Source organism: Pelobates fuscus, chromosome 7 (assembly GCF_036172605.1).
Source record: "Pelobates fuscus isolate aPelFus1 chromosome 7, aPelFus1.pri, whole genome shotgun sequence".
NCBI lineage: Eukaryota > Metazoa > Chordata > Amphibia > Anura > Pelobatidae > Pelobates > Pelobates fuscus.
In genome coordinates, this window is record NC_086323.1 from 138,874,502 (window position 1) to 138,997,753 (window position 123,252).

General features: G+C 43.1%; 2 protein-coding genes across 2 annotated transcripts; one reads left to right on the forward strand and one right to left on the reverse strand.

Annotated features, from left to right (window-relative positions):
• The first annotated feature begins 29,403 nt into the window (after positions 1 to 29,403).
• Positions 29,404 to 50,189, forward strand: HSD17B7 (hydroxysteroid 17-beta dehydrogenase 7). The gene is made up of 9 exons (XM_063427522.1): positions 29,404 to 29,639; positions 31,887 to 32,090; positions 33,882 to 33,974; positions 34,276 to 34,390; positions 35,847 to 36,041; positions 37,545 to 37,649; positions 39,842 to 39,898; positions 48,241 to 48,339; positions 49,247 to 50,189. The coding sequence occupies exons 1-9, from the start codon at positions 29,605 to 29,607 to the stop codon at positions 49,340 to 49,342; spliced, it is 999 nt and encodes a 332-aa protein (XP_063283592.1). The 5' UTR covers positions 29,404 to 29,604; the 3' UTR covers positions 49,343 to 50,189.
• A 25,515-nt stretch (positions 50,190 to 75,704) lies between these two features.
• Positions 75,705 to 98,779, reverse strand: CCDC190 (coiled-coil domain containing 190). The gene is made up of 4 exons (XM_063427523.1): positions 98,541 to 98,779; positions 84,763 to 84,960; positions 80,586 to 80,697; positions 75,705 to 76,445 (listed from the first exon to the last, which is right to left on the reverse strand). Exons 2-4 carry the CDS (start codon positions 84,950 to 84,952, stop codon positions 75,854 to 75,856), a joined length of 894 nt encoding a protein of 297 aa, XP_063283593.1. The 5' UTR covers positions 84,953 to 84,960; positions 98,541 to 98,779; the 3' UTR covers positions 75,705 to 75,853.
• Positions 98,780 to 123,252: the final 24,473 nt, after the last annotated feature.

Below are 123,252 nucleotides of genomic sequence, written 5' to 3' on the forward strand. Positions count from 1 at the left end.
GAGACAGCCTTTGAAAGCTTAGATGCAGAGCTACAATCCCTAAGTCGGGATCTATCAGGACAATTCTTATCTCATATTAAACAACTAGGATCAGTCTTCATCATAATAAAGTATAAATTACATATAAGGTCCTAGTCTCATCCATCATCCCAAAGTTTCTTGACAGAGAGGGGATGATGGGTATGATAGATTGTTAATCCTAGTCTCGTGTGTTCATACCTAATGCTGGCAAACGGATAGGAGAGGAGAGGCAAAATTAATGGTCATCAGGAAATCATGTATCCAAAAATAATAATAAGAAATTAAAATGGTTCGATCAAATATTAAGAGCAAAATTTATATGTACAATGATAGAGTGGTATGTACAAGAAGAAGAGGCATGGTTCAAAAATAGGAAGGACCTAAGTACTTGGTCCTTGGAGAACTGGATATATAGAAACATCACTCATCAAATAAATGGGGCAAAAGAAAAGCCCTCATTTAGACCTCTTGGTTGGTGTGTTGTTAATCTCTATATCCATTTGGATTCTCTCTGTCTAAGAGTTCTGTCAAAATCTCCACGTCTTTGGTTCCTCCTTACTAATTCAAGGCCACAGAACCTGAGGTTATTAGGATCACCCTGGTGATGTTCTTTTAAGTGTCTAGATACAGGTGTTTCTAGGAGATTCCTTGGGGACCTTACATGTTCCAAGATTCTCTCTTTGAAGGCCCTAAAGGTCTTGCCCACATATTTTTGTCCGCAGGAGCATGATAAAAGATACACTAGTCCCTTGGTGTTACAGTTAAAGTCTTTTATCTTAATGGAACCTTCGCCTGTGCTGTCACTTACAGTTTTTGAACCTTTTGAGATGTACCTACAGGCTACACACCTACCACAGCCATATGAGCCACTGGTACCAAGCCACTTCTCTACCCCAATACAACCGAGAGCCACCAAGAGGTCTAAATTAGGGCTTTTCTTTTGCCCCATTTATTTGATGAGTGATGTTTCTATATATCCAGTTCTCCAAGGATATGGACCAAGTACTTAGGTCCTTCCTATTTTTGAACCATGCCTCTTCTTCTTGTACATACCACTCTATCATTGTACATATAAATTTTGCTCTTAATATTTGATCGAACCATTTTAATTTCTTATTATTATTTTTGGATACATGATTTCCTGATGACCATTAATTTTGCCTCTCCTCTCCTATCCGTTTGCCAGCATTAGGTATGAACACACGAGACTAGGATTAACAATCTATCATACCCATCATCCCCTCTCTGTCAAGAAACTTTGGGATGATGGATGAGACTAGGACCTTATATGTAATTTATACTTTATTATGATGAAGACTGATCCTAGTTGTTTAATATGAGATAAGAATTGTCCTGATAGATCCCGACTTAGGGATTGTAGCTCTGCATCTAAGCTTTCAAAGGCTGTCTCAGTCAGCTTTCTCTAAGCTGCAGAGCTATTTCCACACCTAAAAGAAGTGGATCAGTCTCCTCTAGTGGTTTAACTGCTTCGTCCGAATACTAAGTCTAGGCGCATGCGCCCACAAATGAAGACATAAATTTACGAATATAAAGTCCCCGCGCATGCGCTAGAAATTAGACACGGACATGCGCATACCTCTCGCATCGGCCAGCTGCAATCAAGAGTACTCGGCTGGCGGGCACTTTCCGAACTCCTCCCCTTACTTTACAGGTAGGAAGTTCTGGGTATTTAAGGCATGGAGGGAGAGGTGTAGTTTGCATCACTTGCCCTTGAGAAAGGCGGTTAGACCGCCGAAACGCGCGTTGGGCAGATTACTTTGACACATGTCACTAAGATTTAAATGATCCGGTAACTGGGCTATTGCTTTCATTGACTGTTCTGGGCAGCTTACTTTGACACATGTTATCAAGCTCCAAATGACCCGGTAACTGGACTACTGTTTTTACTGACTGTTCGGACAGCCTGTGGGATACCCTGCACTTAGAGATCTAGATGTGATTGATCCCGTTTTTTTACTATAGGGATCACTGCCATTTGAGCTAGGATATAGTAGCTGGTATAGGGACAGAGCCCCCCGTTTTTTAGCTCTGCTTAGATTCAGCTCTTTTCCACACTTTATTTCCTCTACATCTGATCTCTCTATCCTTTCGATTTATTTCCTTTTGGTTAACACTAGACACATCAGGTCTTTAATTATTGTAAACGTTGAATTACGTTAAATTACATGTACCATAGGAACTTCTGAAGTCGTAACAGGGAAACCTTGAATTTTGTTTTCCCTAGGATTGCTTAGTATGGGTTAATTCCCCTTTGCTGTCTCCTGGCTTAAATGTACTACAGATAGGCTAAATCCCCTTGGGAGGTTGTTCTCAGCAACTGGGTTTTTTTTTTCTACAGTTGCAACTTCGTTGCATATATGTGACCACTGTTGCCGTTTGTTCTTCCCATAAGGATCTTTGCTGTACTGTTTTGCCAGCTTATAATTACAGTCCTTTTTTTTCATTTTTTAATCCTCACGATTTGGGGTGAGATTATAGGGTGTATGTTTTCGACAATTCGTGTTCTATTAAAGTTTTTGTTATTTTGAGTTTTAACTGTTTGATATTCAAACGGGGGGTAGTGGTTGTGAGGTGAAGCACCCCGTATTCACGAGGAGCTTTCCTCACTACCTTTTCTTTTTGATTACTACATGTACTTAGGGTTAAGCCCTATACTACCCCTGTAACCCTTCCCCAGCTACTGGTCAGAGTCTTCTCTTTGACCGATAGTTTACTTGTTTATAACCCCACCTCTGCCGCTATTTTGCACTTGATCAGCATAACTCCTCCTCTGCTTGTATAGCCCCGCCCCTCCTGTTGCCAAGAGAGGAGCAAGCTCTAAACTCCCATTAACCCCAGCCAGCAGAAGCCACCCTCCTGCTCCCATAAGGTAGGAAACTGGAGGGTGACTAAAATGTTCACCTGTATGTGTGTTTTGCGAGTCTGTTTCTGTATGTATGCAGTGTTTGTATGGGTGTGTGTCATTGTTTGTATCAGTGTGTGTATCTGTCTGTACATCTGTATGTGTATTTGTGTGCCTGTATCTGTATGTATGAGTCAGTGTTTGTATTTGTATTTGTGTATCAGCATTTGTATCTGTCTGTACGTCTGTCTGTATGTATGTGTATCTGTACATGTGTCAGTGTTTGTATCTGCATGTTTGTCAGTGTGTGTATAAGTGTGTCTGTACATCTGTATGTGTGTCAATGTGTGCGTATCTGTATGTATGTCAGTGAGTGTATCTGTCTGTACATCTGTATGTGTATCATTGTGTCTGTGCAACTGTATGTGTGTCAGTGTTTGCATCTGTGTGTCTGTATCTGTGTCAGTGTTTGTATCAGTGTGTCTGTGCAACTGTGAGTCTGTGCTTCTGCATGTGTGTCAGTGTTTGTATATATGTGTCTGTATCTAGATGTGTGTCTGTATATGTGTCCTTCTTTGTATCTGTGTGTCTGTATCTGTATATGTCAGTTTTTGTATCTGTGTATCTATGTATGTAACGGATCACCTGGCACCCCGACCGGGTACCTCCGTTAATGGATGCTCCTAGCGCTTCCTGAGGACTCCAAGCACTCTGGCAGACACCATAATCACCGAATCCGAGAAACCTTTAAATTCTCCCAAGCGTATGAATGCTGTAGACCATTGAATAGGAACCATACGAATAGGCTTGTACTCCTAGCAGTCAACTGGAACAGCATACATTAAATCCTTCCCCCAATAATGAGACGACACATCACTTTGAGGGTAAAACAGGAACTCTGGACTGGCTCATCCAGCCTGGCTTTTATTACACTAATCCACATACAGGCCACACCCAGGGGGAGGCATAAAATAACCAATCACATACATGGTTCAGCCCACACATCCCCTCCCCTCAGATAACATTAAACTCAATTATCCGGTACACTTTTTCAGCCAAGTTCTGGATGTACCCCAAAACCCAGGGGTACACCTTTAAATCCAGCATCGCTGGATAGCCCTTATTCAGGGGGACAACATATCCGAAATTCAAGTAATTCGGATGAATGGTTCGGGAGATATGGGGTTCCAAAGATTTGACCGACCGCATGGGTAAAGTATCCGAAAACAGTTCCATGCATTTTGGCCCTGCGGTCGGTCACAAACAAGGGAATGAAAACAGACGAATTGCCTGTGTTATAGAGCCTGGAGAGGGTTTGAATGAATTCCCTTGTTTGTGGGGTTCTTTCTACCGAACGGCGGGTCATTCGGTAGTTTCCATACGAATTTCTGGAAGTATGGAGGTCTCAGCGGTGTTTGCTTAGTCAAGTGTCCGATTTTAGTTCCAGACACTCGACGGCAAAACACCGCTGTTCGGTAGTTTAAGATGGCCGCCGCCACGTGTTTGTTTCCCGAATGGCGGCCACCCAGAGGACAAAGAATACATTACACGGATTGGCAATTACCCGTTTGCAACATTGTTGAAACTGTAATTGGAGGCACACTTATTCCTGGGTGGTCTGGTTGTTCGGTAGTTTCACTCAATATAATAAATGGAGTGATTCTACCGAACAATCAGATGAATGCTGCATACATATCCCAGGTTAAACTTAATACACATATACACATATAATATTACAGGCAATATACTAGAATATGTATCACAGTCTTAAAGGGACAGTAGTCCCAAAAGTCCCAATATGTCCATAGATGCTGTTAAAAGGGCCAGTAGCAGCGATATACAGTACAATATGCCCCAAATAACCCAGGGGCCATAGTCAGCAGGTAGGAGGCTAGCAAACAGGCTTCTCCAGGGCCCAGTGGCGAGGTTGGTTTCGCCACATTTCTCCCCTTTTCCAAACAGACTAACAGGGTACCTGACCTCTTGCCGGTCAGTGCCCTTGTTAGTCCAGCAGCCCACCCACAAAACAGAAACAGCAGTACAGCCCACCCACAATAAATGGTTACTACACCTGAGTAAGAGAAAAACTTGACCAGGTCCAGGTGCCTCACCATGGCTGTGTGGGGGACTGGTAGGCTGTTTTGGTGGGTTGCTGAGTGGGCAGAGACCAGCGGTACTCTGCCCTGGTGCCAGCACTACTACAGGAGTAGTCTGGTTGGAGCCTGGTTGCTGGAGACCGACTGTCTCCCCTTTAGCTGCGCAGCTCTGCTGCTGGAGACCGACTGTCTCCCCTTGAGTTACACCGCTCTGCTGCTGGAGACCGACTGTCTCCCCTTTAGTTACACAGCTCTGCTGCTGGAGACAGACTGTCTCCCCTTTGGCTAAACAGCCCTGTTGTGGGGGGGCAGGACCGACCGTCCCTACCCCCTGTGCTGGAAGTGCAGAGACCACGGTCCCATCTGCACAGGTGTGGGGCTTACAGTCTCCCCCTGGTACATTAAGCTGCCGCTGGGGAGAGGTGGTAACCAGCTCCTCTCCCATTAGAACACTCTGCCCATTGATGATCCGCCGCTGGGGAGAGGTGGTAACAATCTCCTCTCCCATTAGAACACTCTGCCCATTGATGATCTGCCGCTGGGGAGAGGAGGTAACAATCTCCTCTCCCATGCCTACTTTCAGTCTTTGTGGAGGGAGACCGACTGTCTCTCCTCCCAATTCAGTGTCCTGCTGCTGGGGAACGGAGACTGGGCTCTCTATTCCCCAAAAAATCACGCTGCTGCTGGGGGGTAGGACCAACTACCTCTGCCCCTTGTAACTCAGCCTGCCGCTGGGGAGGGAGGACGCTGCTCTCCTCTCCCTGCACTTCACACTGCCTTCCCGGCATATCACTCTGCTGCTGGGGGGTAGGACCAACTACCTCTGTCCCCTGTAACTCAGCCTGCCGCTGGGGAATGGAGACTGGGCTCCCAATTCCCTGCAATTCACACTGCCGCTGGGGAATGGAGACTGGGCTCCCAATTCCCAACAAATCACACTGCCGCTGGGGAGGGAGGACGGCCCCTTCAGCTCCCTGTAACTTGGGCGCAGAGACCACGGTCCCATCTGCGCTGGTGAGGGGTTTACTGTCTCCCCTTGGTGGGTTAGGTTGTCGGTGGGGAGAGGGGGTAACAAACTCCTCTCCCTTACACACCTTCAACCGCTGGGGAGAGGGGATAACAGGCTCCTCTCCCTGCACCGTAGACTGCTGCTGGGGAGCAAGAACGGCACTTTCAGCTCCCTGTAACGCACACTGCCGCTGGGGATCTGGGCCGACTGCCCAGCATCCCTGTAGGGCCGGTAGAGAGACCGCAGTCCCATCTCCACCTGCCATCTGTGGGTCTTCCCAGGACCAATCCGTGAGGCCCCTCAACATTTGTGAGTAAGGGCCACCTGCTTCCCCACCTGGCAACTCTGGCTGCTGCTGGGGATCTGGGCCGGCTGCCCAGCATCCCGGTGGGCCCGGTGGAGAGACCTTGGTCCCATCTCTACCTGCCTGTTGTGGTTCCTCACAGGACCAGTCTATGAGGACCCCCACTTCGGGTTCCTCCCGCCGCCTCAGGGAAAGACGGCTAACCTCCTCGGATGCAGCCTCTACTCGGCTGCTGTAACGCTCCTGCTGCTGAGCATACTTCCTCTCTTTCGCCAACCGGAATTCTCGGTCCAGCCTTGTGTTTCGCTCGGCCATGACCTGGTTCCAGATCACCCGGCGTGTCTCCATGGGTATATCATCCCCATACTCGGCCACTCGCTGCCTCACCTCGGCCAGCCAATCATCTCCAGAGCCAGAACCTTCCATACTAGTCTGCTCCCAGGGGCGCTGCACGACTGCTAGCGTTGCCCTCAATTTGTAAATCCAAACGTACTGTGTCTCCGAGCTGCTTTACCTCGCACTAGGACGCCATCCCACCGCTGCCACCAATGTAACGGATCACCTGGCACCCCGACCGGGTACCTCCGTTAATGGATGCTCCTAGCGCTTCCTGAGGACTCCAAGCACTCTGGCAGACACCATAATCACCGAATCCGAGAAACCTTTAAATTCTCCCAAGCGTATGAATGCTGTAGACCATTGAATAGGAACCATACGAATAGGCTTGTACTCCTAGCAGTCAACTGGAACAGCATACATTAAATCCTTCCCCCAATAATGAGACGACACATCACTTTGAGGGTAAAACAGGAACTCTGGACTGGCTCATCCAGCCTGGCTTTTATTACACTAATCCACATACAGGCCACACCCAGGGGGAGGCATAAAATAACCAATCACATACATGGTTCAGCCCACACATCCCCTCCCCTCAGATAACATTAAACTCAATTATCCGGTACACTTTTTTTTTTTATTCCTGGGTGGTCTGGTTGTTCGGTAGTTTCACTCAATATAATAAATGGAGTGATTCTACCGAACAATCAGATGAATGCTGCATACATATCCCAGGTTAAACTTAATACACATATACACATATAATATTACAGGCAATATACTAGAATATGTATCACAGTCTTAAAGGGACAGTAGTCCCAAAAGTCCCAATATGTCCATAGATGCTGTTAAAAGGGCCAGTAGCAGCGATATACAGTACAATATGCCCCAAATAACCCAGGGGCCATAGTCAGCAGGTAGGAGGCTAGCAAACAGGCTTCTCCAGGGCCCAGTGGCGAGGTTGGTTTCGCCACAATGTATTTGCATGTGTGAGTGTCTCTATGTGTATCTGTGTGAGTATGTCATTGTTTGGATCTGTGTGTCTGTACATCTGTATGTATGTCAATTTGTGTCCGTATCTGCATGTGTATCAGTGTTTGTTTTTGTGTTAGTGTTGGGAGAATCAATGCAAATTGTAAACAAATTGTGCAGAATAATATGTACTGTGCCTTTAAATGCTAGACATTATGTACTGTGCCTTAAATGCAATGAGGGATCATGGATAAAAGCAGATTTAAAAAAAAAAAAGAGGAGGTGGATAAAACCAGAAGAAAGGGGAATATTGGGAATGATAGAAAATAAAATGAAAAAGATTTAATTCCCAATATTCCCCTACCTTCTGGTTTTATCCACCTCCTCCCTTTTTTTTAAATCTGTTTTTATCCATGATCCCTCATTGCATTTAAGGCACAGTACATAATGTCTAGCATTTAAAGGCACAGTACATATTATTCTGCACAATTTGTTTACAATTTGCATTGATTCTCCCATTTCATTGTATTTTATCCTTTACAATTTCACACTCACTATAATTTAGCCATCAGTCACAAGTCTACTCCTGGATTTTACACACTATCTTTTAGAGTGTTCTTACCTGCATTTTAACATAGGTTTTTAGTGAATCCCTATTGTTTCCAGTTCAGTGGTGTAACGGATCACCTGGCACCCCGACTGGGTACCTCCGTTAAAGGATGCTCCTAGCGTTTCCTGAGGACTCCAAGCACTGCAGAAGACACCACAACCACCGAATCAGAGAAGCATATGAGTACTCTCAAGCATATGAATGCTGTAGACAGTTGAATAGGAAAAACCATACGAATAGGTTTACACTCCTAGCAGTCAAACTGGAACAGCATACAATAAATCCTCCCCCAATAATGAGACGACACTTCACTTTGAGGGTTAAGCAGGAACTGAGACTGGCACTCCCAGCCTGGTTTTTATTACAGTTGTTGAGAATACAGGACCGCCCACAGGGAGGGACAAAACAACCAATCAATCTGTACAATACACACAGACACTCCCACACAAAATCCTCCCCTCTGCCTGTAATAAGATTACTGAACACAATGGGTAATCTCATTATCACAGGCAGAAGAATACAGTTTTATGAAACATATCACAGGGACCCCAAAACATGCAAAAAAAAAAAGTATATCCTCAGAACCAGGGGATCTGGGTGAACCACATATCCAAAATTCACCCAGATCCATTCAGTAGTTTGGAAGATACAGTTTAATGCAGATTCCGCAGAACATATACAGATTATATAAAAAATAATTACTGTATAATGTGTCCCCTGTTGTATAGTTTAAAATCCTGCACGATGTCGTTGTGTACCACATACCGGCGAGATGGCACCGTGTAGAAAAGTCACAACAATGTCTGTGAGTTAAAATGGCCGCAATCCATTGTTCTCCCCATGTGCTTCATCCATTGTTCTCACCATGTGCCTCTGATACATGAAATGGTGGCCACCCAGTAACTCCACAGTATGTCCCCAGATGGTTTTTAAAGGGCCAGCAGCACCACCATACAAATCCAATATGCCCAAATATTGTACTTGAAGGGCCAAATAACCCAGGGGCCATAGTCAGCAGGTAGGAGGCGGGCAAACAGGCTTCTCCAATGCCCAGTGGCGAGGTTGGTTTCTCCACAAGTGGCTTAGTGTTAGTCTGACTCCCTCTCCCCTGTGTGTTACATTAGGAACACCAGAACGTTTCTCCTCTTGAACCAAGGAGTGCCTGGACCTCTATTACTTTATTAATTTTTGGAAATCTGGTGTTTGATTCTGGTTTAGCAAGCACCCTGGGTCAGATTTATGGGAGTGAGTGCAGTTCCACTCACACTACTAAAGGTGTATCTGTATGTATGTCGTTGTTTGTATATGTGTGTCTCTGCATCCACATGCATGTCAGTGTCTTTATCTGTATGTTCATCAGTATTTGTATCTGTGTATCTGCAGGTGTGTCAGTGTGTGTCTGCATGTCTACCTGGAGGAGCATGGAGAAGCGGGGGCGGAGGGGCGGGCTGAAGCAGAGTAGGAGCAGGGGAGCCTGGGCAGAGGAAAAGCAATGGGAGCTTGGTACAGAAAATGGGCAGGGGGACCCTGGGGCAGAGAAGAAGCAGAGAATGCCTGGGGCAGAGATGGAACAGGGGGAGCCTGGGGCAGAGGAGGACAGGGGGAGCCTGGGACAGAAGAGGAGTAGGGGGAACCTGGGGCAGACGAGGAGCAGCAGTAGCATGGTGCAGAGGAGAAGCAGGGGGAGACTAATGCAGATCAGAAGCAGGGGGAGCCTGGTGCAGAGGAGAAGCAGGTGGAGCCTAGTGCAGAGGAGGAGCAAGGGGACACTGGAGCAGAGCGGGAGCCTGGGGCAGAGGACGAACAGGGTGAGCTTGGAGCAGAGGAGGAGCAGGGGGAGCCTGTGGCAGAGGAGGAGCCTGGGGCAGAGGAGGAGCAGGGGAAGCCTGGGGGGAAGAGGAGCAGGGGAAATGGGCTGCCAGGGGGTACTCAAGTGAAAGAGTGCAGAAGAGAAGCAGGGGGAGCATGGTGCAGAGGTGGAGCAAGGGAACCCTGGAGCAGAGAGGGAGCCTGGAGAAGAGGAGCAGCAGGGGTATCCTGGGGAAAAGGGGAAGCCTGGGAGAGAAGAGGAGCAGGGGGAACCTGGGGCAGAAGAGGAGCGGAGGGACATGGGGCAGAGGAGGAGCAGGGGAAACCCGAGGCAGACGAGGTGCAGAAAAGAAGCAGGGGAAGCCTAGTGCAGAGGAGGAGCAAGGGGACCTGGAGCAGAGCGGGAGCCTGGGGCAGATGACGAACAGGGGGAGCTTGGAGCAGAGGCAACCTGGAGCAGAGGATGAGCAGGGAGAGCCTGGGACAGAAGAAGAGCAGGGGGAGCCTGGGGCAGAGGAGGAGCATGGGGAGCCTGGGGCAGAGGAGGAGCAGGGGGAGCCTGGGGCAGAGGAGCAGGGGGAGCCTGGGGAAGAGGAGGAGCAGGGAAAATGGGCTGCCAGGGGGTACTCAAGTGAAAAAAAGTTTGGGAACCACGGACATACAGGGTTGGCTGGCCTATTAATATCAATAGCAATTTAGATTATTTTAAAGATTCTTTATTTTTGATGTGCTGAGCAATAACAAGGGTACCTTAACAACAAATGTAAAGTCAGTATTAAGGATCATATTTAGCAGACAATGTAGATATAGGGAAACAGCACTTTTTGTTTTTTTAAAAACAACTTAGTGACCGCGGACGAGGTTGTCCGACCCGGGTAGATATTCTGCTCGAAGAGAGAGATTCCTCCCTAGACAGAACTGGTAGAGTTTCTTCGTAAGGTCCGATAGGAGCTTTGAACGGGAGCCTCCAAGACAACTGACATAACGGACAGTGGAAACGTAGTCCATTCTGAGATTTAAAGAGCAGTCATAAGCGTCCTTGGCGAATCTGTGAATCGCAAAGGCGTCCGCCATCAGCTCTAGGCAATTGATGTACATTAAGCGTTCTGACTGGGTCCAGAGACCCCCCATAGAAAGGCCGGAGCAGGTGGCTCCCCAACTTAGGAGGTTGGCATCGGACTCGAGAACAAAATCTGGATGGCACCCGACAATAGCTTTCCCTTTCCAGGCTTCTATGTTTTGGAGCCACCAATCAAACTCTAGCTCGACCTCGTCTGCAAGGAAAACCGGTTGGTCGTAAGACTGGGATCTGCGAAGATACCTCGTCTTGAGGCATTGCATCGCCCTGTAATTTAAGGGGCCAGGGAAAATAGCCTGGATGGACGCGGACAGGAGCCCTATTATCCACGCTAAATTGCGAAGGAGTATATGATGGGAGGACAATAGCCTTCAAATGTCCCTCTTGATGGCTTTTATCTTTGACATCGGGAGTTGAAGGATCGACAGAACGGAGTTGATCTGAAATCCTAGGAAAAGGATGGACTGCAATTGTATTAGAGAGGATTTTTCGAAATTTATTACAAAACCGAGGTTTTGTAGGAGACATTTGGTCATAACTGTATGTTTCTGAAGAGTATGGGGGTCCTGCGCCATGATTAGTATGTTGTCTAAATGGACGATGGACCTGATACCTTGGGACCGGAGAAGGGCGATAACTGGTTTCATTAACTTGGTGAAGCACCAAGGGGTGGACGAGAGACCAAATGGAAGGCAAGTGAACTGCCAAAGCTCTTGGAGCCATACGAACTGGAGGAAAGGATGGTAACCGGATGCTACCGGCACTGTAAGGTAGGCATCCCTGAGATCGAAACGGGAGAACCAATCTCCCTCACAAAGCAGGTCCCGGAGTAGGTGTATGCCCTCCATTTTGAAATGCCGATACACAATGACCTGATTTAAACTTCTCAAGTTGATGATGGGGTGAAAGTCGTTTGACTTCTTCTGAACCAGGAAATGAACCAGACAAATCTGGAAGGGGATGGTGAGGGTTCGATTGCACCCTTGTCTCTGAGCTTGCAGAGTTCTGCATGGAGAACGGTGGTGTCTGGTTGGGACATCCGTAGAGGGGGGAGGGAATTCCTGTATAGGGTCGGTGGTGAAGTCTATGAGAAAACCTAAAACAGTCTGAAGGATCCAAGGATCCTGAGTGAGAAGAGACCACTGTGGTAAAAAACGAGTTAGACAGGCTGCAATGTGTACTAGAAAATAAGGTAGGCGCATTACCTTGAGCAGAGCGACTCCGGAGAGAAGCAGACCCACATCCTCTGATCGATCCTCTGTTGGTAAACAGTTGTCTGTGATAAGGACGGGTATAACCTGTGTTCCAAGATTCAGTTGATCAAGGCCAGTAGCCGGTGAAGGCAGACCTGCCGGTAGCTCGGCCTCTGTGGACGACTGGCTTTGCCAGAAAAATGATTTGAGCGAAACACCCTGCGGAGAGAGGTCTGAACCTTATTCAACTAGGTGAACACAGAGACGTGCCTGTTGAGATCCTGCATGAACTGATCACCAAACAATAGGCCGTGAGCCTCCGGACCAAGTTCTTTAGAACTCAAATCTGCCAGTTTAGCGTCTATTTTATATAGAGCAGCTTTCCGTTGTTCCATGGACATAGCCACATTAGCATTCCCCAGTGGACATAGGGCTCTTTGCGCCCATTCACGTACCAAGTGTGGATCCAAGGTACCCTCAGTAATGGCTTCGTCCGCTAAAATAATATCTGGATAATCGGGCCAGCAATGTCCAATAATATGTCCTGGACCGTTTTTAGGCCTTTCTTCAGGCCCTTGCGGGGATCTTTACTCGATTTGCTGAGGAATGTAATTAAGAGAGGGTCGAACTCGGGTATCAGTGTAACCTCATCTGGTATCATAGGGCAGGGGGCATTCCGCCCGTTGCTTGTTTCTAATCTCTTTCTCCAGAGGTTTCCGGAGCCACATTCTGCAGAATTGGGCTATATGGTCCGGTGGTGTCCATTCAGCGGATCGGGGATGTTTGATGATCCTAGGATCAAACAGGGGCTGGCCACTAACATCCAGCAGGATGTCTGATGATTGATCCTTGTTTTGGGAAGGATTAGCAGGGGTGGAAGTCATCACCAATGGCTTATTAATGAAGGACTCCCTGACATAAGGAGTACTGCTATATTCTTCCTCATCAGAGTACCCTGCGCAGTACTCATCCACGACTTGCAGGTCGTGCAATGTTGAACCCTCCAACGGGTCCAGTATGGGATGGTTCCTGGAGGGAAGAGACAATCTGGGATTTTTGGCTGGTGCCTTGCCTTTACCGGCTGAGGAACTCTTGCCCTTCCAGGGACGCTTGCGCGGAGCCCCGTTGTGGTCAGAATCATAATGCGATTCATCCGATTCGGAAATATTCAACGCAACATGTGGCTTGGAAACACGGTTAGCCTGTTCGCGGTAAGCTGCAATAGCTTTAGGCATCGATTCCGCTATTGCTGAGAAGAGCCAAGATTTGAGCTCAGCAGAAACAGCAAAGTCTGGTTGTTCAGACATTAGGCTGATGATGATAGAAAAAATTACCGTATTTATCGGCGTATAACACGCACCGGCGTATAACACGCACCTCATTTTTAGAAAGAAATCCCCCCCCCTCCCATAGTATTCCCCCCTCATCCCATAGTATTCCCCCCTCATCCCATAGTATTCCCCCCTCATCCCATAGTGTCCCCCCCCTTTCCATAGTATTCTCCCCCCCCTTTCCATAGTATTCCCCCCTCCCATAGTATTCTCCCCCCCTCCCCTCCCATAGTATTCTCCCCCTCCCCTCCCCTACCATGGTATTCTCCCCCCTCCCCTCCCCTCCCATGGTATTCTCCCCCCTCCCCTCCCATGGTATTCTCCCCCCCTCCCCTCCCATGGTATTCTCCCCCCCTCCCCTCCCATGGTATTCCCCCCCCCTCCCCTCCCATGGTATTCTCCCCCCCTCCCCTCCCATGGTATTCTCCCCCCCTCCCCTCCCATGGTATTCTCCCCCCCTCCCCTCCCATGGTATTCTCCCCCCCTCCCCTCCCATGGTATTCTCCCCCCCCTCCCCTCCCATGGTATTCTCCCCCCTCCCCTCCCCTCCCCTCCCATAGTGTACTTTCCCCCCCTTAGTGTACTTTCCCTTGTCCCATAATTACTGACCTGTCCTGAAGCGTGGGCCGGCTTCTCAGCGCGCACCGCGGTACAGGAACTTTAATTTCAGGTTCCGGTTTCCGGCGGGACTGAAAGGAAGTGTGCACACTATTGTGCACACTTCCTTTCAGTCCCGCCGGAAACCGGAACCTGAAATTAAAGTTCCTGTACCGCGGTGCGCGCTGTGAAGCCGGCCCACGCTTCAGGACAGGTCAGTAATTATGGGATATCGGCGTATAACACGCACCCACGATTTTTCCCCTATTTTCAGGGGAAAAAAGTGCGTGTTATACGCCGATAAATACGGTAACAAGTGAAAAAATTAAATCAGTGATACAACAGGTGGTCACCCTGTGAGGATGCAGCAGGGGATCACCCTGTGATAACAACTGGGGGTCACCCAGCAATAAAGGAGGTCCTTAGATTTAAGATTGGGGGTTACCCAAAATGCAGCAATAAGTGGGGGTCACCCACGGTTTATGAAACAAAAAATATCAATATTGGAAAGTATTAGCAAAACAAGCGGAAACTAATGTACTGCTGTAGCTAAAAAAAATTAGGGGTCACCTGTTATAATCAAGGGGGTCACCCTTGTGGCAGATAAATTGTTTGGGTTTTTAATAATGCTGGCAACAGATTGCAAGAAAACCACTTTTATTAGGCAAGTTGTCTGAACCTGTCATGAGGCAAAACAGAGAGAGAGGTGCTCAAAATAATGATATAAAAATAAGGCAATGTATAAACTAGACAGAGTAAAAGATGAGACTTACCTTGGAATGATGACCAGCTGTGAAAATTCCAAGTTGGAAAACTGGAATACACACCCTCCAAATAAGGTCTTTTAGCCCCCAGAAAACCCGACACACCTGTACATGGGTGGTATTGATGTAGAATTATTAAAAATCTTTATTGTACTTGTATTGAATTATTGTACTAACTCCATTTTAACCTCATACCTTGACAAATCCTCCATTTTGTCCTCCTAACCTGACTTCTTCATTCCTCCATTTTGTCCTCATAACCTAACTTCTTCATTTTAAAACTACATTACATGACAGAATTTCCCAGCACATCTAACAATGGACAAAGACTGTATTTTCTATAAGACATGACTAACTCAGGAACTGCTGACTTTCTTTCCCCTAACTCGCAACATAGTATAATTTGAAGGCCATGAGAACACAGTAGTAATGAAATGTTCTATTCATAAGAGACCTTGCACCTGGCCACGAGATCTGAGATCACTGACCGTGTAAAATGACGCTCCAGACCCCCTTGTCCCCACCCGTGTCCAAAATAATACCACCTCTTGGTGGGTGGGCACGGGACTAACCACTTAGTTTTTGAACCAATTAATTATACAGATAGGTGGACACTAATTCAGACACTTAACAATTAACCCAATTAATGATGTTTATTCACTAATATATTGATAATCAATGATGACGTAAAATGTCTCTTAAAAGGGCCTGCGCGCCTGCTTTTCTTCACTTGCCAATAAATTTTCTCGAAGTTATTTTAACCTGAACTCCGTGTGTCAGACTTAATTACTTCAGCGTATATACGCAATTCAATTTTCTTAATTTGGACAGGAACAGATAGACATTTAAACATTTTGGTTTACTGCTAAAAAGTACCATAACAGTATCACTGTACTCATGAGATGTTGCTGAACACATATTGGGGTGTTCTTTGGCAGTAACTCTTAAAGTTCTCCATACATGTATTCTTAAATTTCCATGTGTGTCAAAAAAATTACAAATTATTATTCATTTAAAATTTGGCATATATTGGTGGAAAAATGGTTGCATGAAAAGGGTCAAGATCACCCAAGTTTAATACCTTAGGTTGTCTTTTTTAAAAATATATACATGTGAAAGGTTATTCAGGGATTCCTGACAGATATTAGTGTTACAATATAACTTGTGTTAATTTAAAAAAAAACAAAATGGTTTGGAAATAGCAAAGTGCTACTTGTACTTATTGCCCTATAACTTTCCAAAAATAGCTAAGAACATCTTAACATTTGATATTTCTAAACGCAGGACAAAATTTAGAAACTATTTAGCATGGATGTTTTTTGGCGGTTGTAGATGCGTAACAGATTTTGGGGGTCAAATTTTGAAAAAGTGCGTTTGTTTTTAATTTTTCCATCATTTTTTATAATTTTCTTTATAGTAAATTATAAGATATGATGAAAATAAAGACCATTTAACAGTGAGAAAAACGGTATATAATATGTGTGGGTACAGTAAATGAGTAAGAGGAAAGTTACAACGAAACACAAACACCGCAGGAATGTGAAAACAGCCTTGGTCCCAAACAGTAAGAAACTTGAAAAGTGGTCTTGTCACTAAGGGGTTAATAAATCAAGACAAAATTAACACAGTTCTAGGCATGAGAACAAGACACAAATCGGTGAACAGAACTTATGCACTGAGAATAATTACAAAATAGTGACTGTATAACATGTCAGGTAGCTTAGTCAAAGAATGAAACCCCCAGGAGGCCCCCATTTCAGAATCAAGTGGATGCCCCGCATGCAGGTAAAGAGGAATAAAGCAGTAGCTCAGTGGGTAAGGACATCAGATATAGCACTAGGACTCAGTGTCAGAAAGAGAGAGTGTCCAATGCTTTTCAATGAAAGCAGTCGAGGCTTGTGATTTCTCACAGAGTCGTTTTTCATGTGGGCACAGACAAGAAAAGGTTTCCCGCCTTCCGCTCAGCCGTGCACTCTGAAATCCTCAGGTACGCTGCTAGATGTGTCACTCTGCGCCACAGGTCCCAGACGAACTCCCACCACCGCCCAAGAGGACTCGAAAGGTCCATTCGGTTGGCACAGGGCTGCAGGACATCTCCTGCAGGGATTGAGGGAGCACACGGTGTCTGATGTGGGATTATTTAAAAATCCTTATTGTACGTGTATTCAATTATTGCACTAACTCCATTTTAACTTTATACTGTGACAATCCTCCATTTTGTCCTCCTAACCTGACTTCTTCAATCCTCCATTTTGTCCTCATAACCTAACTCGTTCATTTTAAAACTACCTTACATGACAGAATTTCCCAGCACATCTAATACAATAGACAAAGACTGTATTTTCTATAAAGACATGATTAACACAGGAATTGCTGACTTTTCCTTAGATTTGCAACATAGTATAAGTTGAAGGCCATGAGAACACAGTAGTAATGAAATGTTCTATTCATAAGAGACCTTGCACCTGGCCACGAGGCCTGAGATCACCGACCGTGTAAAATTACGCTCAAGACCCCTTGTCCCCCACCCGTGTCCAGAACAATCCCACCTCTTGGTGGGTGGACACGGGACTAACCACTTAGTTTTTTGAGCCAATTAATAATATTGATAGGTGGAACTAATCCCGACACTTAACAATTAATCCAATTAATGATGTTTATTTGCTGATATTCTAATAATCAATGATGACGTAAAATGTCTCTTAAAAGGACCTGCGCGTCCGCTTTTTAATCACTTGCCAATAAATTTTCTCGAAGTTATTTTAACCTGAACCTTGTGTGTCAGACTTAATTACTTCAGCGTATATACGCAATTTAGTTTTATTGATTTGGACAGGAACAGATAGACATTTAAACATTTTGGTTTACTGCTAAAAAGTACCATAACAACTTGGCGCCCAACGTGGGGCATCGGGCTATGTCCGGCCGGTGAGCCGTCCTAAGGAAGACAAGGGTGGACGGAGGAATCCAGGGGGAAGGAAAGGAGATTGATCACCTTCAGGTACACGGTAGAGACTTCTGCAGAGCCACCGGTATGTTCCGGCCCCTTTGATTGACCCGTCCACGTGTCTGTGACTGCTTCCCGGGAGGACATCAAAGACAGGTAATATCTTGCCCGGTGCCTCGTTACTCACTTGTTTACCTGCATTTTAGTCTATCTGTTGCCTGGGTGTGTTTGAATTGTTTGCCTGTTTCCCCATTTTGAGATAAAGGGGGGGTGGACCTGCAGGGGATTTGCCTGGGGTTCTGTCTTGCTTGTTTTCCCCTTTTTGGGATAAAGGGGGGTGGACCTGAGGGGACTTGCCTGGGTCTTCAGTATATCTGTCTATCTGTTTGTATTTTGCCCCTTTTGGGATAAAGGGGGGTGGACCTGAGGGGATTTGCCTGGGTCTTCTGTTGCCTGTTTTACTCCTTTTAGGAACCACGGTGCTGTGGTTGTAGGGAAAAAGGGGGGTTGACCTGTGGATGTGTTCCTGGGGGTCATCTTTTCCTGTTTAACTCTTTTAGGAGCCTCGTGGCTGGGGCTGTAGGGAAAAAGAGGTGTGTTGGATCTGTGGAGATTGTGTAGACTCATAGTTTCCTGGGGATCCTTCTTGTGTCACTTTGATAGCCTAGCTAGCTTCTCTGTGCACGTTACTCTGCTTGCAGAGTGGTGGTACCCTCCAGCTTTGAGCGCTGAGCTGGAGCCATTCCAATTTTTTATTTGTGGTGGATGAATTCGGGCAGGCATTGCTGTTTTCATCGCCACGGAGTAGTGAGACTTATAAAGTGGGTTTTTATAGGGGCACTACAAGGGTGAGGGTAGCGCAGACACTATTAGTGGGCTGCTGTGTTGAGGGAGGCTGGCGGAACTCGGACCGGTGTCAGTTGTTTTCCGCGGCTCCAGGTAGTGGAGACACTACGGGGTTGAGGGAGGTGACTTTGGAGTAAGCACACGAGTAAAGGAAAGGAATTACTGTTGATTTCATTTGAACTGTGATGCATGCACTGTATTTCAACTGTATTGTTGTCTTGTTTGTTTAATGAGGAGTCTCATGTACTCCTGTGTCTGTCTCTAAGGATTTTTCCTTACCTTTCATCTTTTCTACACTTTCTATATTATTATACTATCCACTCCCATTCCTCTTAAAAGAGAAGTGATTGGTCACACACTTCTCACCTCGCTCCAATCCGTGTCTACCACCCCGGGTAGGCGGATTCAGTGACTGGTCTACGTTTTGGGAAGACGCACCTGAGAAAGTCCCACGATTCTCAGGTGGCAGTCGAGCATTGTAGACGTTCCTGTTCAATTTTCCTTCTCTCTCTCTATATCTAGGACGCTGGTATAGGGGTAAAGGGACTATGGGACAGGATTTAGATAAGCCCAGCAAGGGCTGGTTAGCATGTGATTTAGTAGAGAACAGAGAGGGTGAAGAGATGGTTAAAGGTGTTGAGAAGATTGCAAAAGTATGTAAAATTGCTGTACCTTCATGTGGAAGATTGCAACCAGAAAGTTGGCGAAAGTTACTGGCAGAAATGAAAGGCAAGCTTACAGACAATGGTTTATTAAAGACTGCTGAAGCATGGTACAGAGTAGCGAAGGCTATTCAGTTAGAAGGTTGGGTTGAGGAAGAGATAAATCACAAAGGTGTGAAATTGTTTGTGTATCATAAGAATTGTGTTGCTGGGGTTTACCCTCAGCCGGCGCCCCAAAATGGCGCCCAGGGGATATCTATCCCCAAGGTTCAGTCAGCAATAGGTGATAGCCAGCTGACTATGTTCCCCACTCCCGATCCTCCCGAATCCCATCCCACCACCTCCCCTGTCTGCCCGGTCCTGAATTCTGACGGATCTTTCTTTACCCCTTCCCCTTCTCTAACAGTCCCATCATCCTCAGCCATCCCCACGCTCCCTTCCATGCCTAATCCTAACATCTCATCTGCCATTTCCTCCCTGCAATCCCTCTCCATGGCTAATCCCCTCCCGTCAGCACCCGCCCAACTAACTACCCCTCCTCTTTCTGCATCCATCCCTACCAATCCCGTCCTGTCTCCTCCCATAACCAGCTCCGCCCCAGTCCAATATCCTACCTCCTTAAATGTACCCACCCACCCTACTCTCCTGCCCTCCCCTGCCTGGCCCTACCCCTTCCCATATCCCATGGCCCTGCCCTACCCCGGTTACCCTCCCTTTCCCCAAACCACTCCCCAGGTTCCGGTCATGCCCAGTCCGGCTCAGTCTGCCCCGGAAGTGCCCATATCAAACATGGCCGCCACTTCTTCCCTTAATCCTAATGCAACTCCTTTCCCCGCCTCCAATATGGCGGCCCCCAGTTCAGCCCTGATGCCGGTAATCCCCGGTGATTACCTGTCCCCAGGTTATGACTCGCTGGCCACCCCTGCATCGGGGGCTCATTCCCAACCCCCGACCCTTTCACCTCACGCGGGCCCTGCACCGCGTAAAAGAGCCAATATCATAGAGTTCGATGATGAGGAGGAGGACAGGGTGTCCCATGTCTCATCGGAGGTTGCTGCGGGAGCCTCAGCTCATCGTTCTATCGATGACCCCTTTGGCCACAAGGGTCGGGGAGAACGGGCCCCTCCTAAATATGTTGCTTTCAACCCCACTCAAGCTAGTGCTTTAATGAAATCACTCCCTGACCCAGAAAAGCAGCCTATGCCCTTCTACCGAGGGATAGTTCAAATTCAAAAGACTTATTCCGCCGCATGGCGTGATCTACTGAGCATTTGTGCTATTAAAGCAGGGGATGCATATTGGCCAAGCATGGCCCGACACCTCAGTACTGATCTGCTCAGCAGTGACGTTGATTACCCCTCTGGAGTAACTTTTTGCACCCAATTAAGAGAATGGGCTAAGGACAAACTTGCAGATCAGGCTGCTGGCCTTACTGATGTTATTCAAGATAAAGGAGAATCAGTGGAAAGGTTTCATGCAAGACTGTATCAAATGTTTACAGATTTGGGGTTTGATCTTACTGACAAGATTCATTCACAAATGCTGTCTGGTGCGTTTGTCCAAGGTGTTAAAGACTCTATACGCAAGGGAATTATTGCTGCTCGCCCAGAATATAAGGTTGTTCCTCTGGATACCCTGCTCCTAGTTGCCAGAGGATTAGAATCCGCTCAGACCCCAAGAAGACCCACTTCAGCTCCTCTCATGGTCTCCCGCTCTGCCCCTGTTCCTAAGGGCGTCCGACCGGAGGATGGCCATTGCTTTAATTGTAAGGCCAAGGGGCATTTTAAAAGTGATTGCCCAGAACCCAAGAGAGAGCCAAGAAAGCCATCCAGGCCTGCCCCGGCCCCCAAGGCCGAGAAAGAGGTTCCGATAATTGAGGAACCCGATGATTAGGAAATTGGCAAGCCTGTGTCTGTAACCCCTGTAATGGCAGTGTCTACAGGGGATAAGGGGGGGCCACTTGCCACAGTGACTTTGCCCATTGAAGGCCACCCTACCACATTTCTAGTTGACACAGGTGCAGCCCGTAGTGTTCTGCGAGAACAAGACCTGCCAGACCCATCCTTTCTGTCAAATATTGATGTCTCTTGTGTTGGAGTAGATGGCCAGCCAAGACATAGCCCTTTAACAACTCCATTACGAGTTGGCTCTAGCCTGCTTGCTCGCTTTGTGGTATCCTCCACATGCCCAATTAACCTGTTAGGTGCTGATGTTCTCTCACGCCTGCAAGCATCCATCACCTTCACCCCGGATGGGCAGGTAGAAATGTCCACACCTCTATCTGAATCAGACACCTCAGCCTTGTGCTCCTTGCCTCTAATGCTGCATTTAGAAAAGCCCCGTGAGAAAGCAGCAGAATTAAGGTCCAATTTCCCAGAGGCATTAAAAACACAGGTGCCCGCCAAGTTATGGTCCTCAGGCCCAGAGGACATAGGTCACCTAAATGTTCCCCCTGTGGTGGTAAAGCTTATTCCAGGAGCTAAATTACCAAGAAAACCGCAATACCCATTAAAACCAGCACAGGCTGCTGCCATTTCTACCCACATCAAAGCACTCTTGGAGAAGGGTGCCCTGGTAAAATGTAAATCTGAATGCAACACCCCATTATTCCCTGTGAAAAAGAAAACTCCAAAAGGTGAGCCAGAGAAGTACAGGATGGTTCAGGATCTCCGTGCTGTCAATGAAGCTACCGTCCTGGACACCCCTCTTGTACCAAATCCCCATACTCTGCTCTCTGGAGTCCCACCATCTGCAAAAATTTTTACAGTCATTGACCTAGCAAATGCCTTTTTCAGTGTCCCACTGGACCCATCCTGCCAATACCTGTTTGCCTTCACCCATGAGATGCAACAGTATACCTGGACTGTCATGCCCCAAGGGGCACAAAATTCACCAAGTCAATTTGCAAAGGCCATGGCCACCATCCTTGACCCATGGCAAGCTGAGCACCCAGAAGTTGTTCTACTCCAGTATGTGGACGATTTGCTGCTCTGTGGAGATGATATACCCACTACTGAAAAGTGCTCAATTAGTCTGCTTTGTTATTTGGCAGAACAAGGATGCAAAGCTTCGCTCATCAAGCTACAGTTCTGCCAACCCTCAGTAATTTTCCTTGGACATTGCCTATCTCAAGGTACCAGACATCTTACTCGGGACCGGGTAAGAGCTGTACTGGATATTCCAACTCCAAGGACTTCAAAATCTCTCCATGCCTTCCTAGGCCTCATTTCCTACTGCAGAGCATGGATCCCAGAAGCCTCCCTGCTCATGCAGCCTCTCTATGACGCACTTAAGTCTGACCCTTTCTGTTTGTCTAATGAAACTCTGGACAATTTCAATGCCCTCAAACGTGCCATTGCTTCTGCTCCTGCCTTGGGCCTACCTGACTACTCAAAACCTTTCAGATTATTTGTCTCTGAAAGACAAGGCCACGCAACAGGGGTTCTCACCCAAACTAATGACTTAAGAGGCCGCCAGAGGCCTATTGGATATTTCTCATGTCAACTGGACATTGTGGCCAGAGGGACTCCTTCCTGTCTCAGGGCTGTTTTTGCTGCAAGAGAGCTCATAGAAAGAACCTCAGACCTGGTCCTTGGCCACCCTCTGGTTGTTTTGGCCCCTCATGACATTTCTGCCATCATCGAAAGAAGAAAGGACCACAGGCACTCCAAATTGAAACCGTATGCAGATTTATTAGGAAAAAATGCAACGCCAAGCAACGTTTCGACCAAGCACGTGTCTCCAGCCAGACACCTACGCCTCCAGTGCCATCTTCTTCTACCTGACAACATTTCCATCCAAAGATGTCAAGTTCTTAACCCATCCACTCTTCTTCCACTCCCTGAGGGGGGTATCTATTATGGATTTATCACAGATGAAACCTACATTTACCTGCTTTGTGGATGTATCAAGAAAGTCATGCATCCACATTTGACATTTTATGAAGATGAGAAGCCTCTCTGTGAAGGCCCAGATTACGCCTTCTGTACCATGTGGTACAAACCAGACATTACTCCCGAACCTTGCTATGAAGATGAGCTTTACCACTGGACTGATGTGAAGCTCACTGCTCAAGATTTCTATTGTGACTCTGAAGGCAATAGCATGGTCCTGATCCAACTACCTCAACAACTTAACTACCTCTACCGCCATTGGGATACTGCTATCCCACATATTCCTGTTACCAAATTGAAGACAAGGTCATGGAATGATCTTGGGCCCATGGCAAAGCTATGGGCCACCATGGATGAAGAACAGCTACAGGAAAATGGTATTGTCAAATACCCAACAACTGACCTTCTGGAAGCATGGCCACGCCACTTCCTAGAAAAGGAATTTCAAGATCTGGTCATAGTGAATGATTATGACCCCGAAACACCTCATGACTGTTTTGAACAGATGAAAATGGAGACAGTGCACCTACCAACTGTGCATGAGAATCCATTACAAGATCCAGATTTTACCCTGTTTGTGGACGGCTCAAGATATGCTGATGAAGAAGGAAGATATCATACAGGATATGCCGTAACCACAACAGACGAAGTTATCAAATCATCATCCTTACCGCCAGCAATGTCTGCGCAAGAAGCTGAATTACAGGCTCTGACTTCAGCATGCAAAATTTCCGAAGGAAAACGTGCCAACATCTATACAGATTCAAGATATGCTCTGGGTGTGGCACATGACTTCGGCCTAATTTGGAAGACAAGAGGATTTCTTACCACCGCCGGTACACCAGTCAAACATAGTACTGCAATCAAGGAGCTAATGGATGCCCTCCTACTCCCTGAAGAAGTGGCCGTTTTGAAGGTAAAGGCCCATGGGAAATTGGATACAGATGAAGCAAAGGGCAACCATTTGGCTGATCAGGCTGCTAAGCTAGCAGCCAGGGATCTGCAGGAAGTGGATGAAGAAGTGTCCGGACAAGAAGAAGAAGAAGAAGACGTCCCTATTTTTGCTCTGCAAACTCTTCCTACTGATTTGCGAATTTTGCGAGAACAGCAAGCTGCAGTCACTCCTGAAGAAATCCAAAAATGGAAAAAGAAAGGAGCCGTCCAAAAGGACGGAGTATATTACAACAACTTCAAATTTTGTCTTCCAAAAAATGTATATCCAGCAGTTGTCCAATGGGCACATGGGCCTGCACACCTGTCAAAAGAATTGATGGCCGCCCTCATACAGAAGTATTATGAAGCACCCGGAATCACAACATTGATCAGCAGCTTCTGTAAGGCCTGTGTCATTTGTGCAAAATGCAATCCAGGAAGACCAATCAAGGTGCCTGCAAAACACCTGGCAAAGCCCATGTACCCCTTCCAGCGAATTCAAATTGATCACATCCAAATGCCCAAGAGTGGGCCCCATGAATATGCACTAGTCATAGTGGACATGTTCTCAGGATGGCCAGAGGCCTACCCAGTGGCCAATATCACTGCAGAAACAACCGCAAGACGCCTACTTACAGAGATAGTATGTAGGTTCGGACTCCCAGAAGTCATTGAAAGTGATCAAGGCCCAGCCTTTACAGCAACAGTGACTAAAGAAATTTGGACTGCTCTAGGGGTGACCCTAGCCTTCCACACCCCTTACCACCCACAAAGTAGTGGTAAAGTAGAGCGCATGAATGGCACTCTAAAAGCCAGAATGTTAAAAATGTCACAAGAAACGAAAATGCCCTGGCCAGAAAGCCTGTCAATAGCTTTATTTAGTGTTAGGCACACACCTAGAGGGAAGCATTCACTGTCCCCATATGAGATTCTATTTGGGACAGCACCCAGACTAGGTTGTTATTATCCGCAGCAGTTACAGCTCCAATCAGATGTTTTAGTAGATTATGTAACTGAACTTGCAAGTGCCCTAAACAAAATACATGCCCAAGTTTTCTCTTCAATTCCAGATCCCGAATTGGATACAGGTACCCATAACCTGCTTCCCGGAGATTGGGTTCTGGTCAAGAAGTTTGTGCGGAAAAACACCCTGGAACCAAGATTTGACGGTCCATTCCAAGTTCTCCTGATTACCGCAACCTCCGTCAAACTGGCCGGTAGGCCAAATTGGATCCACGCTTCCCACTGCAAGAAATCTCCAGCCCCCGAGGAAGCAGATACCGCACAAGCATGTACCTCTGGTACACCTTCTCCTTAATTAGCCTCCTGAAGGCCCAACAAGTAGCCATCACTAAAGATATTAGTGGGTATACCTTCTGGTATAATTCATCATGCACCCATGTGGCTACTTACACCTTTGACTATTGTGATATTGTAGAATGCCCGTTCCCCACATCACAAATCCAGAGTATTTACAGAGATATCCCTCATTCAAAAGACCCATATGTTTGTGTAGTTGACAAGCAATGGGGGCACAATTGTAACCATTGGGGGGCGGCGGGATGGAATGCCGGGCCTGCCTGGGGTTACAAACCAAAAAGTGCCTTATCTAAAGTAGATGATCAAGGTAGATCCCTTCTCCAGAGAATGACTTTGAGAAAGCCTGGGGGAGGTACACCAATGAAATTAATCCTTAACATTGAGCATCCAAGCCCAACGGATGCAGACCAGTATGTGATGGGAATGTATTGGAAAAAGGGTTCCTACCGTAAATTAGGGCATTTCTTCCTAAAAGATATGTGCAACTCTTCTGAGTGGCAAGGGGCCACTCATATGGTCCCTAACCCATTAAAACCTCATATCCAGACCTTTCAAGACATGATGGCCATTGCTAACCCCACCTTCGAAGATACCATGGCCGCTGAAACAGGTTTTAATGATGTAAATTTATGGTTAGAATGGATGAAATATAATGCTAATAAGCATAATAAGACTGCATGCTATGTGTGTGGTGGTGCCCGGCCTCACCTGGGTACTGTACCTCTAATCCTGCCAGTAGATATAGAGGAATGTGTTTTAAGCCTTTTTGCCTATCACTATGATTTTAACAGGTCCATATGCATTGCATGGACAAAGGAGTATCCTCTCCTAACCAAGGATGTCAAACCCCCAGATGGTATTACCGTGTATAAAGGTAATTACACTTGTTATGCTAATTATGATGGAATTGGTAAATTCTTGGGTAACTTCTCTAAGGGGTATTGTGCTACCTACAGAAGTGTCTCTATGAACTTGTTGCAGTTTCACACCAGGTCATTAGGGGACATCTACTGGTTGTGTGGGGATTTACAGCTAAGATCCAGAATGGACAAAGAGTGGTGGGGGGAGTGTACTTTGGCCAAAGCTATTATGCCTATACATATCATCTCTGATACACACCTCGTCACCCATGAGTCCAGGCACACTAAGGTTAAGCGTGAAGCCCCAGTAAAAGGAAGTTTTGATCCTCATGTTTATATTGATGCCATTGGGGTGCCTAGGGGGGTGCCCAATGAATTTAAAGCAAGAGATGAAGTTGCTGCGGGATTTGAATCACTTTTTGCCATAGTTACCACAAACAAGAATTTAAATTGGATAAATTACATTTATTATAATCAACAGCGTTTTGTTAATTATACCAGAGACGCCCTCCAGGGATTGGCCGAACAATTGCAGGCCACATCCCAAATGGCTTTTCAGAATAGAATGGCCCTAGATATGATCTTAGCCGAAAAAGGAGGGGTTTGTAAAATTTTGCCCGACACCTTGACATGTTGTACCTATATCCCAGAAAACACAGGCCCTAATGGTAAAGTTACATTAGCCATAGAGAAATTAAATGACCTGTCTATAGAGTTGAAAAGGAATTCTGGGATACAAGATCCCTGGGAAAGATGGTTTGGTTGGATGACAGGATGGCAAAAGGCTTTAATGCATATTGGTATGGCTATACTAATTTTTCTTTTTATCTTTGCTCTTCTCTTTTGTTGTATCCTCCCATGTCTGAAAAAATCCCTCATGAAGACTGTTGACCAAGCGGCACCCACTTTCACCCATCTCGAAGTTGATGACCAAGATTTCCAAGACATCAACTCACCCTGTCTACCGCTGCAAACAATCCCTTTTGTTGATAAAGTGCAGGAATTCTAGGAAGGGACTAGCTTAGGGACAGCATCTGTCAGTGAATGGTAAAGGCCCCGTGTGGAGAAGTGGTGGGTTAGCCGCCATGGGACACCCATGGGTGTGAAGTGTTCGAGAGCCATACTGACGGATGAGTCAGCCTATCAGGGTCAGATCTAGGGACAGTCTTGCACTTTGCATTAACACCTAGCTAGCGGCCACGGGGTTTCTGTGCCTTTGGGTTAACACGTCTTCCTGGTACTAACTTAATAAAGTTTTATCTCTTAGAATCTAACATTTCATAGGGGGGACTGATGTGGGATTATTTAAAAATCCTTATTGTACGTGTATTCAATTATTGCACTAACTCCATTTTAACTTTATACTGTGACAATCCTCCATTTTGTCCTCCTAACCTGACTTCTTCAATCCTCCATTTTGTCCTCATAACCTAACTCGTTCATTTTAAAACTACCTTACATGACAGAATTTCCCAGCACATCTAATACAATAGACAAAGACTGTATTTTCTATAAAGACATGATTAACACAGGAATTGCTGACTTTTCCTTAGATTTGCAACATAGTATAAGTTGAAGGCCATGAGAACACAGTAGTAATGAAATGTTCTATTCATAAGAGACCTTGCACCTGGCCACGAGGCCTGAGATCACCGACCGTGTAAAATGACGCTCAAGACCCCTTGTCCCCCACCCGTGTCCAGAACAATCCCACCTCTTGGTGGGTGGACACGGGACTAACCACTTAGTTTTTTGAGCCAATTAATAATATTGATAGGTGGACACTAATCCCGACACTTAACAATTAATCCAATTAATGATGTTTATTTGCTGATATTCTAATAATCAATGATGACGTAAAATGTCTCTTAAAAGGACCTGCGCGTCCGCTTTTTAATCACTTGCCAATACATTTTCTCGAAGTTATTTTAACCTGAACCTTGTGTGTCAGACTTAATTACTTCAGCGTATATACGCAATTTAGTTTTATTGATTTGGACAGGAACAGATAGACATTTAAACATTTTGGTTTACTGCTAAAAAGTACCATAACATGTCCGCCATCTTGAATGCTTCGGCGTGAGTGTAACTTGTGGTGCAGTAGCACCGCGCGCCCTCAGCTTGTTGTGTAAACCCTCCTAGAGTAGATCAGCCCCACCCCCGTCCAGAGCAGGAGAAACGGGGCCCCAAACAGCAGCCGGAAATGCATTGAGTTGATGGTGCAACCTTGGTGCCAGTTTTTTTTATACAAATTGTGGTTTGGCTCACGCTAAATATTATTGTATGACAAAGAGGGGTGTCCAGTGTATCAATTCCAACATGACCACGACTGAGCTAGAATTTAGTTTAAATAGCATTGATTTGAAGGTGGCGTGCCCCCTTTACGTGGCAAATGTTACAGAAACAAGAGCCAATTTCAATGGGCCAGCTTAATTCATGTAACTAAGAACATTTGCTATTCTTTGTATTCTTTTCATTATTTATTATTATATCAGAAATATGGCTGGCATTAGAATAGTGTTTTAATCGAGTAATATGTAGAGTGCAGAGTTCACAATATTTACACACATTTTGAATGAATTAAACAGTCAGATGAATAATAACGTGGATCCATTCCTGAGATTGTATGACACCAGTCAGTAAAGGAGAACAGTACTGAGACAGCCCCCATGGTGCAATGCTGGCCAATGGAGCCCCTCATATATCAATCAATAAACTCCATTTCCCGTGATGCTCAGCCTATCTCGCAGTGCACCTCGGGAGATGTAGTTCTGAGAGCATTCCATACTATTTCCCGCAGAGAGGGGCGGTGCCTGCTTTATAATGTGTCGCTTTTGGTCCCCATTTCACCACACGGACCCCGAGGATGGACTGTTCCTATTGGCTGCCCGGGCACTAGTCATCGCCCATCGGCCGATTCTCGCCCCACAACCAGGATGAGGCCACGCCCCTCTCGTCATCGCCCTCGTTCCTTTCCCCGCCCCCTTTGCTATCTTCGCTTATGAATGGATTCGCCCCTTCTAAACATGTATATAACCTGGCGTTCTCAGCCACGCCCCCGACACTTTGCTCCGACCAATCACCTTGCAGGGTGCAGCGCTGGCCACTCTGTGTGTAGAGCTGTTCCTATCTCCTACCGCAGCCAGTGCCGGGAGCAGACATGCGGAAGGTCGTGGTTGTCACCGGAGCCAACAGGTTGGGAATAGCGGCTGCTACTGAGCATAGACCATGGGATGGACATAGGGAGACCCAGGGCTGTCATTGAACTACTGCTCCCATGATGCTCTGCCAGCCATAATAATGGAAAAGCATCACTGGGAGCTGTAGTCCAAAAGGATTAAACCTGGCAAAGCATCATGAGTTATGTCAGCAACAGATGGAGATTGATCCCAAATTGTCCTCCCCCTGGTATAATAACTCCAAAGTCCAAACCTGGTCTAATAACTCAATAAGAGTATATCTTGTTTATAAATATTCCTGCTATGGCTGTAGATTGAGCAGTGAGGGTGTATATATACTGTCTGTTACAATGTAATAAATTGCATTTTGCTTGCTGGGTAATCCATATGGATTTAATGTGGGGCTACCTCACCCCTCCCACCTTGTTATCTTGGACAGGTAACCTTGTTATCTTCGAGTTATATTCCAGCTCTTTGGAATGATTACATGGACAGGTATATATTTTTGTTCTATCTGACCTGTAGTTCCTGACCAGTGCTGCCCAGTAGCCTTCTTATGTGGCAAGATTCAATTGATGGACTGGTGTTCTAATTGAAGCATGTGAATGCTGTATACCGCAGTTGTATTTTTCATGTGCTACAAGTTAGCATGATGAAGTTAGTGTCCAGGGAAACCTGAGGGAACGGCAAATCCTATTCTTTATATGCAGTGCTATTTTGAAGTTAAGTGTGGAGACATGACCATGGATGTTGATTTTTGATCTAATTTATTATCTTGAAAAGTTTATTCACTAATGTCTCTTCATGAAACTCCTCAGTGCTGTTGAATTATATATTTTAGAATCCCTGCTGAACATTAGAGTAAGGTTGGCTTCAAAATTGTTGTAGTGTAGAGGTTTTTGATTTAGACTAAACAAATTCATACATTTGGCATCTTTATGTGGGAGAGTTATGTTACTCCAGGGTCTGAACGCAAAATTTGACCCTTATGCTTTTTAATGGGTTCCCATTGGTTGAACTGTCTGCAGTAAATTGTTTATATTTGCAACCTTATGTGTATAAGTTGGGTTCCTGTATTAAATAAGGTTAATCTGAGCTCGATTGTATGGGCAGTAAACTCCCCTCTTAATGTCCCTTAGCTTTAAACTTTCAGCTGGTTCAGAGACCAGCAGCAGCAGTGTCAGAGCTTCCACACACAATGCTTGTCTAACCACAATTCCAGTGAGCTGTTAGGATGGTGATATAGATGACTGCGCATGCTCTCCTCACTGTAATTGAGTCAGTTTGAAATGGTGGGCATATGCCTGGCAGCAGGTAACTGGATAGGCAGGGGATGCATAGCTTCCTTATGTGACTTGTGGTCTATCCCAGTACTTGGTGCAATACCTAATTGACTATCCTAAAACAATTATTTACTTATTATTTTTTTATAGACCAAAGGATGGACATCGGGAAATCCCAGACTGCCATTGAACAACTCCTTCCATGATGCTTTACCAGCCATAATGGTGGCAAAGCATAACTGGGAGTTGTAGTCCAAAAGGACTAAGCCTGGCAAAGCATCATGAGTTAGAAGTCAGCAATAGTTGGAGATTGATTTCCAAATTGTCCTCTCCCTGGTATAATAAATCAATAAGCGTAGATCTTCTTTATAAATGATGAACACTCAGAGGTCCTAGGGGTTCTGTGAAGCCACAGCCGTCACTATTCATTGACTGGAAAGCATCAGCTGATCTCTATCAACCAATGACTGACATTGTGTGCACTGAAAGTTGCACAGAATTTACACTACCCAGTCTGGAACTCTAGTTCCACCCCAGCGATGCTGCCGGCGGTGGAGAGGTTAAACTCCAGGCACCATGATCACTTCAAATCATGAAAGTGGTCATGGCGCTTTATTATAACTCTCACATTCTGCCCTGTCCCTATAAATGTAAAGGGATATTCCAAGCACCATAACCACTACAGTGCACATTAAATATATAAGCATTCTGTATTTTGTTATTCAGTACAACAATGTTCTTCGTTCCAAGTTCATAGGTGATTTTACTTATCGGCCGTTGATTTTTATGGACTTTGTTTATTAATTATCACGCTGTCTACTTTAGTCTTTTACTACCTGTAGTACAAGAGTCATTTAGCACTTTCCAAGCACTGATGACCTGGTATGAGTTGGGAAACCTTCCGAAAACATTGGTTCTCTGTTTGCCTTGTAAAATATAAAAGATCTGTATATTATAAATTGTTTTTAATTTATTTTCAGTGGCATAGGCTTGGCTCTCTGTGAAAGACTACTTTCAAAGGATGACCAGATTCGTTTATGCTTGGCCTGCAGAAACCTACAGAGGGCTGAGAATGCCCGAATGGCTCTTGCTTCCTCTCACCCATCAGCTGATATTAGTGTGCTTCAAATTGACGTAGGCAGTGTTAAATCAGTGTTACAGGGTGCAAAAGAACTAAAAGAAAGGTAAGCTTCCTGCATGTAACCATGTGCAGCTATAGGGATTGTCTTTTATACATCATATACCCACAATACAGTGTAATCTATCTAATACGTTTTTATATATAAATTTTCATGTTTTAATTGGCAGATATACATTTTTTTCTTCAATGTGTTTTACACATGTTTGTATTCTTTGGTTGATTCTTTGTTACTTTTATGTGTCCGTATTTGGTCAGTGTCAAGCAAGGTGAGGGAGGGTGAGTTTTGTTAAAGGAACACTATAGTCACCTAAATTACTTTAGCTAAATAAAGCAGTTTTAGTGTATAGATCATTCCCCTGCAATTTCACTGTCATTTAGGAGTTAAATCACTTTGTTTCTGTTTGTGCAGCCCTAGCCACACCTCCCCTGGCTATGATTGACAGAGCCTGCATGAAAAAAAAAATTGGTTTCACTTTCAAACAGCTGTAATTTACCTTAAATAATTGTATCTCAATCTCTAAATTGAACTTTAATCATACAGGAGGCTCTTGCAGGATCTAGCAAGCTATTAACATAGCAGGGGATAAGAACATCTTAATTAAACAGAACTTGCAATAAAGAGCCTAAATAGGGCTCTCTTTACAGGAAGTGTTTCTGGAAGGCTGTGCAAGTCACATGCAGGGAGGTGTGACTAGGGATCATAAACAAAGGGATTTAACTCCTAAATGGCAGAGGATTGAGGCTGCAGAGGGGCATGTTCTATACACCAAAACTGCTTCATTAAGCTAAAGTTGTTCAGGTGACTATAGTGTCCCTTTAATTGAAATGGAGAGATCTATCTACCAATATAATCTGTTCCTACACAGTGACATGAACCTCAAATCAACACATTGCTCACTTTTGATTTTGCAGTATGCAACTGTTCATGGTTATCCAGCAAGCTGAACACTTCTCCGTTGTTATTTGTGCTTGGTTAAAGGAACACTTCAAGCACCATAACCACAACTGCTGGATGTAGAGCTGTCAGGGCATCGTTGGCATCATAACTAAAGTGGGCTGTAGTGATTTATGGTGCTTCGAGTGTTATTTTAAATGCCTGACGAGAATCACATTTTTTAATGTGGATACTTGTTAAAAAGCAGATTTTAAAAACTGCAATCAATCTATTACAGCCGTTTATTTAAAGTATTTGCAGCACACTGGTTGAAATGCACATCTCTAAACTAAATCAGATTTACTTTAATATATTATATTAAAGGCATACTCCACTCACCATGACCACTTCTGCTTTTAGAAGTGGTGATGGTGTTAGGAGTCTGGATGTGCAGATTTCAGCTTGAAACATAAGTTATTGGCACTTTGTGCCGCAACTAGTAGCATCCCAGCAAGAGTGACTAACTTAGGCAGCCCGGAACCCTTTCCCTCTGCTCTTGCCGGCTAGGAGCGCACGCATGCACTCTGAGATGGTTAAATAGTCCAATCAAAGGCTTCTCCGTGACAAGCCTTTGATTGGACCTCCACTTGGCTCCTGTGATGTCAGCTGGGGCTCTGCCCAACAGCCCCAGGTGCCTCGCCCAAGCCTTGATAGTAAAATTTATTTTAAAATGCTTTTGGAGCAATTCATTTGAGAGTGACTTGAAAAATAATGCCAATAGGGCATTATTCTAAGCAAAACAAAAAAGGGTTGGAGAAATATAACAATATCCTAAATAGATATCCTTTTATAGCCTAAACCTGGGACTTAATGCTAAGATGGTTATGGTTATTGCATGTCTTATATTAAAAAAGAAGAATTTGAATTGCTATGTCTTTTTTGTATGTTTTTAATTAAAAGGTACAAGCGCATTGACCATTTATACCTGAATGCTGGAATAATGCCCAATCCGAGGATTTGCTTCAAAGCTTTAATCACTGGTTTGTTCTCCAGGTAAAGTATTTTTGTTTTAATAATTATATTTACTTATTGGCAAATGTACCAGCATCTATATTGAAGTGAGAAAAACTTTAAATCGTACAAACTAGTAAAGAGAGTAATACAAAGAAGCAGGGGACCAAAAGATCAGCACAAAGGGATTCTTTAAGAAGAAAATTGAAAACTAGACTAAAATGAAAGATGGTGGCGGGGATAGATATATTAGTGTTTCTCAACGTATATATTGTATGTACATTAGTTAATGTTATAATTGGTTTGTGACAGTATAAGTGAACTGGCTTTTGTATCATTGTAGGAATGTCATCAGTATGTTTGCCACAGGTGAGGGGCTCCTGACACAGGAGGACAGGGTGACTGAAGATGGTTTACAAGAGGTTTTTGAGACCAATGTTTTCGGCCACTATATTCTGGTACAGTTGATACACTTGCTCACCCAGTCAATATGCCATTTCTTCCTCTCTTCTCTATTTTAATATAGAATGTCTTTTTTTTTTTTTTTTTTTTTTTAAATGAGTGACTGAGATAAGAAAGTGATTGAAATCATCTGATTTCAATCAATGATTGGATGCATCTCTGTGAGGAGATGTTGATTTACCAGGGCTGTGTTTTGGCTTGTGCTGGCTGTGCCCCTGATCTGCCTCCTTGACAGTCTCAGGCAATCCTATGAGAAAGCATTGTTATTGGTTCAGAGAATCCCTTCTGATGAGGTCAGCCAAGCAAGCAGATCAGAGCCAGCAGCTGCAGACTGGAATAAAAGTAAGACTTTACTATATTTGGGGGGCTAGATGGTGTTTTTGACACTATAGGATCATGAAAACATGTTTGTGTTCCTGACCCTATAGTGTTCTTTTAAAAATGTTAATTGAACCTACATACTGCTTTGAAGTCATCTATATATTAAAATTCCTTATTGCATGTACATATTGACATCAACAAGCCTAGACATTAATGCAATTTTACTGCCCGTTTTAGTGCATAAAGCTTTGTCTAGCTAGTAGAATGCAAGAATGTTTGTTTATATTGAAGGTTTTTAGCTTTGTTGATTTCTTCACCATTCTTTATTTTGTACTCCTGTGACATATAAAAATGGAGTGAGTAACTGAAAAAATGTGGGAAAGAAAACTGTACATTATTTTAGCTTTAGTGAAGAAATAACTTTAACAATGACGGGTGTTGAATATTTTTATTCTGTACACATTGCTCACTTGAGGAGTTCCTTCTTGGAGAACTCAAAATGCCACTGGAAAGGGGATGTTTTTTAAAAAAAAATTTAAAAAAAATGAATCTTTCCCTAGTGTTTTCCATAACCACAAGTGCAAGAGTACTACTGTATGAGATGGTGGGGTCCACTCCGCTGAACGAGGGTGCCGTATTTTTTTGTGGGTCAAACATCCCGTACCCCATGTCAAGGACCCTTTAAACATTTGTAGTACGTGCCCAAACCATCTCTCCAATAGTCTCCTGCTTCAAAGGCAGACATGTTGGCTTGCCATTCATACACCATGAATAGAACCATAAGAAGGTATTGATCCTCCTTGTATGATGAGTGAAGTAGAACTTCGTATAACTCCAGAGCATAGTTTCACATAGTCCGAGTATGTAGAGTAAAAATATCATCCGGCCCTGTAATAACATTGCTTTCATGCTATCAGAGTTTCTGGTCAAGTACCTAGACTACTTTTCTACATTACAGCTCTGCGGCATTTGTTGGCACTTTATAAATAATATTTTCCCCTGTGCAGTGTATGTAGATCTGTTCTTATTGCTGAATACTTCATTGAAATATAGTTTTATATACTAAAAGGCTGAATGGAACTGTTAAGTTTTGATTTAAGTGAACCACTTAAATATTTCTCCCCCCTCCAGATTAAAGAAATTGAGCCTCTTTTATGTAATGTGAACAATCCTTCCCAAGTCATCTGGACATCTTCTAGCAATGCAAGAAGGTCTGCCTTCAGTCTAACAGATTATCAGCATTCTCAAGGCCAGGAATCCTACAGCTCCTCCAAATATGCTACTGATCTGTTGAGCGTTGCTTTAAATAAACATTACAACAAGCAGGTTAGTAGCGTTAGGTGTATTTTTAGAATACCATTAGAATTTCTTCTTTTTTTTAAATCTATTTTATATAATCTTTTTCAAATTTAGCAAATTACTTCACAATCCTGTTTTTAGTACAGGCACCGCAAGGGCAAAAATTGCAAACTGACAGGTGCAAAAGACAGACCTTATAGCAATGATTGACATATGGAGGAACCCAGTTGCAGGATATGGAGTGAATACTTCATATGGTTCATTTTAAATTTATCTCCTTAAAGGGACACTCCAGGCACCCAGACCACTTCTGCTCATTGGAGTGGTCTGGGTGCCAACTCCCACTACTCCTAACCCTGCAAGTGTAATTATTGCAGTTTTTTATAAACTGCAATAATTACCTTGCAGGGTTAACTCCACCTCCAGTGGCTGTCTATTAGACAGCCACTAGAGGGAACTTCCTGCTCTATAGCACAGGAAACCTGTGCTAGAGCGTCGCTGGACGTCCTCACGCTGTGTGAGGACCTCCAGCGTTGCTCAAATCCCCATAGGAAAGCATTGAAATTCGTTTTCAATGCTTTCCTATGGGGAGACGTAATGCGCATGCGCGGCATTGCCGCGCATGCACATTAGGTCCCCTCGGCCGGTGGGCGGGATCAGTCTTGCCCACCTGCCGACGGAAGAACAGGGAGGAGCGTCGCGGAGGAGAAGACGGCGCCGCTGCCTCAGGTAAGTGACGGAAGGGGTTTTCACCCCTTCAGTAACCGGGGATTGGTGGGTGGGAGGGAGAGGGACCTTCCAGTGCCAGGAAAACGGATCGTTTTCCTGGCACTGGAGTTTCCCTTTAAGTACATACATGTTCAAGGAAAACATCTGGAACCATAACAACTTAATCAGAATGAGGTTGTTATGGTGTCAGGAGGATCTTTGCTTCCAATTTGCAGTTAGTCTTCTTTCTTCAAAGTCTTCATTCCAGCTCAGTTTAGCTCTGCCCCTGTCCTTCTGCTTCTCTGAGATTCTTCAAACAGGAAGTCGCTGACTGCTTGGTTGAGAGAGTCAGCTGATGCTCTAAGCCAATCCATAGCTCCCCATTCACAAAACTACTTGAGAAACGTATGTTGTCTTTTTGTCAAGCTGTTTTTTATGAATGGGAAGCTACTGACTGGCTGAGAGTGTCAGCTGACCTTCTCAATAGTTTAACCTCTAAAGGTAAGGTGGCACCCCCTGGTTCCATTGCAACTTAATTCCCATTTAAGTTATGGTGCCCAGAGGTTCCAATTTAAATATAAAGAATAAGTAAATGTTCTATTAGAAATCCGGGAAGTGACATTTTCACCTTTTGAGCTTATGATTGTCTTGTGCTGCTTATAGTGTTTCCATAATTTTTTTTTATTTTTTTTACTTTATTTATTTTTTCTTATTTTAGTTGGTAGTACACTCTTATTACCATCCTTCAGGAAAGTTTATCCTTCATCCATTAGTGATTTTCCAATTATAGTGTTTTTTTTTTCTTCTTCTTTGACTTTTCAGGGCATGTATTCCAGTGTGGTGTGTCCGGGTCTTGTTATGACTAATCTCACATACGGGATATTACCACCTTTCTTCTGGATGTTTATAATGCCCATTATGTGGCTGGTATGTAGTTTGTGTTGCGTAACCATTCACTGACTTGTGTTTGATAATAAACGTATTTTATGACCTGTATTAACTTGGTTACTGTACTAGCAGTTTGTGCATATATGGAACGCATGATTATACACTTTTTAAAAATGTTATAGTTGTATAATTTAATTGTATAGATATACTTTTTTGTGGCGATTAGAGGATCACCATAAGCACTGTGGTACACTGTAATCGTTATAAAGGAGTGTTTCAGGGTTTTTTTTGTTTTTGTTTTTTAACTAAAGTAAGAAATCAAAGTAAATTTAAACTTTAACCCCTTAAGGACACATGACGTGTGTGACACGTCATGATTCCCTTTTATTCCAGAAGTTTGGTCCTTAAGGGGTTAAGGCCAAAGTAACCAAACTGAAAGCAGTCCAGCTATTTTGACCTTAAATGTAAAATTTACTTTAAATTCTCACATTAGTGAATAATTTATTTATTTAGTTTTTTTTCATCCACGCCAAAATCAGGAGCACTTTGTGACCTGCATTGCCTGCACACCTGCTCTTCGTTCACATGTTTGTTTTTTGTTTTTTTTCTTCTTCTAACTATCCTCTTACAATTTTTAACTTTACTTGTAGCTACTTGCCGAAGTTATTTGTAGTTTAGTAGTTACTTGTGTAAGCAAATATCTCTAAGTAAAAACGCTTCTATTTTTTTGTTATGAAATAATTTTGTGCTTGGCACATTTTTTTATTTTTTATTTTTTTTTAATCACAAGATGATCACAGTATTTATTCATGTGGACTTTCTCTTGTGCATCATTTGTTTTCTAAGAACTGCTTTTCTTAGATGTTGAGGAAAACTGTCAGATGGCATAACTCCCATTATATATTTACACTTTGGCCCAGACTGATTCAAAGTTAGAACAAGAAAATGCAAGTCTATTCAATAAAATCCTTGATATGCCTCTCTCTTATTAAAGTGACGCAGTTTCACTTTCCAAAGTCAGATGTAATTGGAACCATTATCCTACTTCACTGGATTGGTACAATTCTTCTCTCCAGTGTAGGTGTGGCCAAAATATAGATGACTCTAATAAGGCTATAGGTCTAATTCTTAGCCACTCCAGATACTTGTATATAGTGGGTGTAGCTCTTGGTAACTAAAGAGTCAATACAAGCCATGTTCAAGCTACAGGGGACCATTTCACATTGTCTCCAGACAGACCTTTACTGGACATACAACATAAACTGGTTAAGCATCATGGGACTTGTAGTTGATCGCCAACTAGGTTGTCTACCTTTTATGTACATTTCTACCCAGAAGGAACAATTTCTGTTTATGGCAATTGCTGTATGTTTATAAAACAGAACATTAAAACATTGGGCTAGCTTCAGATTTGACTTTTTATTTGCTTCATTTAACTTTCACCACTCTATCAAAGCGTTACCCAGGTGTAGAACATGTTGGTGGTTTTGTTTTGTTTTCTCCCTTACTTTCTCCTAAGTAACTTGGGATCTTTTTCACGTCCCTAGTCTCTCCCTGATTCCTTGGTTGCTCTTTCTAACCATACAGTTCTGTAGCTGATAGCTGTACCGGATTCAAACATTGAATAAAACAAACCCAAATTTTTTTTTATTTTTTTTTATTTCTCACCTGTTCTAAGTCATAGTATTGCCTTAAATCCAGGACCCTTTGAGGTACAAACAGAACACCATAACTAATGTCAGAGTAACTTGATACATTAGAAGCAGTTGGAACTGTCAATAATTTTTACATTTCCCAGCTGATATAAGATGCAGTTTCTGTAATTAGATTGCTTAAAAAATAATAATAAAAAAAAATAATTAAAGGGACACTATAGCCACCCAGACCACTTCAGCTCATTGAAGTGGTCTGGGTGCACACTCCCAGGTCCCTTACCCTGCAAAGGTAAATATTGATTTTTTTTTTTATAAACTGCAATAGTTACCTTCTAGGGTTAACTCCACCTCTAGAGGCCATCTACCCGACAGCCACTAGAGGTACTTCTGGGTCATTAGGCAACTTTTGAGGGCATCCAGCGTCTTGCACAACCCCATAGGAAGGCATTATACATTCTTTCCTATGTGGGAAATACTAATGCAACCCTTTGTGCACCATGGAGGGCTGTGAGGGAGGGCTAAATATATTTTAAAATCTTTATTATAATGTGTTAATTTTATTTTTCATTTCCACAGATCCGTTTGTTCACAAACTCATTCACTATCTCCCCATACAATGGTGCTGAAGCCCTGGTAAGTTGGAAAAATAGATTTTTGTTTTGTGACTCTATTTATTTAATAAAACTCCAAATTGCTCTTATTGTATTCCCAGTAAGACCGTTTAAGGTAAACATGTGCCCTGATGCACATGTATATACAGTCCAGTCCATAAGTATGTGGACATTAACACCGCTTTTGGCCTGTTTGAAAAGGAATCATGACTAAAGTGGTTATTTACAAAGAACATGCAGCTGAATTGCAAAGTTGAGAAGGAAAATGCCAAATTTGATGCAAGATTGCTTTTCGGGCATGCATTAATAACCACGAGGAATAATTCCCCTATTAAAGATTTATTTAATCAAGCTGGGGTGATGAGAATTGTGAACTATTACACTAAAAAGTCTCCTTAAAATTAAGCAGTTATAAAAAGTCTTATGGAAAATAGACCAGTAAGGATGTATACTATGAAACCATGTTTTAACTTAAATTTGTAGAATCTTCATTGTAAAGTGTACTCATTGCACATGAATAAAACTTCATCTAAACATTTCTGTAGCCAGATTTCCTAGCAAACGCATAGATGAAATGTTATTCAAACATGCATTACTAAAGTATTTTTCTTCACACATGGAGTAACAGAATTGATGTGCCGTTATTCTTGGCATTGTGGGGTTTGGAACTTGCCTGGAGTGAGGTGGGTGTGTGTGAGGCCACTTCATCCACTTGTTCATACTGTATAGTGAAGAAGCAAACTGTGTGTGTGTTGTATACTTTGTATCTCTACTACTCCGTAATATCATGTGAAGTTGTCATCCACAAGGTTTTGCGGATGACTTAACTGGTTCATATTAATTTGCATGCTTTTGTTTGCAAAAGTTTACGTTTTGTTTTGTGTTTTCCGGTTAATGGACTTTAAAATAGAAAAAAAAAATCGGTTGTTACATAGTTACATAGCTGAAAAGAGACTTGCGTCCATCAAGTTCAGCCTTCCTCACATATGCTTTTGCTGTTGATCCAAAAGAAGGCAAAAGACCCAGTCTGAAGCGCTTCTAATTTTGCAACAAACTAGGAATATTTACAAAGTTTATATTTATAATTGGGAGGTGGTGAAGCATTGGTTAGTGAATGTGGCCCTTGCTTTCAATGCCTGAGTCTTTTTTTTTTTTTTTTTTTTTATGTATGTTGGATTAACCAGAGGTATGTCACACTGTAGTGACACAAAGAATGCCAGCCTAATATTACTGTGATCTCATTATGCTTCAATTTAAAAACTCCGTGTATTTCTGGTTTTACTTGTCCTCCCCTCCCTTTTACAAGGATAGTCTCTGTAATGTGTAAATTAGTTTAGTTGGCCTATTTTTCTTCATATAATTTTCTTTATTTCTTCCTTTCTTCCTTTCAAAGCCGCCTTCTGCTACCCTGCAGAGTTACCCCCTTTACTCCAATAACACAGCTGTGATATGTCCTCGCATATAGCCGTATTAATCTGAGAGTATGCAGTTAGTGAGTTCCAGGTCATCTTTTAGTTTTCTATTGTACAAAGAGGACAGGTGACATGCACGTGTTATAAACTCCTGCTGAGTTGGTTAAGCCCTACCATGCTACAGATGCAGAGAACCTTAAGAAAAACAAAACCAACTAATTTTTTTTTTCACTTCTTAAAGCAGGCTTCCCCAAACTCCAGCCCTTCAGATGTTGCTGAACTACAACTCCCATGATTCTCAGCCTATCTATTTCATTCATAGAATCGTGGGAGTTTTAGTTCAGCAACATCTGGAGAGCCGGAGTTTGGGGAAGCCTGTCTTAAAGGAACACTATTGCGTTAGGGCTGCAAACCGGTTTTAATAATTACCTAATGCTATAGTGCCTCTATCCCTAGTTGTATTAAGGTTTTAGGTCCCTCTCCCTTCCAATAACAATGATTTTACTCACTTTATCACTTTTTTTTTTTTTTTTTTTTTTTTATTCTTTTATTTTTCGGTTGACAGAATTGACAAGTTCACAGATGTTGCACAAAAGGTGTTGTGTGGGCTTATGCAAAAGCCAAAGTGCAAACAGTTCAAAATTAAATTGTGATACAGAGAGGTATATACAGGTAGAGTAGTTATCTGGTAATGCAACATAATTTTTTCGTGTGCAATTCTGTTCTGTCGAGTTTCTAAACATTTTAAACAAACCAAAACAAATATAAACCCGTTTGAGCGTACGGTCATGTTTCCTTGTTGTAGCACAAGGAACAGCAACTAAAATTTAAGGGGCGAGAGGGGATTAAACTCAGTTTGAGGGTAGAGTGTGCTTTGGGGGGGAGCGAGTAGGCGTCCCTGACCTGTGGGTTGTGTAGTTTGTCGGTGTTGACCCAAATTGTGATTCTTCATTTAAGACTAGCCAAGTCATGTAAGTGTACCAAGACAGGGAATCGAGTAAAGGTTGAATCATCTTACTGCATAATACAAATCTCAGATCTGGATTGCCTCTCGCCCGTGATGAATGTATCACTTCGCGTATCTCCAAATTTATCCACAGAAGCCGACCGCGACTCAGTTCTCACACATACCAGTGTCAATCCCATAAATCACTTGGTGCCCAAGGGACTTGCAAGCAGTTGTGATCCCTCATGTACTGACAGAGCTAATAATTATCTTAATGTTTTACTATCTTTTCTTTTCAATTTCTTTTAGGGGGGAGAGGGGTAGATTTGGTTTGGAGTGTAGTGTATGATGCTTGGTCTCGAATCGTTCCGGTTCCCTTTTTTTTTTTTTTTTTTTTTTTTTTTTTTTTTTTTGGTGGCGGTGGTGGGTTCCATGAGCCACAGATCCCATATTTTGTTACAGTGTGTTGTGGTGTCATAAATGAGCGCTGATAAACTATCCATTGACCTGGCTTCGTTCATTTTCTTCTTTATGTCAGTGAGTGACGGGATTGTGGGTGCACCCCAGTGGGAGGCTATAGCTCTCCTAGTGGCCAAGGCCAGTTTGGCTAGTAGTTTTTTATGAGCTCGTGGTGTATCTTCTAGCGGTTTAGATAGTAGCCACAGCCACGGGTCCCTTGGGATGGTGTCGTGTAGGACTCTTGAGGCCAGGGCCACTATGTCTGTCCAGATTTGTGTGATATATGGGCATTCCCACCACATGTGGTAGTACGTTCCTTTTTGGCCGCACCCCTTCCAGCATCTATCCGATGTGGAAAGCCCCATTTGTTTTTGTTTTAGCGGAGTGTGGTACCAGCGCATCAGGGTTTTGTATGCCTGCTCTTTATGTGTGACGCATATCGTCACCGTCACTGTGGCTTCCCAGATTGCTGACCGGTCTGTGGGGGGTCCCAGATCCCTTTCCCATGCTATGACGTACCCTGGTGGTCGGGTCCCTGTCGTTTTGAGCAGTTGTGTGTAGGTTGTGGAGATCTGGCTTTTTGTATGGGGGCATGGATACATGCCTGCTCAAAGGCGGTGAGGGGTGTAAGGCCAGCTTGTTTATATGTAGGGGTATCCAGGAGGTTTTTGATTTGCAGGTAGCGGAAGAAGTCATGTGTGGTGAGTGGTCTGGTTTGAGGCAAGTCCGTGAACGCAATGATTTTTTGGTTCCGGAAGAATTGATATGTCCTGACGAGGTCATTGTCTTCATAGTGAGCGAAGTCTTTTGGGGTCATGCGCAGTGTGAAGTGTTCGTTTCTCAGGATTGGTGTCAAGGGCGAGAGGTTTGAGGTGAGTGCATGTTTTATGGAGAGTTTGTTCCAGAGTGTAATGGCGGTGTCGAGTGCTGGTGTGGTCACCTTATCACCTTTTACCGGTGCCAAGACTGCATATTGGCACTGCTCACATTTTCGCTTCCCAAAACGTCATTGAGGAGGTATGGACCCCTCCATGATGGTCTAATCCAGTAGTCCTCAAACTTTTAAACAGTGTGCCAGTGTGTCCCTCAGACACTGTTGGGGGCCAGACTATAGTTTGAAAACAATTTAAACAAATTCCTATACATATGGAAACTGACACATAGACATATACAGACACACACTAACATACATACAGACCCAAACCTGCATAAGGACACACACACACGCATACTGACACACATCATACACACACTGACATACACAGCTAATTTTTCGTACTTTTTTTTTTTTTTTTTGGTTGGCTGTGGCTGATGGGAGTTGGCGTGGCTCTAACCTCCTCACAGCCTGTCTTTCTTCCCTCCTACAGTGAGGGAGCTGGGAGGAAGTGACCACCGGCCGTCACTTCCTCCCAGCTCTACTTTTTTTTTTTTTTTTTAAAGGGACATGGTCGTGCTATTGAAGATATAGGGCCCATCGGGTGGCCCTAAATGCTTGGGCCGGGTTCAGGACCCTGGCAGGCCCACGGGCCGTAGTTTGATGACCCCTGGTCTAATCCAATGCTTCTGATAGAGAATTGGGTACCTGATGCGCCCATTCATGCTTCCCCATGTATTTATTCAGTCAGTATAACGCCACTTGAGGTGGATTTATTTATGTAACGTAAACAGTGCAGTTTAAAAAGCCTTACATTGCAAGGTTAAAAAGATAGACGCTGTACCCACACCACTTAATTTAGATAAAGTGGTCTGGGTGACTAAAGGCTACTAGTCCTCCACTACCAGTCGGACGTAAAAATTACTTGCCACTGAAAGCCTAGAGGGGCAATGACATAATCACCATGAATGAGTCGGAATTTTGAGACCTGTTATTGATATAATAAAGTACAGCCTGTAGCACGTGGGTTTTTTTTTTGTTTTTTTTAAGACTGTTGCTAATCATTAATTCTTTGTGTTTTGGCATGTTACGTAATGCTTCATACTACAATTATGTGACCTAAATAAAAACCAGGGATCTGATCATATAAAAAAACTTAGAACCACTACAGTGCCAGGAAAATACTCGTTTTCCTGGCACTATAGGGTCATTAGGTCCCCTCCCGCTGGGCTGTAGGGGTTAAAACCCCTTCAGCCACTTACCTTTCTCCAGAGCTGGGCTCCCTTGGCGCTGGGGAACTCTGCCGACGTCAGATCCGAATGCGCGGCAAGAGCCGCACGTGCATTCAAGCCAACCATAGGAAAGCATTACTCAATGCAGTGAGACAGCCCCTAGAGCCTGGATTAACCCTCAGCTGCAGGGTTAAAGGAGCACTATAGGGTCAGGAACACAAACATGTATTCCTGACCCTATAGGGTTAAAACCATAATTTGGCCCCCTCATGCCTCCCTAAAAATAGTAAAACGTACTTGTATTCAAGTCTGCAGCTGTAACTCGGCATGCTGTTTGCCTCAGAAAAACAAGCTGTCTGCTGACCTCATCAAAAGTGGTGGCCTGATCCAATCTCAATGCTTCCCCATAGGATTAGCTGAGACTGACAAAGAGGCAGATCAGGGGCAGAGCCAGCACAATTTGAACACAGCCCTGGCCAATCAGTGAAGTTATCGCTAGGCTGTAATGTAAACACTGCATTTTCTCTGAAAATACAGTGTTTACTACAAAAAGCCTGAAGGTAATGATTCTACTCACCAGAACAAATTCAATAAGCTGTAGTTGTTCGGGTAACTTTAAAAAAACTTGAGGGACATGGCACCCAGACCACTTAATTGTTCCTTTTAACCCCTTAAGGACCAAACTTCTGGAATGAAAGGGAATCATGACATGTCACACATGTCATGTGTCCTTAAGGGGTTAAACAACCTCTGAATGGAAAATACTTTAAATAATTTGCAGTTGTACAGTCAGACATCCTTTCAATATGTATTTTGTTTTTGTGTACGAACACAGCCTTTAATATCCTCTCAGATGACATTGATTGATGTGATCATCAAGCTCATGAGACAGTTGTTAGACTTGTGATTATCAAAGTGATGTTATGTTCTGGGCATTTTTTGTAGTGTGATATTTTAGGAGTTAAGTATTTGATGTATGAGTTAATATTACTTGCCAATTAAATGATAATAGCATAATATTGAGTCACTGTCCATTTACTGAGTAAACAAATACAAGGAATAACTGGGATAGGCCAAGTAGGAGAAGCGAGAAACTAAATAGGAAGATTCCCGGGCCATATACACAAGCCAATGGTGCCACAGTTCAGTGTATTTACTAGACCTCAGCTGTAAAGAAGCACTGTGAATTTCCATATTATAGATTTTCTCAACTATAGATATCAACTGCTGGAGAGTGGTTAAAGCTAATCCAGAGGAAAGAAACCCTTCACCTTAAGTAGGTGCTTTTGTGAGCGACTTTTTTTATATTGTGAAATCTGAAGGGGAGATAAATAAGTGCACCATTGCCTCTGGTTGAAATGAGAGACCTAGACTGACTATCTTCTCAACCGCTGCACGTATTTCCTCCTAATAGGGAATGACCATGACCACCAAATATAAAGTGATGTCCCGATAACCCCATGACATCTCCAGTCCTTTACAGAATTTTCGCCTGAAATTTTAGGCAAAAGTCAAGGAGTTGGTGGTAAAGGAATGAGCTCTCATGAGCCGAAGTAGAAAAAATAAACTAATTTAAATTGACTAGAGAGCGGGATCTACCATGCCTATGTCCCAACCCATAAAACAAACTTAGGCTGAGCAATAGAAAAGGAACTAATTCTCAAATGTAATCGGATCTTTGAGTGCCAAGGTAATGTTTAATTTGAAAATATTGTAGCCTATGGAGAGTAAATTGGGCTCTGAGCTAATATCAAAGTGAAGGAAGCAGGCCAATGGATGAGCTTGTATCACAGCTCATCATACAACAATTTATCTGGAAAACCGAAAGAAGCTAGGTACATTCTCTCAGGGAACTCCGGGTTTAACATGGTGGGAAAACTTGAATATTGACAAGAGTCCTTTATCTTGTGGAAGAATGATACTAGTGCATATGGTATAGTGGGTCTTAGTGAGGAGGCATGTGCCTCAGATCAAGGTAAGGTATGAGGTGATCAATCTGACACTGCCAACTCTAGGAGGGTTCACTGTGAGAGGAGCGGAGTACAGTGCCAATTCACTAGTCTCCACAAATGATAATACGCAGGGAACCCCATCTCACTCTGGGACCGCGACCCTGCCAAACAAATCTGAGAAGTGCAGACAAAGTGGAAATGGGAACACAAGGTACCTAAAAGCAGTGTAGTTTTAAAGTAAATGCAAGACCATGGGAAGAAAATTAATCTTAACCCCGTTAAACATTTCAAACCAAGATATACTAAAGATCTCATAACCCAGGGCTCATTAGTCAATCTTCCATGAAGACCAGAATATCTGCTGGGTAAGCTTGGCCGACAGCACTAGTCAGTCAAATGACGAGATATTTCATTTTCTACAAGCACCACTGCCCAAATACAATACAATAAAAAGAAAACCACTGTTTAGTAGAGAAACCTGTATACATATAATTGTGTGTGTGTATATATAAAGCCTTTATAAGCATCCAGCTATAGAAACCTAGTTTTCAATAGATCATTCATACCATTATTTTGTCCTGTATCCCCAAGTCTTCATTTTTTAAATTGGATTTTTATATGTTGACAATTGTCATAATTTTGTATTTGAACAGGTTCAGTGTAGCATATTGAACTATGCAGTTTCCTGCATATTATGCAAAACTGAATTTTCAATGTGTGTTTTGATCATTTTAAATAAGGAAATACTTGGTTTTGATTGGCATTTTGATAATGGAGTCAAGCAGTTCAGACAATAAGGTTTTCCAGAGGTGGCATAGAGTCAAACTCCACTCAGAGAGCTGGCGATCTGCTATCTTAAAACTTCACCAGATGCCATTGTTCATAGGACTGCATTAATGTTTATAAACACTAAAAATTCACTTTTTTTTTTTTTTCTAGCTTTTTTTAAGTTGGGTTGGGATGTATTATGAATGGGTATCACTATAGTAGTTATAGTTGGCCTTGTCGCCCCTGATGTTGATGAACTACATTTGCTTTTGTTGCCCAATCAACCGTTAGCAAATGCAGTCTTTGCTTCCCTATAGATTGGAGTATGAATACACATAGCCAAGTGCCAGTCTAGTTCTATTTCCCATGATGCTCCAACATCTGGGGTGTCACTTTGTTTCTCGATAAACTGTTTCCTGAAAATGTAGTTGAGGAGTTTGGCCTTTTTTTTTTTTTTTTTTTTTTTTATCACAGAATTGCCAAGTTAATAAACTTTTTAAATATTAATGAGGATACACCATGTGTAATGGTGGGGCCTTTAATTCTATACTATGAAGTATAGTGCTGCATGACTCTAATGACTCTATTGTGCTGCAAGTCATAAATAAATAACACTTTACTGTCTTCTAAAATTCAAAGCATCCTGAATGTTTCAGTGCGTCAATGGAAGCTGTTCTCCTCAAGATGTTTGTAATTCTTAATAAGTACCTTGTTCTTTCAGCTATGGCTGTTTAGTAGGAAGACCGAATCTCTGGACTCGCGTGCAAAATATCACAGCTGCACATCTGGCCTGGGTAACAATTATGTTCAATCGTATAAAGTGAGTATTTACTATTTCTTATGTGTGTAAAACATCCACTTGTATGCAATTCATTTTCCTGTACACTTTTTTTTTTTTTTGGTAGCAAATGCATAGATTGTAAACAAAAAAGAAAACACTGCAAATAAGGAATATAAGCTATTTATTTTTTTTAAATAAAAAAATGCAAAAATTAAACTTGTCGTGATAAAACTTAATTTTAGCTTATATTTGGTAAGCCTTCTTAAGTTTTTAATTATAATTGGGAGTTAGGAGGAACCAAAGTGTCTTTAACTTTAGAACAGGGGTGCCCAAAAGGTAGATGCCCAGATGTTGTAGAACTACAACTACCATGATGCTTTGCATGCCTTTAGAATGACAAAGCATCATGGAGGTTGTAGATTTATAACATTTTGGGCACCCCTGCATTAGACTAAACACAAGTACTCTTCACTAAATAAAACAACTATTATCAGGATATTCATGATAGCTAGAACATTACCATAGTAGAAATAAACAAGGCGTGACAGAACTAGTGCAGTTCCTAATTGAGCCTTCAACTTTGGTGCCTTTTTAAACACAGTCTGCAGCATATCTAAATCACATAACCATAGGGGTGCTCAGGAACCAAAAAGGAATACAAACTCTATAGTGTTCCTTTTAATGAAAAACAATAGAAAAGAAATGCACACTTGTACCCCACAATATAACACCTTGTATTATTGCTAGTTGAGATTTGTATTTGGTAAATTAACATCAAGATTCCTCACAACTTAAAATTATTGTTTATTATGTCATCTGATGAGCTCACTGATTGTTTTCGCTGTTGATATTATCCAGCTAGCAGAGCTTTGGTTAAGCAAACTCTGTGTTTGACCTCTATTTTCTATTGGCCTATCATTCAACTAATTGATCTTTTCCCTTTCAGATGGACGTTGATGAAGAAAGCAGTGATGTGCTCTATCGAAAGCTGCTTGATCTAGAGAAACAAATTCGCAAGAAAATTACACCTGAAAACAAGTAGAAATACGAAGAATCGTGAACATCCTCTAAAACACATAAATGATGTATTATGGCATCTATTCACTAAACCAGTGATTGACTGGGGGATTGGAAGTTTATAGACCTCAGATGGGTTGGCTGCCTTCCTCAATTTAAATATTTGAGAAATAATTAATTCATCTGAGTAGATCTTTATTGACATTAGGTATGAGCATTTTGGGTATGAACTTATAACTGGAGACATTCGTAATTATCGGTAAAAAAAAAAAATCATTCAGGTTTATAAATTTCTGTTGTATCTTATAAAATAAACACTTGATCAGCCCTGGTCTAACACGCAAGACATGTTGTTCACAATGATTTTTGGATGGCCCTGAAGTAGTTTTTAAAATAAATGGATCAGGCCAATTCAATAGTATGTTAACGTAGTGGTTGTGTTTTTTTTTATTTATAACTATAATGCTTATTTGATATTTTATGTTGTATTTTGTAGTAGCAGCGGTTTCCTTTCTATTAATGTGTGAGTAGAGGGAGTAACAATAGCCATTAACCGATACTTGGTGTCAGCTAGAGACTGGTTTCTGTGTTTTTTGTTTGTTTGTTTTTTCTCTCTGAGACTTGGTTACGCTGCAGTTTTTTTGGGCTGCCAGCGGCACAGGCTTCTGTTCCTTCTTACTATGGGAGAAAATCTGATCTCTATTCCTCAGAGCTGCTGCAGGAGAGCAATAGGGGCTTAGTGCTGCAAATACTGGAATGCAGTGCTACCAGGGAAGACGGGCCAATCAGACTACTTAATCGCATAGCATCATCATTCCCAGGGCACAACTGGCCTGCTTTGTGCAGTACTGGCAGTCACCCCCAGATGGCAGCCCTGCTTCTTTTACCTCCTTTATTGGGTATGACAAATTACGCATTGTGAGCCTGAAATATTTGTGAAATAAGTTTTAAAAATACATGAAATTGTTCCTGAATACAGCTGGTACACAGAACACGGTAATCGGGTAAAAACAGCAATATATTCACATGCATGTAATTAGAAATCTAAGATGACTAAGCGGGAGGGGGGAGTTACCAACTTTAGGAATCTCTTCTCCCCTCCACCCCCTTAAATGATAAATATATTTGTAAATATGTCAGATCTATCAAAATAGCAGTCTGGCCAATTCTCATCTGATAAACCCTATCAAACAGAGGGGGATAACATGTCTTCACACTTCAAAAATGGTCGATACCTCTGGATTTAGGCAAGAGCTAACTAAATAACTGGATAATCTGACCCAATCTAACAAATACATAACAAACTTAATTCAACTTTTTTCTGTTTTGTTGACTGGGAATGATGACAGGTTAGCATGCTCTCAAAATTATTGCCAATATCTGCCATTCCATGTTGGATCTATTGGGGGGCAGAAAAAACAACTTGATCATACCTTATCCAAGATCTAACCAGATCTAATGTTTTTACTTTCTTAATGTTTAAATTAAGGGGACAGACCTGTCAGAGGTCACATGAATGTGTGCGTCTCAGGTTCATTTTATCATGTCCTTTATTAGCCTGGGAGGGTGGAAAAGAAGGGCAGGGAGGCAATTTAATGGGAAGGCAGACATGATGATTGTGTGCTGCAGCCTCAAACCATTCTTCTAAATGTTAAAGGGACACTATAGTCACCAGAGCAACTACAGCTTATAGTATTTGTTCTGGTGAGTAGAATCATTACCTTCAGGCTTTTTGTAGTAAACACTGTCTTTTCAGAGAAAATGCAGTGTTTCTCATTGCATTAACTTTATTGCTCATCAGACAGAATCATATTTACAATATGGCTAACACAATATTAAAGGGACACTGGTCACCAGAACAACTACAGCTCATTGTAGTTGTTCTGGTGAGTATAGACCGTCCCTGCAGGCATTTTCATGAAAACACGGTCTGTCTTTTCAGAGAATAGGCAATGTTTACATTAAAGCCTAGAGACTCTTCCAGTGGCCACTCCTCTGATGGCTACTACAGGTGCTTCCTGGGGCAGTGCTGCACAGTGTGACTGACATTCAGTGTTTCCAACCTCCTGCATGGAGACACTGAACTTTCCTCATAGAGATGCATTGATTTAATGTATCTCTATGAGGAGATGCTGATTTTTCCAGGGCTGTGTTTGACTTGTGCTGGCTCTGCCCCTGATCTGCCTTCTTGACCGTCTCAGCAAATCTAATGGAAAAGCACTGTGACTGGCTCAGATGATCCCCTCTGATGTTGTCAGCCAAGCAGACAGATCAGGGGCAGAACCAGCAGCTGCAATCTTGAACAAAATATTTTACTATATTTAGGGGGGCTGCTAGATGGTGGTTTTAACACTATATATAGGATTGGGAATACATGTTTGTTTCTTTAAACTAGCAGGAAGTGTTCAGGTGTATTTTAGTAGCTTGCTGGAGGATTGAAGCAGCAAGCAGGAACTGTACCAGGCCTTTGCTAGCCGGTACTGTGTGGGTTTGTGCATGTTCTGATTGGCTGATGGCCTGTGGTCTTGCTGCTTTCTGGGCCTGCACTGCCCTCTGATATATTTAAATGTGGACTACAATCTAAGGTTGATAGTGCTGCAAGACTACAATCTGTGTGTATGATGTGACTGCAGGCTGGGATGGAACACTGTTCATGGCATTCATGCTGCTGGTCACTGGTGCAATAAAGTCAGTGGGAAACAGAGCCTTTGTCTCTTACCATGTTCCTTTTGTTCATGTTGATACAGGTTGCAGGGGTATATGATGGCAAACCTTTTAACGTCACCAGCTTCCATATGTCAAATGTGCATATATTTGGTGCTCTGTGTAAGTAGGACAATGCCCATTAACCCCTTAAGGACACATGACATGTGTGACATGTCATAATCCCTTTTATTCCAGTAGTTTGGTCCTTAAGGGGTTAAGATCTGTGAGTTTTTTGTGTACAAAAAAAGGCTTTTCCTTTGGCCAAAACTTGCCCACCCTCCTCTGTTTATTAGTCTGTGATGTTCTATAGTAATATGTGATAAATGCTGACTGACTGTTTTTTCCATGTTTTCCACTTAAAAAGTAGAAATCTATGAACTCTGACATGCATAACTACCATTTTTTCTGCTGTTAATTTTTTAAGAGCTGTATGTTTTGAATCATGTACAATTGCAATATATTTTAATAAAGCACCTAGAATGTAACTGTATTTCTCTGTAATAAGAGACATGGTACAGAAATAAGAAAATGGGGTTACTTATGCAAATCACATATCAGCCAGACGTTACCCATGTACGTTAATGCAGATTCCTGTGAAATCCTGACTCGTTTTCTAGCTTAAACAATCTAGGAAGGTACAGCTGCCTTCCTAGAAAGCGGGTTAGGGATATACCTATTATTGTGATGTGAAGGACCTCAATGTAGAGTTTATAAATGATCAGATAGAAGACAGCAGTCCTAGATATGATTTAGGAGCAGTTATGGAGTCGCAGGTCACGATGTCCATAAATGTTTGCCATTGTGTGGCCCATTTTTGTAGGAGCATAAAAGATGTCTCCAGTGCCCCTGGATCTAGTAAGTGAATTATGAGGTTTTAAGCACCAATTCGCCTTAGCAAGATGCTCCTCATCAAATAATACCCATAGTACCATGAGGCGATTGGGGATGGGAAGTGTTGTCACTGGAGCTTAGATTAACAGCTGCGGAAGGTAGCACCAGTGTCAACACATGGTAGGGCGGTCTGTAATGTAAACTACGAGACACCAAAGAGAGCAATAGTATAACTGTGCAATAATAGGGGGAACAAAACATAGGTAAAAAGAGTTATGCAAGTGTGCAAAATGTATACTCTCAGCTATGTCACTGTGCCTCCCTCTCCCCGTGGCCCACCCATATTTTAAATCCTGCCCAAAAAATGTAAGTCTTCTGATTTCTACAATTTTATTATTGAATAACATCTAACTGGAAACTATTGTCTTCTAACAAGAGTGAGTTTACATGCTTGCCTAAAGGGTGTTTATGCCAGTGGGTAGTTATTTTGAGGAAGCCCTATCCCCACTATTTTTATTTTTTTTTTAAAGCGGCACTGTCATGCCGAACTTACCTTTCCTCAATCTCTTCCTCTTCTCCCCCTCTCTCGGGATCTGTTATTCTTTTCTTCCTGTCTTCTTTAGTTTTCTTTAAAATCATAAGACAAAGTAGGGACTCTGTCTTATGGAGGATTCCTCCGCTTGACCAGCTCTGACCAGCGGAGGAGCAAAGTGTGCTTCATTTCCGCTGGTCAGACCAATTTTCCCATGATCCCTAGCTTTCCTCCCAGTTCCCACAATGCTTCCTGTCAGTATTGCCGAACGTCCTGTCACTTAGACAGAACGCCGGCAAAACTGCCGAATTGCATCCTAACAGAATGAGCACTGTTTCTCCATTGGTGTTAGGATGCAATTCGGTACTTTGTTTGGATCGGAATTTCATTCAAATGAATGAAACTCCGATCCTATTCATTGCTGTGGCTGCATCTTGCAGCCGCTTAGTAGATAACTCCCTAATTCCCACGGTCTCAGGGAGCTATCTACTAAAAGGCTGAAAGACCTAAATTGGTCTTTCAGCCAAATTTACTAACACTAAGTAAAAATGACTTGGTATTAGTAAATAATATGCCCCTACTCGCTATACCGCGAGTAGGGGCATGTCTAGTAAGCAGTGAGCAGCCTGTGGCTGCTCACTGTAAAAAATAAAAATAAAAAAAATATTGCCCCCCACCCCTAAACGACGGGTGGGGGCTGTAAAGTAAAATAAGGGAGGGAGACCTATTGTCGCCCCCACCCCTGAGCGGTGGGTGGGGGCCATAAAGATGATGAGGGGGGGGGGGACCTACTGTCCTCCCCCCCCGGCCCCCCACCCCTGGGCGGCGGGTGGGGGCCATGATAGTAGTAGGGAGGGGGACCTACTGACCTCCCCCCCGGCCCCCACCCCTGGCCGGCGGGTGGGGGCCATAATGGTAATAAGAGGGGGGGGGGACCTACTGTCCTCCCCCCCCCCCCCCGGCCCCCATCCCTGGGCGGCGGGTGGGGGCCATAATGGTAATAAGAGGGGGGGGACCTACTGTCCTCCCCCCCCCCCCGGCCCCCACCCCTGGGCGGCGGGTTGGTGCCATAATAGTAGTAGGGGGGGGGACCTACTGTCCTCCCCCCCGGCCCCCACCCCTGGCCGGCGGGTGGGGGCCATAATGGTAATAAGAGGGGGGGACCTACTGTCCTCCCCCCCCGGCCCCCACCCCTGGCCGGCGGGTGGGGGCCATAATGGTAATAAGAGGGGGGGGACCTACTGTCCTCCCCCCCCGGCCCCCACCCCTGGGCGGCGGGTGGGGGCCATAATAGTAATAAGGGGGGGGACCTACTGTCCTCCACCCCCCGGCCCCCACCCCTGGGCGGCGGGTGGGGGCCATAATAGTAATAGGGGGGGGACCTACTGTCCTCCCCCCCGGCCCCCACCCCTGGCCGGCGGGTGGGGACCATAATGGTAATAAGAGGGGGGGACCTACTGTCCTCCCCCCCGGCCCCCACCCCTGGGCGGCGGGTGGGGGCCATAATAGTAATAGGGGGGGGACCTACTGTCCTCCCCCCCGGCCCCCACCCCTGGGCGGCGGGTGGGGGCCATAATAGTAATAAGGGGGGGACCTACTGTCCTCCCCCCCGGCCCCCACCCCTGGGCGGCGGGTGGGGGCCATCATAGTAATAAGGAGGGGGGGGGCCTACTGCCCCCCCCCCCGGCCCCCACCCCTGGGCGGCGGGTGGGGGCACTAAGTAAATCCCCCCCCCCCCCATCAAGGTGACTAGGGGTGCCCAAGCCCCTAGTCACCCACCCCCCACCCAAATACAAAATGCCCCTACCTACCCCCCTCACCCTAAAAAATAGTGAGGGGGGAATAAAATTGCTAACCTGTAAAGTAAAATTAAACTTACCATTCGACGTCTTCTTTTTTCTAAAATCTTCATTTTTCAGCCCCAAAAAAGGCCAAATAAAAAACCATCATAGCCGTCGAACTAAAAATAAAATAAAAAACCCGAGCGCAAAAAAAAAAAAACCTGACGAAAAAGAAAAAACCCGAGCGCACATAAAAATAATCCATCTTCACCCATGGAGGGCTCCGCGCAGACTGAGCTCCGCAGGGCGGGCAAGGCTTATAAAGCCTTGCCCCGCCCTGCAATTAGCCTAAGAACACTCTGATTGGTGGGTTTAAGCCAATCAGAGTGCTTTTTGTCATTTTACAAGCGTGGGAAAGTTCTTTGGAATTTTCCCACGCTTGTAAAATGACACAGAGCACTGTGATTGGATGGCTTGAAATCCATCCAATCACAGTGCTCTGTGTCATTTTACAAGCGTGGGAAAATTCCAAAGAACTTTCCCACGCTTGTAAAATGACAAAGAGCACTCTGATTGGCTTAAACCCACCAATTAGAGTGTTCTTAGGCTAATTGCAGGGCGGGGCAAGGCGCCCTGCGGAGCTCAGTCTGCGCGGAGCCCTCCATGGGTGAAGATGGATTATTTTTTTGTGCGCTCGGGTTTTTTCTTTTTCGTCGGGTTTTTTTTTTTGCGCTCGGGTTTTTTATTTTATTTTTAGTTCGACGGCTATGATGGTTTTTTATTTGGCCTTTTTTGGGGCTGAAAATGAAGATTTTAGAAAAAAGAAGACGTCGAATGGTAAGTTTAATTTTACTTTACAGGTTAGCAATTTTATTCCCCCCTCACTATTTTTTAGGGTGAGGGGGGTAGGTAGGGGCATTTTTTATTTGGGTGGGGGGTGGATGACTAGGGGCTTGGGCACCCCTAGTCACCTTGATGGGGGGGGGGGGGGAAATTTACTTAGTGCCCCCACCCGCCGCCCAGGGGTGGGGGCGGGGGGAGGACAGTAGGTCCCCCCCCATTATCGTTATGGCCCCCACCCGCCGCCCAGGGGTGGGGGCCGGGGGGGAGGACAGTAGGTCCCCCCCCCCCTTTTACCATTAGGGCCCCCACCCGCCGCCCAGGGGTGGGGGCCGGGGGGTGGAGGACAGTAGGTCCCCCCCCCCTTATTACTATTATGGCCCCCACCCGCCGCCCAGGGGTGGGGGCCGGGGGGAGGACAGTAGGTCCCCCCCCCCCTATTACTATTATGGCCCCCACCCGCCGCCCAGGGGTGGGGGCCGGGGGGTGGAGGACAGTAGGTCCCCCCCCCTTATTACTATTATGGCCCCCACCCGCCGCCCAGGGGTGGGGGCCGGGGGGGGGAGGACAGTAGGTCCCCCCCCTCTTACTATTATGGCCCCCACCCGCCGCCCAGGGGTGGGGGCCTGAGGGGAGGACAGTAGGTCCCCCCTCATTCCCATTATGGCCCCCACCCGCCGTCCAGGGGTGGGGGCCGGCGGGGGAGGACAGTAGGTCCCCCGTCCCCCCCTTATTACCCTTTTTTTACAGTGAGCAGCCACAGGCTGCTCACTGTTTAGTGGACATGCCCCTACTCGCGGTATAGCGAGTAGGGGCATTGGGGAGATTTTAATCTCCCTTGTGCTATTATGGGGGTCATATTGACCCCCATAGAGTGAGGAGGGGACCTGGGGGGCTTATGAAGTGGTGGGGAGCACTGCTCCCTGCCGCTTCTGTCTTTACATATTGCAAGGAGGGAGCTGCACGCCAGTAGCTCCCTCCTTGTAATAAACCGAACAAACAAACGAGCACTGATACACAGTGTTAGTTAGTTCGTCTGATTTTTTCTATTCATTCATTCGTCTGTCTGATGAATGAATGAATAGGTGAAATTCCCGTTCGCATGTCCAGATGTTTCACTGGGCATGTGCGGGAATCTCAGGGCTATCTAGTGTGGGTAGATGACGTGTCCCACAGGGACTTCACCTACCCACACAAAGATGGCGGCGCCCTGAATATAGATCGGGGCAGAAAATAAAGAATAAAAAATAGGTAATGTGGGGGGCATTTGGGGGTGACTAGGGGGTCGATTGGATGTAGTTGAGGCGGGAGGGGGGTTAAAAAAAAACGGAATTCGGCATGACAGTGTCGCTTTAAATGTGTTCCTTATTCCATGATATAGAGAACTGAGTCAGTAACCTGGGTTTCTGGAACTTGTAGTTCAGTTATCAGACTTTAAGATATGAAAGCTGTTAACTGAAATACAACTCCCAGAAACATTTTGTATACATCCTGACTAATTAAATAAATGATTACACAGGTTGTGAAGAAGGTATTGAAAAGGAGCTGTGCTATCATCTACATAGATACAGTAACCACCAAGAAGGAATTATGGGAGGTGATTGGACAGGGAAGGCAGGGATAAGATGGGACAGGGAAGGCAGGGATAAGGTTCGGAAATGCTGCAAAACATGTACAGTATTTATGTATTTTTAAAAAATCTGTATTTTTTGCATGCTCAATTTTGTGTAATTATTCAGTCGGAGCGCTATAACAAGGTTATAGCATCATATAATGAAATTTTAAAAATACAACAAAAGCCCATCCTCACTGCTGCTCGCTTGTGGTCAAATCCAATGCTTCTCATACATATCGACCATTATTTCCTCAATCAATTTATTAATCATGCTTTGAGAATGGAACTCGGCCAGTATTACAACCCCAGCTTACAACATACAAAAAATTTATTTGAAAATCACTGCTCATCACCCATCATGTTAAAATGCTGGGAAATACCTAGTGAAAATATCAGTAAAGGCAGCAATAAATTTAAACAAAAAAAGTGAAATCACTTGCAACATATCTGATCTGGGTTGATCACCTCAATATTCAGGATTAAGTCAAGTTGTTTATTGTAAAAATAAATGGGAGGATTCATTGACAGATTCCTATGGCTGGATTCTTGTATTTTTCATCCATGGTGTATTGTTGCTGCTATCACAATGATCAGAGTAAGAATAATTGCCAACCAGCATACTATAGACAAGGCGTAATAGTGCTGGCAGACTGTTTTTCCATCCATGGTTGGGCAAGTGCATACAAAACACTTGAAGTTCTGTGCACGAGCCAATATTGAGGGTCTAGTGGGTTGGTGTTTATTTTTATCTTGAAGGCAGGTTTGACAATGGTCGACTGGCAATGCCAAAGGGTGATCTGCTCTGGTTTGTATGGCATCTGAATTTTCATAGGTCACTGGGAAAACCTGCACAGTCAGCTGATTGCAGGACGGACAAACTGGGACCACAGTGCGCTTTTTTTCAGGCTGAAATAACAACAATAAACAACATTATACATACAAAATGGAAGTTTTTAAAAATGTATTTCTTTGTGGAAAAAACACACAATTTACTTACTGTACTTTGCAGAGTCTAGGAAGACTTTTTTTATTTTCTCACTATTCAAAATCCATAGTATTCTTAAGTGAGCAGCAACCAAACTGTTGCCATTCTTTAATGTTGTTAGTCATGAAAGTTTTCTTTTTCAGTTGAAACATTGACCATAAATAAAATTCAAGTTTATTTTTTTCCTTGTAAATAGTGCAAGGTAAGTGGATTATTTGAAACCCCTAGTGCAGATCCTACCCTAAGACTATTTATTTATTTATTTATTTTTAATTCTTTATTTTTGCTGTGCAGAGATGTACAAACAGTTATGTCATGCCACAACAGCAGTTGACACAAAACTCTTAAAGGACCACTCTAGGCACCCAGACCACTTCAGCTTAATGAAGTGGTCTGGGTGCCAGGTCCAGCTAGGGTTAACTAATTGTTTTATAAACATAGCAGTTTCAGAGAAACTGCTATGTTTATCAATTAGTTAAGCCTTCCCCTATTTCCTCTAGTGGCTGTCTCACTGACAGCCGCTAGAGGCGCTTGCGTGATTCTCACTGTGAAAATCACAGTGAGAGCACGCAAGCGTCCATAGGAAAGCATTATGAATGTTTTCCTACGTGACCGGCTGAATGCGCGCGCAGCTCTTGCCGCGTGCGCGCATTCAGCCGACTGGGAGGAACGGAGGTGGAGAGGAGGAGGAGAGCTCCCCGCCCAGCGCTGGAAAAAGGTAAGTTTTACCCCTTTTCCCCTTTCCAGAGCCGGGCGGGAGGGGGTCCCTGAGGGTGGGGGCACCCTCAGGGCACTCTAGTGCCAGGAAAACGAGTATGCTTTCCTGGCACTAGAGTGGTCCTTTAAGACATAGCTTTACATAGGAGGTGGTATGCAGCAAGGACTTGCACAATTTTTTTTTTTGAGATTGTAATGCTAAACGAAGCGAAAAACAGTGTTATGGAGCACTTTTTGAACAGTATACGTTTACACTCGCTGCACATGCTAATCATTAAACATATAGGCTCTTTATACATTCTAATCCTTATACGTCTATCCTCGTTGCTCATGTTTAACACTTTATGTTTAACCAGGTGCACATTCTAAACATTATACATTTTAAACTTGTTAAATCCTATTGCTTATGTTAAGAGGGGTCACCGCTTAGTCTGAAACCTTCTACCCATATGCTGCTTAAGGTCTGAAGCAGAATATATAACCTTTACTAAGGTGATTAGTCATCTAAAGTAGCATAAAGTAAATTAACAAATATTTTGCAGTGCATAATTAAACAACACGCTTGTGCTACCACAACAACAGATACAAGCGAAGAGGAGAACAGTTAAAACATTTTGTGGCATGCAATGTCAGCACATTTTTTGTACTTAAAGTTTCGCTTGGAACATATATTATGTATATTGGCTATACATTAACATTAACTTTGCTAATTGGCAGCTAGTTATTGCGTTTAGGAGTTAGGTAGCGTAAATGGGCAACAAGCCTAGAGTAAAACATGTACGCTTTTTATGCCGCTGGGTCCACAGTCCTAGATCAGAGTCCGTGTCCGGTTACTTATCTTGGCCTGCAGCCAGCTTCGGGAGTCATAGAGTTAGCCGATACCCTGGCTAGGCATCTGTCTCACAGACGTGTATAGTCCACTGTGGTGAGCCATGCTGTTTATCGTGAGCGAGGTACTCCCCTTGCCCCAGGTCTGTTTCAGAGCCTGCACTATGGTGCCACGAACTTGAGTCCAAATTCTTCCCAGCCGGGAGCTTGCAGAGAGCTTTTCTGCGTTGATCTTGGCGTATTGTTCCCTTCTGCAAATGTGGTTTGTGCTTTGGGGGTGTTCCCCGGTTGGCTCTAGGCCCGGGAGGGCGTAAGGTAACGTGGTGTGCCTTTAATGTGGTCGGGTTGCCTTTTGGGGATCTCTCGCGCCTCTTCTCGCTGAGTGTCTGCGTTCTCACCTGTGGCGACGCTGCAGGGGGCACTCTATTCATCCGCTTCTTTAAGTTGGTCCAGAATTTTTTAAAGGCTGCATCCAGTCGCGCTTCAAAGTGAGGTCGGCCTGATGCTGCGGCGTTATTTGGGTTGTAGCCGCATCCGCCATCTTGGGCGCCATTGCACGGCATTCTGATTGTCGTGTGGGTAGCTCATAATGACCCGGGAGAACCTCAGCGTGTGTCCCAGCGGGGGACGGGATAACCCCCACCGGCCCAGAGGGGGGGGTAAGCGAGACTCAGGCTGCCTGCGAGTCGATTAGTGGACAGGAGACCGGCCGCGTCTCCTGCCCGGTATCTATTGGTAGGCCGCAAGATGCCCTTTTCAGCACGGGCATAAGCCGCCATCTGGTTTTCACGCCTGTTTGTTGCCTGCGTGCTTTTGAGTCAAGGTCCTTGCTGGGCGATATTTTGGGGGCTAATTGCCCTTTTTGTACAGAAAAAGGCTGTACTGTTGAGGAGCTCCCTCACCCTGCGTCCTGTTCAGCCAGCAGCCTGGCCCCGCCCACTCTACCCTAAGACTATTTATACTGTGTGTGTGTGTATATATATATATATATATCTGTATATACAGTGCCCTCCACTAATATTGGAACACTTGGTAAATATGAGTGAAGACTTAAAAAAATGAATGGTTGATCTTTTGTTGAAAAAATACACAACAATACTCTGCTCTCATGGATCTCAAACAATCGCAAACACAACACAGGTTTATTAAAAATTATTTGTTAAATATATGTGTGGCACAATTAATGGCACCCCTATGAATTTATATGAGAAATATTATATTTGAAGTATATTCCCAATGATAATTTACATTTTTTAGCATACCTATGTGACCAGCAACAGGAAATTGTTCAACCACACAGGGGTATAAATATGAGGTAACACATAGGCCAAATTTCTTTAGTCATTCATCACAATGAGTAAGACCAAGGAATATAAGTGTGATGTGTGGCAAAAGGCTGTTGAGCTTCACAAAATGGGAAGTGGTTATAAGAATATAGCAAAATCATTGAAAATGCCACTTTCCACCCTCTGGCAGTGGCATAACTACCAGTGGTAATGTGGTATATCACCAAATTAATATAAATATTACACAAGGTTCGTCTACATTAAAAGGTATTTATTTAGAAGACAACAACACAATACTATCACAAACACACAGCCCAGACCCACGGAGCAACAACCCTTTTAAATCTATCAATCTATATAGTAATCCCCTTCCCCACACGTTTGATCTCACCCACGGTTAGGCCTTCACCATCTAGTAATGGCTCACTGCTGCAAGTTCAACATCACATCCACCAAGGAAGAAAAGGAAGCAACAGAGTATAACATGGTTCACCAAGATAGCACATGGCGTCTGCACATCTGCTCAGTAGAACAGCCAAGAAGGAACAGAGAGAAATGAAGATAGAGAGGAGTGGCTATCTCTCTCCTGACTTGTAAAGGTATTGAATTACCTACTTAACATATCAAAGGGTAAAGCTTATCCCCCTGTAAGAAAGATCTACATGAACTTGATCACATGACCCCTGGTCACCATGTTAGTTTGATGACAGAATGTCACCACATTCCCTCACTTTTTCTTCTCTTATGTTGAGCACATTTAAAAATAATAATATTTCCCTCTTATCTATCTAAACTATGAGATCTGAAGTAGGAAAGGGGAGCACAGGAATTAGTGTGAGTGAGATGAGTAAGGTAAAAGAAAACAGTCAAATAGGGGTTGCATCACCCCACATTCCCCCACTTTTTCTTCATCTATGTTGCTCCGTTATCTAGTTATCCCTCTAGTACAAGAGAACCTAGTGGGAGCAAAAACCTGATATACAGGAGAAATTCAACCCACCGTCCCTCCGGAATAGTTCCCTCAGCGACATAAGTTCTCCTGTACTTTCCTATGGCTGTCAATTCACATTTTATACAAATTTGTCAAAAAAACAAAACAAAACAAAAAAAAGAAATTTAGGTCAATGTGTGTGTGTGTGTGTGTTAAATATGTATGTATGTGCAATGTACTAGTGGCAGAGTTTGTAGAGTGTGTAGGACTGGATGTGATATTTGCGGAATTCCATATTCTTAATCCAGTTCCGACTCCTCCCAGAAGGGCTGCAAATATGTCCAGTTTTTCCTGACTCCCTGCTTTGCCTAAACCACTGCCGCCGTTGTTCCGGACACCTTGGAAGAATAGAAGGATTATTAAAATGTAGACTAATCTTTTTAAACTGACTCCCTTATTTGGAGTATCTTCTGCCCGCATTGCCTGTCTCCCATCCCTACTGTGATACAGCTTATACTTATCCATCCTGTAACAAGGATCCACCACAATCTTCTGTTGACACACATCATCATCCTAATGCAGCTTTGCCTTGCTCTGTGGGAACACTAGATCTCATCATTAGAAATGTATAGCTATATGGGAGACTGGAAAACTCAGAGAAAGAATCAAAACAAAAGAAAAACAAACATACATACAGATGTAGAGAGATACAAAAATTATGAGAGTTATTGATTGCTGGGACCCCCCAATTGAACAATCTTTTCCTCCTCTCTCATCTGTTCCCTCAGTGCTTTCACATCTGCCTCCAATCTTTCAGTCTGTCTCTTTAGGTCCCAGTAGTCTCTATTCCCTTCTTTATTCCTCCAATTATCCCAGTCCCGTCTATTGGTCTGATGCTCATCCCATCTATGGTTCCTTCTCCAATTATTCTCCCAATAACTGTTCCTGTTGTTTCTCCGTTTTTCTCCCCAATTGTGATTATCTGTCCTTTTTAGCCTCTCCCAGGTATTTTTATTATTCCAATTATTATTGAGAACCTTAGGCCCCTCCCATCTATTTCTCCAATTCTCTCCCATTACATTACTTCCATTAGCACTGTCCCTATTCCTATGGTCCCTCTGTGGATCTCTCCATCTTTTGTCAAAGTCCTGTTTTGGTCTCCAGTTCTCATTATCCCTCTTGTTCTGGGGTACATCCCACCTCTGGCTTCTCCATTTACCATTTATATCTCTACCAGAGTCAACCTTGAATGTTCTTATGGCTGAAACAGAGAAGGCCTGTTCTGAGGAAGGATGCTTGATCCACCAATTGTCAGCTCTAGTTAGTACCATTTCTAAGTCTGCTAATGTTGGATCAAAAAGCCTCACAAATTCTTGACACTCCCAGGGAAGGGCTTCCATTACTTTAGCAATGTGTTCTGGTGAGCCCAAGACCAGAGGCTGCTGAGGTTGGCGTAGCGTATACCAGAACAATATCCTTTGAGCTACCTCTCTAGGACCATCTGCTGGCCTCATCGTAATATTCACAATTTCTTTCTCAATGCTGAGTAAATAGAAATTTGTTGCAGCAATTCTTCCTGCCTGATCAGACACACTGTTATTAAATCCAAATAGTCTGCTAGCCAAAGGACCCATAGCATATTCTAACAGTTCTGTCCATTCTTCTAAGTTAAGACCTCCTTTTTTCGCTCTATTTGCTCCCCTCATAAACCAATGTGTAAAGGTGTTAAAGTCGTCAGTTGGCATACTTCCCCACCATTTCTGGAAATTATCTTTGTCTGTGATTGACATAGTCCTTGTCTGTCTAGAGAAGCTAGTAGGCATTTCTCTTACATTAAAATGTTCAGTTATTATTATAGGGGCTTGTGGGACACAATTCACAATTGGCACATTTCCATTGTGTTTTGTTCCCACTACTGGTTCTTTAATAAAATACGACTGGCCTGGGCATACTCTAGGAATCTCCTTATCCCATTTATTTGTGTTTTCTTTAATTTTCATTTTATATTCCATGACTAGGTCTTGGAGTTCAGTGATCTTAGCACTATATGCATCTCTCTGTTGTTCTGTTTCTCTTAACTCCTTTTCCAACCCCTCAATCATTTTGTTTGTTCTTAGGGCAGCTATTTTAAAACAATTTCTTTCATCAAGAGCATCTTCCATTTTATTAGTGGTTACTAAATTAGCTTGCTGCAACTCGAGTACCATGCTTGCCAAACCCCCTATTGCAGCAACAACCGCTTGTGCCACCAAGCTTTTCCTTTTCTTAATATTGCACTTTTTATTAGTAACAATCTGTGTCAAAACATCCATAAAACCTTTATATTTTCCACAATTGGGGCCTGCTGGTTCTGGAAGCTCATATGGTCCACCATGTTTGTCAATGTCATTCTTGAAGTACTCTAGTACTTCTACAGAAAAATACTTAGTACCTAGAAATGACATTTTAAAACTGAGCTCTCCCTGAGTCTTTAACAATGGGATTAATTTAAAAAAAAAAACTGAAACTGGCTCCAAAGAGATTAACAAACTCTTGTCTTTTAAGAAAAAAACTTCACAGTTTCAATACAACAAATGCCCACAGAAAGCAACACACAAAACCACCCTTTTGCCTTTGTTTAAGTGCAGTAGGGGGGAGGAGGAGGGAGTTACAAATAAACAGAATGACTTAAAGGAAGAGATGGAAACTGGAAAATACCTGACTGTAACTTCAGCACAATGATAATTCCCAACCATATAACAATTTAACATAGGCACCTTTACTTCATAATATTTACCTCAAATACAAACTGTTCATTTTCTATTAAACACACTCCAGTGTAAAAATGGAAATGTTAACCTGGCTAAACAGTAGCCAACACTCTGTATTAGCCCCAATACCTTTATCATGTAAACACAATGCAAATTATATTTACCTTAGTATGGTGAAGGTAATACTTGCTAATTAACTTCAAAACCAGTAAATTAGCCCAAATTAGCATATTAAAATATAATCGCAAGGCTTGGAGGGTAGGAGTTATACCTAAACTAGATTATTCAAGACATACAAAAAAAGTATAAAGTATGGAAGCCTATAGTGTATTAAAATGCAGGCCTGAAAAAAAATTAAACATTTTTTATTTTTTATTTTTTTTAGGCCTGTACTATGATAGCCAAAACACAACAAAACTCAACCTTAAATATATGAAACACACAAAAAACAATAGTATGTTCAACATTGAGGCCTATGCTGGTAGTGTATTAAAATAAAATAAAATGAAGGCCTGAGAAAACACACAAAAAAACTAATCAGCATTCGAATACAAAAAGAAACCGCATGGAAGCCTACTATAGTGTGTTAAAATGCAGGGCTAGGCCTGTACTCTGATAATGAAGGCCTTAAAAACTACTAGGCCTGAACTATGGTAGTCTAAACACAACAAACTCAGATATTTGAAACACGCAAAAAGACTAATACTCTATTCAAAATTGAGGCCTGATGCCCAAGCTTGTATAAAGAATCAAATCAGCATTCAAATACAAAAAAGAAGCAGCATGCAAGCCTATTATAATGCAGGGCTAGGCCTGTACTCTGATAGCCAAAAACCCAATAAAACTCAACTCAAATATTTGAAACATATATTCAAAATTGAGGCCTGATGCCTAATCTGGTATATTAAAATGGAGGCCTGATGCCTAATCTGGTACATTAAAATGGAGGCCTGAACTAGACTCCAAACACAATCAGCCCTGGATTTCCCATGCAGAGGATAATTAAACAAAGTACTTTTTTTTTTGTTTGTTTTTCCTCCCCAAAAAGTAAATCTGACTATCTATTAATGTGTTATTACCTCATAAATAACCTTTGTAGAAGTCTAAAATTCGTTGGTCGCCATATGTGGTGTAATCACCAAATTAATATAAATATTACACAAGGTTCGTCTACATTAAAAGGTATTTATTTAGAAGGCAACAACACAATACTATAGATATATCACAAACACACAGCCCAGACCCACGGAGCAACAACCCTTTTAAATCTATCTATCTATATAGTAATCCCTTTCCCCACACGTTTGATCTCACCCACGGTTAGGCCTTCACATCTAGTAATGGCTCACTGCTGCAAGTCCAACATCACATTCACCAAGGAAGAAAAGGAAGCAATAGAGTATAACATGGTTCACCAAGATAGCACATGGCGTCTGCTCAGTAGCACAGCCAAGAAGGAACAGAGAGAAATGAAGATAGAGAGGAGTGGCTATCTCTCTCCTGACTTGTAAAGGTATTGAATTACCTACTTAACATATCAAAGGGTAAAGCTTATCCCCCTGTAAGAAAGATCTACATGAACTTGATCACATGACCCCTGGTCACCATGTTAGTTTGATGACAGAATGTCACCACAGGTAACAGTGGCCACAGCTGCAACTGAGCCAATAACTCAAGGGCCAGTCTGCACAAGACTAGTGGGCCAGTCTGCACAGGGCCAGACTGGCCCACTAACTTCAGGGCCGGTGCACAGCCACACAGCTTAGGGAGCGCAGTCTCTGGGTGACTGGCAGGAGAGGGTAGCACAACGCTTCCTTCCTGCCAGTCACTGCATGCAGTATGGCCAAGCAGGCCATGGTTAGAGTAACCTCTGTATCCTTTACCTGGTCTGCCAGGAAGTGCACAAACAGAAGATCCTCTATTAAGTCAGCTTGATGGAGGTCAGCAGGAAAAAAGAAGGGATGGGTCAATGAGACACATGGAGGTGCTGGGGGTAGAATGAGACACATAGAAGGGCTGGGGGTATGAGACACATGGAGGGGCTTGGGGGATTATGCACCTGGAGTGCCTGAAAGTTGGGGAATGAGACACATAGAGGAGCAGGGGGTTAGATAAGACACCGGTAGGGTTGGGGGCAATGAGACATATGGGGGGATAAGGCACATGGAGGTTCTGGGAAAATAAGACACATAAAGGAGCTGGGGGGGTAAGAGACACATGGGTGGATGAGACACACGGGGGGAAAGAGACACATGGTGGAGCTAGGGGGAACGAGATACATGGAGGAGCTGGGGGTAATGAGACACATGGAAGGGATGCGGGGAGAATGAGACACATGAAGGGGCTGGTGGGAGAATGAGACACATGGAGGGGCAGTAGTGTAATTTGGATTTGTGCTGCCCTAGGCATAATGAAACTCGGGCACTCCCCAATCTAACTTTGCCGTGTCCCTTCCTGTCAAGGCCGTACCTCTTCCTGTTTAAGACCAACACACAGTTTGACTGACAGACACACACTGACTCACCCACTCACTGACCGGAACACACTGTCAGATACACATACAATGACATACATTCACTGACAGACTTACGCTGACAGACACACACATTCACTGACAGAAACACACATTTATTCACACATTGACAGACACAAATATATTCACTCACACACACACACTGACAGGCACACACACACACATTCACTGACAGGCACACACTGACAGACACACATTCACTGACAGACACACATTTAGTCACACACTGACAGACACACATACATTCACTCACTCACTACAGACACTACAGGCACTCACTACATGTACACATACACACACGCACTGACAGACAGACACTGACATACATTCGCTAACAGACATACACTCACCGACACACACCAACAGACACTCTGATACTTACACACTTACACTCACACACATTGTCTCACAATTACAAATTATATATTTATATATTTTTTTAGTTAAATCCACCCAGTCTCCCTACCTTTAGGAGAGCTGGAGTGGATTATTCCCTGAGGTTCAGTGGGGCTGGCTGCTGGTGGCTGGGCTGGCTCCTGCTGGCTTGGCTGCTGGGCGGACGGGCAGGCAGGCAGTCTGTCAGTCGGTTGGCCCGTCAATGGAGGTGGTGAGAGAGCTGTAACCCTCGCGCACTGCTTAGTGATGCCGGGAGCCGGAGTAATGTCATATTCCTGCTCCTTCCAGCCTGCAATGTGAGCAGCTGAGCACCTCAGGAGGCCCTGCGGTGGCCAGCCTGACAGCTCTTGGGCATCCAATGGAAGAGGCTAGCAAGGCATCTGCCAGGGTGCTTGGGGGGACGTTTTTGCCACCCCCCTGAAAGTGCCTCCCAAGGCAACTGCCCCCACCCTGTCACAGTCCCCTCTTAGTAACCCTGTCATAGCACCCTCACACCCTGTCACAGCTCCCCCGACACTGTGACACCCCCACACACCCTGTCACAGCCCGCCACACACAACCTTCATCCCCACTCACACCCTATCATCCCCACACACAGGCAGGCAAGCAGGTGGTTGGTTCGTCATTGGAGGCGACATGGGAGCTGTAATGCTCCTGCTCAGCGCTGCATAGTGACGCCGGGAGCCAGAATGATGTGTGAGGGAGCTGAGCAAAAAGAGCTCAGAGGACAGTGCTCCCTTTCAGTAGTGCTCCCTCGGTAGTGCCCTAAAGGTGGCTAGTCGGCCAGCTCTTGGGCCCCCTGGAAGAGGCTAACAGGGCATCAGCCAGGGCGTTGGGGGGGGGTGGCATTTTTTTGCCACCCACCTGAAAGTGTCACTCAAGGCAAATGCCTTGTTAGCCTCGTGGAAAATACAGCACTGTGTATGAGCATACACTTTTATTAACATTTTTTTCTTTAAATGACAAACTACAGAGACATAAAGCATTTCAGCAAGCTGAATTGCTTTGTGTATCTGTAATGTGCCTCTAACATGTCTTATAAAATTCACCCCTACATGCTTAAATACACAAAAACATTCACACAAAGCAACATAAAAAACTAATTGCTAAATTATTGCAAGCAATAAAGAGCCATACTGGGACTATAGCAGAACAATAGAATTTCCAAATCCACTACTTTGTCTTTAACTTTGTTTTTCAATTTTCTACACTACATTCTTTAGGTTTTTAAATAAACAACAGAGGATTAAAGATTTAACTATGAAATATAGTAAATTGAAATATCACTTGCAAATTATAGACAAAAATAATTAATTTAATAAAATTTTCCAATTCAGTCTAGGCTTGGCTATTTTAACCTACATTTTGCAATTCAGATTGTAATTCATTACAATTTGGTGTTTAGTGAATTAACCATATGTTGTATTGTCTATGATGTAGACAGGAATGTGACACAGACATCCTGCTTCTCGGTCCATTAAGTGTGCACGCAAAATGGCAGTTCAGTCTCCCCAAACTGCAGAGTAATCCTTCTATACCACAGAATCAAACTGTAAGTAGTTTTTTTGTGATTTTACAGAATTTTCTCTTATGTCACTATTTACACTCGGTGACATCACGCACACATAATTAGTTATGCAATTTAGCATGGCCGGTAATTTTTCTTTCCTAGCAAGGTGGCAACACTGTGTTTAGCCAACCTGTGAACCGGCATCAGGGTCATGGGCACTCATGGCTCATTGATTCACAGGGGAGTGAAGGCTATTAAATTGGCTCATTTATTTTTCAACTTACCATAAATCACTGTTGTCTGATTAAACACCATAGTGATAGTAATAGTGTATTTAGAATGTATGTCTTCTTGGTAAATTCCTGTCATTCCCAGATCTTTCTTGGATTTTTAACATCATAGTAAAAAGGCACTTCAGTAGATTATTATACCAGCTTCTACGTCAAAATAAACACACACTTTTTTTTAATAAATGTACCTTTCTAGAGATGTTTCTGGAATCATTTGGCAGGTAGCTGGAACTTTTCTGGCCACCTTAAAAGCAAAATAAAAGTCGTCAAATATAAAAGAACAGTAATGTTCTAACAGCTTCCACACAAAGGATATTATTTTAGATTATTTTTGTTGTTATTGGTGGGATACATTTTGATTTCTACTATAGAAGTATTAGGGTACAACTAATATTGCAGATTTCATTTTTAATGTGCAATATATGAACTTGGACGAGAAGATCTATGGTTGATCTTGCAGTCCAACAGGAGCTTCGGTAGTCTCTGTCTTGAACCTGCGCACATGTGATAGAGTCCACCAGTGACATGGCTCATGGCATCCTTAATAAGCTGGGTGCTGAGGTAGAAATAGTAGTGCCAAATAGAGTGCCTACTCTACCCCTATCTCCCTATTAGTTCCCCAGCAATGAAGGCTGATCTATAGGGGTTGGTTGGGCAGTGCCTCACAGTTTTTGTTGCACTGAAATTAAAAAAAAAAAAAATCAAATTTATTGTAGTAGTAAGAACTGCATAATAAGTTTGTGTTAGAAAATTATGACTTGTGTCTTTCGTGGTTAGGCCCTGGGGAGATAGCGCAGCTAAGCGGACAAGGGCACATGTAGGAGTGTGGGGATAGATGCATGGGATTGGTTGGGAAGAATCTGTGGGTGTGATTATGTTCTGTGTAAGACAGTGTGGGGGAGGTCTTACCTCAGTGCCACTTGGGATTCGGGCCAGCAAACAGCTTCCCTCCCGCCCACCCTATACTATATTTTGTCGCAGCTAGCCGGGGGTATGTCCTTGCCAATTGAGTTTGAGGTTACGTTTAAGTAGATGGAATGAGATGAACAAGTTTTTTAAGGTCTCAAACCTCCCCTGCTCTAAAGGTTTAACTTTAGGTTGCCTGAGGTCTCGTGCCCATCGAGCGTGGATAAGGTCGGCTGATGGCAGGCATTGGAAGGATTTTTATGACGAGGGGGGAGGTGAGAGGGAGTGGTGATTAGGAACCACTCCATGTTTTTATTGGCAAGGACGGTTGGGTCACTGTATAACACTATGGGTGGAGTTATATATGTATATATGTTAATTTATGCTTATTTATGTCTAATGTTTTGGTTACAGAAAAGAAGAGATTTAATAAATAAAGTTATGGATGTGTTATGCAGTAATTTAGTTGTGATAATAAATGCTGTGGCCTGTTTCATCCATACTAAGTGGTCTGTCGTTATTGGGGGGTTTAATGGGGTTAGATTTTGTTCTAGGCTGCATCGCGATTCCCCACTACGTACATACAAGTTTTTAATGATTCATTATATAATTATTTGGGGGCATATTTGAAAACATGCTCCATTTTCTGCTCCAGCAGAATTTCAGACATAAACCATTGATTTTGCAGTGAGCCCATAAACAGACCATGTATTGTTATTTTGCTTGGGACTATCATTGGGTAACAGAATCAAAGCGAAGATCTGGCACTTTTTACAGTGGTTGTTGTGTCCTACATCTGTGTGACAATATGTTTGTTATTAAACAGGTTATGACATTGAGTCAGAGGTTGAGTACATGATGTAAAATTGGCATAACCCAATAAGTCAGGGGTGCAAAGTCTAGTGCCTCATCATCTTTAAACTTCATCATCCCCAAGTACCAAAATGCAAACAAAGACCTTTGGGGATTACTATGAAGACTCCACAACTGAGAGCCTTAATTCAACCTTTTAGAGCAGGGGTAGGCAACATTTGGCACTTAAGATGTTTTGGATTACATCTCAACCTGCCAGCATCATGGGAGATGTAGTCCAGAACAAATGGAATGCCGAAGATTGTCTACCCCTTGCTCTCTAGACAATGAAGGTAAAGATATGCTTTGAAAAATAATATGTAACTGATATCTCTGTCACTCACAAAGGACACACACCATCCTTACCTTCTTGCTGGCCAGTTGTATGCTTTGAATTTCTCTGAATTCCACTTTGAACTTTTGAAATGTCATGAATGGGACATTTTATTAATTCTGACCCAAACAGTCTCACATCTGCTCTGTTTATGCATTGATAAGGGATTCCCGGCAGTTTCTCAATAGGTTTGCAGTTCAAAGGGTAGCTTTCCCTTTTTCCATGATTTTGACAATCGAGTGAATGCTCACATTTTAGCACTGGCCCTTTTTTTCGCTCACATGTTACAGCGGCTGTTTGCTGGTAACTCTGCTCCTTGAGAAAGCCTTGACACAATGTTTTGCTGATATGCCTTTCATCAAAAGAAGTATTCCTCTCAGCTACTTGTTCAGATAACCCGTGTTCTTCCACCGGACCTACTCTATTATTCCGCAGATACATGACTGTTTTGCATAGGACATTTCATATTCTTTAGACTTCTTTTCCTTTAGATATTGGAAGTTGAATTTAAGCAGAAATGTCCATGTTCTCTATGTTTTGTGCTTGGATCTATGTATGTGCAATTCATAAATGTTTAATGAGACCTTCTCAGATAACTCCTAGACTACAGAAGTAACGGAAGAAGAAGTGGCCGGCATACGTCACGAAGGAATGCAGATTCCATGTAGCAACTTGTATTTATTTTATTATTGTACTTTTTTATTCAGAGTTTGTTATAACATATATAGGAGATTGTTCTGTTCATCTTTTTAAAAGGAAAACTGAATGTTAGTTTGTTTTTTGTAAAAAAAAATAAAAAAAATTTCTAATGTAATTTAACTGTAACAGCTATTTTTTCTTGCTTTTATTTAGAATAGTACCTATTTAAAAATGGTAAAACAAATTATAGTAAGCAATTCTGTAAAGACAGGTGAAGCATTTAGCCAATGAGTGATACTTGGTACATAGAATGTGCACAAAATTGACATTAGCGGGGGGCGGGGCCTGACCGCCAAGCAGACAAGTCGCACATAGAGAGAGCTCCTGGAAAAACTAAAACCGAAAAATTAACGACTCTCCACCCGAGAAACCAAGCACAGACTCTACTGGAGCACCCCTACAGGCACGGGAAACAACTTGTTAAGGCATACCACTAATATTTCGGAGGTCGCACCCTGAAGCATCTTTGGGCCTACCCGCGGGCGCAGCCGAGAAGATACGGCCGGTCTCTCAGTTGTGTACACTGCTGTGGCGCATAGAGGTGAAAGGGACCCCGGTTCCCCCCCCCTGCCGTTGAGGGACATCACGGCACCCGCACAAGCGAGAATACCCCACTGAGAAGCACCGGACCGCAGGGACACAGCTAAGATGGCCGCCCATCGTAAACCCAAGCAGCGGAACACGCACGCCCAAAATGCCGCGAACCCTCTACAGGAATTCGATCGGCTCTGGGCAGTGTTGTGGGACCGCGGAATGGCTCACAGACTGGCAGTCAAGCTAGTGGCCACGTGGATCCGACCTAAAACACGCCGCCTCCACTACAGGCACCCCCCGCGAGCACCCAAACAGGCCGCCATGACACGCAAAGACCGGCGACCCCATGGGCGGGAAGCGACACCCGGCGACATGGGCAAACACAAAGGCCCACGCATACATGTGAGCAAAACCACACAACCTGGTCTCCACACAAGCCACTCACCTGATCCGGGAACCAGTGCACGGCACAGCTTCTATCATCCCCTCCACGCCGCTGCTGCAAAGCGAGAAGCCGCAAAGCTACACACTCATCTAACTGCACACAAGAGCGGACTCCCGGCCCAGAGGTGCCACTGAGACAAACACTGCAGGCAAGAAACCAGTCACTGCAAAGGGCATAGGCTAGATGGAAAATCTCGGTGCCTCATGAGCGAGCACGCCGCAATGGGGACAACCGGCAGCCACCTGTCTATCCTGCCAGCCTTCACCCTGAGGGACAGTACGGGACTTACATTTATCCTTTTGTTTTTCTCCAACGAAATAATTACTAGGCATAATAGTTCAAACATATCTGTTTTCCACCATAACCTCTTAGTTTGCACTGCTCCTTGCAACCGATGCTAAGATGTCTGCCATGCAATGTTTCCCCACTGTGTCTCTCCTCTGACTTCTTCTATCTGACAAGCTTATTTTGTTTCTGCACTAAAGCAATAATTCACACATTTATAATCCTGGCATATGTATAACTATGTGTACTCCACAGGAATGTAATGCCATATGCGCCACATAATCTCACCGTAACGAAATACGTATAAGCCTGTTTAGTTTAGCATGTTTAAAATAATCTTCAGATGTTCAAATGTCACCTACATTCTTGTTCCTAAAAAAAATTGTGCTGTTTAATCTGCCACACTGTAAAATGATATGAATAAGCCTGCAGTTGCTGTTGTGGCTCTGCAAGCTTGTTGTTACTGCATGCACAGCAAAAATAAAGAATTAAAAAAAAAAATTGACATTAGCCAGCCAGCTATACTTGTTTTGGGCATTCTAAGAATGTATCAGTGACCCAGCAAGTCATCCCATTCAGACTCCAAGCCACATGTCCACTTCAGATCACTTAACTGGTCATGGTGCTTGGAGTAATCCTTTGAGCTATTCTGTAAGCTACAGGAAGGCACATTGCAGCATGAGTCGCTATTGTGGTAACGTTGCATTGTTTTCTATAAAAATATAATTTCCTAATAATGTAAGCAATTGCCTGAAAAATACAGCCTCTAATTGGAGGAACATCACATCAATTATCTCCAAGCTGAAAAATCATACTTTTTATACATTTTTATAACTCCCTGATTTTACATCACAGACGAATAAAACATATAAGGCCTGTGAAATTCCAGGATTAACCCTGAGGGAACTGAGTGACTCTCTCACTATGTCCCGATGCACTGTAGGCCCCTTGGACACCAAAAATATCCAGGGGTTAAGTAATCGTTCTCATTTTATGTGCTAGGGGTTGGAGGCACAATTGGATAAAGACATAATGAATTACCTCTTCCAACGGTCTGGTCAGTGGATTACGGAATGCCCAGTGTTCTGGTCATAATACAGAGAGGACCAGTCCCCCAGGGTCTTGCAAAGTAATTTGACACTCAATAGATCCAACAGATACGCAGTTTTCTTGTCCCAAGTTTGAACATAATATCCTCCCGAGAGTTAGGCACTCCTGAGCCAATCAATCCCCACTCAAAACTTACCATAACTAGAGCCCTAATTACCCACATTAGTTCAGAGATGGAACAAGCCCTCTCAGGAATTTGGAATTAAGGCATGTACTAATTCAAAGTATTTTTTTTTTTTTATAATATTTATTTCCACTTTTTAGCCTTTTGTGTTTGGGGTTAATAATTTTGACATTAACAAAAAATATACATTTTTTTTTTTTTACAAATCAATATTTGAAACAAAATTTAAAAAAAAAATGATTAGGCTAATGACTCAACTAGGCAAAGCAATTAGCAACAATTAAAGAGAACAAACAACAAATAATAAACATATCTGCAAACAAGTTATTGAAAAGAGGAATGTGACAAATTGTCTACCAGAAATTTATATATATATATTTAGCATGCATGGAAAGTGTATGTTACACAAAGACAGTATTTGGCCACAAACAGAAACACAAAACAAGAAAAAGGCATAATTTATCACTTTGTATTTCATGATGCAAATAACGAATAACATGAAAATACATGCAGAAGGACAAAATGGAAGATATATATATGTGAGGAAAATGATTAAGCCATAAAGAAGTACAGTAGCAATACATGAGCAACAGAATAATACAAGCATCCCGAAGAGTCTCACTAATGTAATACAACAAATGACTTTTTGGGGTAAAGTTTGGTTATCAAAACATGGAAAAGCTTGTTTTACATTTTCATTGTGCAATGTCTTTTTTTTAACTGTCAGAGTAGTTTTCTTCATCATCTTGGGCTTGCTCTCTTTGGAATATCTCCTGCACACTTAGCTCCCTCTCCGACTCGATCTTCTTCGTATGCCGAATATACCTTGCCTTTTTAGCCTCCTCAAAAGAGTCCATCGCACTGGGCATTGTGTGAAGGGTCCGAAGCCCCCCATCTGGTGCATAGGTTTCTTCATCAAAATAAAGCTTTTCTTTGAAAAGAGAACCTCTTCTTGACCTTGCAGATGGAGGGGTAACATATGTTGGTTTTGTGAAGGTCTCCTGTAAGGATTTCATGCTTGACCCTAGCGACTTGTCACTGGATTCCATAGTTACTCCACTGGCTGAATCTTGGTCTTTGTTATTAGAATCTCTGACTTCAGTCACCGTTGAGTTCCCAGAAATGCTTAGTCTTCTTGCTATTGAATTTCCTACATCTGTCACACTCATTCCAGAAACAGGAGGCTCAGCCATCTTGCCTTTTTTGCCAACTCCATCCATGAAGTCATTAATGCGCATCTGAAGAGTCATAGATGAACCGGAAGCCATCACAGGCCCATTGGATCTGGATGCAGACTGTTTTCTTGTTCTGAAAATATGTAAATAACATCCAATCTTTACATGAAAGATTTTTTTGAAGGCATCGTAGAACTTAGAACACCGGACTTATTTTCTATAGAAAGCAAAATGTTCTTTTTACACAAGATTTAATTATAGAGATTATATTGCCACAGGTTACCTCATTTATTTACTCCCAATCATAAAGGGACACTATAAGCACCAAAACAACTTTAGTTTAATTGAGGGGTATGTGTGTATAGATCATGCCTCTGCAGTCTCACTGCTCAATTCTCTGCCATTTAGGAGTTAAATTACTCCTACTGTCATTGAAAAACCTCTCCTGCATGTGACCTACACAGTCTCCCCTACACATTTACTTTAAAGAGAGGTCTAAAGTTTACATTTTCAGTATGTTTAATTTATCATTTTTATCTCCTTCTCTGTTAATAGAAGAGAGTGTTAAAATACAACCCTCCTACCTCCCTGCCCCCCACAAAAATTATAAAACCTCACAATTGCAATACCACTAAACTTAGATTATGTCCAAATTTGTATTACTCATGTTACTAGCTGTTGCAAACAATGTGGAGTATAACCCTGGTCCCCCAACAGATTTCATTCCTAGTCTCCCCCTTAAAAAAGGCTTCTCCTTGCACTGTAACATCCACAGTTTACTACCCCTACTATTCACATTATTCACAAATGATCTGCCTAAGGTTGGCAAAGCCTCACATGTACGCAGACGACACCGTAATCTATGCAAGCAAACCACATCTACCACAGCTTGAGGCTATGCTCCAAAACCACTTCACAGAGGTAGAAAGTGGACCACAAAAACAAACTCTCCCTAAACACTGACAAAACTGTCACAATGATCTTTGGAACAGTACCCAAATTACACAATTCCCACCTATGCATCAGAACAAAATCAAATAGCACACTGAACGCAGTCCATTCTTTCAAATACTTGGATATGTTGTTAGACCCCAATCTATCTTTTAGCCTCCACATAGAAAAAACTGCATCTAAACTTTATCCAAAACTAGGTGCCCTGTACAGAAACAAATCCTGCCTAGGCCCTACAGTAAAGGAAAAGATTGTACAGCAAATGCGGAGGCCAATCATTGATTATGGGGATGTATTATTTGCACCTGGACCGCAAACACACCTTTATAAACTTACTACATTGTATAACTCGTTCTGCCGTTGTGTGCTACAATATAATTAAATGACCCACCATCGTGACATGCTGAAAGAGCTAAACTGGCTATATCTAGAATCCAGACACACCCTTCGTCTTTCCAGCCTTATGTTTAACACTTTAAGGACTGAGCCAAATGTACACGTTGTGGTCAAAACAAAACCTGGAATATTACTTTATGTCTGTTCACCTCTTTCATATTAAGGGCACCCACACTTATATATCATTTTATTCAGGGGAAACAGGGCTTTCATTTAACATCAAATATTTAGCTTAATGAAACATAAGACTGGTATGTCCAGTCTTTTCTAGTAGCCACTTAGTAACAAAACTGGCCAAATTTAGCGTTCATATTTGTTTGTGTGTGGAAAATGCAAAAACCTAATTTGAACTCTAATTTTGGCCATTGTTTGTGACTAAGCTACTAAAAAAGACTAGACATGCCCCATTTGCAATTCCTTGGGTTGTCTACTTTTGCAAATAGTATGCCATCATGAGGCTAATTCTCATTCCTGGGCTACCATGTGGTCTCAAAAGCAACATAACCAATCGGGCAAATTTTAATGTGAAAAAAAAAAGGAAATTCAAGCCTTATATTTGACTCAGTAACTTTTTAATACACCATAAAACCTGTACATGGTGGGTACTGTTATACTCGGGAGACTTCGCCGAACACAAATATTAGTGTTTCAAAATAGTAAAATGTATCACAACAATTATATCGTCAGTGGAAGTACCGTTTGTGTGTGAAAAATGCAAAAAACACATTTTCACTGACGATATCATCTTTGTGATATGTTTTACTGATTTTAAACGCTAATATTAGTGCTCAGCGAAGTCTCCTGAGTAAAACAGTACCCCCCATGTACAGGTTTTAGGGTGTCATGGAAAGTTACAGGGTTAAATATAGGGCTTGCTAGCCAAGTTCTCTGGACTTTCAGCCTGGGTTGTTAGGCAGGTCGCCAAGTTCTCTGGACTTTCAGCCTGGGCTGTTAGGCAGGTCCCGCAAATTGTAATTAATAAAATGACTTGATTATGTAAAAATATATAAATATAATATATATGTATAAATAATTTTTTTTTAATATTTTTTATTTATATATAGCTATATATATATATATATATATATATATATATATATATATATATAAAGATAGATAGATAGATAGATATATACATATATGTATTTATAATGTCATTCTAAATGTATTTTGAATGTAATATATATGTATATTAATATCAAAATACAGTTAGAACAAATTAAAACTGGTATATAATTTTTTTTCAATTTATTTTTATAATATTTTTTATTTTTATTTTTCCATATTTAGAATGTATTTAATGATTATTTTTATTTTATATAGATATATATAAAATTAGCGTAATTCTATGTGTATTTTAATTTTAATATAATATATATATATATTAATATTAATATTAAAATACACTTTTATTAATGGTTTATGTATGTGTATGTGCATATAAAAGTACTTGGATCATATATATATATATGACCCGGTAAGTCCAAAGGAAGGCGGGGACGTTCTATGTCACCCGCCGGCGTTTAGGACAACCCTAAAAAGGACGGCATAGAACGCTTCTGGGAAGCTCCCACCCTACCTGAGCAGAATGCTCTCCTGGGATTTTCCCACCTCGTATAACCTCCGATTCAATACCAGCACTTGATTTAGTCTACCACAATAAAAAAAGAAATCGATCCTCATTTTCCTACAGAGCACCACAATTATGGACCTCCCACACCTCTTTCAAATCTTCACCCAGCATAAAATCCTTTAAGAGATCTCTCTCTACATATCTCAAAACAGAATGCACATGTCACCTATGTTAAATTTTGTATATATTGTGTATTAATATTGTTTTTTTATTTTCACTATTTTATTGTACCCTATCGTATCAATGCAATGTTTTGTGGACCCAGGACATACTTGAAAACAAGAGAAATCTCAATGTATACTTCCTGGTAAAACATTTTATAAATTAATAAATAAATTTAGAGCCTGTGTGAGCCTCATGTGTGTGAATAAAGTTCAATTAACATGATTTAAAAACTTCTAAAGTTAACACAATATGCTGTCACTGATTGAATATTAAACCATTTTTTTCATTAAGGCTGTGTGAGTTACAGCCAGTGGAGGTATGGTTAGGGCTGCCTAAACATAAACAAAAGTGATTTAACTCATAATTTGCAGAGAACTGAGCAGTGACACTGAAGGGGCATGGTCTATAGACCAAAACGGCTTCATTAAGCTGAAGTTGTTTTGGTGCTTAGTTTATCAGTTTAAAGACTGTGTAGGTAGGTATTGGACAAAAAAATGTCATGCATTTTTTTTCAAAAGAAAATTTTAGCGAAAATTAAATCTTTATACAAAGGTTGATTTTGAGGATATTTTTAAACATTAGCAAGTTATAATATTGTAAGTATTTTGTATCAAAACAGTTTCTTTGCGTGACAGGCCGTATGCATGCTAATATGTTAGTGGAAACTTGCAAAGGTTATATAAAACTAAATTTTTTTGGTAGTCTTATTGTAAGTATGCAAAGAGGCTAAAGAGAGCTAGCCAAAAAAAAGCTTTCAAGTTCACACTTATTTGGAATTTGACTGGTATGCAATCATCTTATTTACTTAGCATGATAGTATTTTGTTTAATCTTTAAACAAATCTTGTTTTATCTTAGCAGTTACTGTACATAATATATAGGACACCATAAGGATATACTTTTATCACAACTCATTATTTTGTGCTAATTTTGTTGATAATGCAGATTAAAGTAATCAGGCTGTGTTAATTATTACTACTGGGAAATGTGTTTTGAGAATTTTAATTCCTAGATCTTTAGTTTGGAATTTGTACCCAAATTCAAGTTTGACAACTCCACTTGCCCCCAAGTGCTTGTATCAATGATGGGGTCAACCAACGTAAAGAGCAAACAAAACATTATAACTCACCTTTCTGCATGATTTTCAGGTCTGAGCAACTGTCCTCTGCCTCCTGTTGAATGTAAAGCTGGTTTTCCTGGGGGTACACCACTTCGAGTGGTGGTTTTGCTCTTAGCCGAAGCTGAAATTCAAATGATAAATCTTTACTATTCCATCTGTATAGATTTATAGCATAAATACACACTACTCAAGATTCCACTTCCATACATCCCCTGTAGAGATTATATATTGAATTGGCATTTAAATAATATGAGTTTTAACTGGAAAGGTTGACTATCAGCAAAACTAAGATAAAACTAAAAACAATAGTTGCCTATGGCAGGTCAACAGATGGGTATGGGTTATATAGAAACCCTATTTAGGTAACATAGGTTGCACTCTGCAGGGTGAGACAGTCTATGGAGGGTCTCGGGCTCTGCCCTAGGTTAAGTCCTGCAGACCGGGGGCTGGAACTGTCGGACCTGCAGCCATTCTCCATGGTACCAGCGTCGTAGAAGGTAGTATCAGTGCATGGAAAAGCTTCGCTGGGTCCTCCCCTGCCGACAGGACCAGCACTGAGTCTTCGTGGGGCACCACCAAAGTCCCTGACGCTCCCTACGGATACCTTATGTCATGCTCTCTTAAAGTGATCGGCAGGAATTGTAGCGGAATGCATTAAGCCTGTCCTATAACTTAACTGTGTAACTGTATTCGTTTATTGTATTTCTGTATTGATGTATGCTTTCGTATGTGGGTTCGGTAGTTTCATGAGAATGAAACTACCGAACCATTAGACCACCCCAGTGAGAAGTGTGCGCCTCGTTAGGCGTTCACACTTCTCACAAAAACCACAACTTGAACCTTAATTACTGATGCCTGGGTGGCCGCTGTTCGGTATACGAACCACGTGCGGCGGCCATCTTATGCATCAAAATCTCAGCGGTGTTTGGTCGTCGAGTGTCTGGAACTCAAATCAGACACTCAAACAACCGAACACCGCTGAGACCTCCAGAGCTCCGTAACTACCGAACGGAGGGACCTAACGAAGCCCCATTCGGTAGAAACCAAGTACTGACCGAGGGAACTGTAATGCAGGTGAATTTAAGTGTGGATGGCTAAGATTATTGTATATTTCAACTGCCGAACGGAGACCGACCGCAGGGCTCAAACGTATGGAACACTTTTCGGCTACCACCTTGTGTGCGGTCGGTCAAACCTCACCCTCCACCTAACTACCGAACCCCTGGTCCGATCTGGGTGAATTTTGGACATATTGTTCACCCAGATCAGGGCTACCTAGCGGTACCCTAATATTAATGTTATGTACTAGTTTAGGGGTATATCCAGGTTTGGGGTAATGTACTGTATAAGTTAAGGGGATTATGAGTCACTCTGAGGGGAGGAGATGTGTGGGAGGTAACAGTTACAGTATTGGTTACTGTCCTAATTGAGGTGAATCCCTCCCTTGCATGGGAGCATGCTTTATAAGGAACCCTGGAATAAAGATTGTCAGTTCTGCTCCTGAAACTGTGTGTCGTCCAGTTATTGGGATTGCTGTTGGGATATTGCTGTGTTATTTTACCTGCTGGAAACTCTGCTTGTGGATTTACAATTGCCTTGTTCCTGAGCCTCACTGGGATCTTAAGTGGAGAATAGCTGTGGGATATCAGCTCTCCGCTACAGGAATCTTCGCTGCTTCAATAGCCCTGTAAATGGTAGGTCATCCAAGATTTTAATCTGGCTGTTCTCTACAGTAACAGTGGGATGGGTTCTGAAGCGTGTCAGGAGGAAAGTTTTGACAGAGATGTCCCGAGTTACTACTATGGTGTCCCGAGGAGCATCAGCAGGGGCAGTGGGGGCTTTCTGGAGTCTGAATGTCGATACCATTGGCGTTGTTCAACTGTCTCCCCGCACTCCCAGTGTTTCCGCTACCTTATTAGTAAAGTCCATCAGGGCCTCTGGATTCACAGTTTCCAGCACACCACAGAGCCTTATGTTCCTCCTATGGTGTGTAGCTTCAACTGATGCAAATGTTCGGGTAAGTCGCTGGACCTCTTGGGATATGGTATACATTTGCTCTTGAGTCTCGGCCAGCCGGCCCTATGCGGTGAGTTAGGCTGCTTATTTCCAGCTGCACCCCCGCAAGGTCCCCTTTAGTGGATTGGGATGTATCAGCATCTGAGTCTGTTCTCCAGTGTACACTGCTGGGTGTCTGCAGGGCCACGGATCCTCCCCTTCAGAGCCATCCGATGTACTTGAGCCTCGTGGTCTGCCAGGGGTCATCTTGGGCAGGGCCGGGCCTGGGGTCTGTCAAAGGATCTGCAGATATCTGGCTGATAAGAGCCCTCAAGGTGGGCTAGTTTTCTGTGTTTGGGTCCCATCTCTCTTTAAGGGGTTCGAGGTGTAATGTGTCCCTATTTTCTTGGCTTAAAGGCTATTTTGCAGTCTGTGGAGCCAGAGCTCTTCACAGGCACGTCTGGTCAGTTGCTCAGCTGGCCACGCCCCCATAATTTTATACTTCTTTATCAGATTTTTCATTATAAAACATAATGCACATAAACATAGTAACATGTGAAATCTGTATTAAAAAATTATATATATATATATATATATATATATATAAATCTTAGTACAGTTGCAATGTCTAACAGGAAATTAAACAATAATATAGCTAACACAAAGAAACACAAAAATAAAAAAATCAATCAAACACTAAACAGTAGGATCATTCAAAATACAAAATTTGTTATATTGTTTTATGCTATTATCGTGGTCTCCGAATGGGGATAAGCGGAGAATCTAGAAATTAGTTTGCTATGCCATATGTTATTGTATTTAATTAACAATTGAGTATCTTTACTGTTGAAAAATCTCTCTGATTGAACTTGATAGGAAATTTGAGCCTGTACCTAATTCAAAGACAGGGTCTCTTGTCTTTTCCAATATTTGGCAATGCAGATCTTTGCCTCAGAATAGCAAGCTGTCTGCTGACATCATCAGAAGTGGTGGCCTGATCCAATCACAATGCTTCGCCATAGGATTGGCTGAGACTGACAAAGAGGCAGATCAAGGGCAGAGCCAGCATGATTCAAACACAGCCCTCGCCAATCAGCATCTCCTCATAGAGATGAATTGAATCAATGAATCTCTATGAGGAAAGTTCAGTGTCTGCATGCAAAGGGCGGAGATACTGAATGTTTGGATGCATTTTAGGCAGCCATGACCCAGGAAAGATTTCCAACAGCCATCTAAGGAGTGGCCAGTGAAATTATCACTAGGCTGTAATGTAAACACTGCATTTTCTCTGAAAAGTGCTTACAGCAAAAAGTCTGAAGGTAATGATTCTACTCACGAAAACAAATACTATAAGCTGTAGTTGTTCTGGTGACTATATTGTCCTTTTAAAAAATCCTTTTATATTATGTTTAATATGTTCCAATACACCACATTCCCACCAGATTTGAAGGTGTGTGCCTTTTTCACTTTGACATCGCCAACATAGCTCTGTAGTTTGTCTATCTATTTTGGCCAGCTTTGAGGCAACCAATTACCATCGATGGGTTAATTGATAGTATTGTTCTTGTAAATTAATACAATGCGTAGCTTTCCTTGTACTTTGCCAAACCTCGAACTATATTTGTAAGGGAAATTGATACATCAAATCCTGTTCCAATTTGTGTATATATTTTGCTTTGTATAAGGTATTTTCCGAGGACAAAATGGTAATAATTTTTATATAAGATTTGAGGGCCAATAAGATTGGGTAAATTTAACCCATAAATCGATTTCTATTTGACCCCAAAAATATATATTGTGTGCATGTCTAAGGGATGTACCGATTGTGTGTGTGGCTAGCAGATGCAGTGTGTGTATGTGTGTGTTGGTGGGTTGTAGTGTGTAAAGGGTTTGTAGAGTGCAACCCCTAAACACATATACACACACTGTGTATAGGGGCTACAGTGTGTGTATATGTGTATAGGTGTTGTATTTTTTGTGTATTATGAGATGTTATGCACGTGTGTGTATAGGGGTTATAGTGTTTGTGTATAGGAGGTACAGTGTGTATAAGGGACGTAGTGTGTGCATTGGTATATAGTGTGTACATTGGATTGTAATACACATATACAATTCATAATGCAGAAAGAACGAGCATGTAATGAAGGGTGGATTTGTGATCATCCTTTAGTGACACTACCGATGTTCTTACCCTGTTTCATCTTGATTAAATCCATTTGGAGCTTCTTTTGCTCCCTGGTCATAGTGTTGACATGATAAAGTTGGGCATCTTCTATCTGCTGAATCCCATTGTTAAGTCGCACCTCTGCCCTTTTGGCTCCACGTCTCTCAGCCTCCCATTGCTTATCCAAAGTGCCCTCAAGTCGTTTGGATCGACTCATATTTTAAACTGTGAACATAAACAGAATTTGGTCAACATTGTTACTTCAACAAGTAACTTAAAGGGACACTCTAAGTTCAATAATAACCTGTACTCCGTGCAAACCTTATGATGGAAAGAAGCCCTTGCCATTGTCTCATTGCACACAGTTACTTTTAACAGCAATAACGGCAAGTATAAGTTCTTATCGTCACTCACACATGCCAAAGAGAGAAGACTTTGCTGTCCCTATTTGTCACAGTTATTTTTCATTGGGCCCCATCCCATCATGTCCCAAACTCTTATTACAGAATTACTCCCATCTTACTGGGCAGAAGCTGGAGTGTAGCATCACAACTAAGTGGTTATATTTATAGCTCCATTCACAAAACTCTTAGTGGAACTATCAGTAAGCTGATAGCAACCAAGTCCAGCCTAGGCACCTGATTTATTTGCCATATCTGATGAATGGAACTGCTGCAGAGGAAAGGGATGTTCACTGGAGGAAGAGGTAGGAATGAGAGACAGACCAAAAGAGAGACTGGGGAAGAGAAATTGAGACTGAGGAAGAAAGAGTTTTGAGGGTGTATGGAAACTGGACAAGAGGGGACTATACAGAAACTTATGCAATACAGAAATTAAAGTGTATATGGTACTATTTTCTTCTTACAATCAAACAAAATGTGGTGAGAGCACACTAAAAGGCATAAATATTACCACACATGTAAATAGGATAATCCTGTAAATTAAAGCAAACACGAAAAACATAGGATAATAATGTTTTTAAAAAGTTAAACCTTAAAGGGACACTATAGTCACCAGAACAACTACAGCTTAATGTAGTTGTTCTGGTGAGTATAATAGCTCCCTTTAGGCATTTTCATGTAAAAACCTTATCAGAGAAAAGGCAGTTTTTACATTGCCCCTAGGGACACCTCCAAGTGGCCACTCTTTGGATGAATTTTCCTCATAGAGATGCATTGATTCAATGCATCTCTATGAGGAGGTCCTGATTGGCCAAAACAGCATTTGGCCCTGCCCCCGTGCCGTTTTAGCCAATCCAATGCTTTCCCATAGGGATTGGCCAAAAATCGTCCATTTCGATGATTTCACAAAGGGGGCGGAGCCAGCGCAAGCGGACCCGCGGGGCGCTGGAAATAAGACCAACTGTCAGAACTTCAATGGTAATTCCAAGATTACACACCCACTTAAAAACGAGATACACTAGCTAATAGACCCAATACAGTGTTGCAAAGAGTTGCAATAATCAAGGGTACGGAGCTGTGTCTAATTAAGTTCTTTCAAGCACATTTATTTTGACTTCTTCTTTTACTACATTTATTATCTTTTTGTGTGTGATTTCTTTACCCGTATAGGGATTCAATAAAGTTTGTGTTTTTAATCAAGGCACCTAGCCGAATACCTGTTTAGTTAATTCAAACAAGGGTAATAGGATTAGTATTGGTCTTGTTTTTTGCAAGCCTAGTCTAATCTTTCTTTGTATAAACGTCATACTATGGGACAAAAACTCTAAATGATCCTAAATATAAAAAACTTAAATTAGTAACTTAAGAAAACATATATATAGTATTCCGGACCAAATGACATGGAATATATCCTATTCAACAGGAAGACCTATAACTTATATAAAAAAACTATATATATATATATATATATATATATATATATATATATATATATATATATATATATATATATATTACATTATATTTAGGAAAAGTCCTGGGGAAAGTAGAAAAAAGAGGAAATGATGTTAGAAAAAAGGGAACAATTTTAATATTTAACATAAATATGAGAGCATAACAAAAAACATAAATTTTTAAATATATAAAAATAAATACATATAAAAACATATATTTATCTATAGTATATAAAAATATAAAAACATAAAAATTTAAAAAAGAAGAGAATAAAAAAGTAACTTCTATATCTTTATATTTCTATATATATGGAGTAATCTCAAAATCAGCATGAAATCCTTGTGGTATGAGGGTGTCTACATTAAAGATCCATTTCATCTCTGTTTTCCAGAAGAGGTTATGTTTATCTCCACCCGTCCAATGAACTGTTATTCTCTCTATTCCTAGGAATTCTAGTCCACTTGGATCCCCATTGTGGAATTCCATAAAATGTTTAGAGATGCTATGATTAGTAAATTTATGATTAATATTATAGATATGTTTTCTAATATGAATTTTTAAAGTAAGTGACGTTTTACCTATAAACTGAAAGCCACAAGGGCATATTATGAATAAATAATGTCCTTCATATTGCACGTTATAAAAGTTTTAATATCATAGTCTTTTTTAGTTGCCAATTTTAAAATCTTTTTCAGGGGGCGGGGCCTGACCGCCATGCTGGCCAGGCACATGGCATACCAGCTCCAGCAACTTTCAATGCATTAACCTACAACAAGGAACCTTTTGCCCTACCCGACCACCTGTTGAGGTGGGCCAGCACATGGGGAGACCCTGGACCCGGGGAGAGGCTTGCGACTACCGTTTTAGTCCCTCGGAGAGACACGCACCGCTCCTTATGGATGAGGCCTACTCAGGCGGTGAGCGAGGCGGACGGCCGCCGCCCGCTATCCTGCCCAATGCTGTCTAGCCAGGCCCCCTTACTTGAGCGGACTGGGCCCTGTTGCCCCCCCTCTGGGCCGGTGGGGGTGATCCCGGCCGACACCCTATACGCGCTGCATCCTCCACTACACCGAAGCTCCTTGGGACCGCTGAAATGCAGACCAGGCCACGAGCCATATCTAAAATGGCGGCGCAGTAACCCTGCTGGCTCGCACGGTTACCACTACAAGCTAACACATGCAGCACAGACCCAGCCACCCAGATCCAATAGACAACCCCTCGGACCTGCTCAGCCGACCGGCACAGAGTGCACATCATCGCTCCGGTCCGACCTGGCTCGCACCACCTCCACAGTGACACCTAACAGCCAAACCGCAGGGAGAGGACACCAAACGGCTGGAGGAAAGCGGCTGCAACGATCTCCTCAGCGCAGGGGGACTTACCAGCCTTCAGCAGCCACACAACAGAACCCATGACTTGAGGAACCAGCTTGGGTCTCATTGAGGGAGCAAAGCCTGCCCAATATCCCTCCAGGGAGTAGGAAGACTTAACTGCACGCTGCTGAGACGGTGGGGTGTTCACATATTACAAGCGACTGCTCTCAGGACTCTGTCTATGTTAAACTATGCTCTTAGCAATAGCAACAGCAGAATAGAATACCCTAGCAAAGTTAACACATGAGTAATTAGTAACTTAAAACTGGTGCAAGTATAATCAAGTGCCCTCACCCTGTATATATACATTGTAAGCTCTACTTAACTTGACACAGCATAACAACCTCTGTCTAAATAGTACAGCAATGTTACTTTCTGTTATAAGCAAGATATAGTAAGGTTCACCTAGCATGCTAACCCACAGGTTACAGGATTAACCAGTATACTAAACGACCAAACACTGAGACAAGCAGATTTTCTGTGTAACCAGGTTCTATAATGAACAAAAAAGTGCTATGTATGAATGCCATGATACTGTAAAATGTAAAACATGTATTACTCCATTGGCTTGGACTAGCTATTGTGGCTTGGCAAGCGTGTGTGTTAAACCTAAGCACTGCAAAAATAAAGAATTCGAAAAATCTTTTTGAATTTATTCTTTTTCGATTTGCACCCTCTACATTCTCCACAATAGTAAAAACCAGTTTGTTCTTTTAAAAAATTACTTGTATTCCTTTAATTTTCTTTATCTAAAAAACTTTTGGTTTAAATCTAAATTCTAGGTTTTTCTTCTAAAAAAGGGGATATTTCTTCATCAGTCTTAAGAATGTGCCAGTTCTTATTAATAATTTTCCATATATTATGATTGTTTGAACACAAATTAAAAATAAGTGGGACTTCCATCTGTCTGGCTTTCATTTTTGACCTTATATTTAAGAAGTTGTTGTCTTTCTATTTTTTCCACTTCCTTACAGGTTTGTTCTAAAAATTACGTGTTATATCCTTTTTCTAAAATTGTTCTTTTAAAAGTCTGGCTTGTTTTATATATTCTTTATTTTCCGTACAGTTGCGTTTAAGGCTTCAAAATTGCCCTTTTGGAATATTGCTTAACCAAGCTTTAAAATGTCAGCTAGTGCAAATGCAATCAATAAAACTATTAACATCCACTGAATTTAAAAAAAGTTTTACTTTTAATCTGTTGGTCTTCAATATAAATAGATAGCTCTAAATTTGGGTGGAATTTATATCGTGAGTGAGTGTAATATTCCACTCATTAACATTAAGAGAATCAATAAATAGTTTCCAAATAGTAAACTGCCTTTCCAAATAGTAAAAATATTGTCAATGTAACGTTTATAGAGGACCAGATTTGCCCCAATGTCTTTTCTGGAATAAATAAAAAGTTCTTCCCAGTAAGACATAGACATTTGCATAACTAGGGGCAAATATGGTCCCCATTGTCGTACCCTTAATCTGAAGCTAAAATGAACTATTAAACCAAAAGAAATTATTTTTTGAACTCATATTTATTCCCTCAAGTCAGTTTGAGAGCTGGAAATGTCTCCAAATTTAGTTAACAAAAAAAATTAATCTTCCCATTTAAGATTTAAAATATTTAAAAAACTAAAGGTGTGTTTTACATATACTTGGCAGTGCTTTACCGGACTTTGCAGGAAATAATCATTATACTGGGATAGTGGCGATAAAAAGGATCCAATGCTAGACACAATTGGTCTCCCCGGTGGATTATTAACATTTTCATGGACCTTGGGGAGAACATAAATGACCTGTATTTTTGGAAATTGAATATCTAAAAAAATCATACTCTTTTTTTATTTAAAATTCCGTCATTTAGTCCCTTATTTAAAAATGTCTTATAATCACTTATAATCACTTTTAATTGTTTCCAGGGGGTTGTTGCGGAGTTTTGTATAAGTAGTTTCATCTCTTAGTTGGCTATATACAGCGGGAAACACTCTTGATCTCGCCTTCACCAACCTCGGTACTGCCTCTAATCTCTCCAATATTCCTTTTCCTCTATCTGACCACCATCTGCTGACTTTTGACATTGGCATACCTAAGACCCTATGACACCACCATCTGAACATCCCTCTCAGAGGAACCTCAAATGTCTTGACCTAGAGCATTTCTCCACTAATCTCCAAGCTCTCCTTTTACCTATCTCAAACCTCACCTGTCCTAGTTCTGCAACTTCTTTCTACAATTCCACCCTCTCCTCTCAACTAGGCACCTTCTACATTTAAACGCCGCAGGCGCCCCCATCAACAACCCTGGCACACCAAGCTCACTCGATACCTCCAAAAATGCCATAACCTTAATGCCAACAGTTTTGGTTTCAATCAGCTTTTATTTGTGTCATCGAAATGTACAACAGTGCGATAGTCGTAAATAGCAATATGATTGCAAATGAATGTAAACTTAAACAGTATTATCAATTAGGAGGTAATAAAACATCAGTATCGGTAGCCAACAGTTTTGATATGTCCCTACCACTCCTTACAATGGGAGGGGAAGGAAGGCATTTCTAATACCATAACCACTACTGAACACCCTAGTGGTTAAGGTGCCTGTAGTGTTCCTTTAGCACTATGTACTTAGGAAACCTTGGGGTTTGGGTGCTCCATTGAGCCATTGCACCTACGGGGATTTGGGCAGCTCTCCGGTCCATTAATAATGGATTGGGCACATTGGGCAGTTGCAACACTGACTGGTTTTCTCACCTTTGTATACTGAATAAAACAATAAATGTTGTTGTAATGGTTGTAATGGTTGCTTAGAAATGTTCAATGAGCAGTTACTAAAATAATAAGTTGACATTCCATATTTTCTGAGTTGCATAACATACAATGCATGAAACATAAGAACTTAAACAAAGTAAAGCCACAGTGTGATGTAATTCTCGGGCTGGAAATGTTAAGCAGGCTGAGATTGTGGCATACAGTGCTATAAGGAAACTCAGTGGGAGATATTTATCAAAGTGTTCTGAATAGTGGTGGTGGCTAAATTCCATCATTATTTTGATAGCATTTATTACAGTGATCTAAAACGTGATAGTTTTTTTCATAGTAAATTCTGCCAGTTTTCACAGAAACTACTATTTATGAAGACTGCCAAATTTACAGGGGTGAAAAAATATTGTTCTCGGCCCAGGTGGGCTCAATGCTGGAATCTTAACAGCTTAGTATGTAGTTGTGTCCGAGGGTGGCTCACGGACCCCTTCTCCGCCCCTCTCTGCCTTGGTTTTGCTGCCATGCTTCTGACCTCTATTTGCGCTCAGAAACGAGCGAAGATTACATCCAGCTGCGACATCATTTGGGCCAGTGCCAAGCATTGGCTTCATACTGCTTCCGGAGCTCAGGATTAGGAGGCCTGTCCGCCATTTTGATGGGTAGCTTCGTGGCATATTCCCCAGCATTGACTGCTGCGTGTGGAAAGCGGGATGCGTAGAGCCGAGCAGCGGGGACCGAAATAACCACCACCGGCTGTTTAACATAAGAGGGGTTACTGGATTTTTAGCTAGGGTAGCTTGAGAAGTGAACCACGGTGGCCCCATACATTTTTGGTAGTGGGCAAACTGAGAAGGCCTGCTTAGGATGCCTGGGGTAGCCAAGTAAGTGTAAAGGCTAGGAATACTTATAGCGGGCTCGATATAGGGTTGACAGGCACATATGTAAAGTCCGGGTAGGCCATCTCTCTGGGAGATCGCATCAATGAATAAGACATTTGAGTAGAGCATGAAACAGAGGGGGCATAACGGGTATGCACTGGAAGCCAGGTTCAAACTGTGTGTGTCACGTCCTGGATCTAGAGGAGAATGTTCAGCTTTAGCCAACTCCTAGGCTCGGGAACTCGCGGGTGTAACTTGGAGTCAGTCCACAGAGGGGGTTAGTTGTGGCAACCCTCCAGCCACTGGCTGTGGGGAGGGCCTGCATTAGTATACCATGGACTTGGGTACTCATGGCTGAGTCCAAGTCTTTCCCTAACGGGATACAGCAGGAATGCTGGGATGTTTACCGCCTGTGGCGTTGTATCTGTATGTATATGTGTGTGTCTCTGTATGTATGTATGTACGTACGTACGTGTGTGTCTCTGTATGTAACAAAAACAAACTCTTCCTAAACACTGACAAAACTGTCACAATGATCTTTGGAACAGTACGTAACTTACACAAATTACAAAATGCCCATCTATGCATCAAAACAAAATCAAATAGCACACTGACTGTAGTCCACTCTTTCAAATACCTGGGTATGTTGTTAGACCCCAATCTATCTTTTGGCCTCCACATAGAAAAACTTGCATCTAAACTTTATCCAAAACTAGGTGCCCTGTACAGAAACAAATCCTGCCTAAGCCCTACAGTAAAGGAAAAAATTGTACAGCAAATGCTGATGCCAATCATCGATTAAGGGGATGTAGTATATACACCTGTGCTACAAACCCACCTTAATAAACTTAAAGGGACACTATAGTCACCAGAACAACTACAGCTTATTGAATTTGTTCTGGTGAGTAGAATCAATACCTCCAGGTTTTTTGCTGTAAACACTGTCTTTTTAGAGAAAATGCAGTGTTTACATTACAGCCTAGTGATAACTTCACTGGCCTCTCCTCAGATGGCTGTTAGAGATCCTTCCTGGGTCATGCCTGCCTAAAATGCATCCAAACATTCAGTGTCTCCTCCATCTGCATGCAGACACCGAACTTTCTTCATAGAGATTCATTGATTCAATTAATCTCTATGAGGAGATGCCGATTGGCCAGGGCTGTGTTTGAATCATGCTGGATCTGCCCCTGATCTGCCTCTTTGTCTGTCTCAGCCAATCCTATGGGGAAGCACTGTGATTGGATCAGGCTACCACATGTCAGCAGACTGCTTGTTTTGAGTCTAACAGCATGCAGAGTTACAGCTTCAGGTTTGAATACAGTAAGATTTGTACTATATCTATGGGGGCATAAGGGGCTAGTTGGTGGTGTTAACACTATAGGGTCAGGAATACATGTTTGTGTTCCTGACCCTATAGTGATCTTTCTTTTTTTTTATTTTTTTTAATTCTTTATTTTATTTGTGCATAGATAAATCACATCTGGCTTACAATGCTAAGGTAAGCATTTTTCGACATAGCTTGCCAATATTTAGGCATTAGTGGATACTGCACAGTTTTATATATAATAACATTGCTTATCTAAGTGTTGTGTTATGTTGCTGTATATAGAAGGTAAATTACAGGATTAAACATAGAGTAATATATGAATAAAGTAAGAGGATAACAAAGGCTTAATTATTGTTAGGAAACATGAATTAAGTCACATGAATAAACAGGTAGGTATACTAAAAAGTCTGGTCATCTGCTGGAATGGTTAGGAAACCGGTATCAAACAGTCCCCTTATCACAGGTACTTCACCCAATGCCTCGGCTGGGCACAGCTCGGAGGTTGCCGCTTGCTTTCACCGTCTGGGCCATTCTGCTGTCTAGGTGTGTTCTCCGGGCTGCTGCAGGGGTTTGGTATTTCCGCAGCGGTGATGATCTTTGCCTTGCAGCTCGTGGTTCCCCTCTCTTGTGCCTGCCGGTGACTTTCCTTGTAGGAGGTGCTTGCAGTGTACCGGGGCACTTGTGGTGAGGTGTTAATTGGCACCGTGCGTGGTGCTTTAGGGTGCTGGGTTTTGGTGGAGGGCGGAGTGAGGCTGGCTTCGACCTGCATGGGCGGTTAGCAGTGGTCCGGTGCATGCATGGTTTGGGTTTCAGAGAGGTGCTGCACTGGTTCCGGCGCCATTTTCGGCCTGTCGTGCCGCTGATCTGTGCGGGAGAGGGCGCTGCATTCGGTAAGTGCTCGACCTGTGGGTGTGTTGCAGCCTGTCTTTGGTCTAGTTTGAGCCAAAAGGCCTCGAATAAGGCATCCAGCCTCTCTAGGAAGTCAACTTTTCGCGGCTCTGGACCGGTCGCCGCCATTTTGGGGCTGGATCGGCTCTGCTTGGATTGCTGCCTCGCCGCCCGATGGGGCCCTCCTGGGACCGGGATAACCCCCACCGGTCCATAGGGGGGGGGAACAAGGGCCCAGATTCAAGCTGTTAGCCGTCGAGGGCGACGAGGGAGCGGCCGCCTCCCCCGCGCCGGCCATGCTGGTAGGCCTCGGTTCACCAAGCCAAGGTTCCTGAAGTTGGTGCCACATGCTTGGTGTCAGCGTGCAGCCCTTGCCATTAGCTCCTGGTTGGTGGTCCATTCAGCTAGTTTGAAGTCTGTTTAAGGCATTTAAATCAGGCTAGTTTGCCACATGGAGCAGGAGCAGCTCCAACCTGCGTCCGCTCAGCTCTGCGGCCAGGCCCCGCCCCCCTATAGTGATCTTTTAATACATGTTATAACCTGTTCTGTCGCTTCGTGCTACAATGTAATTACATGACCCACCATTGTGACATGCTAAAATAACTAAACTGGCTGTCGCTGGAATCCAGACGTACCCTTCATCTTTCCAGCCTTGTGTTTAGGAGCTTTTCTCGGAATCTCCCACCCTAACTGAGCAGAATGCTCTCCCCGGCTGTTACCACCTCCCATAACCTCCGATCCAGTACAAGCACTTTTTTTAGTCTATCTCGATACAAAAAGAAAGCGTCTCGATCCTCCTTTTCCTACAGAGCACCGCAATTAGGGAATGACCTCCCGCACACATTCAAATCTTCCACAGGCTTAAAATACTTTACTGATTGGCCCATTTCTGCTGACTTTTGGTTAGTCTGATCTGTTTCCTGAATCTATTTTTTAGGTGCTAAAGTTCTGTAAAGTCAAACTGACATGTAGCCTCATTTGGAAGTTCCAAATTTTATTTTTTTTCAGGAAAAATGGTTGGCTGGGCCAAATTGTCTCGCTATGCAGAAGTCTATTTTATTAACTAAATCCAGAATTTTTGTGGAGAAATAACAAGTTAATTGCAAATTTTAGGTCCTAATAGCCAGTCAGAAAATAGCTGAGACCTACTGGTCCTCCCACCCTGACAAGACAACCAACTACCCAAGTGACCTGTCTATTCTACCTCTTAGACAGCTGACGCACTCACCCAGTGGTACAGCGCTTATCAGTCCTGTATCTCAAACCCAGCCAGATGGACAGGTGGGACACCACCATGCCCTGATATAACTACTCCTTTTACACAATGTTTGTTAAACAAGCGTGCTACTGTGTTAATGACTGGCACTGTTTCACTGATAAATTATAAAAATATGCAATAGTAGAATACTATATTTATATATACTAGATTTACAGTATGTTCGAGTTATGAGAAGTAAAAGTGTACAATATTTAGTACTACACTGACTTACGGAACTATCCACTGCAAGTTTATTTACTATACATGTTGTAATGTTGATACTTCCCTCCTATCCTTGTAGAGTCAGAAACCATGTTGTACACTGCTTGTATTGCTTTTATACCATGAGATTTGCATTAACTGAAAAATGAAAAACCTACAATAAAGATTGTTTTTCACATCAGTTTAGGCAATACACTCTATAAAATCTCAATTTCTACATTTCTAAATAGTTGCTAATCATTTGGCTAATTAATGCAGAGATGTGATTTTATTATACAAAAAGTATTACTACTAATCACACACTCACGTCGATCGAGGGGGCACCGGCCTTCCTACAAGCACTGGGACTAGCAGAAAGCCATCAGCACCCACAGTTGACCACCCTCAGGGACACTTGAGATCCTGCCCGAGTCACCCCCTTCGTCCCGAGAGCCAGAAGCTCACAGGCAGCTGACACCTGACTACATCTGGGGACTGGGCCAACACATATGGCCATGGCACCTGAGCAGACGCTACTGGGGCAAACTCAATGAGAAGCTGTTATAACCGTTTAGCATTAAGTTAGATTTGTATTTGGTTGTTTTTTTCTCTTTGATCTCTCCCACACATGTTCACCGCCCAACAAGAGCGCTAGAATCCGCAGAGACATGAGTCTCGATGCATACTAACACAACACTCCCCTCCCCCCCCCCGCTGCCCCTTTGGGCAGGGGTATCACATAGCAAGAAGGATGCACATCTCCCCCTAGGCAATATGGCAAAGCCAAAGAAACTAGTCCTGCGCTCAAACTCCCATTACTCCTGGGCGGCAGCAATGACTATAGTACACATCTGCCAAAATACATATAGTAAAAACCAAAGAAAAAAAAGTTACCTGCGCTCTTTCCACATCCCTACGTATTTCTAAACAAATGGAGGTTTTTAGTTACCTCCAATGGCCATGAGAGGGTAAGCCCACCTGCCACATCAAGGCAGACCTCTTATGTGGGTCCTAACGCTAACCATTTGCCTTGCTTCCCTTGAGCTTCTGGCAAAAATATCTCTAATGAGACAGAAAGGGGTCTTTTTTTTTTATACGGCAAAGCGCCTAGCGAATCTCACCCACGCAATTCAACAACTCAGCCACTAGGCAAATGACACCCCACACACCGGGGTAACTCCCGCATCTCACCACAGGCATACACACGATATGCCACCACTACCCTCAACACAGAATCTCGAACAACTCTACTACACATCACATGGGAACACCTGAGAGCTAACTTCCTCGAAACACCCAACACCCACAACTCCTCTCAGATGCGCTCAAAATGTTATACCCTGTTATTGTACTTACAAAAAAAAAAGGTGCTATGCTATTACTGTACTGATCTATACTTATAATGCCAATGTCGGACACACCTGTACTGTACAAATCTTATGCATGCTATGCACCGCCAAAATTTCCTTTAAAGGAAAATTTCCTTTAAAGGAAAACTAAAGCGATAGGAATACAAACCTATATTCCTTACTCTTTAATGTCCCTGTCCTCAGTTTTATATATATTATTATTATTATTATTTTACTTTAAATGTATTTTTTTTTTTTTTTTTTTAAACCCCTTCCTGGAAAAAAAACCTTCCTAGAGCGAGTGCATGCACTCTGAGCCAGCGCTCTATAAGAAGCCTAATATTGGATCGCGCAAGGCCCCTGTGACATCAGAGGGGGGGTGAAAGTCAGCACTGAAGGCACTGTATTCCAGGTTATTACAATTCTTTTATTTGCATGGGTATATTGCAAATAAAGGAGGGGCTTTTCCATAGTGCCCAATAGGGCATATTACAAAGGAAAGATCCCCTCCCTTCAAAAGGTTTGTAGTAACCCTTTAACATACACTTTTTTGCATGGAAGTATTTTCTGTTTTTTATGTTAGTGTAATTATATTTGCAATTTTGTTTTGTTTGCCAGTTAAAGAGCAAATAAAAATAAAAAAATAAAAAAGACAGAATGTCAACTGTTGCAAATATTTTTTTAAAGCAATTTATATTTGCAGTTATTTATTTTTTTCTAAATCAAGCTTGGTTAAAATATATATATCTAATGGCCACCTGTGTTATCCTTTATATATGTTATATTGGCAACCAGCGATATCTTACAAAGTGTTAAAATTGAAACCAGTGTTAACCTTCATTCGCTTTATATTGGCAACCAGCGATATCTCTCTATATGCAACCTGTGACAACACATATCATGTTGTAATGTTTTCAATTACTGCAGCCTTACCATCAGCCACAACATAGCCTGCGCCCTGCGTTTAACCATAGCTGCACGTTTAAGCATGTAAACATACCAATCTGTAATTATTTTTGCCTAGAATTAATCTAAGTGTAAACCTAACCATTGGAAGAGTACACTACACGTTATAAATGCCTCCTAGAGGACTTATCTTGTATAATGCTTGCTGGTGCTATTTTTCAATACTTCTCACCTGAATTTTAAGCATGTATTTTCAAACTTTTCATACATAGCTCGATGTTGGTGCCAGTAGGAAATTCTTAAATGGTTCACTTAAGCAATTTACTATGATAGCTGTAGTTATAGCGTGTACCTAGCTTGTAAGGATAATTTAACTTTTCCAAGGGGCCTACTGTGTGATACCCAGCGTGTACCCAAACAGAATTGACACGAATATTCGCAGTTGAACCTTGTCCAGCATGTAACCTAATCTTAACACTAACTTAAGCAACCATACCGTTCGCGATGTTTAGCCTATTTAGCGTGATTCACATAACATACCGTTAGCGATGTTTAGCCTATTTAGCGTGATTCACATAACCGTTGTTTTAGATTGCATCTTAACACAACTTGTTTAACATACGCTTCTGTTAAAAGTCCTATAAAAATAAAAATGAGGCACTTAAATTTCGGAAAGGTAAATAGCACTGTTACAGCTGTATTAACCATTATCTATCTCTTGTGGAATACCCTTGCATTTCCCTTTCTTTATTCTGTACCCTTCATATATGCCTCAATAAAATAAAGATTGACAAAAAAAAACTATATATATATCTTAGTACTTGTTATAAATTTAAAAAAAAAATAATGTACCAAAGATATGAGGAAAAACAATCCATTATTTTAGATATATATTAGAAATGAATCAAAAATGTTTTGAACCGTAAATAGCACTGACATTTATCAAACTATAGAAATACATTTTTCTATAATTTCCAAAATTCTCCAAAAATGTTCATCAAATAATATTTAGAACTTACCACGCAGAACTCAATTTGCTTTATTTTCAGAATATTTCAAATCCGTCCTTGGTTTAGTTTCAGCGACTGTAATCTGTTCCTCTAAACAGAGGACTTTTTTTCAAAAGTTTAATAAAAAAACAAACCAACACAAAATAACTTTAAAAATGTCAAATACTATATAAAAAGATATATATCCTCTCTGAAGTCCACTGCTGATGTGTTTGCAAAGACTGACTGCGAGTTGTAAAGTTGAAAGCATGGAGACTATTACACTTGTTCCCAACAAAAGCTAAGCTTTTTAATAGGTTAATGACAGACTAACAGCAGCCTGTACAATACTCGGTGCATTGTGTGCTCTGTGCTTCTGTGTGGCTAAATGCCTAGACAGTGGGAGCTGACTAGATACTCCATGGATACCATCAGTAAAACAATGAAATGCAAATAGCTCTGCAAGTTTGTGTGCATATGACATATTGCTTGAGGAAATACATTGCATTGGACTGTAATCAATACCATCAAATGACCACAGCAACATAGACTGACAATTAGTTTACATTAACAACAGACAAGAACTAGTCTGGCATATTTTGATCTATACCACAGGTTAACTGCATATTGTTTGATAATGCATAGATCAAATAATATTTCCATCTGAGATTTGTTACATAGCTATGCCAATGACAGTTTATATCATTATATTAATATATTTATATATTTGTGAATAAGTGAATTTGTAATGATTTTTTTTTAAGGAGTGGAGACTAGGTGAGCATCTAAAAAAGAAAAAGGAAAAGGGAAGTTCCACAGGAACGGTGCAGCCCTCGAGAAGTCTTGAAGGCGAGCATCAGGGGTGGGAGTACGAACAGAGGATAGACTAAGTCTTCAGCAGAGCGTTACGGCCTAGATGGGACACATTTGTGTGTTAGGGAGGATAGATAGGTGGGAGTAGCATTATGTAGAGATTTGAAAGCAAGAACCAGAATTTTATATTGAGCCCTATATCTTACAGGAAACCAATGCAGGGACTGACAGAGGGGTGAGGCGTGGGAGGTGCGGACGCACAGGAAGACGAGCCTCACCGCCGCATTCATTATAGACTGCAATAGGGCATGTTGGAAACATGTAAGACCACTGAGAAGCGGATTGCAGTAGTCAAGGCGAGAGAGGACAGTGGCATGGACCAGCACCTTAGCTGCATCTGGCGTTAAATAGGGGCGGATACGCACAATGTTTTTAAGATGGAAGTGGCAGGATTTGGCGATTGACTGGACGTGAGGGGTGAAGGAGAGGTCAGAGTCAAAGAGATCACCTAGGCAGCGAGCCTGCGTGGTGGAGCTGATGGTAGCACCATTAACGTGAAAGGAGACAGAAACTGGTGTAGGAACACTTGAGGGAGGAAAGACCAGAAGTTCTGTTTTGGACAAGTTGAGCTTAAGGAAGTGGGCAGCCATCCAGTTAGAAATAGCAGAGAGGCAGTCGGAGACACTAGTCAAGAGGGGCAGTCAAGAGGGGCTGGGAGTAATCAGGGGAGGAGAGATAGATTTGCATGTCATCTGCATAGAAGTGACATTGGAAGCCAAAGGAGCTGATGAGTTTACCAAGGGAGGCAGTATAGATCGAGAACAGTAGGGGACCAAGCATAGGCGTGCGCACGGGGTGTGCCGGGTGTGTCTGGGCACACCCTAATCCCCGCAGCACGCCTATGTATTGAGACCGGCAGGGGAGATCTCAGGATCTCCCCTGTCGGCTCATGCAGAGCCGGCGCTATCCGAGCGCCGGCTCTGCTCTCAGCCTCCCTCCCCACCGACCAACAGGCAGGGAGGGAGGCAGGAGAGGACCCGGGGAGCTCAACCAGCAGCTCCGCCGGGTTCCTCTCGCGAGATCTGAGCATTGCCGCAGCAACGCTCAAATCTCGCGAGAGTGAACTCTAGCCCCCCAGGGTAGAGTTCACTCTCCACTGGACCACCAGGGATGGCGGTAGCATGGTCCCCCCTCCCTACATAAGGTAACAAGGGAGGGGGGATATTAACTAAACGGCACCTCACCTCCACTGGACCACCAGGGATGGCGGTAGCATGGTCCCCCCTCCCTACATAAGGTAACAAGGGAGGGGGGATATTAACTAAACGGCACCTCACCTCCACTGGACCACCAGGGATGGCGGTAGCATGGTCCCCCCTCCCTACATAAGGTAACAAGGGAGGGGGGATATTAACTAAACGGCACCTCACCTCCACTGGACCACCAGGGATGGCGGTAGCATGGTCCCCCCTCCCTACATAAGGTAACAAGGGAGGGGGGATATTAACTAAACGGCACCTCACCTCCACTGGACCACCAGGGATGGCGGTAGCATGGTCCCCCCTCCCTACATAAGGTAACAAGGGAGGGGGGATATTAACTAAACGGCACCTCACCTCCACTGGACCACCAGGGAAGGCAGCAGGAACAAGAATCCCCCCTCCCTACATAAGGTAAGAAGGGAGGGGGGATATTGAGTCATGTACCCCCACCTCCACCCCCCACAATCACCCACACACATACAGCGCACCTTCACACATACAGCACACACACACAGGACCTACACACATACAGCACTTTCACACATACAGCACACACACACATACAGCACACACACACACATACAGCACCTACACACATACAGCACCCACACACACATACAGCACCCACACACACATACAGCACCCACACACACACAGCACCCACACACATCCAGCACCCTAACAAAGCGCACACACACACACACACACAGCACCTACACACATACAGCACACACACATACAGCACACACACAGCACACATACAGCACCCACACAGCACCTACACAGCACCTACACACACATATAGCACCCCCACACACACAGCACCCACACCCAGCACCCACACACATACAGCGCCCTTACACACACACACACACACACACAGCACCTACACACAAACAGCGCCCTTACACACACACACAGCGCCCTTACACACACACACAGCAGTGTGTGTATAAATATATATATACATATATATATATATATATATATATATACACGCGGCGTGTGTTTGTGCTTTAGGGTGCACACCCTAATGCAATAGGCTGCGCACGCCTATGGGACCAAGGACTGAAGCTTGGGGGACACCAACAGAGAGAGGTTGGGAAGAAGAGGCAGAGCCTGAGAAGGAGACCCTAAAAGAGCGCTGGGTGAGGTAGGAGGAGGAGGTAGGAGGGGTAAGTGGAAGGAGAGAGATGAGAGATCTCTTCCCTGATAGTAGAGATCTTGTCAGAGAAGTAAGTTGCAAAGTTTGTGGCGGTTAAGTTGGTAGGAGGAGGAGGAGCAACAGGGCGAAGAAGAGAGTTAAAAGTGTGAAATAGTCGTTTGGGTTGTTGGGAGAGTGTGGTTATGAGGGTATTGAAGTAATTTACTTTTGCAGAGGAAAGAGCCAAGCTGTAAGAGCGCAGCATACATTTATAATGGAGAAAATCAGATGCGGAGTGAGACTTTCTCCAGCAGCGTTCAGCAGTTCTGGAGCATTTTTGGAGGTATTGAGTCAGCTTGGTGTGCCAAGGTTGTAGTTGCGGACGCTTGCTGCATTTGAGTGTAGGAGGTGCCATGATGTCTATTTGAGAGAAGAGGGTGGGATTGTAGAAGGAGATTGCAGAGCCAGGGCAGGTTAGGTTTGGGAAAGGTAAAAGGAGAGTTTGGAGATTAGTGGAGAAATGCTCTAGATCAAGACATTGGAGTTTTCTGTGATATTGATTTGCCAAGGGTGGTGTGAGACCAAAGGAGGAGGTTAAAGGAGTGGGTTTAATAAGTAGACATCTTTACTTGCAGCATGCTTGTATCTGTAAAAAAAAACCAACTGCTGTCTTTTTGGTTTGAAATAAATATAGTAGGGGGGCGGAGCCTGACAGCTAAGGCAGCCAGACGTGCTCTGCAAGAGCTCCTGCAACTGGGCCTAAAAAACGAGACTAATACCCGGGTTGCCCATCAACCAAACTGCAGGGCGCACTCACCTTATTGACGGGCCGACGGTGCACCGGTGGATACCCGCTGGGTGCCTGTCCGACCCCGGAACGTCCTGCTAGCGACTTGCGGCCTGCACAAGCCTGAGCTTGGGGAGACGGCCGCTCCCCAGGCACCTTGGACAACTCGAGCAGACCCGGGAATAACACTATCCCTCCCCCCCCCCCTCTGGACCGGTGGGGGTCATCCCGGTATCCACTGGCTGACGCCTACACCAACCCTAAGCGATTACCGCCTCACAAAGCCTGCACGAGGCCGGATCACCTAAAATGGCGGCCATGCATAAGCCCCAACAAACATGCCTGCATCAGCCCATGGAGGCTAGAGGAGGGGCCGCCGAATATGTGCTGGAGCGCTTGGACGCGATCTTTGCTAGCTTCTGGGCCAAGTTGGAAGCTCGTCTTGCGGAGCCACCACATCGATCTCCTGAGGGAGAACAACCCAGAAAGCTACACTATAAGCCGGCGGGAAGCCCAGCAGCTACCGGGGGTCAGCCTGTAAAACAAAGCGGTAAGAAAAAACACCCCCCCCGCACGACCATCAACAGGAGAAAGTACAAGAAGCCACAACAGTGGGCAACGCATTACCGACCAGACCACCAGCGAGGACATCCCTACCCACCTCGACCGCAGAGCTCCAGACTTCCCCAGCAAGTACGGCACAAATCAGAGACAGTCCCCTTAAACAGCAGGGTGTGTAAGCCCAACAGCACTCGGAGATCACATCTCATTCTGCCCAGACACCGCACATGGAAAGAACAGGAGGGGGACGCAGAGACTGGTACCGGGCGACAACGCTTTACATGGCCTCTATGCGGCATAGGCTGAACACCACAAGCGGACTCATAAAATACCTAATGCAACCAGGGTATCAGCCAGATATATCCCGCACCAGCGTGATCGTAGATTGCATTTATTTTCTTTATTATTTCTTTAGTATTATTATGTTTATTGCCTCTGCTAGTTGCTATGACTTGTTCTTTTCATGCCCAGTGTCAGGTCTTTACAAAAGCCCTATTAACTCATGGATACCACTCTACTATGACACAGCTAGCCTTAACTTGTTACAACTTTTCAAGCTATTTACTTCACTATGATTTAAGCCTGTTCGTTAATTCAGCCCAAGCAACCTCTATGTAATATTGACCTACTACAACTGTATTCTCACAGCTTGCATCTTACCACATAGTTTAAAGCATAGCTGGCGGAGTCCAGGGTTGCACATAACCAATGTATTTTCGCTATTTGATATTATTGAGTTAAGCATGCTTACTGACAGTCCATTCTGGGCGTCATAGATGGTCTAACCGCTTAAACGAACACACTAGTAACGCTAAGCGAAGCTTAAGAGTTAACCTCAAACGTGCAGCACAATCTAGTTCAAAACTCCAGCAGGTTTACTGCTAGCAGTGACTGCCTAGCCTCTCTGATCGATGCTAACACATAACTATTCTAGCTAAGAGGCATATTAACCATGAACACTAGCATGACTATTAACACATTTAACTTGTTAAGGCTTATTAAACATGAACACAAGCACGATTACTATTACGTTAAACTTGTTCAGACATATTAAACTTGAACACAAGCATGATTATTATTACATTTAACTTGTTAAGGCATATTGAACAGGAACACAAGTATGATCATTATTACATTAAACTTGTTATTAATCTTCTGTACCGCTTGATTTAAAAATATAAAAAACCGAGGCTGTTATGCGAAGGAGATGTTGTATCACTGTGTTCCCAACCTGTATGAGAACGTACATCCCTTTTTCTTCATTATGTACCCCCCATAATTCACGCCTCAATAAAAGAAAGATTGACAAAAAAAAAAAAAAATATATAGTAAAGACTAAACCACTGGTTTATTTAAATTCAAATCAGCCTTGGTGCATAATCTACATATATCCAGTAGGATCTTGAGAAAAGTCCGCCTTGGGCACAATAATTCAGAGAAACCATGTTTTCACAGTTCTTCAAAAATGCCCAGCTTCACATTTAAATGAGCACAGACAGACACCATGTTTCAGACTTCATGTAGCATTTCTCCAGGCACCAGATATAGGATTAACTTTCACAATTACTGTACCAAAGTTGGATGTTTCCTAAGGTCCCACTTGAGATACAGAGATTATTATTATTATTATTATTATTATTATTGCCATTTATATAGCGCCAACAGATTCCGTAGCGCTTTACAATATTTTGAGAGGGGGGGGATGTAACAATAAATAAGACAATTACAAGAAAACTTACAGGAATAATAGGTTGAAGAGGACCCTGCTCAAATGAGCTTACAGTCTATAGGAGGTGGGGTATTAGAAACATTAGGATAGGAAATATCAAGTAGGAGTGAAGCAGAGCTGGAGGAGAGAGCAAAGCACTATCCCATAGGGACAGGTATGTAAGGGAGAGATTACTCTGGGAGGCCATACGCTTTCCTGAAGAGATGGGATTTAAGGCCCTTCTTAAATGATTGAAGACTAGGGGAGAGTCTGATGGCAGTAGGCAAGTTATTCCATAGGAGAGGAGCCGCCCGTGAGAAGTCCTGCAAGCGTGAGTTGGCCGTACGGGTGCGAGCAGCGGTCAGGAGGTGGTCGCGGGCAGAGCGGAGGGTACGAGGAGGGGCATACCTCTGGATCAGTGAAGAGATATAAGAGGGGCTGGAATTGTTCAGTGCTTTAAATGTATGGGTTAGCACTTTGAATTGACTCCTATAGGATACAGGGAGCCAATGTAAGGACTGGCAGAGGGGCGAGGTGTGAGAGGACCGACTGGATAGGAAAATCAGTCTAGCTGCAGCATTCATTACAGACTGTAGCGGGGCAGTACGGCTTTTGGGGAGACCAATCAGGAGAGGGTTACAGTAATCCATGCGGGAAATTACTAGAGCATGGACAAGCTCCTTGGTAGCATCTTGCGTAAGAAAGGGGCGGATGCGGGCTATGTTTTTGAGTTGGAACCTACAGGACTTGGCAACAAACTGGATGTGAGACTCAAAGGTGAGACCAGAGTCAAGTATGACGCCAAGACAGCGCGCTTGTAGGGATGGACTTATGTGGATATCACTGACTTGAAGGGAGAGTGAGAGAGGAGGATCAGTATTAGGAGGAGGAAAGACAAGGAGTTCAGTTTTAGAGAGGTTAAGTTTGAGAAAGCGTGACGACATCCAGTCAGAGATGGAAGAGAGGCAAGCAGTGACACGTTGCAGGACGGCCGGGGAGAGGTCCGGTGAGGAGAGGTATATCTGAGTGTCATCAGCGTACAGGTGGTAGTTGAATCCAAAAGAGGCAATAAGTTTTCCAAGAGAGGCAGTATAAAGAGAAAATAGAAGGGGACCAAGGACAGAGCCTTGGGGAACTCCAACCGAGACAGGGCGAGGGGAGGAGGTATCCTTGGAAAAGGAGACACTAAATGAGCGTTGGGAGAGATAGGTGGAAAACCAAGAGAGGACAGAGTCACAGAGACCGAGTGATTGAAGAGTTTGAAGGAGGAGAGAATGATCAACTGTGTCAAAGGCAGCAGAGAGGTCAAGGAGAATTAATATGGAGTAGTGACCTTTGGATTTAGCGGAGATTAGGTCATTAGTCACAGAGATAATCCACAATAGTAGATTTTGAGTTTGTATATGTATATATACTGAAGATATTTCCAATAAAGTAATATCTGTGACAATGGAATACAAGAAGGAAGAAAACAGGAAGAGGCGGACAAGACTATAAAAACAATACACATATCTCTGTGTACTCATCGGAATAGCCTCCTTATCATATGGCATATATATATATGTGATACCTTGCCATTGCTTACACGATCACAGTACAGCATGCTATGGACGTTGAATATTCGGGCCTATTGTTGGTTGCTGTTGATGAATTATCCTCACTGTGTACACTACTGTCTATGCACCCATGTCTCTGTCTCTTTCCCATTGTGTATTGTTTTTTTTTTCACTATATTTTTTTCATTTTTGTTTATGTCTGACTGATCCCTTACGGTAAAAAAAAAAAAGAAATAAAGATTGTAAAAAAAAACAAAAAAACAACAACACGTAATATAACACAATCACTGACATATGTATAAACACTTTCTGTATTTTTTTTTCATTTTAGTTATTTTGTAAAACCTGACCACACTAAACTCCGATAATTTTTTTTTCCTTCTTTCTTGCTTTCATGGAATCCCTACAACTGTATACAGCATTGCTAATGCACCTAGCAACCTATGTTCCCTTTTGAATACACCGTGCTTTAATCTTCCATTTAATTATACCTCACTCTCTTCAAAGTGCAAACTCAGGTAAGTAGGACCCTTATCACCTTCAACAATGCCAAACGTGTTCTGCCACAATTACTTTTAGTCTACTTTACCTTTTGTACAGGGATGCAGAATGTGTAATTGATTGATTAGTGTGATTACTGACAATGCTGTTGCACACAGCCTTACAATAAGGATCTTTATAAATTCCCATTAAATACATCTTTCAAAATTCAAAGCTATTCCACAATGTAAAAAATAAAAATCAAGATGAACTTTTAGATGTAGTTCAGTGGCATTGTCTGATATAAACACACTGGGTTCACAGTTTACTTATAGAGTCAGTGAAGCATTGCATGAGATCTTTATACTCCGAGTGACTTCCTGAAACTCTGCTTTCAACATGTTCAGACAGGTTAGTGGGAGCTATTGGTTGTGTAAGGAAAGAATCCAGTGTTATCATTAGCAGAGTGGAAGCCAGCAGTTTCTATGCTAGCCGCCTAAACAATCACTACAAAAGGGCAAGTAGGTCTTTTTTGTTTTCTGTTATTTGTTAAAGGAACACTTTAGCGTTACGCTTATTTGTTACGTTACAGTGTTCATTGTTTTCTTTGGATTCAGGGTCCCCATTTTAAAATAAAAAATGCAAAATGTAAAAATCTCTTACAGAAGAAGCAGTAGGGAGATAGGGTGCACACTGTGCCATAAGCAAAGAGAAGCACTGAATACCAATCCAGAGTTTTCCCTCCAAGTAGAGAGATGTGTGTAACAAGTAAGTGCCAAAACGTGGATAAAATAAGATAAAAAGCAGCTCTATACACTTATGTGGAAATATCCTCTAATCCACAAATTAAACATACAAAATATACACCTATAAGTGGAGCGCTCAAGTGAATATATAAAACTTACCAAACTTTTCTATGTTGGAAGTTTGGTGTATAATAAATATTAAAAAGAACAAAAGGTACAATATAGTGCAGATGGTATTTAAAGAGAACACTCACATGTAATGGAGCCTGTGTTCAAGTACTGGTTCAGTAATAAGACCTGTGTGTTTTTATGGCAGCACCACCTTTCCACTTCGGCTTGAAAGGATTCTCAGAAACAAGTCATAAGGGGAAAAGGTGGACCAATGTCTAGACTGTAATAGTGTAAAACAGAAATATCAAAATGTCATTTGGGTGCTCACCTAGTTCTGAGCCTATTGGTCCCGGCTCTGAGGTGTACAGGTTCTGTGCCAATTAGGTTGGGGATGGCACTACCCCAATGAAGATTCCCAGAGGCTCCAAGAAGGGACTTGCATAGGATGTATAGATCAAAATAACAAAGTTTTCTTGGTGTACAATAACAAAATAAAAGTGTATATAAGTAATTAAAATTCTTTAAAAGTCCTTTAAAATTGGCCAATACGCGTTTCACTCTCAAAAGAGCTTCCTCAGTCAGGAAGCACTGAAGAGAAGCACTGAACTAAAATCTTCATTATGAGAAGCATTGACTGCAATCAGAGTCTGAACATGAAGAAATAGTGGAAGTGAATCTAATGGCTGTCTGGTTTTACATGCAGAATGTAAACATTGCTGTTTTACAGAAACAACGTTTTACATTGTCCGAAAAATATTAAAGCATCTATACAACTAAACCACTACATTAATCTGATTTTAGCACTCAGTCTGGAATAAATAGAACCCATCCATTTAAGCCAGTTTAGGCCAAAGCCCATAGGCCGAATGGTTGCGAATAGCAGGGACCAGTCCACCCTGTCGAATGCTTTTTCAACTTCAATGGACAGTAACAGGCTCTGGGTACTGTTTTGGTTGGAGAAGTGGATCAAATTAAGTAATTTTGTGGTATTGTTTTTGGCTTCTCTTTCAGGTACAAAGCCCGCCTGGTCAGGTTGGACTAGTGCCAGGAGGAGGGGTCTCAAGCGAGCATTTAGGTGAATATCCTCAGGTCGACATTTATAAGTGAGATTGGGCGATAGTTTGTTGGGTCTTTGCCCGATTTAGGTATAATAGTGATATGTGCTTCTAAGGCCAAGTCTGGCAGTGTAGGTGATTTGGTTAGGTTAAAAGCGGTTATGAAAGTACTTGAGAGGGGTTTAGAGAATGTCTTAAAGTACTTGCCATGGGGAAGATTTTTGACTGCCATTTTAAATTCCACCCTGAGGATTGGAGCATCAAATGTCTGTATGACGTTTTTGAGGATGGTGTTTTTAACCCGTGTAGATAGAAATTCTTCTATTTCAGATTATGATGGGAGTTTGTTGCGCACGTTTTATAACTGGGAGTAGAATCCATGGAAAGCTGTTAATAAGTCAGGGAGTAAATGGGAAGACTCCCCCTTGGATTTGTTAATGTTTGCAACAATGCTTGATTGTTTTCGTTTTGTAAAAATTTTGCTAGCAAACTGCCACATTTACCTCCTTAAAAAAATAATAGGAGTGTTTGGTCAACAGAAGCCTGCGTTTGGTTTGGGCCCGAAGATGTTGTAAACGTTCCGTCCTTTTTCCTATCAATTGTTTGTATAGGTTTAGGGTCATATTCTGTTTGTCTAGGGTTTCTAGCTGTCTGATGTCCTCAGTAAGCGAGGTCATTTTGTGTTGTTATTGTTTTTTCAGTTTAGATGCCAGGACGATCATCTGGCTTCATATCACACATTTATGTGCTTCCCAGGTAATGGTGGGGGATACAGATGAATGTGAGTTCTCCTTAAAATAGTGTTGTAGGGATTCCCTAATAGAGTATAATAGGTTTGGGTTGTTTAAAAACATATCGTTCAATTTCCATAGGAAAGATATCCCCTGGACTGCAAGGAAGGGGAGGCATGACTGCTGCCCTGCAGTAAGGGGGTGGGAGTATGTGGGATACATTGTTGCCTATATGGTGGGATATAAGAAGGAGAGCAGATGGGAGCAGTTTCACAGTTTCAGAGCCCTTTAGCTTCTAGCCTTCTGCTGTTTTAAAAAAAAAAAAAAAAAGGATTTAGTTACATTCACTCCAGTGGTTTAAGTTAGTTGCAAGCTAGGCCTTCCCTGCAAGATGGCTGAGTTGTCAAGGGAGGCTCTGTCGTTTTTGTTTTGTTTTTTAGGCTGGCGGGACATAACGAAGGAGTTTTGTCTGCAACGGGTTCTGCGCGATTGGAGGAGTCGGAGGCGTCCGGACCGGCGGCGGCCGATTTCAGTGGATCTGTTGTGGCAGTTGATGGGGGCGTTACCGGGGGTCTGTGGCTCGGTCTCAGAGAGTCGGCTGTTTCAGGTTAGTTTTGCGCTGTGTTTCTTCGGTGCGTTGCAGGTGGGGGAGCTTGTCGCCCCCAATCGCCGGTCGGTTTCTCCACTCCTGCTGTCAGATGTGCGTTGGGCAGGTGGGTTTGTGGACCTGCATATCCGCAGATCCATGACAGATCAAGCCGGTGCTGGTGTGTGGCTCAGGGTGGGGAGCTATGGGGGTGAGTATTGTCCGGTCCGGCTCTTCCAACAGTATATGGCGAGTCGGCCGGCGTCTGCCTCGTTGTTGGTGCATGCGGATGGGTCCCCGCTTACGCCTTTTCAGTTCGCGTCAGTGTTGGGGAGAGCTTTGGTGGACTGCGGGCAAGATCCATCCGGGTTCTCGCCTCATTTCTTCAGAATCGGGGCCACTACGCAGGCTAGCGGTATGTGCTTGGCGGGTTCGGTGGTGCAGCGATTAGGCAGATGGTCTTCCAGGAGGTTTCAGCTTTATGTCTGACCGCATCTGTTATAATTTGTTTCAGGTTGTGTCCCCCGTTATGTATGGATCTTGGGGCATTCGTTTATATATTGGGCAGCTCGACGGGCTCAGTCTCGCTCCTATGGACGGAACCTAGGGATCTCCACGGACATAGCAAGGGTACGCTGGAGGGGGTTTCGGGGTCTGTCCTGGAGGCAAGTCTATCCGGAGTGCATGGCCCTGAGCAGGTTCGTGTCGGGGGCTGTTGCAATTGTGATTCATGCGGGAGGTAATGATTTAGGGAGGGTTAGATCGGTGGATCTGATGCACTCTGTCAAGCACGACTTGGCCCGGTGTTTGGCTCTATTCACAGACTGTACCCTGATTTGGTCGGAGATTGTTCCCCATCCTGGCTGGCAGGTCTTGCCGCATGCCAAGGGTCTGGAGCGGAGCAGGCGCAAGCTCAACATGACGATCTCTCGGTTTGTGCGGCGGCTTGGTGGTGTGGCGGTCCGGCATGTGGAGCTGGAGGGGGACAATCGGAATTTGATGAGGGCAGACGGAGTGCACCTGAACCAAATAGGATTGGACATTTTAATGCGGTTCTGCAATCGGCTAAAGAAAAGGCGCTGGCTGCGGGGGGCGCGATGCCGGAAAAGGAGAGGGAGGGCCGGCATCGCGGTGGCGGAGGTACTGGCCAGCGCACGTAATGCACGGAAAGGATTTGGGGAGTCGCAGCCTGCTAGGGCTGATGGCTGAAGGCAGGCTGTACAAACTCTGGATAAAGACTTGGAGTATCTGTCTGTTGGGTAGTCACCCCAACAGCTGACAGGTGGAAATGCTGGCTGTGTTAAAGTTTAATAAAGCTGTGGCCGTTGCCCTTACCCAACAATCAGGCAGGGCTCAAGTCCTGCAGGAACGCGTGGGAACGGCGTTCCTGCACGTTCTTTTGAGCAGGAACGCCGTTCCCGCTGTTGCTGCAGGACTCATGCCGCTCCCAAATGCCCCCCGTGTTCCCCGGCGGGTGGCTCTCTCTCTGTCACACGCGGCGAGGGACTGGTGTCCTCTCTGCTCCCTCTCGCCGCGCGCCGTTTGCTGATGCTGGGAGCCTGCGCTGCGCGAGGGAGCAGAGAGGACACAGCTCCCTCACCGCGTGTGATATGGAAACAGACGCCTGCCCCACTGGACCCCAGGAACACGTCCACGCCAGCTCTCCAAGTAGGGAGGCTGGGTGGACATTTTTTTGTTAAAAAACAAACAAACAATTTCTGTGTGTGTGTGTGTGAGTGTCTGAGAATGTATGTGTGTGTGTGACTGAATGTATGTGTGTGTCTGTTTGTGTGTGTCTGAATGTATGTGTGTGTCTGTGAATGTGTGTGTGTCTGTGAATGTATGTGTGTGTCTGTGACTGTGAATGTATGCGTGTGTGTCTGTTAATGTATGTGTGTGTCTGTGAATGTGTGTGTGTCTGAGTGTGATTGTGTGTGTCTGAGTGTGAGTGTCTGTGAGTGTATGTGTCTGAGTATGTGTGTGTCTGTGTGTGTGTCTGAGTGTATGTATGTGTTCTGTGAGTGTGTGTCTCTGTGTGTGTGCAGGCGTATATGTATATGTGTGTCTCTGTGTGTGCACGCGTGTGTGTATATACACGAATACACGAGTGTATTTTATTATTTTTTTGGGGGGGGATAGGGAATCTTGGGAGAGTTCCCACACTTTATTCCCCAGGACTTGACCCCTGCAATCAGGTGTAATGTCGTTATTGGGGGTAACGGGTTTGGTATTTGGGTCAGCAGTCAAGATTTTAGTGGGAGTGTAGGAAGTTGAATGGCAAGAGACATAGAAACGGCTATGTTTTAATTATAACAGCTTTTTGCAGGGGCATTAGACTTAACTGGGTTAAAACGATTAGTGGACCTTTTGTGTCAGATCAGGACCTGTACCCCTGTGGGTCACTCCAACTTGCCTACTTGTAGGGGGCTGGAGAAGGATGTGAAGAAGTGTGTATTATAGGAAGAGGAGAGGGACATAGCATTTAAGGCCCGTTAGTGGGTAACAAGTAAGGTATGGTTACGGTGATAGTAATAAGTGTAGTGGAGAGTGCCCACTACACTACACAGACTGAGGGTCTGTGAAAGAGCTTGGAAAGTAAAATTGTTATCTTGATGAACATCTGGGTAGTGAATGCAACAAGTTGTATTTACTTTTGTATCACACAGTCATGTTACAATGCTGCTGCCCACCCCATTTGTTGCCTATTAAGTATGTCTCTGTCTCATTAGGGATTTTTTCCCCCTGAAGCATGGTGAATTGTTAGTGTAGGACTCACCTAAGAGGTTTGCCTTGCCGTGGCAGGTGAGCTTACAATCTAATTGGCCAATAGAGTGAGACGGAAAAAAACTCCAGTTATTTAAATCTGCATAGGGATTTGGGATAGTGCGAAAGTAACTCTTTATTTGTTTTTTATTGTATGGATTTGGAAACAGTTTGGAGACAAATAAAAGTAACTCGATGCTCATATGTACCGACCAGTTTCGTCCTCTTGACTTTCTCAAGGTAGAGCTTGTTCCTCAGACTGAATATCCTGCCTTATAAATTAGCATTTACTGCACTTTACCAACTTCAGGGAAGCGATTGCACTGAGAGCCTGGAAACACCCATGAAGGGAGACCAGAACTTCTCTATATAAGCGTGTTTTGTGATTAGCGGCTGGATTTCCCGTATATACTCACGTATGATGCCTGTAAGCGGCAGTGGATAAAATAAAGCTATTTTTGTTTATTTCAGCAATTTGACACTCATATATTTATAACTTTAAAGGATCACTATAGGGTCAGGAACACAAACATTTATTCCTGACCCTATAGTGTTAACACCACCATCTAACCCCCCTGGGCCCCTCATGCCTCCGTAAAAATCTTACTGTATTCAAGCCTGAAGCTGTAGATCTGCATTCTGTTAGACTCAGAAAAACAAGCAGTCTGCTGACATGTGGTAGCCTGATCTAATCACAGTGCTTCCCCATAGGATTGGCTGAGACTGACAAAGAGGCAGATCAGGGGCAGAGCCAGCATGATTTAAACACAGCCCTGGCCAATCAGCATCTCCTCATAGAGATGAATTGAATCAATGAATCTCTATGAGGAAAGTTCAGTGTCTGCATGCAGAGGGAGGAGATACTGAATCACAGGATGCTGTGCACAGTGCTGCCCTGTGTTCTGCTGACAGCAGATCTGAGTGGATGGAGGCAAATTATGCCTCCATCAACTCCGAAGTCCTTCTGGTTCACTCTGAGTGACTGCAACTGGAGGTGTTCCTAGCTTTCAATAAAGAAAATACAGTGTTTACATGAGAAAGGCTGCAGGGAGCTTTAGTTCTCACCTGAACAACCTCATTAAGCTGAAGTTGTTCAGGTGACTATAGTGTCCCTTTAAAAGGTTTTCTATTGTTTATTGTATTTATTCATTACTGCAGCTATTATAAGATCTGCACAATTATTAATTTTATTATTACAAAATGATCTGTACTATTGTTTTTTTTCTATTTCCATGTACTATCCGACTTGATGAACCTCGAGCGCCATCTGCTGGCTGTACAAGTATTTGCAAAACTTAAATTTTGGTGTGGGAACTCTCACCTAACTGTTGATTGCTCCACTTTTTATATGTTTGGTTCTAGAGGAGTTTGTGTCGTTTTAGGAGAAGTTTTACAATTTAAGGTTAGATGCCTCCGTGATGCAACCCACCCAGCAAGCTATTGACCAGTTCTTAAATCCAATCTCATTGCCACAGCTCACTACGAAGAGAAAGACACACTGTTCACGGAGGAGTAAGTCTTAAAGGCATTCCTGAGTACCTCTAAAAATAAGGCTCCTGGCCCAGATGGATTCTCTTATGCGAAATATGCAGTTTTGTTCAACAGCATCCTAGATTCTGAACTTATCCATCCAGAAATTCTAGAAGCCATTATCATCACCCTCCCAAAAACCTGGCATGCCTCCTACCTGCAGTGGCATCTGTAGGATTCATTTTAAGGGTGAGAGGGGGGGGAAGGGGGGGACATGCTCCCTTAATCCCTTTGCAAACTGCAGTCTCAGCCAGGTAGGTAATGTGTCACACCTTAGATGCAGCCGCACTGTCCGTTCAGCTCGCATCTACCACATGGATTGAAGAAGCGATGTCTTTTTTTGCCCCTCTACCATCCATGTCTCTGTTCCTCTCCCTTTCATGTATTTTCTCCCCCCTCTTCTTCCATGTCGTGGATGTCATTTGTATTGTATGCAGTGTGTATATTGAATATATTGTGTTTGTGTAGTGAATGCAGTGTCTGTTGTTTGCGTAGTATAACTAGTGTTTGTGTGGTGGATGCTGTGTGTCTAGTGAATGCAGTGTCTGTGTAGTGGATGTGCATGTAGTAGTGTCTGTGTAGTGCATGTAGTGTTGGATAAGTGCTGGGGGGTGAGCCGTTTAAATTAAATGGAGCTTATCCCCCCTCCCTGCCTCTTACCTGTGGGCTGGAAGGGCAGGAACAGTGTGTAGGAAGGTGACAGAATAGGGGGGCAGTCTGTACGAAGGTGACAGTGAGGGTGGCAATGTGTTGGAAGGTGACAGTGTGGCGGCAGGGTGTGGGGATGACAGTGTGGATAGGCAGACTAACAGACAACATGCCCTCACTGATACACACACACTGACAGTCATTGTCTCACACACTGTTTAACCCCTTAAGGACCAAACTTCTGGAATAAAAGAGACATGACATGTCACACATGTCATGTGTCCTTATGCGGTTAACTAACACACATGTTCACTGACAGACACACACTGACACACACTGACACGAACACACTCTCAGAGACACATGCACTCATTGACATTCACACACACACACACACATTCACTGACGCACTCACTGACAAACACACACCTGCTGGCAGATACACACTGACAGTCACACACACATTCCATGACAAACACACAGACGTCACTGACAGACACATACATTCATTGACATACACACACATTCACTGACAGGCACACAAACACTCAATGACAAACACAGATTCTCACTGATGTGACAGACACTCACAGACAAACACATACAAATTAATTTACAGACATACACACACACACACAAACACTCCCACATTCACTGGCAGACACACAAATTCTCTCACACACACTTACAAATGACTAATATTATTATTTCAATTTCTTCACCCAGCCTACCTTTAGGAGAGCTGAACTGGATCTGTACCTGGGGTCCAGTGGGAGGCGGGCTGCTGTGAGGCGGGCAGCTGTGAGCACATCAGAGGCGGTGAGGGAGCTGTAATCCTCCTCCTCTGCACCCTTGTGGGATGTCTACCGATGACGTCATATTCCAGCTCCCGGCATCAGTAGATGGCTCGCAACGGAGCAGAGCAGGACAATTACAGCTCCCTTGCTGCCTCTGATTTGCTCACTGTCGGCTGCCTTGGGGGTCCATAAACTTCTTTCTCCAAAACAGGAGAAAGCACTGGGGACGTCCATGCAGGCACTTTGGGATAGATAGAGCCAGGGCTGGCCTTGGCCTTTCGGCTCCCTGTGCGAAAAATCACACACACAGGCTTACAGTCACACAGGCAGAGCGTGATGCACACACAGTTATAGTGACACAGAGGCACACAGACACACACACAGTTACAGTCACACAGAGACACACACACACACACAGTCACACATAGGGACACAGCCATTCAGAGGCAGACAGTCAGTCACACACACACAGACAAATTTACAGTCACACATAGGCACACAGCCACACACACACATTTACAGTCACAGGTTTCCTTCCTGCTTCCCCCTTCCTGTGCAGAAGTAACCTTCACGATGTCTTCTGGGCAATATAGCCCCGCCCCCGCAATAATTTGGTCCGCCCCACCACAATAAGTTTTTTTTAATAATCCCGGGTGGAGGATTCATTATTCTCCACCAGGGATTATTAAAAAAAAAACAAATACATTGCTATTGTGCCTAAATTTGGGATGGCATAAGGGGGGGGGAGAACGGCATTATGTAGTGGGGCCATGGCCCCCCTCCCCGCCTAGTGATGCCACTGCTGACCTGTTGTGCTAATATTTTGCCTGATATCCCTGCTTAATGCAGATACAAAATTATTTGCTAAGGCAATGGCTCACAGATTGAAGACTCTTCTGTCTAAGCCGCTGTCTCCAGAACAGGCAGGGTTTGTTCTTAACAGACAGGCAGGGGAAAATACCAGAAGGTTTATGGATCTCTTGGGGATGTTGGGTAGAGAGGGGATTCCTGGGCTGATACTGCTCTAAATGCAGAGAAGTCCTTCGATTGCCTCCATTGGCGATACATGACCTTGGTATTAGAAAAATTTAAGATCCCAACCAGGTTTAGGAGTTGTATACTCTCTTTACACACTGCGCCCTCTGCACGAATAATGTCTACAGGTTTTATTTTTATTTTTTTTAAATTCTTTATTTTTGTTGCGCAGGTGGGTACAGAATTATTGACGAACGCCACAACAGCGTATATGTGCATATCAACAAATTAAACAGTGGCAGCAATACATGCGCATTTTTGTAATTCTTTGGTACAGGCTTATCCCTACGCCATAGATGCGTTCCTAGGTACGTATTCATGCTTAATAATGGCGTGAGTGTATGTATAGATTGAAGAAAAAAAAAAATAACTGACAGTAAACAAAACTAGTGGGTTGTTACGTTGCTATATAGTACGGTCGCATAGTAGTAATAACAGTTGTATAGCTAACATATCATGAGGATTAACGAGTGAACAAGACATTATGCTGGCAAAGCTGTACTGTATATAAAAATTAAACTTAAGAGCAAAGCATGCATATAGAAATTAGTGATACTGTTTGGCAAAAGTGATATACTGGTATTAACTGCTAAGTTAGCCCTCTCGTTTTTGGGTCTGCTAATACTATTGGAGCATTGTGGGCATATTCATTGGCAATTATAAGCAAGACCAGAATTAAACTATAAAGATCATAGAAAACTGTAGACACAACAAAGAAAAAGGCAAAGAAAGTAAAGCCGTGGGGTTTCATAATACTGAACGTCCATGTTGTTGCTCAGGACCTTCTCCTCTGCTTGGGCGAGGTGTCTCGGCCCCAGTCCATCGTGGTGACCGTAGTCAGCCAACACCTCTTCTGCTTGTTCGCTGGAGTTGTGTGTAGGCACCTTGGTCTTGTATGGTCCTCGCCTAGTCGGAGGCCTGAGGTGGTACTTCCAGGCCTCTAGGTCCCCAGGCTGACCTCAGTCCCAATGGGTTTGTGGGCCGTTTAGGACCTATGTGCACTGTTCGTACCCTTCTGCCCTGGTACCTCTTGAGAGCTGATGCCCTTGTGCCACGAGCTCGGGGTCCTTTGTGGCCCGAGTTCTCCCCTGTCGGGGTTGCGCGGTGGGTTTTGCTCTGTGTTCGCCGTCGCTGAGGTTCTGCCACCCTCTGCCGGTGTGGCTGGCACCTGTGGGGTACATCCCCTCTTGCTCTCGGACCAGGAGGGCCTCCGGTTTGGGAGGATGTGGTTCGGGAGTCTCCAGCCCTGAAAGGCGATGGTCTAGAGCCTCTCTTTGCCGGGGCCACACGCGTTGCGGGCTTCAGGTGACTCGGCCCAGCAGCTTGCATGCGGTTGGTTAGTTGGGTCCAAAAGTTCTCAAAGATTACGTCTATCGGATCCTTCTCGGTTTCTCCAGCGCCCGGCTGAGTAGATTGAGGTTTGTCTCGCTGTGTTCGAGACGCTTTATCCGCCATTTTGGAGGTGCCACTCCCCACATTGCTTGTATACGTCGCTTGCTGGATCGGGGGTTGTGGGGTGGAAGGCACTCCGCCTGGTGGGGACCAGGATCTCCCCCACCGGTCCATAAGGGGGGGGAAAGCCGTACACATTCTTGTGTTGTCGTTTGCGGCTGGCGGGAAAGCGGCTGCCATTCCCCGCCGCCTCTCGCGGTAGGCCTCACTTCGCTGTTGCGTTTCCCTGCGGTCCCGGGTGTCGGTTTTGGCATCACCAGGTTCAGGTAATGCTTCTTAACGCAGTGGTGCAGTTTGCCAAGAGTTAGTGTCGCTTTAGCTCGGGTTAATCCAAGGATTGTGCGTTCTTCGGCCGGAGCTCAGGCAAAACACGACCTGGCCGCTCGCTGGTTAGGCTCCGCCTCGTCTACAGGTTTTATAACAAGATTGTTACCCATCACTAAAGTGTCACCTGTCGCTGTTAATTTAAATTTTGGCATTTGAGCCAATAGTAAAACAAGCCCAGCTGTTAGAGGGTTTAAACACCGAAATAGGTTCCCAAAAAGTTGCATTATTTGCTGACGACGTCCTCCTCCTATTAGCGGAGCCTCAGTGATGGAACTACTTAAATTATCATTGTATTGTTGTCCAAAATGCAACAAAGAGAGATGGGTGGAAGGGGGTGCTTCATAGCTGGGCCGTATAAACTCAGTAAAAATGATGATCTTACCTCAAATATAGTTCTTGTTCAGAACTATTTTGAGGGTTGGCCCCAGATTGATTTTGTCTGAATTTCAGATTATTAAATGCGCACATTTGGAAAAGGTAACACCTAAGGGTATCTTTGAACACCACAAGCTGCAGGGTGCAAGAGAGGGGCTGAGCATCCCCAACATTCCAAAATATTATGTTGCCTTGATCATAGCATGAACAGCAACGCTTCTCCAGGGTCAAGAATCACCCTTGTGGCACAAACTAGTTATCCTTATTGCAGAATACCGTTGAGGAGTAAGTTATGGGTTTTTCTTTTTTCTACACTTGTTTTCTTTCTTGTTAATGTACTTTGTTGCTATGGGAGTAAAGAAAGAGTTGTATGCATATACAAATCAAAGGTCAATCCAATTAAGCAGCCAAGAGGTAGAGTCCATTGCACAAGCCAGGGTCTATTATCCAGAGAGGTCAAATAGGTGTGTGTTGGGTTGATTAGGAAGTAGAGGTGGACATGGGTGACTGGTCAGGAGAGGAAGTACTTGGGCTTGTGGAGACAAAACCAAAGATATAATAGAGATGCATTTTATAGAGTTAGAGTTAGATACATTAGCACTGCATTGGGCATTGCTGGCCTATATAAATACCTGTTGCGTTATGTCCATCATTGGCAATATGAGACTGGGTTGGCAAATATATGTAATTTAGTGATTAGGGTGAATGTGATTAGGTGGGCAGCTGTACGAGACTGTACGCGGTATATAGTAAAGTGTGTGACTGGGTGATGGTATGTAACAGGTTGAGAGTATACAAAATGAAAAGAATGCTCAGGTGCTTCTGTAGACAATTATACTGCATGTACAAATACACTACAAGTGCACGTGCAGCAATAAGCAATATTTTGCCTCTCACAAACACAATACAAAGTAAGGTAAACAAACAGTGTAAAGTGTACACGGTGCAAAACAAAGTGAGCCTGCTCCAAAATAAACAAAAGAGTATAAATGACAATACTCTGCTTAATAAAGATAATAATGGAGCAGAAAGACATTAATAATAAAGAGAGGAACAGAGATCTCATAATGTAGCATATACACTGATCAGCCACAATATTAAGACCACGACAGGTGAAGTGAATAACATTGATTACCCCATTGTACAGAGCTATGGAATTTGCTGGAGCTATATAAATAATAAAATAATAATATACCGGTACAATGGCACCTGTCATGGGGTGGGATAATATAGGCAGCAAGTGGACAGTCACTTCTTGGATTTCATATGTTGGAAGCAGGAAAAATGGGCAAGCTATTGTAATTGCTAGACTACATCTCCAAAATGGTAAGTCTTGTGGGAAGTTTCCAGTATGCAGTGGTTATTATCTACCAAACGCAGTGCAAGGAAGGACAACTGGTGAACTGGCATAAGGATTATTGGCACCCAAGGCTTATTGATACATGTGGGGAGCAAAGTCATCTGATCCGATCACATAAAAGAGCTACTATAGCTGATGATACCAAGATATGTAACAGGGTTGATGTTCCAGAAGGGAAAAGCCAAATAGCAAATGATTTAGGTAAACTAGAAAAATGGTTAGAGCTGTGGCAACTGACATTTAATCCCTTAAATGACCACTATAGTGCCAGGAAAACATACTCGTTTTCCTGGCACTATAGTGCCCTGAGGGTGCCCCCACCCTCAGGGACCCCCTCCCGCCGGGCTCTGGGGAGAGGAAAGGGTTAAAACTAACCTTTATTCCAGCGCTGGGCCGAGAGCTCTCCTCCTCCTCTCCTCCCTTTTGGCTGAATGCGCGGCAAGAGCTGCGCGCGCATTCAGCCGGTCTCAGAGGAAAGCATTTACAATTTTCACAGTGAGAATTAGGCAAGCGCCTCTAGCGGCTGTCAATGAGACAGCCCCTAGAGGATTTGGAGGCTGGATTAACCCTATTATAAACATAGCAGTTTCTCTGAAACTGCGGTTTATAAAAAAAAAAAAAAAAAAAGGGTTAATCCTAGAGGGACCTGGCACCCAGACCACTTCATTAAGCTGAAATGGTCTGGGTGCCTAGAGTTGTCCTTTAAGGAAGGCTGGCGTTCTGTGCTGTCCTTTTTAGGGTGGCTCTAAACGCCGTCCTTATTACTTACCCGATCGCCGCCGTTCAACCGCCGGTGATTTTGCATTCCTCCCGGTCTGGGGTGGGGGGGACTAACTGGCAGCCCAGACAGTCCCCCCTCAGACAATTAGGCCCCCGCGGGCCATGTGATACAAATATGTGTATTTTATTGCAGTAAAAACTGACAGTATTATGACATTCACAGTTAAAATGCCACTCAGAACTAAAAAAAATGTAAGAACATCTTAATTTCTAACACTTTTTTAGATTTCCTTCATAATTAATTATGTTTCATATATGAAAAGTGATTGTGAAATGAAAGCCCTGTTTCTCCTGAACAAAATGATATATAATAGGTGTGGGTGCACTTAATATGAAAAAGGTGAATTACGGTTGGAAAGACATATAGTGCAAATAGCAGTTTTTGTTTACGTTTTGTTTTGATCACAATGTGTACAACTGGCTCAGTCCTTAACCCCTTAAGACTGCAGGGCGTTCTATGCCGTCCTTATTTTGGTGGCTCTAAAAGCCGCAGGGCGGCATAGAACGTTGCTGCGATCTTAAGTACTTACCCGGTCGCTGGCGATCGCGGTATGGAGACTCACCTGGGAGCCCAGGGAGTCCCCCTCCGTCCTCTCCGGCCCCCCTGGGCCATGTGATCGCGAGGTCCTTGCGAGGACCTCGCGATCACATGGACGGCATAGCCGTCCAAGGCATTGCCAGCAGGGGGAGTGCCTGTAATGACAGGTACTCCCCCTGCTGACTGAAAAAAAGTTTAAAACAGTTGAAAATTAAATTATATATACTTAGATCATATATATATTTATTATATATATTATCTAAGTATATATATATATATATATATATATATATATATATAGGTTATGGTGGGTAAAAATTGTGATTGAAAACCCCTTCCACCTGAAGTCTGTGGATAGTTAATACAATGTTAAACAAAAATCTGCACACCAGTCAAGCCATAAGACTTGCTTTTCCCACAGAAATCCAAAAACTGCGATGTTGCAACCGCAAAGGATTCTGGGTGGGCATATGCAAATTAGTTCAACAAAGAATCACATTTTTGCCTCATTCCATTTTAAACATGGATTCCTTTTAATCTGTGTTTGCAGTATACAACTGCTTGGAACACAATTTAGGAAAAGATGCAAGACCAGTGAACCACTCATGGACAGCTGTTTCGTTGTTAATGCAACTCATCAGCATGAGGTTGGTTACTGGTTTGCTTATTGAGGCTTGGTAGTGCTTGGGAAGCAAAATCCAATTTTGCCCACCATAACCTATTTGGATTTTGCTTCCCAAGCACTACCAAGCCTCAATAAGCAAACCAGTAACCAACCTCATGCTGATGAGTTGCATTAACAACGAAACAGCTGTCCATGAGTGGTTCACTGGTCTTGCATCTTTTCCTAAATTGTGTTCCAAGCAGTTGTATACTGCAAACACAGATTAAAAGGAATCCATGTTTAAAATGGAATGAGGCAAAAATGTGATTCTTTGTTGAACTAATTTGCATATGCCCACCCAGAATCCTTTGCGGTTGCAACATCGCAGTTTTTGGATTTCTGTGGGAAAAGCAAGTCTTATGGCTTGACTGGTGTGCAGATTTTAGTTTAACATTGTATTAACTATCCATATATATATATATATATATATATATATATATATATATACACATATACACACATACACATAAATATACATACACTGTCTACGTGTATTTTAATATTAATATATACATAATTATATATATATTAATATCAAAATACACGTACAATGATATTGATTAAATGTATATATAATAAAAAATAAATATGTAAATACATAAAAAAATAATATACACACGTGTATATATATATATATAATAATTCTACGTATATATTTATGTAGTAATTTTACATAATTAGGTCATTTTATTAATTACAATTTGCAGGACCTGCCTGAAAACCCAGGCCAAAAGTTCAGGGAATTTAATTTGCTAGCACTATATTTAACCCTGTAACTTTCCACGACACCATAAAACCTGTACATGGGGGATACTGTTTTACTCGGAAGACTTTGCTGAACACAAATATTAGTGTTTCGAAACAGTAAAATGTATTACAACGACGATATCGTCAGTGACAGTGACATTTTCTGCATTTTTCACACACAAATGG

Coding starts and splice junctions, on each gene's coding strand:
- CCDC190 (XM_063427523.1), bottom strand. CDS start 84,952: ATGAGTCGATCCAAACGACTTGAGGGCACTTTGGATAAGCAATGGGAG. Junction 80,698..84,762: donor TTTAATCAAGATGAAACAGG/GTAAGAACATCG, acceptor TTTGAATTTCAG/CTTCGGCTAAGAGCAAAACC. Junction 76,446..80,585: donor CCTGAAAATCATGCAGAAAG/GTGAGTTATAAT, acceptor ACATATTTTCAG/AACAAGAAAACAGTCTGCAT.
- HSD17B7 (XM_063427522.1), top strand. CDS start 29,605: ATGCGGAAGGTCGTGGTTGTCACCGGAGCCAACAG. Junction 29,640..31,886: donor GTTGTCACCGGAGCCAACAG/GTTGGGAATAGC, acceptor ATTTATTTTCAG/TGGCATAGGCTTGGCTCTCT. Junction 34,391..35,846: donor TTTTCGGCCACTATATTCTG/GTACAGTTGATA, acceptor TCCCCCCTCCAG/ATTAAAGAAATTGAGCCTCT.